General features: G+C 35.8%; 3 protein-coding genes and 1 non-coding gene across 6 annotated transcripts; 2 read left to right on the forward strand and 2 right to left on the reverse strand.

Moving 5' to 3' along the window:
* Positions 1-5,434: 5,434 nt before the first annotated feature.
* Positions 5,435-115,562, forward strand: LOC149578454 (mannose-P-dolichol utilization defect 1 protein homolog 2-like). 3 transcript variants are annotated; one of them, XR_016364464.1, is made up of 10 exons: positions 5,435-5,692; positions 8,400-8,553; positions 8,715-8,787; positions 8,921-8,987; positions 9,215-9,274; positions 37,314-37,374; positions 37,582-37,623; positions 67,334-67,473; positions 79,582-79,944; positions 115,209-115,562. XR_016364464.1 is itself a non-coding variant. In XM_089829216.1 (9 exons), the coding sequence occupies exons 1-8, from the start codon at positions 5,540-5,542 to the stop codon at positions 67,435-67,437; spliced, it is 714 nt and encodes a 237-aa protein (XP_089685342.1). In that variant the 5' UTR covers positions 5,435-5,539; the 3' UTR covers positions 67,438-67,473; positions 115,209-115,562. The 3 variants fall into 3 exon arrangements, 1 of the variants encoding a protein (XP_089685342.1); XR_016364463.1 differs by having other exon boundaries at positions 79,874-79,944; XM_089829216.1 differs by lacking the exon at positions 79,582-79,944.
* Positions 95,215-95,338, reverse strand: LOC149578455 (U6atac minor spliceosomal RNA). The gene has a single exon (XR_016358089.1). It is a non-coding gene; the product is annotated as a U6atac minor spliceosomal RNA (small nuclear RNA).
* On the reverse strand, positions 97,966-99,939 carry LOC149578456 (uncharacterized). The gene is made up of 3 exons (XM_089800493.1): positions 98,801-99,939; positions 98,514-98,666; positions 97,966-98,375 (listed from the first exon to the last, which is right to left on the reverse strand). Exons 1-3 carry the CDS (start codon positions 98,862-98,864, stop codon positions 97,966-97,968), a joined length of 627 nt encoding a protein of 208 aa, XP_089656619.1. The 5' UTR covers positions 98,865-99,939.
* Positions 102,854-104,756, forward strand: LOC149578457 (7-deoxyloganetin glucosyltransferase-like). Its single transcript, XM_089800505.1, has 4 exons — positions 102,854-102,889; positions 103,006-103,066; positions 103,152-103,528; positions 104,700-104,756. The coding sequence occupies exons 1-4, from the start codon at positions 102,854-102,856 to the stop codon at positions 104,754-104,756; spliced, it is 531 nt and encodes a 176-aa protein (XP_089656631.1).
* Positions 115,563-144,179: the final 28,617 nt, after the last annotated feature.

Raw genomic sequence — 144,179 nt, forward strand, 5'->3', positions numbered from 1 at the left:
AGGGAGAGAGCTTTCCCCCTGAAAGGATCCATCTATCTTTTGAATATTGTTATGCTACAGGTTTTCTAACAGGTTTCTTTGGAGCTTTGTGGAGAACTTCTCATTTCTTGTCTCATTCTCTCATTCCATCATATTAGCATAAGATCATATGGCATTCTTAGCATAGTTGCATGTTAGTTTAGCTTTGATTTCTTGCAATAATCTCACATAGTTTAAATAATGGTATTGTAACACTCTCATACATGCTTAACATAGCTGTATTTTGCATTATCATCTTAGCTTAGTTTCCATACTTGCATTGCATTCTTGAGGAATTCCTTGAAGATATTTGCACTCTTGCTCTTGTCTCAAAGAACCTCCCGTTGCATGGTTTACTAGCAAGAAGTACATTTCTAAGGCTTGGCTGAGAGCCTTCATGCTTGAATACTAACTTCTTGCACTCCGTGGATAGGGAGCTCTAAGCCGGCATCCAAGCATTCCAAACTCATCGAATCGTTTGGATAGAAGGGTTTAGAGTGGGACACTTTCGAGTGTACACAATGCACCCCTAATCAACGCATCAAGGGTGGAGTGCACTCCTGATGCATCAAAGGTAGACTGTACCCCTAATTGTCAGGTGCACAAACCCCAAGAACAATTTGAGACCCCAAAGTAGGTCTTGGAATCCAAAAATCTAGCTTAGATTCAAAGAAAACTCTATTTCGATGCTAGGAGTAGATTTCAAGTGGAAAGGTGGATTGAAAGGAAGAACCTAGGCGAAATAGATCCTACCTCAAGCTTATGACCATGAAAATAGGAGCTTTAAAGAGGATCTATTAGGTTTCACTCCAATTCCACCTATGAGAAAGGATGAAGAAGGGAAAAAGAAATCAGAGAGAGAGAGAGAGAGAGAGAGAGAGAGAGAGAGAGAGAGAGAGAGAGAGAGATGATCTCACATTAAATAGGTGTTAAACCTTCATCAAATTACATTGCTTCCAATTTAAGATGACACATAACCATTTTCTACATTGATAGTATTTGATGGTTGATGGTCTATTCAAAATGTATATTGTTTTATGGAATTGTATGTAGAGTTAGATGAGGGTAACTCTATAGCCAAAATTTGATAAGGGTGTGGTCCTATCTTTAATCACAAAGTGAGCATTTGATTCATTCTTACTATATATTTCAATTTCTAAAGCATTTAGAAATATCAATTTATTTTATTCAAAGTTTTGATTCAAGCAATTTTATATAAAGCAAGCGAAGCCAATAATTGTGAAGTCACACAATTAGATCTACCTCAAGAGTATTTGCCATCTTGAGAGATCATATTATTTTTGTTAAAATCTACTATAACAAACCTTAAACCTATCAATTGAGTTAAAGAATAGGTTTACCCACCTTGGCTTTGAAGAACCATAAGTCTAGAGGAATTTGATTAATGGTCATTCGTAGTTAAGGAAACTTCGTAGTTAAGTGTGCTCAGGCTAGAGTAGTACTGGGATGGGTGACCTCCTAGGAAGTCCCAGTGCTTCACCCCTGTGAGTGTCATCTAGATCCAATGAGTGCTAAGTGTTTCATTTATCCTCATGAGAGATGGATTCATGTTGAATCACTACTCATGAAACATGGGTCAATGAGTTTGACTCAAAATCACACAGTTCAATCCTGATAGCAATATCACAATTTGACTTGTGGAAATTATCTCCTACTTATCAATTGATGAGCTTAAGGGGCTTTCTAATGAATGGTTCACAAGGCACAACACTTAATGAAGGTTTTGCAAATGGGGTTGCAAGCTTTGGGTTTAACCATGGAGGAAACTTTGTAGTTAAGCACACTCAAGTTGGAGTAGTACTGGGATGGGTGCCCTCCCAGGAAGTCACAGTGCTTCACCCCTGTGAGCATCACTTAGATCCAATGAATGCTAAGTGTTCTATTTATTCTCATGAGAGATGGATTCATGTTGAATCACTACTCATGAAAAATGGGTCAATGAGTTTGACTCAAAATCACATAGTTAAATCTAGATAACAATATCACAATGATCATTTGTGTTCATTGGCCATAATTGATTGAGGAATCCTAATAAAAGAAGTAGCAAATCTTTTGGATTTCTAATCTATGGTTTTGTGAAAGAACTCAATCTTCGGTGAAGGAATCAACCTTGAAATGATAAAACATGTAAAATGCAAGATATATACAAATATTCCCCTTATTTGTTAAATCTCCATGGAAGGAATCGGATTTGTTATCCACGAAGATATATTAATGCTTGTATGTAGATGATGATGTAGAATGTCCACAAATGCAAATGGATCCACTAATACCAAATCATAGATCCATGAATGTAGATATACCCTTGAATTCTTGAAGGATTGAACTCTTGAATGCTCCATGAAAGCTTGCTTGAATGGATGATGTCTTCGATAATGCTTGCTCTCAAATGAATGCTCTCAAATGATCACGGATGCCCATAGATATCTTGCACACATAATGGATGGCCAAATAAAGATAGAAGACCTTCTTTTATATTGCTTTCATAATAAAAACCAAGAAGGGTCAACTCAGCAAAGCGGGAAAGAAATTGACACCCCTAAAATGGGCCCATGATTTGAGGCAAAATGCCTTGGGTCTTGTCCCTTACTAGGGGTCAAGAATAAGTTCGTTCCTTACTTGGGGATCAGGGATGACTTTGACCCTTACCCCAAGCATTATGAACCTTGGTATGCACACTAGGATCTCAAGGATGCACAAAGGATAATAACAATATGGATAGAGACTCAAGATTAAGGAGAAATAAGAGCATAAGTGCATTCATGGACCTAGGAGATCACAAAAGGGAGGGTTAAAAGGTCTTACAAAGGAAGTGCTTCCATTTTAAGAGAATGCAAAATTTAAAGTGTTTATGAACACCATACATAGTGTGCATAAGCACAAACTCTCTAAAAATATCAAAAGAAGCAACAAACAAAAAATGAACAAGCATTAGAGTTGGAGGATTAAAAACAAATGGAAAAAAAATGGAAGAAACCCCAAAAAGTTTATGACAAAATTAATGAGAATAACACCTTCACTTGTATGAAACATGAGTCATAAGAAAACCTTGTACAACTCCTCCTCACTAGTTGCTATGAAGGGTAGCAATGCAAAGGTCAATGTCTCATTTTCATTGCATGTCCTATCTATACTTGCAAAATAAAAACATGGGGAAGTAAATGCAAAACAATGCTATTGTTGCATGCCAAAAAACCATTGCATACCAACCAATGTGAACAAATGCTCAAGCAAATACCTTTTTGAAGAATGACGTTGTTGGTGAATAGATAAACATGTTCTTGTGAGAAGGTGAAGTTGACGAGTCCCTAGTCAAGTATGTTGTGGTGGGATGAATGAAAAATGACTTGATTTGCGAGGAATCGGGCGTATTGAATGGGGTTTTTCTTGAAAAATGCAAGTCTTTAGGTGCAAGTAGGGAGAGGTGATGAAGTTAATGCCATTACCAAACACAATGTACAATGTCCATGGGAAGTACTGACAATGAGGGTGGTCACTAGTGGATTGAGTAGCCATGCAACCACCTTATCCAGTTCAGATGTTATGGCAGGCAAGTTTAGGGAGTGGCCCTGAACATGTTGTAGTCAATACACCAAATTGAAATGAAATGGTCATGTTGGACTAATGAGCCCATAACATATGAGGAATTATTTAGTGATTGAGAGAAATTTTGACTTGGAGTTAGTTGATAAGTTGGAGATAATTTCCACAGCAAGTCAAATTGTGATATTGCTATCAGGATTTAACTGTGTGATTTTTGAGTCAAACTCATTGACCCATGTTTCATGAGTAGTGATTCAACATGAATCCATCTCTCATGAGAATAAATGGAACCTTAACACTCATTGGATCTAGGTGATGCTCACAGGGGTGAAGCACCGAGACTTCTCGGGAGGTCACCCATCCCAGTACTACTCCAGCCTGAGCGCGCTTAACTACGTAGTTTCCTCCATGGTTAAACCCAAAGCTTGCAACCCCATTTGCAAAACCTTCACCAAGTGTTGTGCCTTATGAACCATTCATTAGAAAGCCCCTTAAGCTTATCAATTGATAAGTTTGACTAAAAAATCACATAGTTAAAATTGTTGAAAAGGTTATTTTTGGAGCCAAAGGTAGTTAATAAATTGTATTATTCAAATATGTGCCTAAGTATAAAGCAAAGGGCTTTGGTGAAAGATGTATCTAAGAAGCTGTTAGGCGTCTAGTGTGTTGTTGAAGACTTGGGCTTTATAAATGTTATAAAATGCCTTCATGAAATAGATCGACCTATTCCATTATAACATCTTTGTTTTGATAATATTGAGCTCCAAGTGTTTCAATGTGAATTTGGAAGAAATTTAGATTCCTTCCTCAAATTTGTTTGCTATTAGGATTTAACTGTGTGATTTTTGGGTCGAACTTATCAATTGATGAGTTTAAGGGGCTTTCTAATGAATGGTTCATAAGGCACAACACTTGGTGAAGGTTTTGCAAATGGGGTTGCAAGCTTTGGGTTTAACCGTGCAGCAAACTCCGTAGTTAAGCACGCTCAGGCTAGAGTAGTACTGAGATGGGTGACCTCCCGAGAAGTCCCAATGCTTCACCCTTGTGAGCATCACCTAGATCCAATGAGTGCTAAGTGTTCCATTTATTCTCATGAGAGATGGATTCATGTTGAATCACTACTCATGAAACATGGGTCAATGAGTTTGACTCAAAAATCACACAGTTAAATCCTGATAGCAATATCACAATTTGACTTGCTGTGGAAATTATCTCCTACTTATCAATTGACGAGCTTAAGGGGCTTTCTAATGAATGGTTCATAAGGCACAACACTTGGCGAAGGTTTTGCAATTGGGGTTGCAAGCTTTGGGTTTAACCATGGAGGAAACTTCGTAGCGAAGCGCGCTCAAGCTGGAGTAGTATTGGGATGGGTGACCTCCTGGGAAGTCCCAATGCTTCACCTCTGTGAGCATCACCTAGATCCAATGAGTGCTACGTGTTTCATTTATTCTCATGAGAGATGGATTCATGTTGAATCACTACTCATGAAACATGGGTCAATGAGTTTGACTCAAAAATCACACAGTTAAATTCTAATAGCAATATCACAATTAGAGTTAGTTACCAATTGAACAATCCCCTAACCCATGTGGCGACCCACATGAACCCCTCAAATTGTGATACACATATTCTAACTCCTCTCCCTATTTTCAAAAAACTAAAATATAATAAAATAACTGTTTGTTTGAACCAAAATTTTAAATTTCTTTCTAAATATCAAATTAAGTTTGGGTTCCATAATCGTATACTTAAATACAAAAGTTAAAGTGAAAAGTTTACATAGGAAAAATAAAATTGACAGTGACATTTTAACGTGCGAGTAGAAAGGAGACCGTCCAGACAAAAACTGAAAGCATTTGAAGAGAAATCAGTAGTTCAGTCACCCATTTGGCCTGTGTATGTGTATTACAGATCCATTTTAAGAATTACTCGAGTTGCCTATATTGGTGAAGCAATGGAGCTTGAAATATTGGGAATAAATTTGAGTTGTTTGGTGAGTGCTATAAGCAACGGCGAGTTTCCGCAGAAAGACTGCGCGCTGGATGTGCTGTCTAAGGCATTAGGCTATTGTATTGTTGCGGCTTCAATCATTGTTAAACTTCCCCAGGTTTGCTTTCATTTCCAGGGTTTTTTCTTTTCTTTGGAAAAATGTGTTCTGGCAAGTAAGAGAGAGTCCCTTGTTCTTGGTCTTGTTCTCTTATCAAACCAGATCTGATCGCTCTCCTTTGTTGTTATTCCCGAATTTAGATATACAAATAAATGATAGACTGATTTCTCTGAAGAGAGGTTTGAAAGGAGACTTGGAACATAAAAATTAGAAATTTTGTACAGCGGTATCCAATACTTGATATAATGTCTGACTGTGAAAATCTATGCTTTTTAATTGAGCACTTTCTTAAAATGCAACATTATCCTGGTAATTTGTGTTTGGAGGATGAATTCACTCGCATAATAATTGTCCTGGCAGCTTTGTATATTAGCAAGGAATTTACTGATACCACCCGCTTCAATGGCCTTAATAACAAAACGTTTCACTAAGTCTGTTGAAAATTGGTGTTTGTTATAGCTTCCTTCAACAAGTCAAATCGAGTTTAGTTCTCCCTTGCACAAATTGACCTATTAGACACATTAATTAACATTGTTGACGGTGTTTATGATATAGATATTTTCAAAACATATTTGTAGAAGAGGCTCGCCAAACTAAGAAAGACTCTTGTCCAATGTATACTTGCAAGTGTCCTTGATGAGAACGACTTGGTCCACTTTTTCAATCTAATCCTTTGGAAAATCACATACAGACCTCAATTCAGGACATCCCAACCTTTCTGCAACTGTTGAAGTTGCACCTCTCTGTTCTTATTGAAAACCATAACATCATTAAAATATGAACTTTTCAAGTAAGGACCAAAAATATCATTCATGTAGCTCATATAGTTTTTGAAATTTAAAATGATACCATAACACATATAATCAATATCAGCTATATTCTGTGGCCAATTTACTTCCTTCATTTTTTCTTTGTGAATTGCGTTTTTGCTAATATCCTCTTCAAAGACTCTGTTGACGGAAATGTTAACCATTTTGATGGAATTCAAAACAACCTTATTTCTCAGAAGATGCCACTTAACCTCAATGATTAGCTTAGCAAGTGTTGACTAATCAATTAAGAATAATCATAAGCAATAATCATATATTCACAACATCCAATGCTCAAAGGCAACTTCAATTTAAAAAAAAATGAAAACAACTTCAATTCTCAGAAGATGCCTTTCCTCTATGGTTAGCTTATCAAGTGTTGGCAAATCCATTAAGAATAACTATAAGCATTGATCATATATTTGCAACATTCCACACACAAAGGCAATTGCAATTTCTTAAAAAATTCATATCTGCATGTTTTATCATGTCTGAAGAAAGATTATGCACACTCAGGTGCAATACTCTTTGGGAGAAATACATTACCTATGATAGTAATCAATCACTCATCTGTACACATGGTCATGCATAAATAAGCCTATATGCAGCTATCTTGCAGTTAGAACAACAATAACTACATCCAACTGTCTTTATCAGCAGCATTGTTTGTAACATTTTGTCATTTGAACACTCATTTTACTGCTTAGTCATTTGAACATTTTGTCAGCGAGTCCATAGCAAAACATGAGACATAAAGAGTGCATTAATTGATTCAGTAAAGCAGCTGGTCCCAAGCAATTGGAAGTGAAACTATTTATCCCACATGGTGCGGCCACTTTGATGTACTGTTATCACCAACTGCACAAGTTGGCTAACTGAGATGAGGGTATAGCCATTAAATTTCTAAGTGGTCTTTGGATAGAGAAATAAGTGAATGACATTTATATTTGGGCTCTGAATTTTGACTTTTAAATTTGTCAATTCATTCTGTAGTTATGTTTGTTTGAGGGTACTGCTATCCTTGGCTCCAAAAATTTGATCAGAAAGAGATCAACTTGTTCCTGAAAGGCTATTTCTATTATCTGCTCAGTATTGGTTAATGATTCATTCCATGACCTATCATTAAATTTGCCAATTTAGGGGATGTCTCCTGCAACAGCAGAGGTAACAAAGCAGTGCTCATTAAGACCAAATTTAATGTCCAGGCTGTTTAGGATATCCATTATTGTTCAACTGCACGTATAACGTGCTCTCCTAGTCAAAAGTCTGTAAGCAGAGAGACGAGAGTTCTCTTTGTTTGAGCAAGGATCTCATCATCTGTCTTCTCTAGTGGAAAGTCTATCTATGGTCTAAATTAAGTTTGTAGAACAGTCAGCATCAGTTAAATAACATACAATATATGGCAGTTGAGCCTTGCAAGGAGAGGGTACCTGGAGCACTTCATTTCCTTCTTTAGTAGAGATCCAGTTCTCAGACGAAATAAAGAGGGGCAAGCCCTTCTCACAGACTAGATCATTCTAAAACTTGTGAAAATTACCAAAAGCCTGCAAGAAATCCTTTTCTTCAACACTTTAAGGCTCTGAAAATTTTGGATTATATTTGTTATATATCTTTATTCATGTTGCTTTGCAGGTTATAAATGGCCTATAGGTCATTACCTTGACCTGGTTTTTTTGCTAAATTTGTGTGGTTCCTTCAATAATTGTTTATGGGTAGACGTCTATTCACTTTTCATGTGCTTGTTTCTATCTCATAGAAATGTTATGCTTTAGTTCATGAATTTAGTTCCTTAGGTGATAATTTATATCCTAGGAAATAAGTACCTAAGATTGATAAGTACGATGAACTTATTTGCAAAAGGATGTTTTCTATTTGTTCATTCATTTTTAATTTGTCAGATCTACATAATTTGGAAGAACAAGAGCATTAAAGGTTTGAGCGTGGCATCTTTTGAACTTGAAGTTGTTGGGTTTACCATTGCCTTGGCATATTGCCTGCATAAAGATCTGCCATTCTCAGCTTATGGAGAGTTACTTTTCCTTCTCTTGCAAGGTATATATATTCCTTTGTAGCCAGCCTTGGTCTCCTATTTCTTTTTGTTCCTGTGAATTGTTTTCTACCACTGACATTATAAACTGCCATTTTGTGGATTGTAAAAAGCATCATACCAAGTTATTTGATGACATTTGTGTTTTTTGTGGTTGAATGTGCAGCAATTATACTGATAGGCCTTATTTATTATTACTCATCTCCTCTGGGTGCACGGACTCTGCTGAAATCAGCAATGTATCTTTTGACACCATTGAATATAAAAATATGTTTAGGATTGCTTTTAATATATCTCAATAGTTTTCCTTCCAATACACCTTTTCTAATTAATAGTTACTTACTTTCTATTGTTTAAATTTCCTCTTTCTAGATATTGTGCTGTTGCCCCAACCATTCTTGCCGGCCAGATCAACCCAGTTCTATTTGAAGCCTTATATGTGAGCTGGTGGTTGAGAATCACACTTGAATGTTCAATCAGAATTCTATATTGGAAAATGCTTCAGATCTTTTATTTCTTTATTTATAACTGTTGTCAACACAGTGCTTCTTGGATGATCTAGTTCTTTAGGTTTATGTGTAGTACCTAATGCTTAAAAATGTGTTACATTGGCATGTTAATTTGAAACCTTTCTTGATACCTAACAATTTGCTAAATACTGTACAGGCTTCTCAACATGCAATTTTCCTCTTTGCAAGGATCCCACAAATTTGGAAAAACTATTGTGTAAGCTTGGATCCCTAATAACTGAAGCAAATATACATAAATCCTCAGATCTTCAAGTGTATAATTTTAGTTTATTAGCCTTTTGATTTGTGAATCGTATATATCTTTCAAGTTATTAATAGCTAAATTTGAGTAGTCAGAGTCGAAATGGAATTCATTTACCAGCATCCAAGACAGAAAATCTAGAAATTTCTTTCAGATTGTGTCTAAGCATGAACTTAGATTGAGGCTATTAGAAGGTTAAAATTACGAGGATAAAGTAAAAGGTGAAAATTTTTGCTGAGAGATTGTCAAATTATTCTAACTATTTTTTTTAGGAGATATTCCTTGACGAAATGCTCTTTTGTGGATGGTACTTTGCTGTCATATGTAACCTGGAGCCTTGGGATGGTATTGGATTCTTTGTCATATTTGGATGACCTCAACCGTTTAATTCTCCTTATCGTTCCTTTTCTGAGAGATAACAAGAGTAACACAAGCTTACTTGGCGTATTTTGGGTGTGGGAAAGAAATGTATTTTGAAAATTTGTGCAACCATCTCCCTTGGGTCTGACCTTCCTTGTTGATGGTCTTAAACTTTTCAATGTAACACAAAGCTCATGCAAAGCTCATGGTATAGTACTTGAATGGTATGAGATCCCTTAATTGGACTAACTTCATGGCAACCTTATCAGCTTGATTTTGAGTCTAATGTGCAATTATTGTAATGTTATTTAGGGTTCACATGCATGGTCTTTGCTATAACAACATGCATATATAAAGAAATTGAATATAATAAAGTATAACAAAGAAATAACCACTCTGCCATTGTCCTCATTATCGTTCTCCATTTTTGTAGATTCATGATTATTACGGGGTTTCCCAATTCTTTGAAGCAGAGGAGCCTTTTGAGTTCTCAACAAATCTTTATCTAGAGAGTATTAAGCGAGTCAAATTTCACTGACTCACAGAGTTGTGATTGTACAAAACTCATGAGATCCATGAATCTTGACATGGAGACTTGTCAAGAGGACTGGCAATAATCCTAACCTTCTGTATGTTAGGAGAAAGGGATCAATTTTAAGTATTTATGGAGTTACTCTTTGTTTAACAGTTCTCCATCTCTAATTATTAAACCTATCATTTTAAATTACAAGTAGCATAGTATCATGATTCCTGATTTATAGATTTCAGAAAAAAGAGTTTATTGACTGATTTGGTATTTGAGGAGTTTTTATCTTGTGGGATCTGTGGAAATAAGTGTGTATGACAGTCCCAAGAGCACAGGAAACCCAAATAGAGGAGATGGATTCATGGGTAACCACATGAAGAAAAAACACACACACTTATATAATTTTAGCAAATCTTAGAGAAATGAATAAAGCATCCACACAATTAAGATCTATCAAAAGAAACACAAAATGCATACATGATTTTACGTGGAAACCCTTGCGGCTGAAAACTCTGGCAAAGTATTGTTTTTATAAAGAACTACTTAGGACTTTGTACACACCAACTCATATAGGACACCAATCCCCTCTTCTGAACTCCAACTCAACAAGAGACTCTGATCTTATTGAAGGAGAGGCTCCAACCTTTTGCGCTTGTAAAATAGAAGGCTCTAATCTTCAAATTAAGTTGATAATGATGTTTGTTGGATCTGCCCTAGATCCAAGGTCTACAACAATCTGTCCACTCCTTTTGACAAGTTCACCTTTACAATCTGCTGAAGAGACCTTTACTCAGATCTGAAAAATAATGTTCAAAAGCTCACAAATCTTATAAAACCATGCACAAAGTCTGCTATAGTCTTCATAAGAAATTGCCTCCAAGGTGGGGTTGACTTAACCTCAGAAACCTGCTCATATACTAGCATGATCTTTCTTCACAAGGCTGCATAGGATATGAGGAAATATTTTGTTTGATTGTTCTTTCTGATACAGGATCAGAGCAGGGAGAATACCTTGAGAATAAAATTGCTATCATAGAGGAGACAATATTGAAGGGATCATATGATCTTGAAGATTTGTTGTGTAATCACCAAAATGGGGCATTGAAGGCTTGCAAGGCGGATAACGCACAAGTATTTCCACATAGATCATAGGAAATCATCTCTGCAGATGGTGCTGCTAATACTTTCTTCAATCTGTAAGATGTGAATTGAGCTGATATGATCTGCGCAAGCTTGTTTGAAGCCTGTGAGTGCAAAATGCAAGAAGTGAAGCTGTTCATAAGTGATCACATCTGCTGAGATTTTTCCTGGTTCCTATGTTGCACAAGATCCTCGATGGCATTATTTGGAGAGGGCTCCACTTGGGAGCCAACACATTCAGAGGCAGCATCAGGAAAAGCATCAAATCTTAAAGCCTTCAATTAGACTGTAATAACCCTGTTTGGTTATAGCTAAATCAAGCATCAATTTCTTTCACATTTCAATGATTTGACATTTTGTCAAACACTTGGCAAGCAGCCAAATTATCACTGAATATATGATGTCTTCAATTTTCAAACACAATATCAGGATGTATAGCAAACTGATCACAAATTTATTTAATTTTGGCCTTATAAGTTTTGCATAAATAAATACCAAATGCCAATAAACAATTCTGAAATGATTCACACCAGCCTTTGAATTCATTCATCAACAAACCATATAGCAATATAATGAAAAGAGAATTTAATTGTTGGCTGATTGCTATAAATCAGAATTTGAAGCCAGCTTGTTTACTTTCAAACTATGTAATATAAATTGAATTTTACAAATTAAGAACTTGGTCTTTGCTGTAGAATGTAATTGTAGTCAAACTGAAAGCCGCCTGGTCCAATTTCAATCTGGCATTCACAGTCTACCCTTACAAATGCTGCCCAAAACTGATATAGAAATCATGCCAAATACAAGGGCCCTTGGCATTCAAGTTGTAAATCCAACACGCTAATTTGATGCAAATCGAACAAACTAGGATATCTAGAATTGCCGAACTCTAATCCACATGTTAAACCCTTGTCCAACAATAGAGAAATTATAATATTCAATTTTATAAATGCTCCTTAGCCACAATTAATACAGAAAGAGGAGACGATAATAAAACTCAAAAGTCCACAATACCTCAGCTGTGAATTCTCAGAATTAAATCTACAATACTTCAGTTGTAGATCCCAAACCCTTATACTTCAACAAGGGCACAAACTTTAGACTCAAAAATGTCACAAAGACAACAAGAGCAAAATAAGATAATCAAATAATTGGATGCTTTACTCATCAAATGGGCTTATATTTATAATCTCCAAATGGCACAAAGTTTCCCAATTAAACTTCACTTAAAAAGCTTGCCACACACAACATTAAAATATAATAAAGTGCCATTATAATTTGATTTATTAATTGCCTTTGGCTCCAAAAATGACCTTTTCCACCATAACTTAAAATTCTGACACGTTTGTTTCTTGTTCCCATGATTTAAAACTTTTTGTCTCGGTTCCAACGAGCTATGATACTGAGGTGACCAACCAACAACACTATCAAAAATAGCAACCTCAGCGTATTTATATGAATAATAATAATAATTCACCGGTCTTGCGAAAACAACTGAAAAGGCATCAAAATCGAAATCTGACAACACCAAAGTGATCCTGATGATGAAAGATGATGAATGAACTTGATGGGGTGACTTACTATAAATAGACACTCCCTCCAAGATTCTTGGAGCTCAAACTGGAAGCCTGAAATAAAAACTGAGAGCATCCTCCAACTCTTCTAACTCAATTGAGCTCATTGGAACCAACAATAGTAAGTCCCTCAAACAGAGCCAAAACACACCATAGGCTGCTGGAAAGCCTATAACCACACAATTGAGACCCTCAAATCCCATTGTTAGCTCATGAGGGTCGCAAAGGTGAACTGACTTGGCCAATTGTAGGAACCTGCTAAAAATAGGGACATGATTTTTGCTAGGGTAAGCTCTTCACACTCCCTTATGGTTAATGGTGGTGCTTGTGGAGGAGAAGCATCTGCATCTATTATCGAACTTGCAAAAGTAAGTTGTAGTGAAAGGTTTGGATCAGATCCGTGTCGCCTACTTCTATTGCGACCTTCTCCATGTTGCAAGCCTGCTTTGTCTATGCCACCAAATTATGGAATTAGAGGTAGCGAATGACATAGGCAAGGGAGAATAGGTGGTTTGACTGCCTTAATGATAGCTTGTGGCCCCAACTGGCATCCAACAATGACTGAAAGTTCAGACCTTCCAAAACTAATCTGGGTGATTGGAGGCGCAGTGAAGTTGATTTGGCTTGAAACCTGAAGTTATCTTTACCCTAAGAGTGGCGTGGAAAAAAAGATGCAATGTCTACTTGAGTAATAGGGTAAACTTTATATTTGGACCATGCCTTCATTGGTACACTTTAGAGCTACATTTTGTTTCAACCCCTATTTCTTCAATTGATTTATTAAATTTTCTTGTGAAGGCATGCATGTAGAACATATAAGACCACATATATGATTAAATTTACAGATGGGCTGTTTTTTGTTCTTTTTCAATGTTAAGAATGAATTATTGTAAATCTTTGTTTAAAAGCAATTTGTATATCTCTCAACTCCCTTTTTGGAAAACATAAATTCTGTTTCTATATTCTCCTCTTATCTATGGCTCATGGCCGTTTTGATTAATGAAAAATAGAAGAATACACATCTATTTCTTAGCTTAAACAATGTCAAGGAGTTCTCCAAAATTTCTTCTTTCAGATTCTTAGTTACTACACATAAATAACATTTCCACATGAAAGACCAAACCCAAAACTCAACTGGAGTTTGGAAAGTGTTGGATGTGGTCAATAGTACCACAAAATGCATTAAGACAGATGCTGACTGTAAAAACCCAATCTTGGCTATAACATGAACAATTTCTGATTTCACTAATTTCTTATATCATTTGGATAGTTTTGACTTTTTATAAAGTCTTGGCAAGTATGCACCCAGTTCTGAAGTAACTAACACAATTCAACTCTATACTGATTATAATGATTTATAATTCCAGCCAGACTTTTGTTTGTCATTCTTCACAACCCACAACTTGCAATACCAAAGATAGTAATACATATATATATATATATATATATATATATATATATATATATATATATATATATATATATATATATATATATATATATATATATATATATATATATATATATCTGTATTGTATTCTTTCTTTCCTTGAATTTTGGATGCAAGAAATTGAATTACCACTTATTTAATTTATTTGCTTACATAATCAGAAAAGCAAATTAAGAACTTGATCATAATTCTCAAAATTGCACATTGCTGAGATTATTAAATTCCAAATTCAAAACATATAACTCAGAACCTGGCTACTATGGCGTGGCACTTGCTTGCTTATTGAGATAGCTGAAACGCAAGTGCAGTCACTAGTATGTTGGACCACGTACCAATGCATTCGAACTCCCAATGAAGCTCCCGCAAGTGATAATCAGCTGACAGTCGTATAATGTTTGACGGCTCACTAGGAAAGCAACTGCGGATCATATATGGTTGACGTCTTTACTTAGGAAAACAACCGCAGGTCATATTCAATGATCGAATTCCTTGTTTGCAGTGTTTATTTACCTCAGCAACTCTTACGCAATGATAGACTTCCCTCCAATCACACGTGGCCTCCAAATTGCAGGTCTGCGTTCCAATTTGGGGAATATTTTGCTAATGAATTGGAGTTGGCAGCCAGTCAGACCTCCAACAATGCCCTTGGGTAAAACGATGAGTCCAGTTGTGCAGATAATCAATTGGAAGAAACCTCTCCTTAGCCATAGCAAACAACAGTAGGAGAATTTGCTGAATTGCTATAGAACAACAGCAATTCACAGAACTAGCCTTTAGAACAATTCTCAGAACTTCAAGAAAACCCTCACTAGATAATCAAGAAATAAAATATGTAATCAAGATTGTTCTCCTTAGCTACAAAATGATATAGTAGGAGAAAGTTGGCCAATTGTATACTTCAGCACAATTGCCAAGAATTTCTCAGACGAGACCCTTATACTTCAGCAAGGGCTCATAGGTCAGAAAACAGGAAAAATCACAAAGGCACAATTTGTTTTTTTTTTTCAAGTGCGCCTTTCCCAATGAAATGAGCTCTCATTTATAAGTTTTTGTTGGCCAAAGTTTCCTTAAAACTCCACTTAAAAAATTGTGGAAGTTTTCCAAAAAAACTCAACACCAAAAACTTTCCAACTCGCTTTTTAAGAAATATCTCTTAAAGTCATTATTATAATAGTATAAACATTATTATTGTTGGCAATATGGTCAGTTAGATGTCTTCATGGTTGTCATTTATGGTAACATATACTTAGCATTTCATTTATGCATTCAGAGACATAAATTGTCGAAGTATTAGACAGTTTGCAATAGTATAGTGAATAGATCTTAATAGTACAAACAATGTGCAGAGAGTTAGCTTATGCACAATTGAGGAAAGCTTTGTGACATCTTCATTGTGATGTGTACTAGTACGACAAAAGTTACAGTAAGTTTAACTATGCTAGTATTTAACAGTGCAGAATAGAGCATAGCAGAAAACAGGGTTGTACGGCTTTAGGAATTATTTTAGTTTCAAAATAATTACTAAGTCATGTTAAGCCGACTATGTGGATATTATTTTATATTATGTCAAGCATGTGAAAACATGGAAGCCGACTGAGCAACAATTTGTGAATGTGCAAGATATAAGTAAAGATCTTATGTTGTGCAGATAAAGTGTGAGTTGCAAAGTGAATGTGTGTGATGTGTAGATATTGTGGAAGTTGCATGATTAGATGTGACATGTGAACTATTGTGAGAACTGTTTGTGAGTCTTATTTGATGTAAGATCAGAGAAAGTGCGAGTTACAACAGCAAAGCAAGTATTGTATGTATACCTATCTTGTGAAAGAATTGAATTGTTTAGTTGCATGTTAGGGCAGTGGGCTCTTCTTGCATACATTATAATTGCTCTACCAACTCCTAATAGGGTTGAGGTTTCTAACAAGGCCTAGTCCTCTAACAAGGACTTGAGGCACTATATGTACTTCATAAACTCCTAATAGGGTCAATATCCTTAACCAGATCCTATTGTTTAGTGAATCATCTTGTGGATATCATCCCAATCGGGGTTTTCCCTTGGCCAGGGTTTCTCTAGTTAACAAATAATGGTGTTATGAGTTCTCTATGTGTATGGTTATATTTACCATTCAACATTGTTGGTTTAATTTCATATGCAAGATATAAAGTAATTAACAATATTCAGTTGTGGGCAAAAGTTTGTAATATACTGATTTAGCCCCCCCTCTCAGTATTATCTATTTCTAACAATTATAATAATGCAATTCAACGATTAATAAATTAATAAGAGCTCATGCAATTTATTACTTTATTAATTGCAGGTGACGACCAACTACCGAAGTCACCCATTGCACTGCCAAAAATAGCAGCTGCAAAAATAGACTTACTAAAAATAGTAAGTTCATGACTGAGGCCCCCAAAACACCCTGTCAACTCATGAGGGTTGCTATGATGAGCTAACTCTATCAACTGTATAGACCTGCCAAAAATGGGGACACTACAATCCTCCCTCCCCAAGATTGCTTGTCCTCAAGCAATCCGACATCATACAAAAACCTCCACTGGATCCCATAAGAAACAAGTGATGTCCCTGTCCTCATCGAACCAACATAATGCCAAAACCATCAACAAAACCAATAACATGATCTGCAACACAACACCAAGTACCTGTGTGGGTGATGTAAAGGTCAGAACATCACTAACAGACAAATCCTTAGGAGATCTTAACACACTCTCCTTCGCTATGCCTACCCAATCATCCTACAAACAATCCAACTTAGGCTCAGACCAATTCTGTACCCGGTGCAAGTCCTAAGCATGTGAGTCAAATACCAAACTATAAATACTCATCACAGTATAAACTCTATCATTAGTATGATCATCTTCATCGACATCCTCATGCTGTTGTGATGACTCATTCTCAATCACATCACTGTAAACCCACATACCACGATTCACTGCTCTCTTTCACCTTAACGCACAAGTATGACCTTTAGAGAAAGGCCCCTTGCACCAAAAGCAAAGCTGACGCCTCCTCATATCCTCTCTAGTAATATCATTAGACCTCCCCATTGACTTACCCTTGTCCTCTACAACTAGTGGGGGCTCATCATCGGCCAGAAGAGAAGAAGATTTCAAAGCAACCTTGCTTCGAGAAGAGGACTCCAAGTCACGTGCCTTCCTCATCGCTAATTGGAGAGAAGATGGGTCCAAGGACTTCACCCATCCATGGAGTGGCTCAGTCAATCCCTCCATAAATAACATAACTTGTCTGCGCTCCAAAATATCATACAACATGACTGAAAGCCTCTAGATCTCACTGACATAACTCTCCAATCCACCAGACTGCTTCATCTGAGCCAACTCATGCAAGTACATCTCTGGATCCTTCCAATCAAATCTCTCAATTAGGCGATCCACGAATTCCTGATAGGAAGTGATCTGGTCATGTCGCAAAGAAACTAACCCATGGTACCTTCAGTCATGGGTAACTCCATCTAGATGCAACACTTCAAATCTAATAGCGTTTACCTCTAATATAGGATGCAAAGGCAAATATGTGTCGAGCTTATGAATCCAAGCTTGAGTTGTAACTCTTCTGTCCCATCAAAGTGCTCTAATGTCATCTTACTAGCAACTTGCTGCAACTCAGTCTGTCGAGGTCATTGTCTCTCCAATCCCGACCTCGCTCTGGAATGCTTCCTTTGTTGAGTCAGGAACCTATCAAAATTTAAATGACCTGTAACAACTTGTGGTAAAGCATACCACTTCGTAAAGTGTGCCAACACATCATCAACAAAAGGAGCGGCCTTAGGCTCAATATTGATTGCATCCATCTCAGGTCTCAAAAACGTGGGCCTCCGCAGTCTATCATGAGTGCCAATATGTATGTTAGCTTTGTCAGCTAATCCACCACGATCCTCAACTCGAACCCGATCTGCATCTCTATACCCTATACCATCTCGGGTTCTATCCTCAACTCGAGATCTATGGGAACCAATAGAAACATCTCAAGCTCTCTCCCTACTCCGTCCTCGAGGTAGTGCTATTTGTTGTAGAGTATTAGACAACTGTTGCAATACATCTGTCATTTGCTGTTGCACGACTGCAATATTTCTAAATGCTTACAAAGCATCTCTATCAACCTCAGCATCTGTGGGTCGTAGTCCAGTGCCACCAGAACCACCCTAACTACCATCCGAACCAAACTGAATCTTAGGTTCACCTTCACTGGGAGGCGAATTACATCCTCTTTGGATATAGTGCATACCCGACACAAACCTCTTACCATCAGCTATGATATAGAAAATATCAAATCAAATATTGACTGCACTTCGAAGCAAACACTGACCAAACTGAGCTCAATTCCTGCAGGCTGGTAGGAAACCGCTACGATACCATTGTAAAAACCCAATCTTGACTATAACATGAACAATTTCTGATTTCAATAATTTCTTATATCATTTGGATTGTTTTGACATTTTATAAAGTCTTGGCGAGTATGCACCCAGTTCTGAAGTAACTAACACAAGTCAACTCTATACAGATTATAATGATTTATAATTCCAGCCAAACTTTTGTTTGTCATTCTTCACAACCCACAACTTGTAATACCAAAGATAGTAAATACTGATATATATTTCTGTATTGTATTCTTTCTTTCCTTCAATTTTGGATGCAAGAAATTGAATTGCCACTTATTTAACTTATTTGCTTACATAATCAGAAGAGAAAATTAAGAACTTGATCATAATTCTCAGAATTGCACATTGCTGAGATTATTAAATTCCAAATTCAAAACATATAACTCAGAACTTGGCTGCTATGGCATGGCACTTGCTTGCTTATTGAGATAATTAAAATGCAACTGTAGTCACCAGTATGATGGACACGTACCAATGAATTTGAACTCCCAATGAAGCTCCCGCAAGTGATAATCAGCTGGTAGTTGTTTTATAGTGTTTGACGGCTCATTGGGAAAGCAACCGCAAATCATATATGGTTGATATCTTCACTTAGGAAAACGACCATAGGTCATATTCAATGATTGAATTCCTTGTTGGCAGTGTTTATTTACCTCAGCAACTCTTACGCAATGATAAACTTCCCTCCAATCACACGTGGCCTCCAAATTGCAGGTCTGCATTCCAATTTGGGGAATATTTTGCTAATGAATTAGAGTTGGCAGCCAATCAGACCTCCAACAATGCCCTTGGGTAAAACGATGAGTCTAGTTGTGCAGATAATCAATTGGAAGAATCCTCTTCTTAGCCACAACAAACAACAACAAGAGAATTTGCCGAATTGCTATACAACGACAACAATTAATAGAAGCCTTTAGAACAATTCTCAGAACTTCAAGAAAACCCTCACCAGATAATCAAGAAATAAAATATGTAATCAAGATTGTTCTTCTTAGCTATAGAATGATACAGTAGGAGAAAGTTGGCCAATTGTATGTTTTAGCACAATTGCTAAGAATTTCTCAGACGAGACCCTTATACTTCAGCAAGGGCTCACAGGTCAGAACAACAGGAAAAACCACAAAGGCACAAAAAGCAAATATATTTTCAAGTGTGCCTTTTCCAATGAAATGAGCTCTCATTTATAAGCTTTCATTGGCCAAAGTTTCCTTAAAATTCCACTTAAGAAATTGTGGAAGTTTCTCAAAAGAACTCAACACTAGAAACTTTCCAACTCGCTTTTTAAGAAATATCTCTTGAAGTCATTATTATAATAATATAAACATTATTATAATAATGCAATTCAACAATTAATAAATAAATAAGAGCTCATGCAATTTATTACTTTATTAACTGTAGGTGACAACCAACTATCGAAGCCACCCACTGCACTGCCAAAAATAGCAATTGTAGAAAATAGACTTACTAAAAATAGTAAGTTCACAATTGAGACTCCCAAAATACCCTGTCAGCTCACGAGGGTCACTATGATGAGCTAACTCTATCAACTGAATAGACCTGCCAAAAACAAGGACATTACACTGACAAATAGAAGAACATTAATCAAGATGATAGAAAGGCTAAATTGATAATTTTGTTCAGCTTGTCTGATGGGACAAGCTTAGGATAGCGTACGAGCCAAAGAATGAAAATCATATCCTATATTTGTAGAGTCAACTACATGGCCTGAAAGTGAAGAACAAAGAACAGTGGGAATCCTTTCTTAAAAGGATTGCTTAGTTGAGAGCTTCCCTTTGAACATTTGGAGAAACAACTGAGGATGCCATCTTGATGCATATTGTTTTACATGCACTACCATCTAGGTTCAAAGGTGTTTATGGCTACATTGAATGTCACAAAGCATAGTCCTAATTTTGAGTAGTTGGTAAACCTCCTTAAGAAGGAAGAGTCTATGAGCCAAGATCATGAGGATGACCATGCAATGGCCACATGTCACAAAGGCAAGAATCCTATGCAACAATTCAGTGGACCTCCCAAATTTGGTAAGCCATCTACACCTCAAGAGAAGTGTCCAATATGTGAGAGAGTTGGACAAAATGTAAAAAGTTAGCCGGTCCAACTCTTGTCCAAAGGATCATCCAACAAATTTCATCAAAAGAAGCCATTTCAAAGTGGCAATAGATGATGGGACCAAAGAACAAATAGAAACAAAAAGTTAGTTCATAACCAACCTCAGAATACATGTTTTAACCCACTCTTCAGAAGATAGTTTATAACCAACGTCAACTTGGTATGCAGACTTGGATGCTACAAAGCACATGAATGGACAAATGGAGTGTCTTTTGACATTGAAACCCTATAATGGTCAAGTCTCTTTCAAAGATGATATCACCTATGACATCTGAGGTATTGGTGATATCTCTTTTTAGTTTGACAAACAGTGTTGCAAGCTCACTAAAGTTTTGCATGTGCTAGGACTAACTGAAAATCTCCTATTTTTAAATTAATTTCTTGATCACAACTTGAGAATTGAATTTGATAAAAACTTGGATAAAAAGGTATTTGCCATCCACTTGAAATCAAAAAATAAAAAAAATGTTGCATGTGCCTTTGAAATTGGTAAAAGGTTTAGGCTTGATATAATTGACAATAATCAAGCTTTAGTGACTAAGGATACTGATCTAGCTATGTTATGACACCATAGATTTGGTCATTTGAGCATTGCTTATTTGCTTATGCTTAGTAAGAAAACACGGTCAAAGGGATTCCCTCACTTGAGAAGTTTAGTGTTATGGTAAATCATAGTTGTTGTTATTAAACAAAGGACATGAAAGCTCCTTATATAGATTTACAAAGTTGATGTTTCTAAAAGAAACAATTGTGAACTAAAGACGAAAATAGAAACTACCAAGTAAACTAGAGATTAACTAAGATGACCATTACTATTATAATATTTTCATACCCTCCCTTAATGGTCATCGTCTATTTGTTGTCTTTAGGTCACAAACTCTTCAATTTTTTTTTTGGTGTTGTTGAGACCCTCCCTAGATCTGCAAAATGTTAATGACCAAGAAGCCATTTAAAAAATTGAAACAGAGAAGGGTGCACCCTTATTCATAATACTTTGCAATAAGAGGCAAGAGAATACCATTGAGAGGGTTTGCCATTAACCCTCCTAGATTCAGCAAAACATTTGACTAGAAATCATCGCAAAACATCCAACTTGATGTTGGATAACGAAGCTTCTCCCTGCAGACAAAGACAAAGACTGAGAATAGCTTGCACGATTGTGAGAAAAAATTGACAAACCCCCAAACTTTGTAGATGAGCATGATGCCCCGAAATAGACTGCAAGAAGCCGTGATTTTTAGGAGAAAAATTGAAAAACTGAGACACAATTTTTGAGGTGAAGAATCAATCAAAATTTGACAATAGAATTTGAGACAGAGTAGAGAATACAAAGGCTCATTTTATAGGAAAAAATGATAAAACCCAACAAATAATTTTTGAGGCAAAAATAATAAACCCAAAATTTTGTTTTTATGAAACCCCCTTGGAATTTTTTAAGGGAAAAATTATGAAAACCCATCAAAAAAATCTTCAAGTGGAAAAACATGACACTTTGCATAGTAAAACATGTGTAAGAACATGCAACTCACAAAAAGAAGATGCAAGTACATGTAACTCACATGCAAATTTTTGAAAATCAGAGAATTTGCCCAACCCAAGAAATCACACAATCAAAACCCTCAACCAAGCTTGCATTTTTCAGCAAAAAATTTCAAAGACAAACCACAAATTTCATAAAATACCTTTAATGATTTTCATTTAAAAAAAGTTGGAAAAACAGATTTATGGAAAAGATTCCACATCAAAAGAGGCTCAAATTTTTCTTTAAAAACTTTGCAAATTTTATGAAATCCCATTGACCTGCTCTGATACCATGTTACAGTAAATCGATGTTGTTGTCATTAAATATAGGAGATGAAGCTCCTTATAGAGATTTACAAAGATAATGTTTCTAAAAGAAACAATTGTGAACTAAAAACAAAAATAGAAACTACATAATAAACTAAATATTAACTGAGATCGCCATTAAAGAAACCTGTTGTCCTGTATTTTGTCACCACAAAATGTAGGTAACAGTACATAACTTTTTCAAGCTTAGTTTCACATTTCTTTGAGTCTAATTCATTATTTAATTGGTTAGTATTGATCAACCAATCAATATCAATTGATATAAGGAATCATTTTACTGAAGCCCTTCGTCAAGTCTTTTTCGTTTTGCTTTTTGTCGAGCTTTTGCTTTATTTTTGAAACCTTCATAGTCCGTTCTTTGCTTTTGAGTTTGCGGTTGCTTGTTTTTAATCATTTGGTTTTGCTCATGTCATGCCTTCTGTTTTCCCCTTCGATTTGGTCTAACCTAGAGGTCAATCAGAGTTGTCAGTCAAGAGATATGGTCATTTTAGTGCCTCAAAAGTGGACATTTTAGGTGCAATAGCACGAATTAAAAAAATGATGTTATATTTTCATTTTGACATTCACTTTTAAAAAAATATAACATTTTATTCACTTTTTGTTATGTTTTGAAGTTACTTTATCTTTTAAATTGTAACTTAAAGTGACTATAGTGCAATTTATGTTATAATTTTAAGTTGAGTTACTTTTTAATTTTTCACTTAAAGTGACTATAGAACTATATAGTTACATTTTTAATTTTTGATTTTAAAATCAAATACTTATTTAAATGTCACTTTAAACTAATGTTTGTGTTATATTGAATAATATGATACATAAATATTATTTTTGACCCATATTGATGACATTTTTATAAATTTAAGTGAAATACATAACTTAAAAGCGTCAAAGTGGACTTTTTATATGCAAATGCATGTAAAAATCTATGAAAAATGGAAACTTTTCATGTTATTGCATAAAGAAACTCACTTTGAGGATACTTTTCATGCCATTACATCAAAAGTTTGTGAAAGTGGACCTTTTTGATGCAATGATACGAAAAGTAGAGTTTTTGTGCTTATGCATAAAAAATGTGAGACGTTTTAAAACATGTAAGTGGCCTCATAAGGTCCAATTTTGCCTATGAGCATTTTAAAACATGCAATGCACTCCAAAAAGTGCGATTTTGCATAAAGACACATTTTAAAACATGTAATTGACCTCAAAAGGTCCAATTTTACATGAAGACATGTTTTAAAATATGCAATGATCATGAAAATGTTCGATTTTGAGAAGGAAATGTGTTCTTGTTCCCCAAGAATCCAATTTTGGCCATAACTCAAGATTTTCTTCATGGATTTGAATGAAATCTTTTGCATTCAAGACGTTTTTTCTTGGTGATCATTTTGCTTCCATCAAAGATGAGTTTAGTGTGCTGAAAACCATTTTTGGGAGTTCATATCTAGGGCACGTTTTTGTGAAAAACTCCAAATACCTTCATTTTTGCTCATAACTTGAGTTTTTCTCAATGGATTTGCATGAGATTTGTTCCATTTGAAATGTTTTTGGATGGCAATGAGTTTCCTTGCTTTTAAAATGGATTCATTTGCCTCAAAAACATTTTTGAAACTTTCATGATGAATCACGTTTTTGCTTAAAATGCCCAGAAAATTGAAGTTTAAATCCATTTTTATGTGTTTTAGAGCAGCTTTTTGGCATTTTGATCCATATATATGCATTTGGGAAAGTCATTTTTGCATTCACAAGTCAAAAATGACTCAAAAACATGCATTTTTTTGCCACGTTTTTGCAAAAACGGCCCATATTTTTGCACAAAAAGGTCATGTTTTTGTTCAAACAACTCAAAAAATTGCATTTTGAATCCATACCTTTGATCAAGAGGGATTGTTTTTGTGTTTTAAATGCATGATATTGTCTTTGGAGATCATTTATTTGGCACTTTCATATCAAATTCGACCATTGAATGTCTATTACATGCAAGTACGGAAAAGGTCAAAAGGTTGTTTGAAAATTCGAAAATTCGGATTTAAGGGAGAATTGGTCTGAAGTCTATAAAACTTTCTATTTTGGCTCTTTCTCCTTCATTTTTGGCACTTAATCTTCATGTAAGTGGACTCGTCCTAACTTTCTCATCAATTCATGCTTATCTTGCTATTTCCATGCATATTATTGCTTGATGATTGCCATTTGTTCATATATATGCCATGAAAAATGCATTTTGCCTTTAAAAAGGATGAAAACTCTCATTTTCACACTTTTGGAATTTCCCCAAACTCCAAATTCGAATTTGCATGTTGAAGTGGTTTCCTTGTTGACATGTTTGAGTCTTTTGCCAAAGGCATGTGCTTATTTTTGTGTCTTGCTTGTTTGCATTTTGGTTTTTCTCAATTTTGGAAGAAACTGCAAGTTCTTTCCCAAGAACTTGAGCACGTTTCACTTCACTCCACTTTCCATTTCATGTGAAAGCATCATCACATTCCACTTCCATTTTCCATGCCACAACACTTCACATCTCATTCGACAAATGCGATTACATGTTTTTCATTTCATCACCATCAGCATATGCATGTAATCCCATTTTCCACTTCCATTTTCACTCATCTCACCTTTCGCTTCCATTCGTACGACATGATTATATGAAATGTTTTATGTGTAATTGCATCTAAAAGGTCTGATTTTGATTAAAAGTCACATTTTGAAAAGACAAAAAGATGTTATTTTCGCTTCCCGTGTACTTTGACTTCTCATTTTCTCCAAAAGTGACTATTAAACTCATTATCTCACCTTTATTTTTCATTTTCATCTCATATGCATTCACGCCTCCATGAGCAAATACATACTTTTCCATTTTCCACATCTTTCCATGCTTTGCACCTCATCTTCCATTTACACTTACATGTAAAAGCTCATCCTCCATCCGCATTTGCATGTCGTCTCACTTTCCATTCCTCTTTGCATGTTGCATTTACATGTAATCATTTTTCGTGCAATGACGTCTTGATGACCCTAAGTTACATTTGAAAATCAACAATCTCCATTTGTACGCATTCCCATGTGCCAAACACTCTACTTCAAAAAAAAAAAAACGAGTTGAAGGTGCCGATGGAAAGTTGTTCTGAGTGTACATCTGGACATCGTCAAGAAGATTTTCAAAGTGTCAGAGACTCTAGTTTGTGCTGATCTACAAAGGAGAATTCACGACAACTTGAGCGAGAAAAGCTGAATCACATCAAGTTTCCACATGACAACGGATAATTCATCACAATCAGAGGTTATCAAAAGATGCAACACCATGGTTATCAAAGTGAATGCAGCGATACAAAGTACAGGAACTTTCGATCCTGTGATCATCCGGGATTGCATCGTCAAGTACAAGGCCGTTTAGGACTGTTTCCTTCTCTTCCATCTTCTTCATCTTTCATGTTTGTAGTGGGAGAGGATGCATTGCATGAAGATGTGTAATCACATGTAATGCAAGTTACATGTGTATATAAAAGATGTAATGCAAGTTGCACGTGCAGTTGCATGTAACCTTTTATTTTCTGTAGTTAGACTTGGTCAAAGTTGGTTGAGTTGCTCTCACTTTTTTCTCCACCTTTTTCTCAACTTCTTTGCCTATATAAAGGAGTGCCCCCTCATTGTAAAATTATCATTATCTTTATGCAAGAAAATTCTGGAGAAATTGTGCCAGCATAATTTTGTTTGTGTAAGCACTATTTTGAGAGAAAGTGAATACAAAGGAGCATTTGAGACAACTTTGATTAAGTAAGATTGTGTTTTGAGTGAATTGTAAGCTTTGTTAATGATTCTTTTAAGTTGTCTTTGATTCATATTGTCGTGTTATTGGTAATTGTTCTAGTGAATTGAATTGAAAAGAGTTAAGAAACAATTGAAGCTAGAGCTTTGACTAGAAGCAATTGTGAAAGTGTATAGCTAGAAGCTTTGTCTGTAGCTTATATTTTCTTTTTAATTCACAAAATAGTAGTATTCTTACTTTTAGGAGCCTTTGTGCCCTAATTGTAAAGCTTTTCCATATAGAAATACAACCATACTTAGAGCCAAACCGGTACATTTTCAGCTAGCCTTTGAGTTAGTGAAAGTTTATTGGTATCACTGTTTCTAGCTCTTGGTAGAAGTGTAGTTAGAGATTTACCTTGCCCATTATTCGCTATACGAGTAAGTGGATCCTTTCTTGAAAGTTAAGAAGAAAGGATATTGGTAACACCCATTTTATAAAATCTCTCGACTTCTTGCTTACCTTGAATTGATCCAAGGAGCAGTGAGGAGGGGGAGCCTTCCCTTTAAGGTAGGAGAGACTCTGTCTCACACGCTGTGGCTGGTCATCCTATTTTGAGACTGGATTTTTTACCCAAAACTGTTGGTTGCAAAATATCCACCCAACAAAACCTATTCTAATATTGAGTGCCATTTGTTGTAGTAATATTGCTGGAAAACAACATTGAACACCCTTCTATTTTAGCTAGCATCATGCAAGCCAACCTTTATAGTTGGTGTGTATTGATCAATGCGGGCCTATGGTAATTAGTCACAATGGTTTCAAGTGTTTTTAGCTTTTTGTTGATGATTACACTAGGAAAATGTGTGTACATTGCTTGCAGCATAAAGACGAGGCTTTTTCCAACTCCAAAGAGTTGGACATTCTTGTAGAGAAAGATACGAATCATCATATTCATGTCCACCACCCAGACTAAGGGTGGAATACACGAGCACATAAATCCCCACCTACTTGAAGGAAAATGGGATGGACATCACCTAACTACAATCTATAACTATATACTCCAGCAAAATGGAGTTGTTGAACGACAAAATCCTCTCTAGCATGGAGATGTTATGTAGTATGATTTTGGATTCTTAACTATGACATGCATATTGGGCTGACGTTGTGCATACAACAATTTATCTTCTAAATCACACTCCAACCAAATAACTTGATGGCATCACACTAGAAGAAGCTTGGATAGGGGTAAAGCCATCTATCTCTCATCTTCATGTATTTGGTTGCACAACATACATGTACATTCCTAAGCAACACAAGAAAAAGCTTGATTAAATGTAAAATGTATCCTTATTGGTTATAATAACGATTCTAATTGCCTCATGGATCCTAGTACAAAGAAGATATACATGAGAAGAGATGGCATTTTTTATCAAAAGAGTGATTGAAGTTCTCCTACACCATTATCTGTTCCAGATAGTGCTCCTACAATTGATGTGGATGGGAAAAAATATGAGATTGTTGATAGTCAATCTGATTTAGTACTTGCAAATGTAACAAGACCCATGCCTAAATGGTATACTAGAACTATTCATGATGCAAAGCTAGATGAAGTTCCAACCACTTATGTCCAAGGACTTGTAGCATGGCTTACAATGAGGTTAATCTAGCATTAGTGAGTATAGTTATTGCTACTTTTGAACAATCTACTCTTCATGAAGCACTAGACTCAAAGCCTAGAGGCTATGGATGCAAAGTATCAGATGGAAAACAAGATTTGGGAGCTTGTTGATCTACCCATTCGTAAGAAAGCAATTGGATGTAAAATGGATATATAAGAATGAGTATAAAAATGTATAGTGAAAAATGTTGAGCAATGCTAAGAGGTAGATCACTCACCACAGTTTCTTATTTGGGATCTATACATTTGAATAAAATGCCACCCATAAATGAATTTGATTAGCACAACCAAATAGATGAAGGGTGCTAATGCAAGATCTATGGGAGGTATTGGGATTCCTATAGGATAATATGATGTGATAAATGATAAATGATAACAAATTTGATCTATGAAAGTAAGTGTAAGAGGAAAGAGATAGAATGATTGCATCTTGAAAACAAGAATAGGAAGATTGATCTTTGAATTTGAATTGACTCTCAATGTAACTTTGACTCTAGGAAACTAAGATCAATAACTCTTTGCTCTGTGATTTTCAGCCAAAAAGTAAAGGGACTCGTTTGTTTTCTAGGCACAAGTTGGCAAGTCGACTTGTTCCTAGTAGTGCCAAATTTGGCAAAACTTTCTAGGATCCTGTGCCTGCATTTGTACTTCTTAGATCTAAATCCACAACTCTACAACTTGTTCATACACAAGAAAATGAGGAAAAGGTTGTGGAAAGGGATTTACCTTGGTCAAACCCCTATTTTAGGAATCAACCTTGAAATGAAATTGAATTTGCATAAAAGAAAGTAGAAGAAAGAAAAGATAAATATTTGATTCACCTTGCATGAAACCCTTATGAACGGATGTAGTAATCACTTAAATCCATGAAGATGCTTGAAATGTGATGTAGAATCAATAATGTCTTCACAAATGTATGGATCTACAATTGCCTGATCGAGAATTCCATTACTTGGCCTTCATGGGAGAGAAGCTTGCATCAATTAGAGAAGATTGGCTTTGCTTGAACAGATCTCGAAGAAATGGAGAGTTCGAGATCTTGAGTTGGATGCTTGCCTTCAAATCTTGAATCGAATTCCTCAGTTGCACAACTTGAATGCTTGCTCTTGCTTAAATGATTGCATGCCCTAATGTTATTGTGTCATTCTTATGGCAAATGAGAAGAGGAGATGTCCATTTATGCTCATTTGGGGATTCAAATTAAATCAAGGCTGACCATAAATCAAAACCTTGGAGGAAAACCCCAACATCGGGCCCTGGTCTAGATTTGAGCTCAAAAACCTAGGGAGAAGTTGATAAGTCAACTTGCCCTAGGTAAATCACCTAAAATTTTGTCGCGATGTCAAGGATCGTGATAAGATGTGGAAGGAGAAAATGTAGGTTGCTGGGATCAAGCATAATAACATTTTGACCTCAAAATCACCAAAATGGTGTCTGATAGGTCCTTGAGCCTCTAATTATGGGTGCTAAATTTTTAGGATAACACAAAAACATATGGTAGTATGGATAATATAAGGCTACACTTGTAGCCAAGGGTTATGCCTAAAAAGAAGGGATAGACTATGAGGAGACATTTACTCTCACAACAAAAATTAAAACCATTAGAATGATTCTTGCTTTGGCTGCCCATTTTGGATGAAAACTATACCCAATGGATGTAAAAAAGTGCATTTCTCAATGAAGATCTTAGGGAGGATTTTATGACCTAACTAGAGGGATACATTACACATGTTGAAGAAGGGAAGGCATGCAAACTTGCTAAGTCCCTATATGGTCTCAAACAACCTCCTAAAACTTGGCATAATAAAATTGATGAAAATTTGCTACAACATGGTTTCAGTAGGCATCCATATGATCCAAATCTCTACCGAAAGGATCAAGAAGGGATATTGTGATCATTAATGTATATGTTGATGATTTAGTTATTATAGGTAACTTCGAAGCAATGGTTGAAACAACCAAAATGATCTCAAGAAAGCTTTTGATATGACAAATATTGGGTTTTTGGACTATTGTCCTAGAGGCATGGCAAACAAATCACCATATCTTTGTATCTTAAAGAAAATATGCCAAAACACTGCTTCAGATACTCAGAGTGATGGAGTTAAACCCTTGTCTACCCCGATAGAATAAGATTGTAGCTATCTATTTGTGATAAATCTCCTTAGGTGAATGCAACTCTCTACAAACAAATGGTTGGAAGTTTGATTTTCTTGATTTACGCTAGGCTAGATAGCGATTTGGCTGTTAATTATTTTTCACGATTCATGTATAAACCAAAGATATGTCATTGGAAAGTAGAATAAAGGGTCTTAAGGTATATACATGGTACAATAGGTCATGGTTTTGAATATAAAAATAATAAGCAGTTCTTCTTGATAGGATACATAGATGCAAACTATGTAGGTTTGGTTGATGCTAGGAAATCCACATCTTCTTCTTAGGTTTAAGAGCATTCTCTTGGGGAAGTAAGAAAGAAGCCACAATTGCTTGCTTTTCAATAGAAGCAGAATACAACAGGTTTTTAAGCAATATGGTTATGTCGTATATTAGAAGGATTGGGGGTACCACAAAACCAACCTACGATCCTATATTGTGACAATCAATGTGTTCTCAATCTTGTGCATAATTCAATCTTTCATGAATAGACCAAGCATATTGAAGTTGACTATCACTTCATACAAGAACATGTTCAACAAAACATCATCGAAGTCCAAATTTACTCAACTTAAGAACAACGTGCTAACATCTTCACCAAGCCTCTTACACATGTGGAGTCTAAAAGCTTTTAGGATTCACTTTAAAGCAGTGTAACATAGAGATTGCACCCCTCCTAAACCTTCTCTTTCCCGAGTTGGGGACATGCCTCCGCTCCCCATCACCGCCTTCTTGCCACCAAGTCGTTGCCAAGATGCCGTCAAAAATTGGGTATGGACAGACATCCTTGGGATGTTTGGGGAATACCTAGGTGTCCTTCGATTGTCACGGAGATGCTCTAGCATCCCTTGACTGTCCTGGGAAGATCTATACATCCCCCATTGTCGGGTGACATCAAAATGACAAAACATTATTTAATTTAAAAAAAAAGTTTTCACTTTATATTAGGTTTCTATTTGAACCCTCAAAAGAGGTGGGTTCCATTTTGGCACTTCAAGCCTACATAAGCCCCTCCAAACTTCATTTTTTCCTCACAATTGGATTTCAACTTGTTTAATAGTATTGGTAATTCAATACTCAATGTTCAAAATGAAAACTTCAATGTTCGATGTTCAAGTATATCGTATTTTATATTGGGTATGTTGAAATTTTGCCATGTTCAAATCTTCGGTATTATTAGTTCCTATACTGTTATACATCATTTCATAACTAGCATTTCAATTACTAGATGCATAGTATATTACGTGCCCCCACCTCCCCCCCCCCCCCACCAAAAGAATATAAAATTGAAGCCCTTTTCCTCGTCTGGATGTCCTGACATCTCCTAGTACTTGTGGAGCTATGCTTTAAAGATTAAAATAATGATGGAATAAGGGGGGATGTTGGATATTGCATCGTTATTATCTTGTATCTTTTGGGTTTTTTTGATTGTTTATTTGTTATTAGATTGCTTTGATTGTGTGCACAATTTGCTTTTTGGTTGAAGTTGAGAGTGCTATTTTAGATAATATGGTAGCCGTTATTCAGCCTCTTCATTTTTGCATCATATTGGAATATGATATGAGAAACTATTTTGTTTGATTGTGTTCTCTAATGTCACAAAGGGGCTTAGCTCTGTTTCTAGCTTGAAATTCAAGTTTGTGGTCTTCTTACAAAAGTTTTATCTTTACTAAGAAATTGTATGTCAGAAGTTTATACTGCTGGCTATATTTATCGGATTGACATTAAATAAATGAAAGAAACTTTATAATTGAGATTTATTTATATATTATTATTTTGTCTTAAAAAGGGCGAGCAAAATTGTTAATGTTTGGTAGCTTCTGTTGGATAACTTTATGGTTATTCATATAATTATATATGAGATAATATTTATGTGAGATACAAGCTTATTATATATATATATATATATATATATATATATATATATATATATATATATATATATATATATATATATATATATATATATATATATATATATATAACACAATTAAGTTTTTTTTTTAAATTAATTATTTGTTTATTGAATAGACATGTCTATTCATTCACCCATGCTCAATATAAATGACAGGATGTTGCATATGGAAAACATATACCTGATTACAAGGCAATGCTATTACATATTGCAGCAATTTCATAAACTTAACATGGTATCAGAGCAGATTCGAATCTCTGGAAATATAAATTCTTTGTTTTTTTTTCAAATGAATTCTAGTCTGAGAACAATGTGAGGCATAAGAGACAAGAAGAGCCTAATAGATACGATAGTACCCTATGCAGCCCTAAGAGAAACATCAATTCATTCACTATTCTAAAATTCCTGCTTTAGGAGATTATAAGTCGTTAGACTTCACTTTAGTATTGTACTGGCTAAAACCTAGTGACGAATGCTCACTCACTTAGCGTAAAGAAATGAGTCAAACTAGGTAAACCTGTGGCATCTGGACTTGTCTTCAAGGATTTAAAGACCTCGTAGCGAGACAAAGTGGATCAGGATGCTTCTTCAGCATTTGAAAATTTCCCCCTTTGTCAGACCAAGACTGGACATATGTTTTTCAATTCCAAGGTTTCAAAGCTGGAACCTTCCGAAATGCCTATCCACTTTGAGTGTAAGAATAACGGGGTTTTTGAGAATGATACTCTGAAGCTTGTTTTTTAGTGAATCCAGAATCGTTTAAGAACTGAATGGCTTCTCTAGTAGTGTGGTCGGATTTGATCCTCAATAGCTTGTGTTTTCTTCTCGTGATAGTTGCCACTTGCGAAGAAGAAAACCCACATTCTTTTGTTAAGAGATCTGAAATGACATTGAGAGGAGGTGTAATATGAAATGACGATGAGGAAGAAAGTGATGAGAATAGTGGGGATCTGAAGGATGAAGAATCCAATTTGATTATTGAAGCGGGACATGATGACGATCTCCAATCTCCATGAACAGACTATGCATCTCCAAATCGATAAGAATGACATTATAGAAAAGGAAGATAAATCTTTTGAGAAATTCATACAATGTTAGAAGGTGTTAATTATAAGAAAATCGTGCCAGGTCCGAATGCAGATATCTGGGAGGCCATTTTCATCGATATATGCATTATGGTAGAGACACCATTTTGAAGAACAAAGTGATTTTAAATATCTAAATAAATGATACAAAGCATTCTTAAGACAAGCATTGGGTGAGACGTGAAGGACCCACCTTTAAGGTAAGGGAAGGTAAGGGTCACTCCAAATATTACATATATTATTGTTATTATATTGGTATACAGTTTTAAGATGGCAGATATACCAATCACCCCTTCTAAAAAGGTAAGTTGATAATATACTATACTTTTTATATTTGCATATTGTAGCTCTCTTGCACTATCAATATGTTAATGATATAATTATATTTGATATTAAAATAAAGATATATATTGAGAAGATTGAATATATATGTATATATGTTCAAAGTATATATTAATATTAGATCTTTATCTTTATTACATTGAAATGATCTTATATCATTATGCAAAATTATTCTTGAGTATATTAGTAGTCTCCTTCTTATGAGCATTTGCCTTGATCTTTTCCTTGAAGAATGTTGTTGTAGGAAAAGGGAGATTGAGATTTAGAGGGAGAATAGTATTTCATTTGATGAAATCTTGAAAGAGAGGGAGAAGCCTAAGTATGTTATTTGTTTAACATTGGTGAACTTGGTCTTATTGATTGAGAGGGAGTAAACCATTTTGAGATGGTTTCTCTAGAGATCAATAAGTTGTTGTAGTCAAGAGGACTGTGACCATGTGACATTTATATGGGCCTATCCCCTGTGTATATCATGAGGAAGTGACGACTTCCAAATGATCATCACTTGTATTTGGGAGAAGTTGTTGTAAGATGACGATCTTACAATCAACTTGTATAATGAGATGAAATAAATTGAGTAAATGGTGAATGTCTTGCATCTCAACATTCTGGTAGGCCATTACTCTTAGAGTACTTGGTGAATATCATTGATATTCTGGGAGGCCAATATTCTTGATATCAAATGTGGTATCTAAAAACGTTTTGAGTAAGTGGTGAATGTCATTGATATTCTGGGAGGCCAATACTCTTGATATCAAATGTGATATCTAAACGTTTTGAGTAAGTGGTGAATATCATTAATATTTTGGGAGGCCAATACTCTTGATATCAAATGTGATATCTAAATGATTTTGAGTACTTGGTGAATATTGGATGTCAATATTCTGGGAGATCAAGACTCTTGATATCAAATGTGATATCTTACCATAAGTTTGAGTAATTGATGAATATCATATGTTGATATTCTGGAGATCAATACTCTTGATATATGCGATATTAATGATGGAAAACTTCTGAGATATTACCAATGGTGTAATATTTGTCTTATATCCTCCCTTGCTCAGAGGGAGTGTTAATGTTTGGTAGCTTCTGTCGGATAACTTTATGGTTATTCATATAATTATATATGAGATATAATATTTATGTGAGATACAAGCTTATTATTTGATATATATATATATATATAAAACAGAATTAAGTTTTTTTTTTTAAAATTAATTATTTGTTTATTGAATAGACATGTCTATTCATTCACCCATGCTCAATATAAATGAGAGGATGTTGCATATGGAAAACATATACCTGATTACAAGGCAATGCTATTACATATTGCAGCAATTTCATAAACTTAACAAAAATGTTTAACAAAAAATAAATCTAGTCCATAGATAATGCACATTGGACAACAACTGAATTGGAGAATTGACTAACTTAACGCTTTGGCAATCATTGAATCTTCTCTAGCTGATGACTTGATTGTGCATCTTCAAAGAAAGTCATTTTTGGTAGATACAAGGAAGACAATGGACCCATGAAGTAATAATGAAAGTTGGTCTGGGCTTGAGTTACTAAATAAACTTTTGTCAATGGCTGTAAATTCATTTAAGGCCTAAACAGTCAAATTGAACACCTGTATCGGTTGTTTATGTGCAGAAGTGTTCCAATAAACACAGACAACATATGCTAATCACTGATAGGAAAATTCAACAGCTGTTATATTGCAGACAATAACAGTTATTTGATTTCAAATAACAGACCATCAAATATCAGAGATGTCTCAATATAAGTATACAGCTGAAACTTACCACTAAGAAAAGCATAACATTTGAAGCTAAATTCAGATAACTAAGTCTTTAACTTGTCATTTCTAAGTTCTAACATAAACTTTAAATTTTTTATTAGTACTACTTTTTTGTAAATCTAATTGTTTTTAACTACTCGGTTTATAGGCTTATGAACTTAATGAAGGCTTTTGTTGATTCTCCCAAGAGTTCAAAGGGATTAGAGATAGTTCTACTAGGTGAGAAGGTTAATGGCGGGGAACTTGTGAGAATTACCTTGAATAACATTCATGAAGGCAGTCACATATTTTCTCTGCTCTTTGACGACGTGTCCAGAAGGTTTGGTTTCCTAGAAAGTGTCCCCTAGGGACTGGGGATGGAGTGACATGTTGTTAATGTTCCCAAGATGCATGAACACATTTAAAAGAATTAAAAGCTTAAATATAAACTATATAAGATAAAGATAAATTTATTAATGTACAACAAGAGACCACAAAAGAGTCTAAGGGACTGAAAGCATATAATGAAGGCAACTGCCAACAGCAGGGGCACCAAACGGTGTTCAGAAAAAGAACAAGCAAGAAAGCAAAAGAGTCAACGAGGGAAAGACTAGAGGTCCTTCCTAGGTGGGAAAAAGACTAACACCGAAGGATATGGTCCAGGGTGGGGGTGAGCCCTGGATTGTCTCAGAGTATTGCTGGAGGTGGGGTGCTGCCGCCAAGTGAACCCGCTGTGAGGTCTCACAAGCCTGTTGAGACTGGAAGGAGGAGGGTCGAGTGGCTGCTTCACGCCCCAGGCAGGAGATACCAGTGACAAAAAGGAAACTAGAAAGCATAAAAGAATTTAAAATGTAATCTGTAATATTTTGTACATTATCCTCTTGCTCCCTAATATTTTTGGATAACTACTTCACCAATATGTCCTGATCCATATTGAAGTGGACTATAGTTGAACAGTGTATTTTTAACTAATTTATAATGTATTACCCTGTTTCTTTTTTTCTTTTGAAGAAGCAGCATGATCACTTTTGTGTGAAGAAGGAATATGGAGCTACAATGGATAGGGTGGCATGATTACCATTAGTTCTAATCCTGTAATTAAAACATTGCACAGTGAAAGTACTGACAAACCAACTGAGAAGGGTAAAATTGGAAACAGTAACCTCGAAATAACCGTTCAAGGAAAATTTAAGATGAAAAGTTCTATTTTCATGTTGAATTCAGTGCTTCTTACAAGGTGAATGGCATTTTCTATGTAGATTTTGGTGCATCTTAGCATATAATTCACTGTAGAATCTAGCCTAGTTGAGTTATTTAAGATAATGGTCAATCCATTGTTCTTTAGAAGACCACTAGTAGGTAGTTGGGGAGGGCAGTGGCATCATCAAACTATCCGGTTGTTTAAGTTAAAATATCTGCTATCACGTATGCTTCCTGATTCAAAAATAAATTTCTTTAGGATAGTTGCTAGAAAAATTTCAACTGTATGATTTAGATGTTCTGTGTTTATTTTTTTGGCATCTTCTTTTTGGAAATCATTATCCTTTATGTGGCACTATTGTTGATTAAGTTTTATAAATCTTGTGCTCTAGCATCAGTCTGAAATTGTTTTTTCAGTACACATTGACTTTCCAGCTCACAATGTTTATGCGTTTTGCTGATAATAATTAGTTTCTTTTTTCATTTGTTAATGTTGATGCTATGGGACTATATTTCATACCAAAATTATGTCAAATATACTTGTGTTTTTATTCTCTTTTCTCATGCATAATTACTATTTTTTTCACTTGTTACATATGTAATGCATCTGCTATTAAGAACTAACTATTGGTTTTTGTGGCATGAACAGAACAAGAGCACCGGTGAACTAAGTTTCCTGACAAATTTCATGAATGCTGCCGGTTGTCTTGGTGAGTTGGGGCATCATATTTATAATTTTAATCTTTTGCTGTTATTCAAATCAGGTCACAATTCAACATCAATATGCAACGTTGTAGCTGCATTTGAGTTTGTCTGAATTGATAGACCGAGGGTTACTATTACTGAAAATTTTCATAAAAATTTATGGCAATATCTGACATTTTACTATAACTATGATGTCCTTGTTTAAAATGCAGTGAGATTATTTACAAGCATCCAGGAGAAAGCTCCAACTAGCAGTATCCTTTTTAACCTTGATAGTTTATCAGTAAAGAGTATTTATTGCGGATATGTATCTATAATCATTTTTCACTTAAAATAAAAAGATTTTCGATCTACTATCTATAATGAAGCCTGACTATCTTATTGGAAATAGGGCTGTAGAAGATTCGAGGAGTTGCTGATGAATTGAGTTTTGAACTCCCACAAATCTGCAAAGATACCTCAAAAACAAGATTTCAGTAAATCATACTAAATTAATGTTTTATTTATTTAATGCTCAATAATGTAATTCATTGTAATTTTAGGTGATAAGATTGTCTCTGATCTTATCTGTGGTTTCTTTATAGAAACTTGCTTATTTTGTAAATATTGTAAACTTATTTATTGGGCGTCTTTGCTCATTGTTAATACATCAAATAATTTACCAATTACTTGCGTAATATGGTATTTGAGCCAGGTTCCTTTCGAAATTTTTATAATTTCTCAAATGAAATTTTGACCAATTTCTTTTTGAAAATATTTTCCGAGATTTGCTTGCAGAATTATTTTTGAACCCGACTAGGGTTTTTCATGAAGTGCATCCCTGCAAATAATGATTTCGTCATGTTGGGCATTGTTGAGACTGTTCTTGGTGGTCAAACATCTCCTTTTTTCTGCAAGATGACTTGTGCTGGGCATTTTTCTCGAATCCCTGTAATTTATTCCACCATTGTGTGGCTCCAAATCTCTTCATTTTGGGTCGTTTCTTCCTTAAGTGTCAACCTACATTCTATTGTGACCATTTTTAGTCCTCCTGCAAAGGAGAGTTACTTCCAGCCTCTTTTTTCCACGGGTGTCACACATCTATCTTTGCACCAGTCTGAGTTTCGTAAAAGCGTTTTTTAGACATTTTTGGAGATATTTTCGACCTTTTTTCTGCAAATCTTATGCAAATGATGGCGTCTAGGTTTTCTAAAACCTTTTGTATCTGATATGTGTCCAAATCCTCCATTATTTCTCAAATTTTTGCTTCCTTTTCCAGCTGGTTAGGGTTTTGTTCGAACCCCTTAGTTGCTTTGCCAGATGTGAAATTTGACTATAGATTCTTGGTAGGCTTTTCAAGAGCTTAAATGAGTTGGTCTTAGATTTTTCTGGGTACCTCGTTTTCCGTGCCTCAATTTTCATGTGCTCAGAATTTAATTCCAATTTCAGATTCTTTCTAGGTTTTTTGAAATTTCTTTTGTCTTCAAAAATTGTCTCAAAATCTGTGCCTTGATTTTTGTGCCAACAAAACTTGTATTGAAATTTGTACTTGTCTCAATGCATTGAATTTTGTGCAATCATCTTCATAGTTCCTTGTTTTTCGTGTCTCAAACAATTTGAAGATGGCTTCATTGACCAATGTCATGTTGGAAGGTAGTTAGCGTTTCAGTGGGAGAAACTACAATACTTGGAAGCAGCGAATGATGACCATTTTTGAATATTGTTGTCTTGATAAGATCGTCTTGCGCACCCTTCAGCGTCCAGCTATAGTAGATCTAGATCAGGCATAGTTTGTTGACCCTTCAATGTCCAACTATAGTGGATTTAGATCAGGCAAAGTTTGATGAGTGGAATCATGAAGCTATCATGCTCATTAAACTTTCTGTTACAGATGATTACTTCCATAGGTTCCTTCTACTAAGATTTGGGAGCACATGAAGGCCTTGCATGAAACATCTGATAAAAGCTGTGCATTCTTTTTAAATAATCAACTTTTCTCCATTATGATGGATGAGAGAATGTCCTTACAAGAGCATCTGACGAAGATTAAAGACATCCGTGATCAGTTGGAGGCAATTGGTTCAAAGATGGAAGAAGACATGGTGGTTATTATCTTGAAGATCCTTTTGAGGTCTTATGAGCATTTTGTTGAAACTCTCAACTTTACTTTCACGAATGTGGATCTGAAGTTTCCAGACCTCTCTATCAAGCTTTTGAAACAGGGCCATTGGAAACAATAGTTTGGCATTGGTCCTTCATCTTCTATAGAGCAAGCTTTTGCAACACACTCTCAGCTGAAAAACAGAGGGAAAGGTTAGACTTTGCAGCAAAACGACTCAAGTCAACCTTAGGACAGTTCTAAGAGAAAGAACATCCAGTGTAATTATTGTCATAAATATGGTCACATGAATTAGGGTTGACATCAACAATTAGCTTTTGAACAGAAGAAGTAAAGAGGGTCTCAATAGAAAGCGCATGTTGCCGGGCACATTGAGCAGACAGGATCTGCCTTTCACTCCTTCATGGCTAAAAGACTTGCAGATCATGCGAAGTCTACATTGACTGAGGTGCTTTGCACCACTTTACTCATTGGTGTGATTGGTTGACAAACTTCTCTTCGTTTATCAACTCAATTGTTTTTTGAGGAGAAAAATACACAGTTGGTAAGGGCATTGTTCAGGTACTTTCTGGTAGGAGGGATCTCATATTCCTCAATGTGTACTATGTTCTTGGCATGGAACTAAATCTTCTCTTAGTCAGTCAGATCATGTAGGATTCTCCTCAGCTGGATGTTGTATTCAACTCACACAAGTGTTTGATTGTTGATCAAGGGACTCACACTATTGGAGTTGTTGGCATTGGGGATCATGGTCTTTTCCGACTTGTGGATACTGGTGATTCTTTGGAGTTACCATGGTAGCCAAAAGTTCTTCAATCACCAGTCTTTGGCATCAACGGTATGGGTACTTAAATGTGTACTATCTCTCTCAGTTGGCTCAGAGGGACTTGTAGCTGGTTTACTTGAGATCTAGACTCAGTATCATGGTGTTTGCGGAGCTTGTCAGTGTGGGAAGCAACATAGGACACCGCTCACGGATGGTGACTCATGGTGAGCCTCTAAGGTTGGTTTCTTGAGATCCAGACTCAGTATTATGGTGTTTGCGGAGCTTGTTAGGCTGGGAAGCAACATAGGACACCGCTCATGGACGGTGACTCATGGTGAACCTCTAAGGTACTTCATTGTACCTCATTCTCCAACTTATGTGATACACATGGTATAAAACAACAATTAACTACACACCACACTCAAAAAAACGGTTTTGTAGAGCGGCACAATTGTACTATTGTTGAGATGGCTCATTCCATGTTACAAAACAAGAGTGTTCCTAATAAGTTTTGGGTAGAAGTAGTTTTCACTGTGGTCTATCTCCTTAATAGGTCCCCTATATAGGCCATTAAGGGAAAGACTCTTGAAGAAGCTTGGACTAGTCGCAAACCTAGGATCAATCATCTCAAAATCTTTGGATCTTTAGCTTATGTATGGATTCTATATGCCAAGCGCTCCAAGTTGGATTCAGAGAGTCAAAAGCTTATATTCCCAAGGTACAGTGACAACCACAAGGCTTATCGATTGATAGATGTAGGTACTGATCATCTTGTCTTTAGTAGGGATGTTGTCTTTGGTGAAATCTATGGACCTTTTCACCCATCCTCATCTATGTACAATTCTGAGGATCAACCTTTGAAGGCTTCTGATTTGGGCGTCTGTCTTCTGCTAGATCTACTTGATGGGAGGGATGATGCAAGTTCTGAGTTTGAAGATGCTCAACCTGAGTTTCCTCCGAATGATGGTGATTTTCCACTTGTTGAACCTATTCTAGATCTAGTACCAGTTCTATCTCCTACATCTGATGTTGGTTCTTCTATTCAACGGCCTAAATGGTGGGCTAGGACTATTAGTGATCTTCATCATGATGAGTTCATTGAGGGTAGATCATCCAGAAACAAGAGAAAACAACATTTAGTTAATGTTGCTCTCATGGCCAACATTCACAGTGTTTATGAGCCTCAAACATATTTAGAGGGCAAAGGGATTCTTGAGTGGGAAAAGGCTATGGAAGCTGAATTTCAATCATTAGAAGAATCATACTTGGGTCCTTTCCGATCTTCCTTTAGGGGAAAAGCCCATTAGTTGCAAATGGGTATATAAGGTGAAATACAAAGCTGGCAAAACCCTTGACAAGTACAAAGCTTGTCTCGTTACTAGGGGGTTCTCATAGAAGGAAGGCATTGACTATGAGGAGACTTTTGCTCCTACATCCAAGATGAGTACCATTCGGCTTTTCCTTGCCTTGCCAACCCAATTTTGTTGGAAAGTTCATTAAATGGATGTTAAGAGTGCTTTTCTCAATGGTGAGTTGAAGGAAGAAATCTATATGATTCAACCTCTAGGGTTTAAGGTTGCTGGTCAAGAACACAAGGTGTGCAGATTGGTACAAGGACACTATGGCCTAAAACAAGCTCCTTGGGCTTGGTAAATCAAATTTGATAAGTACCTCACAGATCATGGCTATCAGAGATGTCAAGCTGACCTAATTTGTATGTCAAACAAGTTGGTAATGAGTTTCTGCTAGTTGTTGTCTATGTTGATGACTTGATCATGACTGGCAGCCCAAAACAGTTGATTGGTGATCTCAAATAGAGTTTATGCACCTCTCATTTGACATGACAGATTTGGGACTTCTCCATCATTGTTTATGTGTCGATATTTGGCAAACAGAGAGCAGTATCTTCATCTCCCAGTTCAGTTATGCTCAACATCTTTTGGATAAGTTCCAAATGCAGGATCACATACCCACCTCCACACCCATGGAAAAAGGGCTTAAGTTGTAGCTAAGTTCGATTCACCTATAGTAGATGAATCATTGTTAATGCAACTAGTGGGTAGTCTCATCTATCTTACTACCACTAGACCTAACCTTAGTATTGCAATGAGCTACATTTCACGCTTCATGACAGGCCCCAAGGCTGATCATTGGGTAGCCATGAAGCATGTGCCGTGTTATATGGAGAGCACTTCTAATTTTGGACTCTTGTACACTTGGAGTCAAGATCCTAGACTCCTTGGTTATAGAGATTTAGATTGGGCAGGTTTAGTTGACAAAAAAAAATCAACATCTGGGTATGTGCAGTCACATGGACTAGTAAGAAGCAACATGATGTGGCTCTCTCCTTGATGGAAGCAAAGTATCGTGGAGCTGTGAAAGCAACTTTTGAGGCAGTTTGGCCTCGACGGATGCTTGCAGATATGCATTTATTTCAAGCATGTTTGACTCCCTTGTTTTGTGATAATCAGAGAGTTCTCAAACTTGCCAAGAATCCAGTCTTCTATGAAAGAACCACACACGTGAAAACTTATTGTCACTTCATTCAACAACTTGTTGGAGACATCCATTTAGTTGATGTATATTCCAACAACGGATGAGACGAAAAATATCCTTACCAAGTCCCTCAATCTAGATAAGTTTGTCAAATTCAGGGGCTCTATTAGTGTTGTTGATAGATTGAGCATTAAGGGAGGGTATTAAAATAATGTTTCATTTATTTAATGCTCAATAATGTACTTTTTTGTAATTTTAGGTGATAATATCATCTCTGATTTTATTTGTAGTTTCTTTATAGAAACTTGCTCATTTTGTAAATATTGTAAACTTATTTATTTGGCGTCTTTGCTCATGGTTAATACATCAAATAATTTGCCGATTACTTGCATAATTTAGGCATCCATAAGAGTTTTAAAAAACACAAATTTAGAGAGGATCTACTCAAAACTAAATAAAACACACGTATACAAAGAGGTGGTTTCGGGAGGGGAGTGATATGATCAATATAATTCTACTTTTCACTTATTAAAACTTTAGCAATCAAAGAGCAATGATCAAGAGTAAGATCTAATAGTGCAAAACACAAAATACACACAATTTATGTAGAAACCCTTACAGGAGAAAACTATGGCAAGAATCAAGATATTGCTTCTATGTATCTTATCTTCTTTCAAGTAGGCACCAACCCATATAAGACACCAATCCTCTCCATGAGCACCAACTCAACAAGAAACACCAATCTCTTATGAATGAGAGGTATCGACCTTCCAATCTCTCAAAATAGAAGTCACCAAGCTTTGAAATATGATAAAATAGTTTGATCGACAAGTTTTCGCAACAGTTGTAATGTATGCTTTTTGAGTTAGCTTTGGAGATTATTCATTAGCAAATACAGTTGAGATCCCGAGGGCTAGGTGGGACTATCAAAGGGATCCTAGAGGCAATTGGCCCAAGAAAATTAAACTCCATGCCAATTGGAGTTCATTTATTGCTTTTATTTATTATGCGAGGTCATGATCTTTAAAGGGACTAATTTAACTATATTCCTTCCATGTTCGTAAAGTAAATAATTAAAGTATATTCATATTTGGACAAAGAAATTTTAAAAATATTCTTTCTCACCACTTATGGGTATAAGAGGAGATTAGTAAGGGAACGATTATGATTAAGTGAGGAAATGAAAAGAAACATCATATGGAGTTAGGTTTGGTGGATATACGTGAAGGAAGGATATGTAAATGGAAGAACAAAAAACAGAGGAGAGAAAAAATGGTTGTAATAGGAATGAGAGACAAATATTGATAACGTGTTTTCTGAGATTGGTCTCTTGGGATGATACCCGCACAAGATAGTAGTTTCAACACCACTCAAGTATTGGTCTTGGAGTTGTTAGGGGAGTTGGTGAAAGATTGGATGCCATTGCACTCGCATATTCATACAACTAACTATAAAAACTACATTCGATGTCATTCTAAGCTGGGCACAACAACACTGGTCTGAGTAAAGGTGTGAGTGTGGATTTATAGCTTGTAGCTGCCATAACATTTGCATAGCCGTGCTGGTCATTATGGTGACATATATTCACATAGGGGAAGATTAGAGGTTAATGTGGATATTGAGCTTTTGATGGAGTAAACACACAAGCCTCAGGTGACTTGAACACAAAAGAAGATAGTGACATCGCACTCAATATACGTCAATATTAGCATTCATCATTTTGGTGTAACACTCCCAGTTGTTTCAATTCAAGCAACAATGAAGCTCGTGCTTTGTAGAGAAGAGTAGGACGAAGACTTAGTATGGAAGGGTTGATGGATTTAGATGTGTAGCTGTGCGAAGGAGATCCAACCAAATTAGATGTAATAATTCTGCTACTATTGTCATCTCAATAGGTATGCGGTTATGATAAATTTCACGAATTATGAACTCTAATTTGAATGTATTTATCTTATTGTAAGTCATAACTTATAGGGAATAAATGGACGTGAGGCTGAAACATATGCCATGGATAGGCAGTAGGGGGTAGCACCTTGATTTGCAAAAGAAAGAAAGTATTTACCTAATTTTGATGGATTTGAAAAGACAACTGCCAGGGCATGGGTACAAAAGGTAGACATGCATTTTCAGCTGAACCCAATTTCGGAAAGAGAAGTCATTAAGTATGTAGTGTTACATTTGAATGGTCTAGCACATGAGTGGTGGCATCATGGTATGGTCACTGTGGGCCATAACTAGATTACTTCCTATATTGATTTTATCGAGGTGTTGATGGAGAGCTTTCATAAGGACCCTGAATTGCATTTTAGGAACTATTTCAACTTAAACAGTGGGGTTCAACAGACATTTTCATTGAAAAGTTTTAGACTTGATTTTGGTCATAGATATCTCTTAGAGGAGGCTATTGGTGTTAGTCATGGATGGACTTGTAGTGCCTTTGAAGGGATGGATTAAGGGTCTAAATCTAGCCACATTACAGGAAGCTATAAAAAGTCCTAGGATAGGGATCCTTCATCTTCTAAAGAAGTTTCATTCTAAAGGATCCACTTCAAAAAATATAAGGATAGAAAAAATTATCGGGTGATGGGAAGACAATTGCATGTCTCTCGAGTGATGATCAAGCAATAACCTTCAGAGTGCTAAGTGTAATGCAGAGGCAACGATCTATTACCTTGGTCGATACAGGTGCCCCACATAATTTTATATCAGAGAGATAGGTTAAGAGGACAAGACTTTAGATTGAGGGGCACGAGGGTTTTAGAGTGATAGTAGCTAGTGGACACAAACTAGACAACACTTGTGTCATTAATGACTTACGCTTGCGGATGGGTGACTACGACATTTTTGGGAAATTCTTTGTTGTTAATATGGAAGATTATGATTGTATTCTTGGCATGACTTGGATGAAGTCACTTCATGAGTTCTCTTACATGGACAAAGTAGATCTGAAATTTGAACACCAAGGTAGGAATGTCATAATTAGAGCACTAACAAATATGGGGACCTAGAGTGGTGTCACTTAGGTGGATGAAGAGATTGATTTAACATGATTAAGTATAATGGGCAACAAAGATTTTAGTGATACCAGAGGACAATGAGTAGCAAAAGCATGAGTATCCTCTACAGATATGTGGTAGAGCATATGTTAGAGCATGTGATAGTGAGTAGCGCAAGCATGAGTATCCTCTCAGGTTGGCCATCAGATAGAGGGATGGAGCATATGGTAGAGCTCGAGGGAGCTAAACTGGTGATTATTACTCCTTACAGGCATCTGATGATGTACATAGATAAGATCGAGATGGGACACATGAGACCCAGTAAGAGCCCATTTGCTTTAGTAGTGGTTCTAGTTAAGAAGGATGGGACTTTTCAGATGTGCATTAATTACAGGGCATTGAATACCTGGATTATTAAGAATAGGTACCCAATTCCTCACATAGATGAGTTGATTGACGAGCTATATGGGGCTTGCTATTTTTCCAAAATAGATTCGAGGTCAAGCTATCACCATATATGAGTTAAAGAGGATGACATAGAGAAAACAACTTTTTGGTGTCATTATGGGCATTTCAAGTTCTTGGTCATGCCTTTTGGCTTGACTAATCTGCCAACTACCTTTACACATGCATGAACAAAATAGTCAGGGATCATCAAAGGAGATTTGTGTCGATATATTTTGATGATACCCTTATCTACAACATGACTTGGGAGAGCATCTGAAACACATTGATATCGTGCTGAGCATACTAAAGTAGGAATCCTTATATGCTAAAATGTCAAAATGTGAGTTTGGAATGACTGTGTTATTATATTTGGGTCACATGATTAGTGTCAAGGGATTTTGTGTGGATTTGGAGAACCCTTGCCAATGAATAGTAGGGGTAGAACTACTATGGAATGTGGAAGGGGGCAATGCTAGTTGCTATTATGGATTGGCAACCACCTAGGAATATTTCACATTTGAGGGGATTCATGCAATTACGTTTGGCCCATCACCGCTTGGCGAAGGGGTATTCATAGTCAGCAACTCCTCTTACAAATTTGATTAGAAAGGATGCTTTCAAGTGGACAGATAGATCACGACTGTGTTTTGACAGGTTTAAGGAATTGATGAGAACTTGCCCAATTCTAGTGACTCCAGACTTCAACAAGCTAGTTGAGTTTTATTGTCATGCTTCATAAGAGAGAATTGGGGTGGTTTGATGTAGGATGAGCACCCTATTGCATTTGAGACAGGAAGGTGAGAGGTGCTGAGAGGAGTTGTAGCATTTATGACAAGGAGATGTTAGCCATTATGTATGCATTGGCTAAATTCAGACAGTATTTAGTGGACAAAAAAATTATGTTTAAAACAAGTCATAATAGTCTGAATCATTTCCTTGGGAAAAAAGAGTTAAATGGTAGACAACAACAATGGGTCAGCAAACTATAGGATTATGACTTTGACATAGTTTTCGTCAAAGGGAAGAAAACATTGTTGTTGACGCCTTGTTACAGTGACCTCACTTGTGTGCTTTGTGAACCATATCATATGATTGGAGGGAGTTGATTTCAGTGGAGTATGCAATGAACAAGTGGCCTACGAGCATCATTGATGATACTACATAAGATGAAGGGTATTTAGTGGTGAATGATTTGATTATATTTATGCATAAGGACTGAATTTGGTTTGTTCCTGGATCTGCTATTAAGCAAAAGACTTTGAGAGCCTTTCATGACTTGCCTATGTCATGTCATCAAGGATACTTTAAAACATACAGGCAGGTGAGAGAGCACTTCACACGCAAGGGTCTCAAAATGAATATAATACAACTTGTGAGATTGCACAGTTTTCCAAGTTAATAAACATGAGCACACATTCTCATATGGGTTGTTGCAGCCTTTGCCCATTCAGCAAAAGAAATGAGACAATGTTTTGACAGATTTCATCGTAGGCCTACCTAAGGTCCAAGGTAGGGATTGTATCTATGTAGTGGTGGATTGCTTGATGAAGTTTACACATTTCTTTGCCATTGCATCCATGTACACAACAATACATGTAGCAGAGTTGTTCTTTAGCGAGGAATTTAGGTTGCATGGGTTGCCTTGTACTATTGTTAGTGATCATGTTAGTAGGTTCATGAGTCTCTTTTGGTAGGACCTTTTCAAGATATGGGACAAATCTCGCCTTGAGCACTAGCTACCATGCTCAAATTGATGGTCAAATTGAGACAGTGAATAAATAGTTTGAGGGATATCTCTGCAAATAAATAGCAGGGCAGTAGAAGGCATGGGTGAAGTGAATATTGCTACAACATTACATACCACATGTCCATTCTGATGACACCATTTATGGCTCTCTATGGTTATGATGCTATGAGTTATTTATATTTGTTATCTAGTGACAACAGAGTGCCTAGGACTAGAGATCTGCTGGTGAAGAATCAGAATATCATGAAATCTCAGAGAGAAAGTATATAGAAGGTGTGGAATCAGCAAAAACAATATGCAGATCAGCACAAAGTTGAGCGATCATTTGAGGTGGGAGACATGGTTCACCTAATGCTACTACCCTATAGGCAATGCTTTCTTAAGAGGAGTAGAGCGGAGAAGTTGAAGCGATGTTGTTATGGGCCTTTCAGCGTGTTGGTTCCCAAAACTGCACATTGGAATCCTACGAGCCTTGCCTACTTGATGCTGGGATATCCAACCGGTTAAGGCCAACTTGACGGGATTGATTGATGTGATCCAAATCCCCTATGCTTCTGGCTTTGTAGAACTATGGCAGGTGTACCTGATTTTGGACAAAACACTTAGATCCAACACGTTTATAGCAGATTGATTAGAATGCGAATGTATTGAAAGTTTTCCTAATGGCAAGAATTATAGAAAAATTTTAAACCTGAAAATTATGAATTAATAAATAAATGTGATAATGTTTTAAATAAAGAATGAACACAACAAATGAATATATTAATTCCTCAATAGAAAGAAATGAAACAATTGCCAGCATATGGATTACAAATCAAGAGTAATATAAAGACCAGTGCTTAATTAAATGGGCAATCAGAGTCAATATTATAAGTTGACACGTACAACTTCATAAAGTTCAATGTATTTAAACAATAAACAAATTAACAATCCAGACGCGACGGATCAATTATATGAATGTAATTTTAAACTAGTGTAGGATGCACTTTAACTCCTATGATATGGAGACAAAGTAGACATAAATATTGAAACAATTAAATATTTCACAATATCTATTTTATCAAGTTTAAAATGCAATAATGACCTAGTCCACTTATCAGAATTTTAAAATATTTATAAAAAATAAATAAAAATATTTATAAAGGACACAACTTAATAATATTTCAATTTCGAAGTTTAAAATAAATAATTATGCCAGAAATAAAATCAGAATAAAGACACTCCTTATAGATGATCAATCTATTGCGAATTTATCCAGATCGCATACAATTCATCTAATGATTCAATCCATGGGCTTTGTCAAGAATTCATTTCTTCACCAATCGGAGTATAATACATCATAAGTGCATCATAATATGCAAAAATTAGGAAGAGTATCTCTATCTTGTCCCTTTGATTTACATCTCCTATATTTATAAATAATGAAAAGTTGTAATCGGATAGGCATACCCCTTCATGATACCTAATTACAACTGTTTGGTGATGAAATTTTTAAAACAAATAATGATAATCAAAGAAGGCGGCTTTGAAAATTATAATGGGTCTTCTAGGATTATTTGATGAATTAAATAATTAATCCATGATTTGACTAGTGTCTTCCACGCAGTATCTCAGACATAGAAGATTTTATATTTCATTTCTCCATATATATCCAACCTCTGGCTATTCAAACAAGAAACGGAATGGTGAATTTTTGGACGCAATGGTGGACTGGGCGGCATGCATGTGTCAAACTTGGCGTGTTTGTCACTTGAGGCTTCCTATCGTTTTCTTTCTAATTTGTCATTCATCTGCAAAGACACTCCTTCCGTATCCATACCATCCTGATAATTGTGCGTGTTGCTCAATGAATTTATGTTCTTGAGACTAGATATCTATGCCTCCTTTTCTATCCTCATATCTCCAAACCTCTGTCGTGCATCTCACATGCCAATGATAAGGAATGATTCAGAAGTCGCATATATCCTCTCGAGAAATATCTTTGACACTTGAAATCTAGAAGTCACTTCCTTCTTTGTGAAATAAGTTTGGCACATATTGGGGTATATCATATCTGGTAGTAATCTTCTATTGCCCTTGTCTTGATGTCCCAAATCATTTTCTGTCTAGCCGTGGATGCTTCCGTATTTCTCCATATGCCTGCATTGACAACAAAAAACCAATTAGAAATAAATTTATCGAAGAATGATTGAAGTCATGAATACATCATTCATGCTCAGACTGCTCTATGAGTCGTGGAAATTAAGAACTCCATTCCAATGTGCATTCTCCTGATAATATTTCATCTCTCCATGCTATCATGTAGTCTGATGCTTACTTGGTCTGTTCCAATTCATATTGTCTTAATATAGCTTGCATGGCATATTCTTGCAAATGAGCACTTTCTACTTCTTGTAGTATATCAGAGAGAGCCATTAACAGAGCAGATAAATTCTTCCAGATTTAATCCAAGCATGGTTAAACACTTTCAACATGTGGACTTCACTCTGTTCTGCTCTAAAATTAGAGGCAGTGGCATGATGTCCAATATCATTCCTTTTCTGAGATCACCAGCAGTGCCTTTGAAATCAAAGAAGTTGATGAAGACACCAGTAATCTGCTGCTTCAGAATTGAGAACTTCAACCAAAGTGAATGATGATATAGCTTTATATGTTTTTAGCAGGACATAGTAAAGAGTTGAGAGTGTCATTCTTTTGTCTGATTGCTTAAACCCCATTCTGCAATTTCTTATGTCTTCTCACTACCACTCTATTATATGAGAACACATTTCTTTTGAAGACTTTTCTGAAAAGCTTACCTGTTTTGTTTATGATTCCAGATTGTGTATGTGTTTAACATTATTTTGCTTGTCATTACTGAGATTCTTTATATATTCTCGTTCTGGGCAAATATGATTCAGTGTTAGCTCTTACTTTGTCAATATATGTTGTAGAGAATCACCATCATGAATATGCTCAAAAATAGTTTAATCATTTCCAGATTTCACAGGCTTGTTAAATCAATGATTATCCATAAACCAATAATCCAGACTGAAGGTGATGGCTGGAAGGAAAAAATATTGACTTTTGCCTGATCACTCTGAGATCGTTACTGCAATCACTTACTATACTGATGCTTGATTCCTTTTGACGTAATATGTTAATCCACTCATAGCTATTTAACAAAGAATTTCTAACATTACTTTTCAAAATGGAGGCACAATTTTTTGGGCTCCATCACAGCGGAAACAGGAGGATCAAAGAGGTGGCTTATGAGTTGGAGCTGCCAGCAGATAGTAAGATATAGAATGTATTTCATGTGTCACATGTCAAAAAGGCATTGGGACACAATGTGACATCGTTAGGGGAATGGGGAAACTTTATTGGTTCATGAGGTGATTTTGGACACGAGAGAGCATATGCTGTGACAAAGGACTATCAATGAATACTTGGTGCAATGGAAGGATTTGCTGAGTGAGGATGCTGTAATAATCTGAACCCGAGGAGCAATAGTATGAACTGATCAGACTCAATACAAAAGGTTTGCGCTGACAATAATCCTAACCGAGTGTTTTAACCTTTCCACGATATGGCAATGGCAACATGTATAATATGAATACTCGGATGCAAATTCAGAAATAACAGAACACACCAAAATGCATTAAAGCATGTATTCTACTCCTCCGTGTTTCTATCCACTAGTGGGCTTGTTTGGAAATATCATACAATCATATTAGAAGTCTGAATCAATAGAAATATCTTCTGATCTAAACAAGATGCAAGATAAAATAGACGAGGGAACCTGATGTTGACGTTATTGGGTTGGCCGTCTAAGCAACCACGATTGTGTTGTGCACTCGCTAAATAGTTCTTGATTACCATAGAAGATCAGACTGCTGGAGTAGCTTGCTGGCATACACTACAGCTACTATGACATCTTGAAGATCTGTTGCCACACTCTACCAATCCTCCTGCAACCTGCTACTGGAGCTTGTAACCCCCGCGATTTCTGCTATGTACCTGTAACATGTGAGTGTTCGAATGGGACAGTAGAACACCCTTCTCCCACACGCTTGATACAGTCAACTCTCTCTTCGTTGTGAGAAAAATGGATACTTGACACCTTTGAACTCTACGCCATTGTCCGACACTCGTGCATCTGATGCTCACACTGGTATTAAAACCTTCACAGCTATGCTGTTAGCTGCTGAGACCTACTACCCATATACTGAAGGTCGATCATGCGGACTCCAACTATTATCAAAAACTCCCAACTGTTTCTACTTGTTAAGCGGACTTACTTCTAGGAGCGGATCCAATAGCAATGATGTATCATAATGCAACTCCACGCCTGAATATGAATGAAGTCTCCAATGAGATGCTGGGGCTATGTCCAACTTCTCAAACTGCCTTAAGGAGTTTCGTCTTCAAGAGCAACCAGTCACATTTAAGCAACCTCTATCATTTTTGAATAATATTATATTTCATAGTACAATTTCCAAGAAGGCCTATTGCTTTTATAACCTCGATATGAGGGAGAGCACAAACAACTAAGCAATGTGGGATAAAAACCTTTTTTGTCTTTTAGTCACTTAAGTTTCCTTTGTTATAAAATGACTTTAAGTCATTTAGTAACTTTATAAATCCACTTAATAAAATAAAGTGACTAAACTTTAGAAAACCTCTCCAAACTTTAATATTTCCCCAAACGAAACCAAATAAATTCCTCTGACAGGCTGACATCCTCTAGATTAATGCCGTTAGCCTATCTGGATGAAAAGATAGACCAACGAAAGGCCTAGCACAGAGAAGGGGACATTACTGGATGCTACATGGGAGAGTGAGGTCATCTTATAGCATCTGGGACTGAGATTGCTTGGGGACAAGCAATTTCAAGGGGGGCAGATTGTAATGTCCTGTTTTTGACTTAGCTGTGGATATTAGTTGTTAACCCATACAGTTGTGGTCGCGAGGGCTAATTGGGACTATCAGAGGGATCCTGGATACGATTGGCCAAATGAAATTCCATGCCAATCAGAGTTTATTTGTTGCTTTTATTTATTGAAAGAGGTCATGATCTTTAAAAGGACTAGTTAAACTATATTCCTTGTATATTTATAAAGTAAATAATTAAAGTATATTCATATCTGGCAGCTCATTTATATTTGGACAAAGAAATTATTAAAATATTCTTTCTCACCACTTATGTGTATAAGAGGAGTTTAATAAGGAAATTATTATGATTAAGGAAATTAAAAGAAAGATCATATTGATTTGGGTGTTATGGAAGGTATGGGAAGAGTTGGGTTTGGTGGATATGCGTAGAGAAGGGAAGAAGGAAGGAGATGCAAATGGAAGAACAAAAAATGGAGGGGAGAAAAGGCTGTAACAGGAATGAGAGACAGATATTGACAGTGTATTTTCTAAAATTGGGCTTTTGGGACGATACCCCCACAAGCTAGCAGTTTTGACGCCACTCGGGGAGTGGTCTTGGCGCTGGTGAAAGATTGGATGCTATTGCATTCACATATTCATACAACCAAACTATAGAAACTACCTTTGATGCCATTCTTAGCTTGACACGACAACACTGGTCCAAGTATAGGTGTGGGTGTGGTTTTATAGCATGTAGCTGCCATAGTATTTGGAGAGCTGCGTTGTTCATTGCGGTGACATATATTTGCACATGGGAAGATTGGAGGTTAATGGATACCGAGCTTTTGAGGGAGTAAATGCACAGGTCGCAGGCGGCTTGAACACAAAAGAAGAGAGTGAAGTCACATCTGATATATGTCATTATTAGCATTCATCATGCTGGCGTAACATTCCCAGCCGTTTAAATTCAAGCAACAGTGAAGCTCATGCTTTGTAGAGAAGGGAAGGATGGAGACTTACTGCAGCAGTGTTGATGGACTTAGATGTGTAGCTGTGCGAAAGACGACCAACCAAATTAGACACAATAATTCTACTGCTATCATCATCTTAATGAGTACGCAGTTATAATGAATTTCCTGAGCCGTAAACTCTAATTTGAATGTATTTATCTGATTGTTTAAATAGGCAGACATAGTTTTTCTACTGTGGAAAGAATGTTTTGATAGTCCTGTTAGTTAGATATTTGTATACTGCAATGTTATACACTACATGTTGAACAAACAAGTGGATTTAAACCTGCATAATCAAAGAAGAGAAACAGATAGGAAAAAACAAAAAATAGACATACAGAGGTATTACCACTGTAAACTGCATATTTGGGAAAGGTACATACTTTGAACTAAAGTAGTACAACAGGGTGGGACATTTCAACAATCTATTTTATGAAAAATCTAAATTGTATATGTTGTAAGAGTGAAATCTCTTGGATAAAACAAACCCACTTAGTGCCAGTCACCGTTTTGTCCTTGGGTTGTGGGACAAGTTCCCAAGTTTCATTTTTCTCAATCTGATCCAGTTCTTCTTCCACAGCCTTGATCTAGTGTTTTTCTTCACTTGCTTCTGAAAAGTTCTTTGGTTCAGCTTTGGAAAGCAAACATAGATTTGTATGTTTTGCTGTATTGACAAGCCTTCTAGTTTGACTTTCTGTGCCTTTGTCTCCAGTGGTTTAAATCTTCAAGATTATCTTTTTTTCAGATCTAGACGGTGTCTTTGATGGTGCCTTTTATGGAGCCTTTGGTGTCCTTTGGTCAACTTCTCTAGTTTCAGTTTCTTCTTTACAATTTTCTTCCTTTCAATAATCTCTTTCTAGTACTATCTCTTTTGATATCTTTCTTTGTCTATTCTTACATTTGCATTTTCAACAACTTTGTGCAATCTTTAGTTATAGAATTTGTAAGCTCTGCTCCTCACATCCAAGGAAGATACCTTTGCCACTTCTACAATCAAATTTTCCTAAAATCTGTATCATCTCTTCTTTTATATAACACTTGCTTCCAAAAATCGTGAAGTACTTTACTATTGCAGACCTTCCCTTTCAAATATCATATGGAGTTTTGCTGTTAGTCACCCTTTAGTATAGCTCTTGCCACTCCTTCAATTTTTTTATTCTTTCTCTCAACTACTTTATTTTTCTGTGGGGTTCTTGCATCTTAATATTGTCTCTTTATCCCATACTGTTCACAGTTTTCTTCAAATCATCCTGATGTAAATTCTCCTCCTATATCAGATCCAAGGCATTTGATCTTAAATCCTATTTCATTCTCTACTAAGGCTTTAAATGCCTTAAACTTCTTAAAAGCTTCAGATTTTTCTTTAGAAATCGTACCCAGGTCATCTTAGAATAATCATCAAAAGAATATGAAATAACTCTCACCTTGGAAGCCTTTTGTCCTCGTTGCTGTGGATAAATGATGCGAACAAGTTCTAAAGGGTTTGATGTAGGATATTCCTTATATTTGAAGCCCATCCTTGTTTGTTTGCCGTCTGTGACATTTCCCTTACAGATTGGAAGATTTTGCTATCTTCGACATGTCGCTTACTACTTGCTCTTCGCTGATCATCACAATGTTATCAAAGTTGAGGTGTCTCATCCTTCTATGCCACAACGAACTCTCATCTTCATGTCCCACATAGCATCACTCACTTTTGACATTCATTGAGAATGTGCAAATTACCATCTTTTCTATAATTGTATCAACTATAATAGTCTAACACGAAAATCTTCAACTAGTTCTCTACATATCAAGTTTAAGTTTTTTGATCCAAAATAAAACAGTTAAATTTTCAATGCATTTTTTTGTAGTTGTATGAGGTTCTCAAAGTTATTACATCACAAATTTTAATCTAGTACAACTTTCATAAATGGCAAGTACATATATGTGATTAATCCATTAAACAAAGGGAAACGACAAGTATGACTTTTAAGGAACTATAATGCAACTATTTAAATTCAAGCATAAAATCTATATATGTACTTAAGTTATAAAGCTTGAAGCAAAGAAAAGAGTAAAAGTACTTACAATGTTCAGATGTGGCTGGTGGCTGGCTGCTATGAAGGTCGTGTATCAGGTTTGTTTTGTAGTCTTATCCTTGTCTCAAAAGGGGGGAAAGGTATCACTCGGGTGTTTGTCCACCCAACCATGGATCTTGCTTGATCCCCCTTGTCCACTTCATCACCTGAAGCGGACCTGGCCCTCTGCAAGGGATGGTAAGTGGTGGTGTCAAGATTCCTAGGATTTGGTGTAAGAATACCTACAACTTGGTCGCGCCCTGTAGCTAATTGTTAACCTGGTACGACGCCTGACTAGAGTTGTAATCGGTGTTCTTATTCTGACTGCCATTTAATATGCATCTTGCCCAAGGATTTAATCAAGTTGGAATCAACGTCTCACCCTTCTCTCTTGACCTTAGTTTAAGGAATACTTCCCTAAGTAGTTTACCCTGATGGTAATAAGCCTATGATTGTAGTTATCACGTTGGTAAGGTTCACTTTTGTTGCCTGAAATTCAACAAGAGAGTTAATAAACTTGGGTTATGCCAAGCAACAATGTTAACAGCTAGTATTATCAATTCCACCTTTAAATCTGGTTTTCTAGTTCTAGGCTCTCAATTTTTTGAAACTTCCTTTACACTTTTCTCAATATTGTTATTGTGATTAAGCAGTGGTCAGTCTTACCTATTGCTGTAGCATTCTACTACATGAACAGTTACTTGGAATTTTCTTCACATGGCATAAATCCAAATCCCTGTCCTCGGGTTAACAATATTTAGCCAGCTTGAGGCATCATTGGATGAGGCAAGTAGATTGATATTTTATGGACTTGATTTCCTGAAATCAACTTAGCAAATGCTGTAGAGTTTAATGAATGATACATACTTCATGATTTCAGATGTTTATGAGTCTTAAATAAAAAATAGAAGAGGCCCCCTTGAGAGGGGATAACAGAATTTAGAAGTTCTGACAATAAGTAGATACAGGCTTCCTACAACTGCAGAGACGTAATCCATATGATAGTTATGTTTATCTCCTCATTTATTAATTATTACCAGATTTGTCCTTAGTTATCCAACTCATAATAGCACCGGGAAGTCCATCTTAGTTTATGAGACAGGTTTACGTCATTATGGCTCCTCTATTTCCTGCGATTGATTCAGCTGGTTTGGTTTTGAGCTAAGTTGCCGGTTTGGGTTTGGGTACGGATTCGGGCTTGAGATTTGGGTTCCAAATTCGTCCAATTTTTATGGGTTGGGTTTGGATTTGTTTGGGGCTCGTACGTACAAGTGTGTGTGTGCACGTGCGCAGGTCGGTGTGGGTGTGTGTGTGCGTGTGTGTACAAGAATATATGTTTTACAATATGTATATGTACGTATATGCAGCAGTAAATATGTCCATACACCACTATGCTAATAGTAAAGAAACATAGTGAAATACACCATATCAATTTTCCAGTAAAAAAATGTCAACTTTAATAATCAGCCATCAGGATCAAATATCATAAAAAATAATCAAGCAAATCGTCATCATTCTGCTGTTGCAAATTAGAAGTACAAAAAGTAATGCTTTAGGCCTGTTTAAGGCCAAGGTTGTGATTGTGCCATATTCTTAGCTTCACGCATTAGCTGTGATACTTGATGGTTCAAAGAAAGAAGCTTTGGACCAGAGTCCGGACTGGATGAAGCCAAGAAAACAGCCTTTGGATCCAGATTTAACCACATAAAAGGTCTCTTTAGATTTGTTTCAATCTGTAGTTTTCTATACATATTAGCATATATCCACAAATTAAGGTGTATTACATACATCCATAATAGATGTCTGTCACTTTTATTCATCCTGATTCTTCTCAAGTAGCATTTTAATTCAAATTAGATATGATTAGTAATTTAAGCCTAATCATGTGCTTGAGTCTAATTCTAAGTCTAATTTGCCATTAAAATCTTTTTGAAAAAGTAAACAAAAGGTATTTTTTGACCAAATTCTCAGAAATTCTGCGCGGGTTCCTATGCTGGAGTCCAAAGTCACTCAGAAGTTGTTTGAATTCGGTCAGGGTTTCTATAAGAGAATTCCCAACAAAATTCAGTCTCTGTGGTAGACTTCTGACAGAATCTGACAAGGACTGGACTTTTGATAGAATTGAACCAGGAATTCCTAGGTCTAAGAGAGAATCTGGTAACTTCGGTTTTGAGCAGAAGCAGGGTGCGTTACCTGATGAATCTCTATAGCCATATGGGGCTATAGGACTAGTGAAGGTCAGTGCCAGATTTAGGTGTTGTACTAAGCAGAGAGAGCTGCTGTGTTAAATGAAGCGAATACTCCTCATAGTCTCTAGTTCCTTCATTGTGTGACTATTGAATTATGCACAGTTGGTGACTTTCCACTTTACTGCTAAGCCCCTGATGATAGGTATTAGGATCCACTTCTTTCTACTATGAAATGGTACTTTTCTACACACTACAGCTCCAGCACTGCTTAGACAGATATGGCTTTGGGAGTGTTACGATTTGGAGCAATAATACAAAACCAACTTCTTTCGGCTATTTTGTGAAAAACACAATCTTTTTTCTTGTCTTCCTTTACCCACCCATGCTCGGTGAAGAAGAGAATGAACACAAAATCTTGAATTCGTTTCCTATGAACTATCAACCTTATTCTTGTTGCTTTTATATTTGCTAGGCTCTCTTCCTTAGTCGATCAAAGGTATGACAGGGCACATAAAACCCACCACCCTTCATCGTGCCAAGAAGATTGTGCCGTTCGGTGCTCAGATTAATGTTTAAATCTTTCATTTACATTACAAGATCATATCCAACTAGAAATATCGTAATTCCACCATCGCAAGGTCACATTTATCAAATGACTAATAAAACAGTATTCCAAACTATGAGTTGGTCAAGGATTTTAAATACTCCACGGAGGTCTAGAGTGTCCAATTATTTTACTGCAATTTCTCAAATAACCCTTAATAGATGCTAAGTGGTATTTAAATGGAGATAAGATCGGGACAAGGTTATAAGAAGGGTTGCCTAGGTGAATTCATAAAAGTTGAGGGATGATATACTGAAAATATATATTTCTCAATTAAATCACTTAGTTAAATGTATTTGACCTCCACTATTTGATTTCCTAACTTCCTTTTCAGGAATAAATTCAAGAGGATTAGATTTTTAATGTCATTAATCAATGATGTAATAATTGAATAGGATAGAGTCAAAAGTGTTCTGGCACCTAGTTATCGTGGCATGTCTATATCAAGACCTATTGGAAGTGGTTGCAAGGTTGCATATGTCTGTGGCATCAGATTTTACCAGTTATGTTATTTTGTGTCTTTGGACACTACCATTTATCATCCGCTTTTCCTGGTGATACCTCTTCCCTTTTTGGGATTGATCACAGTACTTCCTGCGTCCAATTTCAGAATAAAGGTGGTTAGACCATAACAATAAATTTGAGTAGTAAAAACTTCAACATGTGTCAACCTTTTCTTTTACTCAATATGAATTGATTTTAAACTGTGTCAAATCATTTGATCAAATCTAGTTCATTAATATCCTTAATTAGAATTATTGTTTACCGTACTGGTAAAAAAATCAACGTATACAGACAATGGAACAGAATAGCAAAATTATATTCGCATATGCCAGACATTACATTATGCTTCATAAGATGACTAATTGAAGATGATAATCCCCCTTTTACAATGATCCGAGACGGGATATAAATACTATCCGCTGAACCTTCCCGGAGGAGTCCATCGGCCACAAACATTATGTCCACTACAAACTATTTACCCGTCGGCTACAAAATACAAAACACCGACGACAATCATTCCGTCGGCTACAGAAACACCGCTGGGACCATCCAGTCGACTGACACCATCCCCCCAAAAAGAAAAGTCTTCTCCGGACGACAATTACAAAATATCTGAAACAAATTAACAAACAAAATACATTGATAGAGTGACTACAACAAAAAATCTGCTTCTGTCACATCACTTCCACATTCATCCCGTTACATCTGTAGCCTTTGCTAACACACTACTGTCTCCTCAAGCTGACCTTGACAGCCACTTGTGCTGCTTTCTCTGCTTTCAATTCCTCGGTACCCTCAGCCAAGTGTCACTGCGCTGCCTCCAACAGGATGATTAGCTCCTCTCGAGCTCTCTACGCATCCACCAAGACAGCCTCCCGGCCAACACCTACTCCCAGTGCCTCTGATACACAGAAAGTTCATGCCTGCAGCAACTTCAACTCTTCTCAACTGGTCAGACTCCCACGACTGATATCCGCAACGACTGGGGGTCCAGAGGGCAACACCCTCGGTGGGGTCGAGGGGCAGCGCCCCTCGCCGCCAAGACCAAATTAGCACTTCGCAACCCACACAGAAATGCACGGAGCACACCATCTTTGTCATTTTCTGCCGATTCTACACTCTTTCTGGCAACCACGGATGCGTCCCTTTTCCTTTGGCATCGTCTGTAACTCATTCTGAACAATTTGAATCTGTTGTCGGTTTTTTTTTTTTTTAATGAGTTTCCTCCATTTGTTACCCCGCGGAAGAGGCCAACAAAATTATGCCGTAACCAAGCATGCCTTTCCCACCGACCTCCGACCTCCGACAAGCAGATAACCACAGGAGGAATCTTGAATCCGACCTCCGCAAATAAGGCAAAAAATTATTCCATAGCAGATCAAAAAGGAGAGACAACCCGCATGGAACTCAGAGTGCGGCAGTAAGTTAAAGGAGGGAATCGAACACGAGCTTCTGAGCTTGAAAACGGCGTGAATAACCCGTGGAAAGAGGACCTCTGGACAGGCTACTGCGGACAGGTGCCTGCAGAGCACCTCCCGTGGAACACCTCCCACGGACAGGTGCCCGTGGGGCACCTCCCGCGGAGGAGGTCCGCGGAACACCTCCCGCAGACAGGTGCCTGTGGGGCACCTCTCGTAGAGGAGGTCCGCGGAACACCTCCCACGGACAGGTGCCCGCGGGACACCTCCCGCAGAGGCTTTTTATTTTTTTAGTTTTTTTTATTTTTCAATTTTTTTTTCTTTTTGACAGAAATAAAATAAAATAGAAAGACAACACCTCAATTTTGCCTCCAGGCGTCGCCATTCTGCAACGACGACGGAGTCAGCTGGCCATTCTGTGACAGCGACGGAGTCTTCTTGGCACCATATATTTGCAATTTAAATTCGTTGACTATCGAAGGCATCTCTTGCTCGTCCAATGTCTCCAATTTTATCACCCGATTGTCGCCGACCTCTCGGGTCTGATATGGTCCAACCCATCTTGCCTTAAACCTTTCCTGTTTAATTTCATCCCGACCGTCGTACTTGAGTACCAACTGCCCCGGCAGAAACTTGTTGAGTTTGAGATGTTTGTCATGCTAGGCCTTACGTCTGTTCTGTCACCTCCGTTGCCCACTGTGCCTGCGGTCATCGCACATCTAACTTATTTCCTTGTTGTCGGCACCCTTCAACTAATTTTATGGTGCAATGCATTCTTTTCTTCTTGTGTGGTCCGTTTACCATGTACCGGACGATGGAATTTTTCTTTTTTCTGGGTCTGTATTGTATGTCCTTCCCTTCTTCAGCCATAACCTCCTTTGTGTCATCTGCTTCTCTGTATTTCTCCGGACACTCATTTTCCTCCTTTTTCTCACCTTTGTCGACCCTTAGCATATTACAACTCGGAAAGAGTTCGTAGACTTCTATTTGCCAATGGTAAAGACCATTCACTGAGTCTAGGTCGTCGTCATTCGATCCTTCGTCTAGTCTCAATATTCCTTCTTCGTCTGGTTCCATTCTCCTCTTTCCTTCGTCGTCATTTCTTTCATCGTCACTGTCGCCTTCACCTTCTGAGTCTGACGATGCTGCCTCCTCACCTACCATTTGTGTGTGCAAGTCAATTATGAATTTTTTGCCTCCGTGCTCCATTGATAGGGTACTTCGTTTCCAATTATGTTTTACTTTTGCTTGCACCAACCAAGTCTGTTCGAGAATAGCATCATATCCTTTTCTTTTCAATGGAATGACCACAAAATCCAATAAAAATGGTTGCATTCCAATAGTTACCGGTTGCACTTTCAAGATTCCCAACGGTTTGATTCCATGTTGGTCTGCCGTGAGCAACTGAATTGTAGGTGGCCACAGCGTTGGCTTTCCCAACTTCTTCCAAGTATCCTCCGGCAATACATTTACACCGGACCCTCCATCAACAATTGTGTCTGTCAGAACATTTTTCAAAATCCCCATCTCGATGACCGCCGGATGCCGTCCGGATGTAAGTGCTAGTAGCATTGGGTCTGTTGTCATCACTTCCCTACTGTCCTTTCCTGTGTCCTCCGTTGCTTCCGAAAATGGTGTATGATTCAGAATGACCGTCCGTAACTGGGGCATTGTGAGAAGGTCACTGATCTTGACCGGTATCTCCGTTTGTAAGATTTTCCGTACAATGTTTTGTTCTGCGAAGTTCCTTGCCAGGTGCCGGTGATGTCCTTCAACTGAGATGTCCCTGCCGATGATGCCTTTGCAATTTCCGCCTGCACTTCCCCCAATTTTCTCTTTTCCTCTGCTTGCCTCCGTGTAATTGCCAGAACCTCCTCTACATCCATGCTGACAGTGATCAAGTTTACTCCAGACTTTGGACACTTGGAATCTTCGTGATCGCCGGGTCTGCACCATCTGCATAATAATTTCGGTGTGTTTGCCGCTGTACAATCCCGTGCAAAATGCCCCCACAAATTACATGCTCGGCACTGAACGATCGGCCGTCCATTTGCATCATACTGGGTTTGACTTCAGTTCCCATTATTATTGTTATTGTTCGCATTGTTGTTATTTTGCCCTCTATTATTATTCCTGTACCCTTCAGATGTGGCACTTGCACTATTCGTATTTCTGCTACTGTTCGACGGGGAAGCCTCTTGTGTAAGAAGCACCTGCGGAGATCCTCTTGTCTTCATGTTAAAGGGGCACTCTTTTGTCAAATGGCCCATGATCTGATAAATGTCACAGAATTGGTTCTTTGGACACGATCTTTTAGTATGACCGTCGGCCTTACACTCCGTGCACCACAGCTCACTGCCTTTTGGCTCCTTCTGCATGTTTTTAAACTCCATCATGCGGATCATGTCTTTCTGTAAGGCGCGGACCTTCTTGCTACTGCCTTCATCGTCGCTGCTATCTTCTCCGGTAGGCTCATCGTCATCAGAATCAGATGAGCTATTGTTCTTCTTCTTCGTTTTCTGCTCACTTGCGAGATCCAATGCTCTGTTATAAGCTTCCGTGTATGACGACGGCGGCGCAATTTTCATTTTCTTTCACAACTTCGAACGTAGGCCTTCCATGAACCATCTTTTCTAAAGTCCGTCTGCTAGCTTACTTTCCATTTTATTTATCAAATCTTTTAATTTCCTGGCGTAAATGCGAACGGTTTCGTTCTTACCCTGCTTAGTATTGAAGATCTTTGCTACAATTTCATTATCATACCGCAACAGTTTAAATTCTGCCAGAAACTCCTTTTTAATGTTATCCCAATTGTTTAGCTTTTGTGGATCTGTATTAGTGAACCAATCAATTGCTTCGCCTCGTAGGGTGGCCGAAAATTGCCTCATCCAGTCGTCTTCATCAGTTATCCCATTTGCCTTCCAGATCGTTTCACATGTTTTGCAATGTCGAATGGGATCGGCCGTACCATCGCCATTGAACTTCAGCAGTTTCTCTTTTGGTCCCGCCATCACAATTGGTTTCTGTAAACAGGCGTTGCTCGGTCCTGCAACACTGGCGCTCTTCACTCCCGCACTGGTGGTCTGCACTCCCACACCGGAGGTCTGAACTCCCACACCGGAGGTCTGCACTCCCACACCAGCAGTCTGAACTCCGACACCGGAGGTCTGAACTCCCACACCGACGGACTGCTTTCCCACACCGACAGACTGCACTCCTACACCGTCAGACTGTTTTCCCACACTGTCAAACTCAACAACTGCGAACCTTGGTGAAGAAGGGTGTTCTGAAGTTATCCCCTGTGGAAGTATATCCCGGACGAAGAGTTCACTCCACGCTCTTGCTCTGTCGGCACTCCGAGCCGTGCGAGTCGATACTCTTCCGTCTTGATTCTCTTCCCTCTACAAACACAAATTCAAAAAATCCTCCCGTGCTTCTTCCACCAATTCCACCCGCTGCCGAGTTTTCTCCAACAAATCTTCTGTGCTTCGGTTTCCGTCGGAACTCTTTTGAAATCTCCGTCGACGTTCGGCTTGCTGTGCCAGAATTAAATTCTCTTGCGTAGTATGGATTCCATCTTTTCCCTTGACCTTATTCCGATCCTTGTTAAGCTGATTTGGCATTAATCTTCATTCCTCCCACCTTCCAGGTTCATAAGGCAACGACGCCAAATGTTTACTGTACTGGTAAAGAAATCAACGCATACAGACAATGGAACAGAATAGCAAAATTATATTCGCATATGCTAAACATTACATTATGCTTCATAAGATGAATAATTGAAGATGATAATTCCGCCTTTACAATGATCCCAGACGGGATATAAATACTATCCGCCAAACCTTCCGGGAGGAGTCTGTCGGCCACAAACATTATGTCCGCTACAAACTATTTACCCGTCAGCTACAAAATACAAAACACTGACGACAATCATTCTGTCTGCTAAAGAAACACCGCTAAGACCATCCAGTCGGCTGACAATTATTACACATCAAAATGAAGTTAAAATCATGTAATTCCCAATCACATAATATCCTTGGCTTTGGAAACCGGAATCCGCCTGGGCACAACTTGCCAAACCAGGGTTTAGTCCATATAAAATCATTTAGGGCACAAAACTTAAACCATTGTATAGTATAATACCACTTATGGCATTAAAACCACAGTTTTACTAATTTCAACCCGCTTAGGGCACGTTTACAAAACCACTGTTAAAGTAAAAGCAAATCAACTAGGTCATAAAATATTATGAGCCATGAAACATAGCAGTATCAAAGGGGGGTGTGACAATAATTATTTTACATCCTCTCGAATGAAATGTGAAGGTGTGCCCTTGGTTACACATTTGACTCACATATAGTAGATTATGCTTTAATCCTTCATTATGCTTTAGTCGTTGGAGTCCTTTTAGCTCTCTTGCTTTCCTGTTGTAGTTCTTGAGTCCTATTGACGTACTTGGGTGATTTGTGGATGTGTAGAAACTTTCTTTGTTTCTTTTTGTGACTAGTGCCATAGCCATTGTTTATTGATTTTGTGAGAAGATTATAGAGGGCATACAATATAGTAAACCCTTTTTAACTCCCCTTTGGTCAGTGCTTGGTTCTGTTCGGTGTTTTTGTAAATCCCCCAAGGGTTGCCCAAAGACTTGTTACAATTAATATGTGACCCGCATGACATTGCTATATTAAAGTCATCTTCAGTCAAAAGCTTTTGATACATGCATGGATGAATTCACTGCCATTCGTTAGTGACATGCAAAACATACCATTTTACTTATGGTTATATGTGTGCTGATCTTTGTGCTTGATCAAATTCATTCTTTTTGTTAGTAAGAACTGCCACCCTTAATTTCATGTTACAATAGATTCTGGCAATCTATTGCTGCTTTCATCTACCCCAATGGACCTCCATAAGATGATTCAAATATTGTGCTATCATCTAAGCTGTAACAATTCTTAGTGTACTAGTTCTGTTACTCCGAGTCTTGTTTTCATGTTTCATATCAATTCTTGATATGAAAGGAACTTCAGTTTTTCTAGGTAGTGGTTAGCTTCTTTATTCGGCTTCCTATTAAACTTTCTAGATTATTAAATTATCTGCATTTGGCTTAATTCAGTCTATAATCCTATATTAATTTCTTCTTGGGAGGGCTCACCTATTCCTTTTGTTTTCTATCAACAATGGTTTACTTCCAAGACTGCACCTAGATACTTTTGTTTCATGCTTATCAGCAATTCTCTTTGTATTTGTGCAATGTTCCTCCATTCCTGTCTTGTTTGTGTTCTATTACTGTTACACTTGAAATGAAATTAACATATGCATAATGGTCAAAGGTTAGATAGCTTGTATGTGGTTCACTAAACATATAGAGTGCCCAAAAAAAATTAACTGTTTTTGAAATAAAAAGCAACAAAAAACAAGGGGGTCGGCCCTTACAACCAAAAAACTGGTAACCAACACATTACCAATACTAGCACATTACCAGTAGAGACCAGTAGAGAACCTTAACAGAATGAAGTAAAGTTCCACTAAGCCATAGTAAAACATATGCATGTTACCAACCAGCATAATAATATGAAGAAAACCACCTAAACTATAGTAGCAATCCAATAAGTCCATCAAATTACGAGAGTTCATCATAAAAACTATTGACATAACCATGCCTACCCAAGTCTGAGCAACAGCTGAAAACCAGCAAAACCAGAACCAGCATATAAACATACAATTTTGGATCCGAGGATCCCCAAAATCTAGAAAACTTAATTAACAGTTTTCTCCTTTCCCTTCGCAGCGAGCAGAATCCGAGCCCAGTCATCCACAAGGAATTTAAAGAGGAGCTTATGATCCTCCGTATTCATTCCAGTGTCCTCCTTCTCCTGAGCCAGCAATTGTAGGGTAGTGGCAGCAGCGTGGGTGACCTTAAGGGCAAATTTAGAGAAGGGGAAGAACCCTTCCTCTAAAGATTTAACCCTCTTTTCCAATTTGGCATATGCCTCCAATTGCTCCTCGGTCTCTTCCTTATTATCTGCTTCCACCTTCTTAGCTTCCTCTTTAGCATTCTGTGCCTGGTTATCATCCTGCGAAACCCTAGGGTTAGTAAAAACCTTAAGTTTATCTTTGGCTAGGGAGGATATAGTGATGGGGGAAGTTTCCACTTTTCTGCTATCCTCACAGAAGGTAATGGGCTGAAGAGTAAAGCTAGCAGAAACATGGGTAGTCTCTGTGGTTGCAGCATTGCCAGCTTTGTTAATAAATCAAATTTGTCACAGTTTGTTACAAATCCCAAAGAAGTTCATTGAGTAAGATAATTTTTTTTGCATCATGATCAGGAATCTATTTTGAAGTTTTGTCATATTTGTGTAGAGTCTAGACCATGCTTACAGGCCAATCTATAACCAAACGCCTAAAGAATGTTTTTTGATTTTCTGTTCTCTAATTGTGAATCTGAGGATTAGAGTTGTGTCATATGATTTAACTTCATATCATTTGCCAAACCTCCTTCTCTGCTGGTTCTCATCATAAATGCCAAAGATTTTCATTGCCAAACCTCCATATCTGCTGGTTCTCATCATAAATGCCGAAGATTTTCATTGCTTGATTAGATTGAGGCAGACAAATGTGGCTTTGTTTCTCTACTATCATCAGGTCTTGCATATGTTCTTCTTACATGCTTCGAGATTCTAGCAGACTGGTATTTATGTGCCTTTTGTATAAGAAAGCAAATTGACAATGTTTAAATTTGTTTCCTGTGATTTGATCCCTTAACACTCGAAAGTGATTGCTGGCAGTGTACTTGGTATCTTCATGAATGGAATATTAGTTTCACAGATACTTGCCTACCATCAATCAAGTGCTAAGAAGGACAAGAAGATAGAATGATGCCATTAACCATGGTGCATTTCACAGATGTTAGTGGTAAGTCTTTACATCATTAAATGTATAAAATGTTCTTTCTTAGGAATTGTAATTGACTGAAACACTGATATTAAAATGACTGATAGAAAATAATTTATTCCATTTGTCTTAGGCTTTTTGATGTAACTTTGGCACTGGGCATCTTACATTCATAAATATTAGAATCTGTTAATATTTTAAGCTTTGAATAGCTAAGAGTTTCTACCTAAGTTGTTCGTTTGGGTGCTGTCAATTATTTTCCTGGGCCTGGTACATTTGGTCATGGTTTTACCACATATGTGTGTGTGTGTATAATTGCAAAAGGAATTTAGAATTGAAAAACATAGCTGATAGTGATAATGATAATTAATAATGTCAGATTAGTACAAAACAGAATAAGTAATTTTCATGTTGCTTTTCACTGAAATCATCATTTCAGCATTTGGTTCATTTGAACCACAAGCAATTGTAGTTCCGATCTTAACCATCCAAGTTGACACGCTTAAAGATTACATCCCGTTTCTTCATTCCCCTTTCAGTGTAGTCTACTTTCTTATGTGACAAGAAGTGGAAGTTGGAATGCACGTAGATCAAGTCTTCTTGTTTTTTTGGCTGCGAACTGGTTGTGCTTAATTGAGTTGATATAGGAGTATGCACACCGATTTTGCTCACTTGAAGAACTTGCAACCTGTTGAAATTGAAGATAAAAAATACAACATTTGTATTTATAAAATGTATTATAAAAAATAGAAATAATGTAAAAATGCTGACTGGGGATCATAAATAAAAAACTTGTGGCTTGACAAAACTAGCAGGCCCAAATTTGTCTTGGACTTGGTGACAGGACATAAACTTGTCAAATCTTGGTGAAATTCCCAAATGTTAGAAAAACTTGGAATCAGATCAAAATCACTAAAATTTGGGTCAAATTAGTGTTACAAGACATGGACTTGGACTCAACTCAGATTTGGCAAGCTGATTTTTGACTTAGACTTGAGCTCAAACTCAGTGTTCAAACTCAGCCATGAATTGATAAATTGAAAAAACCTAAAGCATAGAGATTTTTAAGGATTTAAAACATTCATCATGCATCTTTTAATAAATAAACTTTAAAGCTACAATAAACTAATCAAATAGAAGCTACATTGATCACATGCACAAATACACGAGTCATGAATATCAAAGTGAGTTTGAGTTGAAGGAATCAACATATTTAGATGTATAAATATTGCTAGGTATATGTAAAACTCATGGATTATAAGTCCATTTAAGGAAAAAAAAATATCGAAACTAAAAGTCTATGGCGTAGAGGATCTTGTATCACTCATCCTAACATTCATAGTTATATGGAAAATCCTAGCATGAGCATCTGGGATATGTTCTTGATGATAATACAACCATGATGTTGTCTATGTATCAATGCCACAAACATCCAAGGGGTCTACTTGTGCTCTATCTTCTTCTTCTATTAGGTTACTACCTCTCTCTCTAGGTACTCTTGATCAACCTATGCATGGTCTTCCTTATGGAAGATGAGATCCTCAACCTTGGGAATACAATTTAATTGTGGATCAACCTCCTTCGAAGTGGTGGGAGATAAGCTGGTGACCACGATTTGTTTGTGACATAGGTGAAAATTAAAATGAATATAAATAAGATCTTTCAACTATTGCATTGACAACCTGTTGAGCTTCAGAGTAACTGCTGAAACATACTTCAATTGTGATCTCAAGACAAAATTGTAATCTTTTGTAAGTTTGACAACTTAGCACCAAAGCTCTTCCACCACGCATTTGAAATAAGAATAATAAACTCAATCTCATTGTAAAATTTTGGATTTCAACATTAACATAAAAAAGAGAAACTTTTAAATTTTTAATTGTAAGTCACAGTTTTAATAAATTTTTATTTGGCTGCAATGTGATCTGAGTTGCCTTGCAAAGAGATCCTCTTGTGCAACTCTGTAGATCCCAATTTCAAAGATCATTATAGCTCCAAATAGAGGATTAAGACCATTTGCTCTATACAATTGTGTAGAGCCCATTTAAAACATTTTCATTTTGTTGAAATATGAATGTAACTGGAACACTAGATTCAATAAATAGGCAATTACATGTAAAAGATTGTGAAGTTGAAGGTGTCATTGTTGATTGATGATGTTTCTAATTAGATGGTATTAATTAGAGCTGCTAGAAACTTCTTTGCCCTTCCTTGGGCATGCGTATTATCATTTGTATTACAGATAGGATATGACATTGATACACATTGGATTCCCTACCCACATGCCTAAAAATCCTTATTTTTTCAACTGTGCCAAATACTATGCGATTTGATTTAAAAAAAAATTGACATAAATTTTCCTTAATTTAAAATAAAATTCAATCATGCAATTTTTTTAGCTGGCATAAACAAAAACCTACGCCAAATAAGGAAAACAAATGAAATGTTTTTTTATTTCAGCTACCCATTTTTGGGGTTATCTTCAAAGCAACTCTGCCATTTCTTGAATATTTTAAATATTTAAATCAACTTATAATAATGTACTTAGCAATTATATGTTTATATTGCTTTTGAAGTAATGAAAATATCAAGTAATAACTTAGAAAATTGTGTAAAAAATGTGTATTTGTTTTTTTATGCATGTCGTATCCAAGCATATCCATATTGGGGTCTTAAAAATGGTTGTATTTGTATCTGATGCCATACTTGTATTTGTGCAACTTTGATATTTATCCTTGATCTCAACATAAATGAATCTAATGGCCTCCTTGGCCATATCAGTGCCCTCATATATATAGCTTGTTGCAAGCTTCGGCTTGTCAACAACTCAAAGGAAACAACTAAAGGCTTTGTGAAACTATTGTTAAGCAATAACATAAGTGTGGACAAAAAGAAACAAATTGAATGGAGTATTTAACAAAAATAGAATTGAAATATGAGCTTATCTCTATGATCTCATCCATTGCAAGTTAGAAGTACTGGTCTTTGAAAACCAGTCAATCACATCAATCTTTTCATTTGTTTTAACATGCGATGATATAAATAATTGCTAATAAATATGCGTCTTAGAGAAATCATTGGCTGAATCATAGAGTATAACATGATAAAGTTTGTTGAAAAGTAGATTATTCTTGGACAGGCGAACTCCTTGTCCATGTATTTCCTCAGCAGGTAGAAGACCCAAGTGATTTTATGTATGTATTTACAAATGTTCCTATCATGCTCCACACATGCTTCAATCCACGTGAATTTGCTAAGAGCTTCCTATATGAGGGCAAGGCAATGAATAACACAATGGGTTAAGAATAGGGATGGGCACCTATCCATGAGAAATTTACTTGCAGTAACATATTTTTCTGCATTATTTGTAAGTATTTGCATAATACTATTCTCACCCTCCTCAACCAAAGGTCCCTCCAAAAGACATGGACATAATTCACCATTTTTTGTGTTTCCTAAAGCATCAATAAATATCAAGTGAAGGAAAAAATTGAAAATGGTTTGTTTAGTTCAAAGTAACGTGACTCGGATCCAACTCGGACTCGGCAAGGGTAACTTGACTCGTGACCCGGCTCGGACTCAACAAAGTGAAAAAGCCTCGAAATTTTGAGATTTTTTAGGATTTAAGGAACATTCCATGCACCCATTATTGAATAAAGCTTAAAGACACAATAACATCATTAAATAGAAGGTAATTTGATCATAATGCACATACTTAAAAGTTGAACATACATTGATTAAGTACAATACTACAAAGGTAAATTGCTAAATACTAAACAATAGTTGAAGGAAATATTAGAAAAGTAAAACATAGATATATAAAATCTCCTTGGTCCTAATGCACAAAGACTAGCTTATTCATTTTCTCCACAAACAATCTGTTGCGCCTCTTTGAGTGGATATGCTCGAACATGCTCCAGTCGTGCTCACATCCAGAAGCACTACTTGGCTGGCTCATTATGCAAATGGTGATTTTCTGAAGGTTTTTGGTTGAAGGCCTAAACATTTGCCACCATCTATCTGAATTTTGAAAAAAGGAAAAGAAAAAATATTAGTCTCATTTCAAAATTTGAAATTTAAAGCTAGAAATTTAGAAACTAGATTGTATAAGCCTATAAGGCTTAAGTTGCAATTTTTACCTGGCTGCAATTTTGTACGGCCTTCTTTGCAAATTTGACTTGAAAAAATGGGCCTTGATGCATTATTATAGGCATCCATCTCAAGCAATATATCTGTGGTATTAGTGGCCATCTTCAATATCACAGTGTATAGGCCACTAAGAACCTCTTCATTTGCCTTGAAATCTTCACGGAAACGGTATGCTGGATTGAGGTAATAGGCTGCTGTGTGGATGGGCTTATGAAGCTGATTTTTCCATCTCCTATCAATTATGTTCCAAATAGGGCCATACTTGTCCTCAACTCGTACACATTTGGCCTTAATAGCCTCCTTGGCCCTATCCATGCCCTCATATATGTAGCCCATAGTGGGCTTCTCCCCATCAGCAACTCGTAAAAGGGCTACAAGGGGCTCAGTGATCTAAAAAACAATTAAACAAAAAAACAATTTAGTGAATGATGAAACTTTGCAAAGTTGCACAATGAAAATAAAACAAAAATATGTATGAGATAAATTAATTTATAAAATTTTAAGAGTTAAGTTTTTAAAATTTAAAATTACCTCCACAATCTCCATACATGGCTCCCAAAAACCGTCTTCATCATAAAAGCATTTTGTTGCATCTATCCTTGTAGGGATGGTGGCAAAGGAGGAGGAACTCCATTGTGGACCAACAAACATGCACCTCAAAGCTAACTTTGAACTCAGCAAGGATTTTAGTGGGATAAAATCAGAGGCAAATCTTGTGATACCAGGACGAGCCAAGTCCTTTCCCTTTGTGTATTCTCTCGTAATGCTGAGGACCAAGGCATGATTATAGATGAACTTGCAAAGATTTTTGGCCTTAGCAACACATGATTTCACCCATCCAAGCTAACCAATATCCTCTAACATGAGGTCGAGGCAATGGGCCGGACATGGAGTCCAAAAGATTCTTGGGTGTCTCTCCATCAAAAGTTTTCTTGTAGCAATTTTAAATTAGTTAGTAAATAATTAAATTTTTTGATGTATTAAAGAACTTTTAATTTTCAAAATTTAATGAAAAACTAAAATGATTTTTTTAGAACTTAGAAGTTAAATTTTTACTTGCAACAACATAATTAGCTACATTATCAGTCACCACTTGGACAACATTCTCTTCCTCCACCTCCCTTATGACCTCAATAGCCTCACATAAGAATTTTGCATTTTTGACATGTGAGGAAGCATCTATAGACTTAAAAAACATGGTGGATCCTAAAAGTGAAAATTAAACAAAATAATTATTATTGAATAGTCAATAAAACAAAATTTTAGTTATTTAATAATACATTAAATTTTAGAATTCGAGAAGTAGAGAATGATGAATTACCTCCGCTAGAAACAAGAAAATTTAGGAGGGTCCTATTCCTCCTATCTGTCCATCCATCCGTCATAATGGTACACCCCCTTTCGCTCCAAATCTTTCTATGGTCCTCCAAATCAAGTTTCATCTCCTCAACCATTTCTAGTGAGAGGGGGGCACTCAACTCATCTTTAGTGGGGGCTTTAAACCCCGCACCATAGATGGAAACCGCATTAATCACCCTCTACCAATAAGGAGTCTATTACATTTATAAAAACATTTTAATTAGCATATTTCAAATTTTCAACATCAAGTTAAAATTATAAAATTGAATTTAAAATTTAAAAGTTTAAAACGTAAAACAATCAAATATAAATGAAGTTGAAGTACCTGGCTGCTATAAATGGAATGTTGTAGAAAAACCAAAACTTGCAAATTGCTCTTATTCCGGCTTTATGGATCTCCCTATTCCAGACCAAGCTCTCAAGTGAGAGTTGTGCACCAGGAGTGGAACGTGGTACAAAAAAATTGTCCAACCTAGATTTTCTGACTCTAGGATGAAAGGTAAAGCCAGTACTACTAGCAGGGGCAACATCATTAGCAGTGCAAGGAATAGATGTATAAGAAGTACAACTAGCAGAAGCACTAGGACAATAGGGGGGAAGGGAAGCACCTTCTCCAACACAACCTATTGAACCTAGGGGTGTAAAACTAGATACAGAAACGTTTATAAATGAGTGTGAAAGGGAATTGAAACCAATCTGAGCTAACTCTGCTAATTGTTTTTGTTTTAATTCCTTTTCTTGTTCATATTATTCTAAGGCAACATAACAAAAACATTGAGCCTCAAGAGTTGCAACTTTACAAGGCTCAACATCATGACCATGTATGCCAACAATATGGTATTTCAATCTATTTATCCCCCCACTATTAATGTCTTTATAAAATAAGCATTTTGTTTGAGTTCTACCTCTACCCGGAAAGTCTATGGTGTACTTCCAACACTCATCTTTTTTATTGCTTTTAGAGAGCTTGGGTTTTTTAACCTCCAGGAGCCATTATGAGTAAGGAAAAATGTAAAGGTTGCTGCAATAAGACATTTTAGACCAAATATTACCATTTAAGTATTGTATTTTATGAAGATCTAAAGTAAAACAAAACCCATAAACATACCAAAAAAATTCATCCAAAAAACCCATAAGCATAGAGAAAAAATCATCAAAATCTAAAAAATCAACTCTTACCTCTTTGAAATGCGTTGAGAAGTGTTGAGAAGAGCTCCTATAAACTCCTTGATGATCTAAATGCAAGCGTATAGTTGCTCCAATGTCACAAATGCAAGCTTTTCTCCTCTTCCTTTTAGCTGGTTGCAAAACAATGACATTCTCTTTCTCTTCTTCCTCTCTCTTTCTTTCTTTTTCTCACAATACAGTGTTATGAAATCCCTTTTAGGGTCTTAGGCATAAAAAAGAACCTAAAAATATATTAAAAAATTAAGCAATTTTTTATATTTTAACTTGCCTGAACTTTGACTGCCGCGGCGACCCATGAGTCATGACTTGACTCGCGAGTCAGGCGAGTCACACTCCCTGACCCACCGAGCTCGGGTCACGGGTCTTTTTGACCTGGCAAGCCTTCCATGACTTGCCAACTCGGGAGACTCACTCGACTCGTGGCAAGTCTCGTTACTTTGGTTTAGTTAGTAAGGTAGAAAGTTAAAGTCTTAATCACTAAATCGATGGACTTTTGGAAGCAAATTCACTTAAGAAAGTAATAAAGAAATTTAACTATGTTTTCTTCCTCCTATTTGTCCAATTATTGATTGCGCCCCTTACATTGGCCACCTTGTGTATCAAAATGAAGTTCTTATATCCTCATCATTAGGGGTTCTAAATCTTGACTCACAAACAGTTTTGACATCTACCATATTTTGCCAATAGGAAGACCTAAAAGAACAGAAAATTAGTATAAAAATTTAAAGTTTAAATTCTACAAACCTCTAAATTTACATTTTAAGAGAAAGAAATCAAACAATATAATTAAAACATAAAGAATAATTAATCCCTTTGTTGTGTGAAATGAAATGGCACAAAAAAAAAAGTCTTCAATTGCTTTTCTTGTTGCATCATGCTGATCCCTAATCCAACTCATGCACTCGAGTGATGGTTGAGAACTTAGAGTAGTGCATGGTACATTAAATAATCTAATTTAGATTTTTGAACTTTATTGCCAACACTAGCACTTCCAATGTCTAATCCTTGTTAGGCCTAAACTTAGTATTTTAACCCAAATCTAAAATTTATGTTCCAAGCTAAATGAATAAAGATATAATGATGGTCTAAGCCACTCACACTCAAAGTAAAGAGAATTATTCATTCATCTCATTAGATTAAGTTCTATCTATCTATCTATCTATCTATATTTTTTTTGTAATGCCCCTTCTTAGCATAAGCTGTATGAGTTTGTCATTTGCCTATTTCTCCATGGTCGCATAAGCTAACCAAGACATTTAAGGGACTTTGAGGTGTCTGGATGCAGATTTGGGCATACATACTATTTGTAGTAAATCACTATGGGCATGTTAGACTTCTATTTACAATGGCATGTCGATGGTAAATTGGAAATATGAATGATCATTTATTTATTATTGATATAATTTATTATTTGTTAATAAAGTTACTCAGAAAATTAAATTTGATTATTTAACTTTATTAATGCATAGTCTATACTTTGTGGGAAATATTTTATTAAATGGTCCTTTTTATTCTATAATAGAATGGAAGCATAAATAAAAGCTATTGGGGACATAAGTGAAGGAAAATCATGTACATGGCATGAAAATATCAAAGAAAAAGCAAGTGCAATAAAAGCAGCCACGTTAAAATAGGCGCAAAAAGGGAAAGACCCCCGAAATCATAGGAAGGGGCAAAAAGTGACTTTTTTTTATCCCACATTGTCAATGTGAGGGAAAAAGCTCTTAGGAAATGCTATAAAAGCGACGGAAATGGCCTCTTTCAGCATGCTTGGTTATGCTTGGAGATTGAATGAAATTGTGAAACTTTGGAGAATATGTCTCTTGGGCTTGGAGGACGCAAACCCTCTATGCTGTCGATCTTGACGCAATTGAAACACATGGTCTTGGATCTAGTTCAGAGCTACAAGGTAAAATCTGTGTTTGTGTTAATTGATTTAAGTTGCCCAGGGTTCAATTTTCAGAATGTGAGGAGTTGTGAGGCATCAGCAAATAGGAGTCTTGAGCTTTCTATCAGTCTTCATCGGAGCTGTATTTACAAGGAGGTGGTGTTTCTATGCTGGCCGAGTATTACTTGCTGGCCGAGTATTACTTGCTGACTGGTTCTAAGAATGAGAGACAACTAAGCTGGGACTTACCTAGTGCTGTCATATGAACTCACAGTTTGCTCAAAGAACACAAACATCTGTGTTTCAGGCTACTGTACTTGTAGAAGAACAGCTAAGTGAATTAATATAGTGACCAAACAAGCATTGTAGCCATGTGGTGTTGGATGTGAATCTAGAAAGAAGCAACAAACAACAACAAATGAATAAACATCTGGGTATGCAGAGCAAAATGTGAAAACAATGTTATATTTTCTCTTAATTGGGACCCATAGCTTAGCCCTGGAACTTTATAACATCCCTAATCAGATATTACCTCAAAACCCTTGAATGAATCTTAGAAATTTTAAACAAATAATTTCATACAATGCATTTCAGATTTCATCAGCGAAAACCCCAAAAAATAATGGATAATAATGAGTCTCAAACTGTTATTACAATCAATCTCTAGCAGAAATACATTTTCAAAAATAATATTTCATTGAAGCTCTTCAACAAAAAGACCAAGTATACCAATCAGAGATACAAAAACTACAGCAAGGTTGGATCTTAAAAAATGAACTTGGAATACATTGTGAAACACTTGTGCAATGTCTCCAATTGACATTGGGTTTTCGTCCACTGTCCAAGCTTGTGGGTTTCTGTTGTTTCACCTGCTGAAAGTTGAAGCTTTCGAGAATAACTCTCCAAGAGAGAAAATGAAAATCCATATCACAACACCATGTATGCTGAAAATGAGCTTCCTCTTCCTCTTTTAAGCACAAACAAGTGACTCTTCATATTCCTCTCTCTGTTTCTTTATCCCCTTTTTGAAAATAATACTTTTCCCTCTAAAGAAATGAAGTGCTCATAATAATAAAGTGACATTTGGATAATATGACAAACTAGCTCCTGTAATACCTACGCCAATGAAGATGATAATTCCTACCCAACTAACACAATCACCAAGCCACCATTTTGGAAATGGAGGGGCAATCTAACAATATGAGTCACAAGGGAGAACATCTCAGTAGAGAGAAACTAAAAAGACCAACCTGTCATGCCTCTATCAACTATGGAAGTATATATACCATACCCACTATCCAAATCTCGCACACGAGGACTCCATAGAAATCAAAATAGTACCAAGAAGATCCTCGGACTCTTGTTGCACAAATCTGATTTCCTCTTCACCATGCAAGAAGTGGTGAAGCCCATCAGTGGAACCCACCCAAGCTATACTGCTAACCCTGTCAATACTTGGATTCCAAAATAAACTGCTCTGACCTTGATCAGCCACAATGAGATGCAAACCCCTGGAGGAATCTGCAACCTCACAACTATATCCAACCTCTGCAAGACCCCTATGGATGTGTTGACTTTACAAGTAACCTACCTAATGGCAACTGACACCACAGTCACCGTGAAAACCCGTATTTGCATGACTCCCTTGTGACATAGAGGTAAGCAACCCATTTGAATACATATCGTTATTGTGAAAAATTGATCGGTGCCCTTGTAAGTAATCTCCCATCACTACCAATCCTTTGCAAGAAGATCCTGGGCCAATTCATAGTACTTCTTCTTTGCCATGTCATTCTTGTTTTGCAGCTTTGGATGAAAGTCCATTTAATCCATGAAGGGTAAACCATTGTGAATCTGTGAAGGAAGTTTGTTATAGTCATCATACATATCAAGAACAAGAGGGGGTACTTGTTTCCCATGCCCTCTTACCAGAGAACACATGATACCAAAGATCAAAGATGTTATAACCTTATTGAACAGAGTAAAAGGAAACCAACATGCCTTTCATTGGGAGAATTGGATGTGCTTTTTCATCCAGGCCATTTTGGGGAAGGATGAATTCATTGACTGGGCTGATATTATAGTAGTGAGATTGCAAGAGGAGCTTTCCCAAGTGCCTAGGACTTCCAAATTTTATATGTCGTCTTACATATTTTATATTTTGGCCTACTTCGTCGCAAGAGTTAAAGATTGACCTAGGGTTCATGCTGCAAAATGGTGATCTCTAGTGTTTTCGCATGATCGCATAGGTTAAAACTTAGACCATAGTTAAGGTAGCAAAATTGTGAAGTCTTTGTTCACTCTTTCATAGGGGTTAGTGATGGGTCAAAGATTCAAGTTGAGATCTTGTGATCATTCCCTGCTCACTCCATCGCACACAGTTATGGCCTAACTATCAAAAGGACCGCGAAGGTGCGAAACGACTATTTCTACGGGTAGTGCAATTTTGCAACAATTTATGTTTACATGCACTTTCTTGTTGTGAGGGTATGAAGGATACGAGCATCTATAGTTGACCTTCCTTGACTGTTGATCTAGAGTGGATCAACGTTTGACATATGTGTGCTTTCTGAAGGTGCATGATGTTTAGACATAGCAGGGAAATGATGAGCTGCTGCGTGTCATGGTGGGCCAAGTTCATAGGAGTCTCTTTCATCACATTGTCACAAGATAAAATATTTTATCGAATGAGGGCTAATAGATTCAATTGATCAGATTAAAGGAATTTAAGTTGTGACCTTGCAAAATTACACTATTGTATGAAGATTGTGAGATAGGAAATGAAGTAGGTGGAACACTCACAGGTAGAGAAGAAATAGTAAGACTACTAATAGGAGGATTAAATGGTTGAGTATAAGTAGTCACAATAGGAGCAACATAAGAAGGAATGCTAGAGATAGCTTTGGAAAGAGACAAGGTAGGTTCAACACTAGTGATACATGAAGCCATTCCTATTTCATATGCTGCTTGAGCTGAAGGCTTAATGTGAGTGTGGAAAAGGTGAGTAAGACCATGCAAAATATCTATGCCCATCATTACAGATCACTTTCTTAAGAGAATCAAAAGCAGACATAATATCAGTATTGTGATTCTATTGAAGAAGTCAATCATGCATTTTATCAATCTCAATAGAAATCTTATGAACTTCTTCAGGAGGAACCCTTAAAATTCTTACATCAAATTGTAAATTTCGGGCTGATTGATGTAATATTTTCCCCATGACAACATGCTCTTCCTTTCAAGGAATCTATTAAAATAATTTGCTGATCAGACTGCTACTAATTCTCAGAAACTAGAGCTTCGTTTCAAAATTAAAAGTCCCCTACTAGCCTTAACCCAAAGTTGCATCACAAATCTCATCAATTGGTGCTTTGTTATTTTGTCAAACAGTTGGCGTGTAGGCTGTTATAGTTTTCATGAATGCTGGTTTGCAGATTTAAGTTAACAAAGAATAGTGCAAATTTATGTGAGCAGAGTATGAAAAGTTCCAACCTTTTTCCAGTCCAATTTTAATGATTCTGTTCTTGGCATTTGATTATGTGCAGAGATGAAACATTTATTCCAACCTTATGTACCTGCTATGTGTTGTTCCACTCCATTGTGGCTTCTACGCAAATCTTTTATTTGTTCATATGAAACACAAGTTGCAGTTCAGAAAATCACTAGTTAAGACTTCATCCTGATAATGATTTAACTGTAATGGAAGAAGCTACAACAATGCCCCCTTCACAACAATCTCTGAATTTATTTGTAGATGCAAGATCCAAGAACTCAGATACCCAACCAACAGCCAATAATTAATTCAAAGCTGAGACTGGAACTGCTTGAATTGCACAGGAATTCTCACAATTGTGAATATGAAGGTTTTGGTGGCAGATAGTGATCTCCAAGATTCTCCACACACTTCTGTAAGTTTAACTTATCGCCTCCCCTTGCAATACTATTATTTATATCTGGTGGCAGTTAGTGGGATGTGACAACAGATGTCTGCCAGAAATAATGCTGCTTGCAGTAGTAAAGGCAAAATCATGGAAGGAAACTCTCTCTCTCTCTCTGAATGCAGAAAATCCTTCTGCTATTGCACACTGTGCAACCTACCATGTATACACCAAAAGTTTTACTTGCTAATACCAGCAGGAATCGTTTCTCAATTAACTGCTGACATGATCAAAGGATTTGTTTCTGCTGCTACCGATAACCTGGACAAAACTTGTGGCTTGAAACAATTGCTCTACTGTGTTCAAATATTCACATGTATACTGAATCTGTTATCTGCAATCCCTCAATGCCCAGCCAATGGGAGGGTCAAATTAAATCATCTGTCTTTAGCTATAGTTTAGTTATTTCACAAATGCTTGTTCATCACTGTCAATGATTTCAATGTGTTTTCCAAGCACTATAGTTGGTTTGAAATATTTAAATCCTCGTTTTCATTATCATCAGGTGCATAGAGAGGCCCAATGTCATATTCCAAATTGATAGAATCAGGCCCAGGGACAATATCCACTGAAAAATAAGAGTCAAAAACTTTATTTTTAAAATTTCCATGGCATATACTATGTTGTTTCTCTGTTGCTAAAAAAACCAGCTTAGTTCATTTAATATTCATCACCTAGTACAGAGTGGCCCACACACGAACAACTACACTTCGTGATATCGGCCCCAATCAAATATTTGAATTCCTTCAGCCAATTAGATATCTGCTGCAAGTATGGCTATAAGTGATGACCAAATTAATACTATTCAAGACTGTTTCCTAAGATCTTCAGCCCAATAATTTAAGCCTTCCTGTATAAGCTTGGTGAAAGATTATTCACAACAGCCTGTTTTGTTTTTCCCTAGATGATTAATATTAATATTCCCTTCACACCCATGGCCCCCAGATATAACTTCCAGTTTATAATTTTTTTTTGGAATACTTTAGCAATAGTTGAATCGCCGGCACGATATGTTATTCACCAAGTATTTGACATGGCCGATATGATGTTTTTCTTTCAACATTCGCTTAACAATATGATGTTATAAACTTCCTCAGAAGTTCGAGTCCCATGATTTTTATGAATATATGTTTATCTCCATTGAAGTATAGCCTTGGAAAACATGACTTGCTATTTATAATAAATTTATAATGTTTCCAGTTCCACTAGAGTCCGACACCTTTTATTTTCAGTCTTCCGCAATACCTTAGGACCACGATTGGTAACATACACGGAAAAAATAATAATTTCAAGTTTCAATATATGCTTCAAAAGATGATTCTAGCACACAACATTTGATGATATTTTTAATATGCTTAGAGCCTTAAGCATTGATGGTAGAAAAAAAGGATTTCTCATTCCATTGAAGCCATTGACGGGATAATTAAATGCACAACCATTGTTGCCAAATACTCTTTATGTCAAACGCATTGAATTTCCAAAGGTTACAGAGCAAATATTTATCACATCACAAGGGATCTTTGATTTAATGAACTTTTCTAGTCTCAAAAAATCATCATTCCCAATCTCGTGTGCTCTTTGATGTTCCTTACACTATATAATTTTTTGATTGTTTCTGCAACTTGGTACATGCAAGATAGGAGTTGAGATATTTTTCAGACCTATAGTTGACAATCTCCTGTAAATTTTTTAATTTTTGCAAAATTTGTCTTTGAAAAGACTATTTGAAAATGATAAACAATTTCCAGTAATCTCACTGGCTAGTAGGATGCATGACTCTGATACTACTGTAAGATCTCTAACCAGATATTAACTCAAAACCCTTGAATGAATCTCAGAAATTTTAAGCAAATAATTTTAAACAATGCATTTCAGATTTCATCAACAAAAACCCCAAAATATAACAGATCAAAATGAGTCTCAAACTGTTATTACAAATTTACAGTCAATCTGTAGGAGAAATATTTTTTAAGAAATAATATTTCATTAAAATTCTTCAGCAAAAAGACCAAGTAATTCCAATTGTAGATACGAAAACTACAAAAAAATTGGATAACAAAAAAATGAACCTGCAAATATGCTGTGAAACACCTATGTGATGTCTCCAACTGACAATGGGTTTCTGTCCACTATCCAAGCTGAGGGCTTTTTGTCCTCTCGCTTGTTGAAAGCTGAGGCTTTTGAGAATAACTCTCCAAGAGAGAGAATGAAAATCCAAATCACAAAATTAAGTATGCTGAAAATGAGCTCCCTCTTCCTCCTTTAAGCACAAACAGGTGACTTAATTTTCCCCTCTCTGTTTCTTTATCCCCTTTTTGAAAATAATACTTTTCCCTCTAAAGAGATAAAGTGCTCATGATAATAAAGTGACATTTAATAATGTGATCTTAATTAATAAACTCAATTAATCAACCAATTAGATCTTTAGGCATTAAAATCTCTGATCAGATGGACTAGGATATGCATGCTCACTGGAAAGGGCTTGACAAGACAGTCCTATTCCAACCCTAAAATGCCAAGAATACTAAGCCTGCTGACTTACTCAAAATAGTACGTGTCTGGAAACCCCACTGAATCAGTCTTGATTGGTCAGCAATTGAAACTGCCTAGGCCAAAAACTGAAGTGATCCCAGAGAATACTCGGTTAGCCCGTGGGACCAAGGCAATATAGGCTAATAGCGTAATGAGAATCACTATCTTGGAAAAGGGAACATGACAAACTTGAAGAAGCTCACATTTTTTACATAAGCCAGGTTTGCAACAATATTTTCACTAAGTTGTAAACTTTATCAGTTCTGAAACAAATTTGTGTTCATTATCTTTTATCAGCAGCGTGATGAATATGTTTGTAGTTTTTTGTTTCAATCTTAATGTAGATTTTTTGTACATTGTTTATGATTGTCAAAACTAGAGCCCAGAAATCCATAAAGATATCTAGCAATAAGAAAGAGAGAAAACAGAAACAAAGAAAAACCAGAATTATCTTGGGAAAACCCTTCACAAATGAAGGGAAAAACCCGGCCACACAACACAAAAATATCTTTATTGATAATGAAATGTTCAAGTGTACTATATCCTTTGCTTGATACGAATATATAACAATAGGAAAGACTCTTCACATTATAACTGAAGGTCTCTTGAGATTCTCATAACTCAAAGCAAACAGATTTCCACAATCCATGAATATTGAAATGATTTCTGGGGAAGATTGTGTGAGAGTTTTTTCATCAACGTTTCGGATCATACTGTATGATCCATCATCAGGATGCCACTGAGTCACTGAGAGCAAAAAATGGAGTGCAGATCCGTGCCCCTTCCCTCCTCTCCATCCTCTTTTTATCCCCTCTCCTAGATCTGCACTCCATTTTTTGCTCTCAGTGACTCAGTGGCATCCTGATGATGGATCATACAGTATGATCCGAAACGTTGATGAAAAAACTCTCACACAATCTTCCCCAGAAATCATTTCAAAATTCTCATAACTCCCATAACTCTTATAATTAATTATGACTCTTCGAATATTCATGCCTCAATGCATGTGAATGACACATGTCATTTATATTTAATATTACAAATTAAATTTAAGTGTCCTTTTCAGCTGAAGATGATAGTAACGATAGTAACATCTAGATTTCGAGAGATAAAGATCTCTATCGCAGCTACAAACTTTAACACTTCCTCTTAGCAAGAGAGAGATCTTTCGTTGAACAGTCACACAAAGCTGCAACTGAAAATGTCAATGATAAATTTTGATGATACGGATTCAAAACATAAGTCATGGAGTTACTCAACATGAAAACTTGTAACAATTGCTCATATTCATGGAATCACATTAACATGAAATTGCTCAACATGACAGATTTGTAAGACTCACAGTTAAGCCTTTAATCACAGACTCTCTCAACATGAACTGTCATGGAATCTTTCATCATGACATCCAACTCCCATCACAGAATATCTCAACGTGATGACATCATGGACTCTCTCAACATGATGTTCACTATCGCATAGTGAGAGTTATCATAGCTGATCTTACAATGGCATTTGTTCACACAAAAATATAAATATGCATAAAAACAGGACTTAGTTCCATTTAAGTCTCAAATTTTTCAAATACGATAAGCATTACAAGCATATATATGAATGAAGGAGATTCCATACACTCCCTTTTAAGAATGAAGCCTCCCTTTGAAGCTAAAACATCTCCCTCTTAATCATTGCTTTTCTTGTTGCATCCTGCAACGAAATGAGATTAGTAAACTAATCTCATATAAGGAGATGAGTACTGAAAATAAAACATTCTTTCCAGTTACATAAAAATTTATAAAAACTTATCTTTATGATAATAAAATATCATCCCCCGCAAAATACAGATGAGCAGCCTGATACAAATGCAATGATCAATGCAGATGAGTCACCCCACACTCTCCACGATGAATACGAAGCCCAAGCATGCACCCGATACACTTCAAACTTGAGGTGAACAATAATTTCCAGCTATCGAGACCATCACAATCCAAATTGTACGAAAATGGAGATACATAAGAGAGAAAGACCAATATACAAGGCTCATTAAAGGCTCTAGTGCCTGCTTGAAAGAGAGACACACATGGTGCTAGGAAGATCCCAAAAATGCAAAGTTCTTGCAGCAGACACTCATCAAGCCAACAAAGGAAACAAGTAAGATGAAGACGCCGGTGGCAAAGATTGACAGTTCAAGAAACTTTTTGTAGTCCAAATTGCCTCTGAAGGAATGATATATTCTGCCTCCTATGATTGGTATCGACATGCCAATCAGATTGATATTGAATAACACCATATTCTGAGGATGATATTCTGAATAAGAAGCTACGTTAACTTTTGGCGTGGAATTGCTTATCAATGACGGAACATAATATGGTTGTTTTGCCACCTGATCGGCCATGACTGGCCTAAAAATACAATTTGTAGTCATCACCACATAAGTCGTGCTTATTCTCTTCAAGACTCAAAACCCTAACAAGTAAACAATGCTCATCACAACATAAACAACTACTGTTATAAAAAAGGAGATGCAAAACACGATAATCCATAAGATGAATTGAAGTTGTAACATATTGCATGATATAAACAAACTCATGGATCAAGAATGGTGGAGGGGTAAGAAAGGAGAGCATCCAGAACGCAGAGGTCCTGAGTAGGGCAGTTCGATTCATGATGGTGTGTTTGCCTGCTTTGACCACCTGTGTTCTTCCATGCCCATCATGCTCGCTCACCAAATCCCTACTTTCTCGTCACTCCGCTGCCTTTCACATACCAACAGTGCCCCATTTCGACAAGGTTATTTGGACAAGGAGAGCTCCACCTACGGATGTATTGTTCTAGATTTTCTTTTGATTGTCATTTTTTTTAATGAAAGCCACTTCTTGGGTTAGTTGAGAAAAGATCATAGAACCGAAAAAACTTTCAAAAATCAAAAGAAAATGCAATGGCAGTTTCAAGAAGCTAGATATGAGAAGTCGTAATCACCTCTCATAACCGACAAACCATAATAAAGATATGAATGGTTAGAGAAGAAAAACAACTGGCTCTGCCAAAAATAAAAAACCGCCACAATAACTTATATAGAGGGAGAGATGCAATCATGTTGATAGAAAGAGAAATATAACCAGACAAAAACAATCAAAATTTAAAGTCTAGAGCCAATGCTTAGACTCCACGACATTGATGAATTTGAGAAGATCATTACTCGATAGACTTCAAAGATATTACCCACATAGAGTAATTAAAAATTTAGACTAGCACAAACGATAAAAGCAAAAATGTGAACCCGACACCAATATAGACTAAGGTGCGATAGATACAGATTAGAGTAAGAGGTATACGAACTTAGTGCTTAGGCTTTTCTCCACAATGAATGACAAAAAGAATGAACAGGGAAACCACTGATAGTTATCAAAGATAATCAAAGACTCAGAATGATAATTTGAAATTTCATATACATTGACGCAATCCAATAAAACACGTGATCCTGCAATTGCAAATCCAAATTTAAAAAGCTAAAATTGCCAATACGAAATTTATGTTTCCACATAACTATGCGATCATGATCAAGGTAAACATTCAAAAGAAACAGGCACCATACACACAAAAATAGATGGCGTGGATTTTGCAGAAGTGCCTTGGCTATCATTACTGCCATTTGATAGCCTCGTCAATTGATAGCGGCACATGTCTCACAGGTTTGACCTGTTAGCTTATGTTGTTCATTCAAAACACCATGCAAGAACCCATAAAAATTTCAATTGTGCCTGACCAATAAATACCTGAAGACACAATAAAGAAAAGAACATTAACCTTTCTAAGCTGTTATCTAAGCTAGCTGTGATACCATGTCAAAACTAGAGCCCAAAAATCCATAAAGATAACCAACAATAAGAAAGAGAGAAAGCAAAAAGAAAGAACACCAAAATTATCTTGGGAAAACCCTTTGTGAATGAAGGGAAAAACCTAGCCACAACACAAAAATATCTTTATTGATAATGAAATGTTCAAGTGTACAATATCCTTTGCTTGATGTGAATATATAACAATAGGAAAGACTCTTCACATTATAACCGAAGGTCTCTTGAGATTCTCATAACTCCTATAATTAATTATGACTCTTTGAATATTCATGCGTGAATGCATGTGAATGACACATGTCATTTATATTTAATATTACAAATTAAACTTAAGTGTCCTTTTCAGCTGACGATGACAATTATGGTAGTAACGTCTAGATTTCGAGAGATAAAGATCTCTATTGCAGCTGCAAATTGTCATGCCCAAAATTTTACAAGGCAAAAATGCAACTAACAATTTTTTTTTTTTAAGGATAAGTTTATGTTTACAATTTAGTTGTATGACTTGACGTTTAATTTGATAAGGCTCCCACTTTTATTAGGTTGGGGGTTATTCTTGAATGGTACGCGGTTATAACGGAATGTGCGTAAGTTACACTCTAATGAGTTACGAGGGAAATTCGGTCAAAGACTGACTTTTTTTGAATTTCAATTAGAGAAGTATAGTAAATTCTCAACTCCACTATTCGATGCAATTTCTTACACAAAAATGGTGATCTATTAGTTCGATCTCGGGGTTGCTACCTCAAGTTACTTTAGTGAGTGAACTTAAAATGACCAAATGTCTTTACTTAATAAAGCTCTAACTAACATAAGTTTGCAACCTATATAACATATTAATTACAGTTCCATTCCAAGGCTCTACTAAACCTTAACTACTCAAGGAATTCATTATTTCCTTTGTTAATCGATACTCTTATCAGTTTAAAACCGATTTTCCTACTTGAAATATATATGTATATTCCTTTTATAAGACAACTATATTTAAACTATTCTTGTTCATAATTGTTAGGGCATCTTAAACGACATTCAAAAATCTATTATCTATACTTATATCCTAAATATCAATCTAAAAATACGCATAAATTTTTCCATGGAAAATACCCCCTAGAATAAACTTAGTTATAATCTCTTAACTCCCTAACTACCTAGCTTATAATCTTCCACGAAATATTAATTTTCAATTATATAGTTCATTTAACATTTCGTAAACTAACATCTCCTGTCTATATTAACATAAGACTATAAAAATTATCCCTTAAAGAAAATTAACCTAACTACATCTCCTATCTCACTTAGTGTAATGCAACCCCTTTTATTTAATATCTCCTAGACTACCCCCTTTTTTAACCTTATCAATAACATTCTAATTTAAACTCCATATCCCTAATAATCAAGCTAATCTTACCTTAAAATTCCACCCATAAAAAAACAAAAAAAAACAAACCTAAACTACCCTACCCCCTACCATCTACCTAACCCCTAAGACCCACCTTAACTATATTCCCCTACCCCTAACCACTGCCCCTTTTCTCTCTCCCTTCCCATGTGGGAAAGAGGAGAGGAGGGTGGTGTATCAAACAAGGCGCCTCCCTAGCATTTAACACCTCCCACTTAAGTGAAGGCTACTAGGACAAGTGGGAAGGATGGACCATTCCCCCCCCTCTAATTTGCATTATTAGATTTTTTTTAAACCAACACTTTTGTCATATTTAATATGCAGGCCGCCTCCTAAGTTGAGATATTAATATTATTTATTTATTTAGTCCATTGATTATTAGGTAGGCTGATAGTGTACTTAGTCTTTTTTTTGAATAACGTCTTATAAAGCATTATTAATATGATGGTGACTTAATGTTTTTTTTTTTTGAAATGGTATTGGTAGGGAAAAATGTTATTTTATTTTGATATCATTATTTTATTGACTGTATTATTGGAGAGAGGCTCTTTTTGAAATGCCATACATTTTCCAACAAGTTAATATGCATCTACAGGCCTTATTGTTAGAGTTATACTTATTTGCCTAGTTTTCTTCATATGTTCTCTATGATTATATATAATTGAGTTGATGATATTCTAACATAGTATAATGCCTTCCAATACATAATCTAAATGGCAATCTAATGTATTGCAGATAACCACTATCAAATTGTTACCAAATTTAGTTCCAAGATACTTTTATATGAAGCACAAATGAAATCTTTGCATGCAATTTTAAGAACATCAAGTATTCCAATCTCATTGAGGATATCTATTTATGACTACATTCTAAATACGAATACATTGTCTATTGAATGCATACTTTACATCTATACAAAAGTCAAGATTGATCATAAAATGCATCTAGTTGTTCTATGAAGGTGAAGAATAATAGGTTAACAAAGAGATAAGTTTATTTCAATTTACTAGTGTCAACAATGATACTTAATTCTTTTATTCAATGCATTCATGTTCAGGAAAATGAAACAACAATATCAACACAATGAAATTCTTTTTCATGTCCCTCACGAGCTTACATACAACACATTCATCAAACTTGTACATAGGGTGGTGAAATCAATATATCAAAATTTTCATAATGGAAACATTTTCTCACAATGCATAGATGTCTCACAACCTCTCTATTGACAAATGAAATAGAACAAAGATAACACTCTTACAATACAATATGATCACATAACAAGATGGAGTGCCTTCTATTCAATACAAATACAATAGTGTCTTCTTCTTCCATGCAAAGGAAAGGATTATATGAGCTACAAGTTTCCAAAATTATCAAGTAAAACCTACAAAAGAGAAAAAAATGGGGAACCATGGAGGCTCACCTCCCATCCTAGGCCTCAAGGAGACCACCCATCGCGCTTGGGGAAACAAGGCACAAACGGTTGCACACCTTCACATTCACATATTATGCATAACCATAAAAAACACAACTCAACACAACACAATACAACCCATTCTAAGGCTTGCACATAGATTCAACAATAGAATCAAGATATAGGGTGAAGGTGGGCTCTCTCCAGGAGGAGAATTTCAAATCCATGAATTTCATATAATCACATATTCCCATAAGTAACATGCCCTTTCAAGGCCTTAAAATATTTTCCCCTTTCGTACACCTTATACCTCCCAAGAATGCAAGTAATCATGAAGTCCATATTCCATTGAACACATCAAAATCATCTCCACACATGGGAGAGTTCCTTAATTACATGGGTGAGCCCAACTAACCCCTTCACCCAAGCATCTCTTCCCTCCCAAGGGTGAGTGATGCTTGACATCCATTTTACACAAACAAACAACATAAACAAAACAAGATTCAAGGAAGAAATCACATAAAACTTCACACATTCAACACACATACAACAAGATTTTTCACAAAACCACATCTACACCATAACAAATCTACAATGAAATGAAGAAACACCATATCAAATCTACAATACAATGAGGAAACACCATAAATCATGGATACCAACCTCACTCCAAGCAATGGCAAATGAAAGTTGTTGTAGAGCTCCTTATCCTCTTTCTCCAAACTCTAAATGTCTCTAAAGTTAGAGAGTGAGCAAGTGGGTTTCTAAGTTGGCCATGCCTCTATATATGACTAACATTTTCGGATTCAATATAAAATGCATTCTTTTTGGGGTCTCCTAGGTCTTCTAGGTACCCTAGTGGTCACTATTAGCCCCCTAACTTAAAGTATTATCATGGGTAGGGTTTATTTCCATAACAAATTCACCTTAAAGCTACTCTTTGGCCCTCACAATGCTAGTTAAAGTCCAATTCAAATTTCTTATGGGGCAACCCTTGTTTCCCTTACTAAATCAAGGCAATTAAGTCTAATTCTTAATTAAGGAATTTAATTTGAGATAAGGTGGCTACATGATCCATCTTCAAAGAACATGTCATTTTCACATAACGAGTACAAGTGTCAAGGGACACACACAAAATTCACTATACATCACACATGACATGTTCCGAATCTACTTATAAAATACATACTACACATATACATCTCACGTTTACAAAATAAACACATCACAACTAGGTTTACGAATCTTCCAAAGATTCACCTTGGCAATGTCATATTAACATGTGTTTATACTTTGTTTCCCCGTTATGTTTTCATGGTTCCTTTCCTGCACACTAAACTTGAGCATCAGTAATCCAATGAAAAGTCACATATAAAATACATATGAAAGTAAAGATACATGATAATTTCGTTATTCTACAATTCACATATAACATATTTCATAATTAACTTCCTATCCTCCATCATTTGCTTACAAACATTAAATCATTAAGCCTCAAAAATCTGCATATTATTGACTTTCCTACAAGATCAATTTAAGCATTTGAATCACAACATAATTCCATTTTCTATCATAATAATGAAGTAATGATTAAACATCCATTAATTCATCGACTATGCCAATTAAGTCTTAGTACATATCATAAATGAAAAATCACAAGGTAAGTATCATCGGATAACTAGCAAAATTTACTATCCATCAAGTCTCAAAAATATATGTTGAAATACCCAGTCCTAAGTAACACAATAAAAATATAGTATCTATGCTATGATGGGTCGGGGTGAGGCCTCACACAAACTTTAATAATGATTACATTTCATATCTGCATAACTTGAAAATTCACAAAAATATAAATTAACCGAGACAACAAGCAGCAAGCTGGGAAACTCAGAATAATTGAAGTGCAAGCAAACTGTTCAACAAAATTCCTGTGAGTCAAGACAAGAAAAAAATTGTTCATAACAAGGGGGTATGCTACAGTGATATCAAAGCATTGTATCTTGTCATCATGGTGGGTACAATGCAAAATGATTAGACATTGATATGACTATTTGTAGTATACAACCGTTTTCACATCATTTAATACATAGAGAAACTAGACATTACTGAATACAAAGCAAGAAGAATAGAGAAATCCAGAAGAACACTTAAGCATAGGTGAATAGGTTACAGTGAATAGGGGACAAAGAGCTCAGGATTCAAATCAACGAATGGACTTATTGACAATGATGGCTAGACAAATGGGTAGTGATGTCAACAATTGCGGAAATGGAGGAAACAATAGTGGTATCATAAAGATGAAGACTTATGAGGGAATGCGACATGATATTCAGTACTTGTGCGAGCACCCTGGTTGGTTAAGATCCATCTTTAAAAATAAAGAAGTAAATGAAAAATATTCTTCTAGTGCACGAAACAATGATAAACAAAAAAATGAAAAGAGGTTCATAGCAAATCATTTGAATGGAGATAGTGCCTTGGTCGATAAAGAACAGGTGACAAATTTGCAGAGTGACCCTTTGGACATGCTTGCAACTATTGTTAATGAGTTTGTGCATGAAGAGTTAAAAAAAGCATCAGCCTTGGGATTGACTTTAGATATTTCCAGTGATAGTGGTTTAGATAGACATAGGTTGGGTGATGGGTGTTTATGAAGACACCAGTGTTGTGTACCTCTCTCATAGGGGCAACTAGCTACGAGGAGGACAGTGACCACAGTTCTTTGAGAATAAACTAAAAAGCCCTTTAGCATTTGGGATCTGGATGTGATAACACCTAAGTATGATGAAGATCCTACATAGGATGAATTTTGTTTTGATTGTGATGATGATCTGATTTTTGGGCAAAGTGCATGCACAGAGGACACCATCAATGAATCTAATGATAACTTTGAAGCATAATTTGAATTATTTTTGCTTCAAGCTGATTTTGAGCTAGGACTTCATGAGATTGTTGATCCGCATCCTATTGTTGAGAATCTTCATAATAGAGAGGCTTGAGTGATTTGGGACAGCTATGGAGTTAAAGTTGATAAGTATGAAAGTTACTTATTTTAGTAATCATCAAAGCAGCAGTTCATTATTTTTGCATGAATGTGATTGGAAGAATCAATTGGTGGGTGTTCATAACCCATTGTTTGAGATGGGTGATGATATGACATTTGACAATTCTCTTTTTTAGTTGGATGATGGAACAACTCTTGGTTGCAGTACTGCGTTTGTTGAAAATATTAAGGCATGGGATCTAGAGGAAGATTCAAAACTTACTTTAGTGTATGGTTTTCAGCCTGTTAATGATCCGAATTCACCTAATGAGGGGATTAGGTACCCTCTTAGGAAATCATTGATTATGAAATTTGTATCCAAGGAGACAAATGAAGATTGCATTTGGTGTGATATGACACTAGGAGATTTTGACAGGTTTCCAAATGAGGTCATTGAGTTCGCTGCAATTTTCAGAATAGTAGCAAGGAGAGGAGGTTTCAAGCTTGACATTTATGTAACTCTTGATAAAACAATCAAAGACCTAAACATGAAAGCTACATATCTGACAACCTGTCCCTTGGAAGGAGTAATTTTTCATCACATACTAAGTTCTCTTTGGGGTTAGTTTTGAAGTCAAAAATTGCTCCTTGCACCTTAAATGTTGATGGCTTCATGGATGAAGACACAAATTTCTTTGGTGTGCATGTCAATTTGGAAGGCACTTTGAGTCTTGGTATGCACCTTTCTAGCCATTATCTGATTCTTTTGCTTCCTCTACATGCAGATTGGAGAAAGATTCCCAGAAATAATTAGATCTTTGATCAAATGAATACTCTTGGGAGTGCTCTTTGGTGAACAATGGCTCAGATTTTCAGTTGTCTACTTGCTGATTGGTTGCAGGTCTGTGGCTTCATTTCATGGTTCACTCTCATTCAGAGGAGTTGGTACACTATTCTTTTTCAAAGAAGTGAGGTTTTCCAGTTGGTGATTATCAGAGGAGTTGGTACACTATTCTTTTTTGAAGAAGTGAGGTTTTCCAGTTGGTGATTGCTTGGAAGTGTTTCCCAGTATTTTTTAGTTGTAAATGGCGCAGTGCTATGCCTTTCACACATGCTTGTATTTGAGAAATAAATTGGTATTTTTGTTGTTCTCTGTGTAGCACACTTTGATCAGATTGTGCCTTGCTGACTTCAGTCATGAATAATAGTGGTTATTGTTTACTTCAATCCTTCCTAATTCAAAGTGTTCATCTTATCAAGGTATGTGTTGTAAACTTGGGTAGTTGTCTCTCAATGATGGTTCTGGATAGCGAATTTCCACATGTTTTTGTTCATCCTTTAGGGACTCTTCGTGTTGGAACAATGAAATAATTCACAAATCTTCATGGTTGTGGCAATACAGTACAATGGAAGCATAATAAATCTCTGTGGCTCAGTGATAATGATCTTGTTGAACTCTTGCAAAGGATTACTTTACATTTAGCATGAATATTGGAGGACTTTGTGTTTGTCTTTTGATTCTATGTTACATCTTGACAAGGTATACTGAGGAATGGAGTTGTAGGAAAAATCTCAGACACAGAGTTGGATGATTTCTCTAGACCAACAAAGTACTTTATGGTTGTGGTTGGTTGGTAGAAGTGATTTGATCATAGGAAATGACTCTTCAATTATTTTCCATATTCATGTCTCCTACACTTTTATTAGGTTTTTGTATTGATTACCAGTGGCCTTACATTTTCATGTTGGTTATGGAGACTTCTTTCCAGAAAAAAATGGTTGCTGAACCTTTGCAAGCTACATGGCAGTTGGTTGTGAGTGTTCTTCTAGACATGGTTTATTTATTTGTGGCTTCCACTCTTGAGAGTAGAAGTTACTATAGATACTACATGGAGATGGTATGCATTCTTTCAGATGGTGTCCCATTGATTGCAGTAGTTTGGTTGTGTTGGTGTGTTAAAAAACCTTCCATTGACACTTGGAGGTTAAGTGTCAATATTATGATCTCAATTGGAAACCACAATGACATTCCTTGGTTGGTAGATTTCAGAGTTGTGACAATGATTGATTTGCTTTAGTTTTGGGATGTCATGAGGGAATATCTTGAAGTTGGGGTTTTATGTCACAACAAGGTGCTTTTTTTGTTGCCTAGGATCGTGATCGATAATGTGATTGTTGATGTGATCTTTTATGAGCTTCCTTTGTAGGTTATATTTCATGGGAATGATTTCAGCTCTCTTAGGCCCCGTTTGGTTGCAAGAATTGGTCAATGCGGAATTCAACTATGCTGGAATAAGCTCTCTATGAGAATTCACGCATTCTGAAAATAACTTCTGGAATATCATTTGGAGTTGTTTGGTTGTCCTGGAAGAGGAATCGGTAGATGACTATTCCGTGTTTGGTTGCATCAATAAAAATAAGAATTAGAATAAGTTTTTTTAAAAATCTTAATATGAATTTATAAAAAATATTTTTTTGTTAATTTTTTAATAGTCAAATTAATTTACTACCCTCTTCGTTATAAATTGACTTTATTTGTAAGAAAGGTATATCACAGCCTTTATATTTCACTTAATATCGAGTTAAACGTGTTTCAAAGTTTAAAATGTTTAAATATTTAGACAAGGTATATCACATCCTTTAAATATATTTCACTTAATACCGAGTTAAACGTGTTTCAAAGTTTAAAAAGTTTAAATATTTAGACCTCACTTATCCACAAACATATTTGCTTGCTTAGCCCACACATTAATTTCCTAGTGAAAGCAACCCAAGTTTAATCAATTCACTTTATCACCCACGTTTTTGGATCTTAACTAGTTATTTTAAAATTATACTCAATATTGCCTAAAATTGTTTCCATTATCAGCGTGATTTTTAATATATATGTTTATTGTTAAAGAAGTCAAAAGTTACAATTTTTAATTATAAATATTTGACAACATTTAAATTTTTTTTTATTACATTTGAAGAATTTGATTATAGATACTATTCTATGCATAAATAATATAAAAAATTATGTTAAATATAACTATAAATTTGAATATAATATCAAAACTAAAATTATTTTATTTTTGGGTAAGAACCGTCAATGACTGATAGTCGTGTGTGAAGGAAAGTCCAAATAGTATTCCCGTTCTTATCAATGGAGATGCCAACCGTCTCTCCTTTTTGTCGAACACAAACATTTTAGTTTTAAATATATAAAAAAATTTAAATATACGATATTTGAACATAGTTTTATTTAGAAGGCTAAAGATAAGATTTATTTGTAAAGATAATTTTAACAAAAGTTTATAATAGATATCAAGTCCTCCTAAGCGATTTTGTCATCAATAAAAATCCTTATACAAATTATACCTATGCATTTTTTCGCATATGTTCCCAACAAATAAATGCAATTAAAAGGCAAACAAGACATCGTAAAAAGTAAATTTCAGCCTTCTGAATATTGCAACACTTGCACTCTACTCCATCATCACGCACTGTACTTGTTGTTTGTGCATCACTAGCCCATTCAAAGAATCCACATCCATTGTGTCCCTACAATAGCATATCTTCATTAGTTCCTAGTATAATAATAATTTATTCATTACGCTAATTTCTAACAAAATTAATAACGACCTTTTTCTTATTTGGGCAACACCAAAATTTGCGCCCAGGATTTTTTAGCATGTTGGAGATTTTTAACAAACAAGGGCCAGCACCACATCGACATGTTGGCACATTGACTAAAGTCATTGACCCTGCAACATAAAAAATACATTAATTCTTTTAAAAAGCAATAAAAGCTTATCTGAGTTTAGACATCAATAATAACCGAATGGAAAGAAATCAAGCCATTTGTTGTCATGACATCCATGCTGAAGTTTAGAATTGACTACAACGGAGTGGAAAATAACCTCTAACAATGTTTGCATAAAAGACATGACATTGTCCAAATTAAGACATTATCCATAGGAGCCAAACATCACAAGAGTTAAAGTGAAATGTTGATGTAGACTAGTGTAACTAGACTCGGACTTGGCTCGGACTCGGCAAGGGTAACTTGAATCGTGACCCGGCTCGGCGGTGACTCAGCAAAGTGAAAAAACCTCGAAATTTTGAGATTTTTTAGGATTTAAAGAACATTCCTTGCACCCATTATTGAATAAAGCGTAAAGACACAATAACATCATTAAATAGAAGATAATTTGATCATAATGCACATGCCACATACTTAAAGTTAAAAACTTAAAACTTAAAAGTCAAACATCGATTACATATGTACAATACTACAAACTACAAAGTTACAAACTTACAAAGGTAAATTGCTAAAAGTAAATACTATATTATTAGTAATTAAAGTCAAACTAAGATAAATCCATGCAAACCATCAAAATGTATATGTATTATCATTTATGCATTATGAAATCCAACACATCAAGATTCAATAGTCATCATCAAATTCAAATGTTCTAAATGCTGATCATATATTAAGTTACTGTTAAACAAAAAGTTAAAACAAGACTATAAGTCTACAGCTATGGCTCCTAGTCGGAGGAGTCATCATCATCGTCATCCTCATCCTCATCCCCAAACTCAGCCTCAACCTCAGGCTCAGGCTCAGTATAATCTACAAAATGCCTCTTAGTAAGGCGTCTAAGGTAGGTCCTGGATGTCTCAATAGCCACAGCATTAGCTCGTGAGGTGCGTCTAGGATCAACTGTACTCTCTGCCTCTGGCTCTGCCAATGTCTGTGAGCTGCCACTAGGAACAACTGGAGCTCTCTGGTCCTCTGCTGCCATAGCCACAGCCTCAGCCTGGCCCTCTCTATCTGCCTTGTCAAGCCACTGTAGGTCCTCATCATCAAAGACAGGATCAGTAGCCTCAGTGATCCAATCAGACTCTGGATCAACCTCCTCTAGAATAATCGGAGAGGTGTCACTATCCAAAATCTCCCTGATCCTAATGCGCAGGTTGTAGTGCACAAAGACTAGACTATTCATTTTCTGCATAGACAACCTGTTACGCCTTTTCGAGTGAATGTGCTCGAACATGCTCCAGTTGCGCTTACATCCAAAAGCGCTACTTGGCTGGCTCAAAATGCGGATGGCGATTTGCTGAAGGTTTTTGGTTGAAGGCCCAAACATTTGCCACCATCTATCTGAATTTTGAAAAAAGGAAAACAAAAAAATATTAGTCTCATTTCAAAATTTGAACTTTAAGTTTAAACTTAGAAATTTATAAACTAGATTGTATAAGGCTTAAGCTGCAATCTTTACCTGGCTGCAATTTTGTACGATTTTCTTTGCAAATTTGATTTGAAAAAATGGGCCCTGATGCATTATTATAGACATCCATCTCAAGCAATATATCTGTGGGATTAGGGGACATCTTCGATACCACTGTGTATAGGCCACTAAGAACCTCCTCATCTGCCTTGAAATCATCAAGGAAACGGTATGCCGGATTGAGGTAATAGGTTGCTGCGTGGATGGGTTTATGAAGCTGATTTTGCCATCTCCTATCAATTATGTCCCAAATAGGGCCATAGTTTTCCTCAACTCCTACATATTTGGCCTTAATAGTCTCCTTGACCCTATCCATGCCCTCATAAATGTAGCCCATAGAGGGCTTCTCACCATCAGCAACTTGTAGGAGGGCTACAAGGGGCTCGATGATCTACAAAACAATTAAACAGAAAAACAATTTAGTGAATGATGAAACTTTGCAAAGTTGCACAATGAAAATAAAACAAAAATATGTATGAGACAAATTAATTTATAAAATTTTAAGACTTAAGCTTTTAAAATTTAAAATTTAAATTTTAAATTACCTTCACAATCTTCGAACATGGCTCCCAAAAATCATCATTATCATAAATGCATTTTGTTGCATCTATCCCTGCAGGGCTGCTCGCAAAGGAGGAGGAACTCCATTCTGGACCAACAAACATGCACCTCAACTCTAACCTTGAACTCATCAAGGATTTTAGTGTGATAAAGTTAGAGGCAAATCTTGTGATACCAGGACGAGCCAACTCCTTTCCCTTCGTGTATTTCCTCATAGTGCTGAGGACCAAGGCATGATTATAGATGAACTTACAAAGATTTTTGGCCTTGGTAACACATGATTTCACCCATACAAGCTTGCCAATATCCTCTAACATGAGGTCGATGCAATGGGCCGCACATGGAGTCCAAAAGATTTTTGGGTGTCTCTCCATCAATAGTTTTCCTGCAGCAATTTTAAATTAGTTAGTAAACAATGAAAATTTTTGATGTATTAAAAAATTTTTAATTTTCAAAATTTAATGAAAAACTAAAACAAATTTTTTAGAAGTAGAACTTAGAAAGTTAGAAGTTCAAATTTTACCTGCAACAACATAATTAGCTGCATTATCTGTCACCACTTGGACAACATTGTCTTCCCCCACCTCCCTTATGACCTCCTCAATAGTCTCACATAAGAATTTTGCATTTTTCACACATGAGGAAGCATCTATGGACCTCAAAAACATGGTGGATCCTGAAAGTGAAAATTAAACAAAATAATTATCATTCAAGAATTAAGAATCAATACTCAATAAAACAAAATTTTTGTTATTCAATAATAGTATACATTAAATTTTAGACTTCAAGAAGTAGAGCATGATGAATTACCTCCGCTAGAAACAAGAAAATTTAGGAGGGTTTTGGACCTCCTATCTGTCCATCCATCTATCATGATGGTACACCCCTTTTGGCTTCAAATTTTTTTGTGGTCCTCCAACTCAAGTTTCATCTCCTCAACCATATCTAGCAAGAGGGGGCCACTCAACTCATCTTTAGTGAGGGCTTTGAACCCTGCACCACAGATGGAAACTGCATCAATCATCCCTTGCCAATAAGGAGTCCTATTACATTTATAAAAACATTTTAATTAGCATATTTCAAATTTTCAACATCAAGTTAAAAGTATAAAATTGAATATAAATTTTAAAACTTAAAACGTAAAACAATCAAATATAAATGAAGTTGAAAATTTGAAGTACTTGGCTGCTATAAATGGAATGTCGCAGAAAAACCAAAATTTGCAAATTGCTCTTACTCCAGCTTCATGTATCTCCCTATTCCAAGCCATGCTCTCAAGTGAGGGTTGTGCACCAAGAGTGGTACGCGGTACAAAAAAGTTGTCCAACTTACTAGATTTTCTGACTCTAGGACGAAGAAGAGCAGCACTACTAGAAGGGGCAGCAGTAGTAGCATCACTATAAGTGCAAGGAATAGATGTAGAAGAAGCACGAGCAACAGAAGCACTAGGACGATGGGGGGACGGGAAGAACCTTCTCCAACACAGCCTACTGACTCAGAAACATTTGCAGATGAGCGTGGAAGGGAACTAGAACCAGTCAAAGCTAACTCTTTTAATTTTTTTTTTTAAAATTCTTTTTCGTGTTCATATTTTTCCAAGGCTACATAACAAAAACGTTGAGCCTCAACAGATGTAGCTCCACAAGGCTCAATATCATGACCATGTAAGCCAGCAATATGGTATTTTAATCTATTTATCCCCCCACTATTAATGGTTTTGCAAAATAGGCATTTTGTTTGAGTTCTCTTTCTACCCGGAAATTCTATGGTGAACTTCCAACACTCATCTTTTTTGTTGCCTTCAGAGAGCTTGGGTTTTTTACCTCCAGAAGCCATTATGACTTAATTAAGGAACAATGTAAAGGTTGCTGCAATAAGACATTTTAGACCAAATATTACCATTTCAGCATTGCATTTTATGAAGATCTAAAGTAAAAAAAAAACTCATAAACAAACAAAAAAAATTATTCAAAAAACCCATAAGCATAGACAAAAAAATCATCAAAATCTAAACAATCAAGTCTTACCTCTTTCAAATGCTTTGGGAAGTGTTGAGAAGAGCTCCTATAAACTCCTTGATGATCTAAATGCAAGCTCAATGTCACAAATGCAAGCTTTTCTCCTCCTCCTTTCAGCTGGTTGCAAAACAAGAAACCTCTATTTCTCTTCTACCTCTCTCTCTCTTTCTTCTTTTCACTATAGACTATTATGGGAGCCCTTTTAGGGTTATATGAGTGAGATATGTTAAAAAAAAACATAAAAAAAATGTAAAAAATTATATTTTCAAGGCCCAGTTTCATGCCTATCGCGGCCGAGTCAAGCAGGCCGGTTCATGCAAGTCACTCGGTGACTCGCGAGTCACTCCTCGTGACTCGCTGCTCATGAGTCACAAGTCATTGTGACTCAGCGAGGTCAGCGCGGCTCGTTGACTCACCTGACTCACGTGACTCGCCGCGAGTCATGTTACCCCGATGTAGACATTATTGATATAAGCGGACACTAATACAATTATGTGCATAGTACTTCACAGTCCAGTAAACATATTAGATTCCAAAAGCATCCAACATTTCGAAAAAAATTAATTGAACTAGTAAAATAATTTGTTAATTTGTCACTATAAACTTTGTTATAAAATGTTCCATAAATTTTATAAGATGTCCTAGATTACAGCAGTTCAAACTAAAAATCCTAAAATGGAAAAGAAAACCAACCTTCAAAATTCTTGTCATGCAAGGCACAGTGAAGAAGAGATTTTTGTAGCGTGTTTCAGAGCCCAACAAAAGAAGATCTGCTACAAACATTACACTCACATCTAAGGATGATGAATTGTGCTCAAATTGGTTAGGGAGGATTTCACATGTGGGTACTGTCACATGGTTTTCGTATGCCATGAGAGCTATGCCTATTACTAGAGGCAACAATGAGTTTAAAGGATACCATGTCTACCATCAATGAGTGTACAATACTGGACCAAGCCAACAATTAGAGCTAATATATTTTAGGACTAATTAAACTATACATTTGCAAACGAATGGCTGCTTGTAATCATATACTTATCGTAGAAGACAATTACATGTGGTCTAACTCAGGCTGACCGCAGAGACAAGCATGTGCATAAACATTATCATTCATATAAACATCTTCAATATCAACTAGAAATCGAGTCAAGGATAAAAGTATACAATCACACTAAGAAATGAAAATATGTTTTCAGCTGATAAAAATCATAAGGCATGCTATGAAGTAGTCAAATATAAAGTTCAAGAAATGAAAATATGTTTGCAGCTGATAGAAATCATAATGCATGCATAACGCATGCTATGAAGTAGTCAAAAATAAAGGTCACTATAATTCGAAATAGTTTTAACAAAAACTGTAGAGTCCTCCATACTTAAGTTGTATGTATTTGACTCTCTCCCCCTCAATCATTCTCAAGAAGCCTTTTGCTCTTTTGGTTTCAATTAAAAAATCATCATAGGCCTTAATCATTGAATCTTCACTAATCCCAAGAATGCCTTTGAGGGCATCATATATTTTCTCTCCAACAGATTCAGAATCCTCTTCATCCACTTTGACAACGTAAGGCTTTAACATGCCCTCGTGGATCCTATTCATGGCTTCACAAACGGTATCCATCGAACCAGCGATGCTCGCCTTCTTTCTCTTTCCCTTCATTGATGAAGATGGTGATATTCTTTGACTACCACTTGCACTTGATTGGTTGGATTGAGCAAAGTCTTCATCCAAATGACTATCAACATCAACTGGTATACTGAAATCCCCAACATCATCAAGATCAATGGCCTCATCCATAATGTTCCCTTCCTTCGTCTCCTGAGCCGTGGTAGCTGCAGTTGCTTTTGCCATGTCATTTCCCACAATGAAGGCTAACTCATTATAGTATTGGAATGGCTGCCTTTTATACACTTTTGTGTTTTTGAATTCTTTCCTCTGCAAATTGGGAAACAATTGAAATGGTTAGTTGTCTTTCAATACTAAATTTACAAATATAAAGTTATACTTAAACAAAATGAATATTAAATACCATTTTACCTTCAACAACTCATTCCAAACACTGTCTTCAGCATCCATGCACTATGTACCTTCATTCCAAGCAAAGCCACTTGTATTTCTTAAATCTTTCATTACTCTAAATCCCGCTTTCCATGTTTTCAATTTATTCTTCAAATTATCTCTGGTCAGATTTTGCTTCAGCTCATCATTGAACCACCTTTCAATGGTAGTCCAAGCTTCCTTTTTGAAACCACCTTCACCTTTTCGACCTAGCTGTACTTTCTCTTGAAGCAACTCAAGGAATTTGTGCTCCATATCCCTAGTCCATAGCACCCTATTCATTGAAGGTGCATTGCTGACTTGTGTTTCTTCAGCCATGCTAAGGAACATAACAAAAATGGGTAAAAAATACTCGACCATATAATATTAGACCTTAATAATGTGTATGGAAAAATAAAGATGGTCAAATAAATAAACATAATTCAAACCTGCACCAATCAATATACATACAGCCACATTGTGCATCCAAAAAATTCAACATAGATTGCATCAAATATGAAAACTAAATATCATAAAGTACACTATTTGAACTTTAACACGAAATGATTTAGAGATTGTGTTTTGTGTTCTCTCTACAACTGCTGTATAACTCCTTGGATTTATTCGTCACAAATTTAAGTACTTATTTATAAAAGATAAATTTACAATATTTCATAAAACAGCAACTATGCTTGCCAACTAATTGTAGCTGATTGCCATTACATTGAGGTTTTTAACAGCTAACTGAAAATAAGGACATCAAACTGGAAAAAGGCCTATAGTTCCAGATTGCCACCTATTTATACTCCAATGAAGCCTAAACAGCTCGAAAATAATTCAGTTGTGGTAAGGTTTGCCTTATTTTAACTTTGAGCAGTGCATAATTCTATATTGCTGTTATCTTATATCCTTTCCTCATCATATTGCTGCAAATCATGCATGATAGATTTTATTTCTTCTAGCTGATTGATCAGCGTTTCACTAATGCAATAATGGCTAAAGCTGGAAGGCAGAGAGGCTTACGTTGGTTTATACTTTATAATTGAGTCATCTTGAGACTCCATAGTTCTAGAGAGTCAGCTTAAAAAATAAATTGAGAACTATGCAGTCATCTCTCAAAAGGAGCTTTTGGAGTTTGCATGGGGTTTAGAGGCGAGCAATCAGCCCTTCTTCTGGGTTATTCGTCTAGACCTCATTCATGGATCTTCTGCTGTTCTGCCTGAGGATTTTCTCGACAAAGTGAAGGAAAGAGGTTTCTTTGTAAGTTGGGTGCCTCAAATACAAGTGCTGTCTCATCCTTCTGTGGGAGGGTTTTTAACACACAATGGATGGAACTCCACATTAGAAAGCATCTGTGCAGGAGTGCCCATGCTTTCATGGCCCTTCTATGCAGAGCAATTTATTAATAGGACTTTTGTCTGCCAGGTTTGGAAGATTGGGATTTCACTGAGTGCTGATGTGACAAGGGGAGATGTGGAAAAGAAGGTGAGAAGGTTGATGAAAGGGGAAGAAGGGGAAGAAATGAGGAGGAAAGTTCGTGAATATAAAAAGGCTTCTATTAAATGGAAATATTAGTGTGCAAAATCAACAGTTCTGAAAAAATTGCTAAGGAAGTTAGTTTGGAAACTATAACACTATTATTGTGCAACAAGTACGATACACGGGTTGTTAACCAGCTCAAGTCTCTCACTAAAGCAGCTGTATATGGGTGTACTAAGTTGTTTGGCCCATCCTTGCCAATAGGAAGATGATGAATAAATACAAGTAACCATTTCAAGATTATCCGCACTACATGTTTGACACTGTAGGAAACATTCACTAGCAGGCAAGTTTTGGTTGTTAGAAAACCTATTAAAACAGATCATTTGTAATGATGCAAGGACCAGCTTTTCAAGTGATGTGATCAGAAATTGTGGAGAAGCTGTGAAATTTGTTTGAGTTGATGTGTAATCTTACAGACACGTTAGTGATTTGAAAAATAATGAAAATAACATCACTTGGCATTGCAATTATAATGAGGTATGTCGATAGTCTGTATACAAATGTGCCCATTCCTCAACAAGAGTCAATTTACATGTAATATATCCACAACTCTTCACATTAAACTTATCAACATGTATGCAAAGTGAAAAAAATACAGTAGAAAGTCATAAATTTTGGCATCCCCTGGAATGTTACAATTACAGCTTACCAAAAAGACATGATTATTTCTAGAAGCATTAAAACATTGTTTCACTAAACTCATCAAAAAAGTGTCCAAATTGTCAAGTAACCACTGGTAGCTTACAACCAGCCTTACCAAAACAAGAGCTCGGGAAGAGGGCATGGTTCTGGACATTCACTATAAAGGGCAATGTAAAGAGAAATTTTGACTAGTTTCTAACTTTGTATGACAGAGAGACATGAGGCCATTGTTTTAGGATGGCAAAATAATTCCCAAATTTTGGAGACAAGAATCTAACATTATATAAAATGAAAATATTATAGACTGAATATATACAATTACAATCCTTTAGAACATTTTCATAGGTGCCAAAAATCTTGCCTTTCAAGGGATACAAGTTTCCTTAGTAATTTGGGCAAAACTAGTGATACAAGTTTCCTTTCTAATTTAAGGCAAAAATTAAACTATGTTAGCGTTTTATATGGCATGCAGTTGTCAGTAATTCCACATTTAACAGGGAAAGCAAAACCATACGGTCATGAAGTTTAGCACTGGTCTTGTGTATCCAGGCTAAGGGATCTCCTCTTGGGATTAGCTTAAAAAAGACATGTAACATATTTTTCGATTCCTCCCAGCCAGTGGATAAACAGAGCACATTTACAAGCATTCTCAAATTGCAGTCAAGAAAGGAGGATCTTCTTACAATAATTTAGAGGAGATTTTAGCAAAAATAGAAGGGAAAGAGAATATTTAATTGATCTTTCTATGCTTTGGCTAAACATTATGCACCTCTCTATTTGAATTATGCACCTTTGCAATGGAAAATTGCATTTGAAGAACAATTGGGAAAAGTAAGTACTATGTTGTTTCAATTCATTGCATTACAATGCTCCTGAGACTAGCAGTTTTGTGTATACCTGAGACTAGCAGTTTTGGTATTATTTGCATTATTTATTTATTTTTAAAATAATTTGCAAACCTGCTTGATAATTAACTGTTCCTATTAGTTTGATTTGACTCCCCCCTTTAATACTTCCCCCTTTAATGTGGGATAAACAGTTACTATCAACATTTTTCTTTCTGTTTTGTTTCAATTCGTTGCATTACAATGCTCCTGAGATAGCTTGAATCTCCAATGCAATGCTCGTGAGTCATACAACAGCTGTCAAGCCCATCACATGGAGCTTCTCCAGGGCACCCACCATAAAATGTCCCACAGTATTTCCCATAACTCAACAATGATGCAACTGCCATGACATTTGTACATCAGTCAAATATTCAAAGTTATTAATGAGATTAATATTTATGATATATCAGGATTTAACTGTTTAGTTTTTGGTGATTCACACATGAATCTATCTTTCATGAGAATAAATGGAACACTCAGCACTCATTAGATCTAGGCGAAGCACCGGACTTCCCGGGAGGTCACCCATCCCAGTACTACGCACGCTTAACTACATATCAATTTCCTCCATGGTTACACCCACTATGCTTGCAATCCATTTGGAAAACCTTCACCAAGCATTGTGCCTAACGAACCATTCATTAGAAAGCCCCTTAAGCTCATCAACCAATAAGTAAAAGATGTTTCTCAATCAATGTTTTGAATTAGATTTTAGTGATTTAGAGAGTTTGAGTACTACAATATTAGAATAGTTGAAGATCTATAAGATAGAAAATTAGAATAGTTGCAAATCTAAGAGGAGGTTTAGCTCAAATATACATGCATTATATTCTAGAGACGCGTCTTCATATCCCAAAACACAAATAAGATGTGGAAAAAAATAGAATACAACACAAAAATGAGAAATAATACAAAGCGAAACAGCTTATGTGGCCAAAGTCTGCTGAACATTATCAGTCATGTGACTAGAGACTGTATAGCACCATACATTATAATCTCTCAAAATTCTTGACACCAACTCTTCCTCCATTGAAGACACTAGTCACAAGACAATAGCATATGCATTGAATGACAAATCAAAGAAACAAATATCATACAAACTCACACTAGTCAATATACTTACAGCCACATTATAATGATGATGAAAATGGCATATATAATTCATTCATTTGAAATAACACGTGTCAATATATATATCAAAAATATTTGCCAATATATATTCTACAACAAAATGTAATGTTCCAACTACAACTAAGCCCGCGCTCTATAGTCTTCCCACATCCTCTGAGCTATTTCATCTCGAAATTTCCCCCAATCATCTCTATCTCGCTGAGTCATCCCATATGTCTCAAGTATGGGTACATTTATCCCATCGCGCTCATCCTCTTCAGTTTCAACTTCTGTAGGAATGTTGTCCTCTATCGTAATGAAGTTGTGCAAGATGCAACATGCTAAGACAATCGTAGTCTGTGTCATGATTTGATACAATGTTGCATGCCTCAAGATAGGAAAATGTTGCTTCAGAATGCCAAATGTACGCTCTATTGTATTCCGAGGTGAGGAGTGTTGGTGATTAAATAGCTCTCGTGGAGAGTTAAACGGATTTTCTTTGCAAAACTCCTTTAGATGGTAGCATGTACACCGATAAGGGGCGAGAAATCCAAGTACATTTGGATATCCCGCATCAACCAAATAAAATTTACCCACACAAATGTACCAAAAGTATATTGATATAACTTTGACACGTCTCTCATAAAATCGAAGGAACTAAATATTAACAAGTTGATTGCACATACCAGGGGGAACTACTAGTGGATCTGATCTTGACAAAGAAAAAGCAAGAACACGACTATCTGTTGCAGACCCTTCCCAACCAGCAAGAATGTATTGAAACTTATAATCAAAGGAACACACACCCATAACATTCTGTGATAGGTTGCCTTTTCTATCACGATATTTAGCTTGGTTGTCAACATCAATAGTAATCGGTATATGGGTCCCATCTATTGCTCCAATACAATCCTGCAAATCTTGAATTTGCATTAAAAAAAATATTTTAATGAGTAATAATCAACATAACAAATATATGGCAATAGGAGATGTACCTTGAAGTAGGGATCAAAACGATCCTTCCCAAGAATTTGAGGAGTTTTTGGCTCAACGGGCAACATATAGTTAGCATGGAGCGCTAAGATAGCCCTCAAGACCTTGTGGAAGTATCTACTAATTGTCTCTCCTGAGTGACCAAAATTATGAGCTATCTTATGATTCCTCAAATTGTCATGGGGGAACATCACTAGTTGTTCTTCTAAAGTGATGTTGCAAGAATCTCCAATGATTCCTTTTTGCCTAAGAATAGTGGATAGACGAAAGAAGGTCGTTCTAGTCATACAAAGTTGGTCATGGCAATCAGTCTCATTTGATTGAATAATATTCTTATAAAATGGGATTTCATCTCTTTTGCGCTTACACCTCTCTCTTCTTGCTTCTTGTGCAGATGTTGCAATGGATATTGCAAGGGCATCAGGAGCAACTACAAGAGCAAGCATGGTTCTAGTCCTCCTACCAATGAGACCATGAATCCTTGGATCATTAGCAAAATCCATCAATGACCTAGATAAAATCAGTACCAAAGATGAGGAAAGCAAAATCTGAAACAAAATCAGTTTGCTAACATGAATATTAACCTTTAAATTATAAGCTTTCCATATACATTTTAATAGGTTATATAAGTTATTATTTTATTTAGAAGGCAGCTTTGTATACACCCAACTTCCTGTTATATTAATGAAACTAAGGTCAACAGTGAATGTGCAACAATATAGTGACATAGAACTCAAACAACACCATAAAACAACTAACGACAATTGCATCTCATACCTAATCCACTTTCTAGATTTCTAACCTTTCACTTCCATTCAATTTGTTGGCCCATATGAGTTGTTCTGTCTAACCTATGCACATAATCATTGTCATCACCAAGATATTCATATTGAATAATGTATATCACTTTTATAAATCTAGGCAACTTTCAGCATCAACCATCATCATTAGCAAAGCATGAAGAAGGTAGTTTAGAAGCTCAGTTCTAATGCCATCACAATTAGGAAGCATCTTTCCATTCAAATCATGAAAAATAGTCCATCTCCCAATTCTAATTACACAAAGTTGATGATCGTTAAAATCTTGTGAACACATTTCTAAGAATACTTAAATGCAAATGGGGTACAAAATAGGGTTCCTCTTCTTAGTGCCATGCTATAATCTCTCTTGTAATTATTTAAACAAAACCTCTGTTACTAAGAATGGTGGACTTTGCATCCCTGCATTAATTTTCTGGCATTGAACAAGATTACAATAAAAAATTGATATCAACTCCCTCACATTTACAGCCTAATATCAACTTCAGATGCAAAAAATTCTTCACTACTGATCTAAAGCGTGGTTAAAGAACACATGGAGGTAAACATTTCAAGACCAAAATGGCCTTTTGAGAAGCTACTAATGCAATTTGGACTCAGAAATAGCCCTGTCACTTTCAGGCAACTAACAAACAAAACAAAACATCAATAACTGTGATATCCCTATCCTTTGCATAAAAGTTCTCTAGCATTAAAACACATGTGCAATCAACGTGTGGCAGACCTTGAACACTTCCAAGTAGTTAGCAAGTAGAATTGTGCATAGCAATAAGCACTTTAAGAAATTAGATGTGTATATTCTTCTTGATAGGCCAGTGGCATTTTTGAAGAACATAAAGATGTAGACTGAAGCCATCAAGGAATCATTTTATTTACAAGAGTTCATAATTTTCAGCTAGCAACTTCATAAAGCATAGAGTGAAGGATACTGATAGACAATAAGATAAGTTGTGATGTGAATATCAGGATTTAACTGTGTGATTTTGAGTCAAACTCAATGACCCAGGATGTGAAAATCACACAGTTAAATCCTGATATTCACATCACAATTTGACTTGCTGTGGAAATTATCTCCTACTTATCAATAAGATAAGTTGTTCACAATGGTAGATATAAGTCAAGCAAGGCACCATTGACAAAACCATGAACCAAACACTCAAGCACACCCAAAAAACTATCCAAGTCTTGAGTAAGTGACATCAAGCAGACGATCCTAGTAAGATGCAATATATTAGTTGCCAACCATTTATATTTTTAAGATCATGGAAGTAACTTGCTATATCAATATTGTCAAAGCGCAGTTGACTACATCAAACACTTTGAACACAGCCATCAATTATTCAATGGGATATAAGGTGACAAGTACATCAAGAAGCATAAAATAGCTACTCAAAGATACACGAAAAACTCCATGTAAATTTGTAGATAAACGTTTTGAGAAACTAATACATACCCTAGTGCTTTCTCCCAATACAAACCCTAGCTTAGCTATATCATGCTACCTGGAGCTTAGAGAGTATGCTGCAGATGAATACTTTGTGCAAAGATCTCCCAGAAATCAACAAATCCTGCTAAGGAAATAAAAATCCTCATCAGTTGTCGTTAATTAAAAAAAAAAAAAAAAATGAACTTTGCAAAAACCCATCATCCGTTTCAAGAAAACATTTTACCTTTGCTTGTATTCCTTAGCAAAAACCACGTCGACTCTGGTTGGCAACAAAAGCATGGACGACGATGTCAAAAACCCTGTGCAAATCTACGACGGCAATGTCAAAAGCTCCACAAAACCATCGAGCGGCAAACTCCACAACATCGGAAAACTCCACAACATCGAGCGGCAAACCAAAAGCATTGAGTGGCAAAAGAACTCACCTTTCCTTTTCACGAACCCGATAGGACATGTAATTGAGTTTATAAAAATATGGAATAAGCATAGCTTATGCTTATTCCATGTTTTTTTAGGAATCCCGCTCTTCCCAATTTGAGGTCAAATGAGGAGAGTTGAATTCTAATTCTGAATTGGTGGATCGCAAACAAACGCGATATTGGTGAATGCATGAATTGGGAATTTCTTATTCCACCTAAATTCCTGCAACCAAACGGGGCCTTAGGTATTTTAGTTTTGGTTTTGATGATGTTCTTTTGATGTCCTTGGGTTATTATGGTTAGGTTATTTTGTCTGGGTTATTATGTCCTACAACCTACAGGACAAGAGAGTGCAACTTGAGTGTGATGGTTTATTAGTCATTAAACTTTATTAATGCATAGTCGATAGTTTGTGGGAAATATTTCAGTAAATTGTCCCCTTTATTCTATAATAGATTGGAAGCATAAATAAAAGTTATTGGGGACATAAGTGAAGGAAAGTTATGTACATGGCATGAAAATATTAAAGAAAACACAACTGCGATAAAATAGGGGCTGGAAAAGCAGCCAGGAGAAAATAGGGGTAAAAAGTGATTTTGTTTACCCCACATTGTTAATCTGAAGGAATAAGCTATTAGGAAATGCTATAAAACAGATGGAAATTCCCTCTCTCAGCACGTTTGATTATGCTTGGAGATTGAATGAATTTTGGAAGCTGTGGAGAATATTTCTCTTGGGCTTGGAGGATGCAAACCCTCTATGCTATCAATCTTGATGCCATTGAAACACATGGCCTTGAGATCCAGTTCAGACCTACAAGGTAAAATCTGAGTTTGTACTAATTGATTTCAGTTGCATAGCGTTCAATTTTCAGAATACAAGGAGTCGTGAGGCATCAGCAAATAGAAGTTTTGAGCTTTCAATCAGTCTTCATTGGAGCTGTATTTACAAGGAGGTGGTGTTTTTATGCTGGCTGAGTATTACTTTCTGACTGGCACTAAGATTGGGAGACAACTAAGCTGGGACTTACCCAGTGCTGTCATATGAACTCACAGTTTCTCAAAAAACATGAAAATCTACGTTTCAGGGTACTGTACTAGTTAAAGAACAGCTAAGTGAATTTGTATAGTGAGCATACAAGCATTGTCGCCATCTGGTGTTGGATGTGGGTCTAGAAAGAAGCTACGGACAGCAGCAAATGAATAAATATCTGGATATGCAGATCGAAATGTGGAAACAATGATATATTTTCTCTTAATTGGGACCCATAGCTCATGCCTGGAACTTGAAGAAGCTCACATTTCTTACATAAGCCAGGTCTGCAACAATATTTTCACTGAGTTGTAAACTTTATCAGTTCTGAAATAAATCTGAGTTCATTATGTTTTATCAGCAGCATGATGAAACATGCTCGTGGTTTCTTGTTTCAATCTTAATCTAGATTTTTTGTAGATTTTTTATGACTACATTTCGTATTTGCATAACTTAAAAATTCACAAACAAATTAAGCAACCACCACAACAAGCAGCAAGCTGGGAAACTCTGAATAATTAAATTGGAAGCTAACTGTTTGACAAAATTGATGTGGGTCAAGACAAGAAAAAAATTGTTCAGAAAAAGGTTGGAGGGGGGGCATATTACATATATTCTTAACATTTATACTGACTTATTACTACTTCAATTTGATGAAAGAAGGATTATTCATGTAACCAGGGTGCCAAGAGACCAATTACAATTGGCTCCCTCAAAGGTTACAGGTCCAAGCTGTATCCTATCTTGAGACTGTGAGACATACCCTCAAGGCTTCCAAGACACTGGCCCCTAACCCATATTGGGAATAGTACTATCGATTGGATTTAGACAAGCCCCTTCTTGGAAACATTATAGCCCCTTTCTTCTTTAGGTACTAAGTAATAATAGATCTGAATGTGGACATATATACATTAATGTTGCATGTATTACCAAAACTTGTATATTGTTCTGATTTTACACACACACATGCATATATAATCTTAATATATATTTTTGCTCATTTATAATCTTACTATTATATCTGCAATTAATATCATAATATTTTTGCTGAATATATATATATATATATAGTATTCTAATATAATATTATCAGCATTCAGCAATACATATGGTCCCTTGATATTAATACTCTAATATATATACTGACTAAAGTATATATTAGCCATTAATAGTACTCTGATATTATCAGCATTTTACATCACACACGATCCCTTGATATTAATAATATAATATATATACTGACTATATATAGTAGCCATTAATAGTATTGCGATATAATATTATCAGCATTCAGCAATACATATGATATGCTTCTGCTTGTGGCTGTTGAGGTTTGACATTGTCAGCTCTCTGGTCTTGGTGAGGTGTTCACTCTCTCTCTCTCTCTCTCTCTCCAAGGGCACCATCATCTTGTATTGGGGATCCTGCTGAAAGTATTGCCTAGATGGTTGTTTTCTGGTGAAGGAAGAATTACTTTGCAGTCTCTCATCCTCCTTCCATTGTTGTGGGTGAGTTGTGTACCCATGCTTGATTTGGGTTATCTGTGCTGCTAGTTTTTTGTCAATGGTCTTCTCTTGACCTTGTTGTAAATATGTTTTATTTTTACACCTTTGTTTTGTTGCTTATAATAAATAAATAAACATTACATAAATGCAACATAAACAACATTCTGAGCACACAATGAAATGGGCAAAATAACCCCTTTTCAAATCATAATTATGGAAAACCCCCAAAATTACATTAAATTTAATTCTTCAAAACGGAAACATGATTTGAATCCTTGAACTATCTATTTGCAATCTACAAACATCAATTTAAATGATCACAATTACCCAAATTTTTTTTTGAGTCAAGACCCACAAAATTCTTCATAGGCAATTTCCCACTCAAAGCAAAAATTGATTTCAAAACCATGTGGGCTTTTTAAAGGCCAAGAAAAAATGAAAACAAAGTGTCTATAGTGACTTCATATTCAAATTATAAGGGCTTTTTGAAAATAAATAAAATAATATAAAAACCTACTTAAGTCAAATAAAACTTCCATAATCTTGAATAAAATAAATCATTCATTTCTCAAGTAGTTGAATACTCATTATCGATGATTAATAAGTTACTGTTAAATTATTTAAAAAATCACTTAATTCTAAGTTATCGATTAAGGTTTGGATTCAGATTCCCAATTTTGAAAAAAAACACTTTTTTGGTGGGCTCCGGACCATGGGTATATATATGGATATTTTCAAAATGTGTGTGTGTACATGTACGTGTGTATGCGTGCATGTAGATTCTTACCTATAACATGTTCGATGTTCATTCATCATTCGTTCAAACTAAAAACATATAATAATAATATTAATAACTTAGAGGTGTGATAGTCATAAATCTATAATTGCTAATAAGATTATAATGAAATACCTTATATGCCATATTCATCATTTGTATAAGTCTCAAAATGTCATTACAGAATCTAAATTTAAATTACGAGTCATATTTTATTTTTAATATCCAAAGTCGTCTTTGAGGACAAATTCTACAGCTATTGAACAAAGCAAAAAATGGTGGAAAATACTTGAGAGAGGAATGAATGATGATCAAATGACCAAATGCATGCTTTATTAGTCGAAATTAGGGTTTAGATGCTTTTTAGATTTAAAAATAAATAAATAAATGGCATGTGGGGCCCGTTTTTGGGCACCCACAACCTTGGATGCTTGTGAATTCCTTTGGATTCTACTGAGGCATTTGGAATATGGGCCAAATCCAAGTGGAATCTGGGCAAAATCCTAGCGGAATCAGATTCAGGATCGCACCAAAATCAGGATTCAGGGGATCAACAATTTGCAAATGACCAACTATGCACAAACACATATCACTAGTCTTCCACAATATACAAGTGGGTATCCGGGCATTACCTAATGGTAACCGGAGGTATAAACATAGGCAATATAGGAATATTGCCCAAATTCAAAATGATGAATTTGGGCAGCATGAATGACCAATATGACTATTTCCTGTCACCACCATCAGGGATGTGGGTACGTTCATACCTGTGAGGTTGGTGGAGTCTATGCTCGATACTTGTTATCACTAAAACATTCACACATCAAGCATATTTTCTCATGCTGCTAGTGCAACCCCCTCTAGCTGCATGGACCCTTCTTCGACTACGGCTCCTTTGCTCCAACCTTTGGCTAATGATATGGTGACTTTCGGTCCTATTTGTTGATAGTCTCACAATGAGGGTTCCACCACCTGCTCTTCCTTGTGGCGGGAATCCTAGAGATAGTATTGTCTGAACGGTTCTTCATAGGCCTTTTTTGTCTGTCTTTGTAAGGGTCAGCACCCTTGTTTTGCTGCTGCTTAATATTAAGAAAATCATGTCACATCATCAGAGTCATCATGCATAAATGATCATCGCTGAAATCACAAGCATAAACTGCTACCCTAATCAGCAGCCATGTCATGTGATCAGAAGTATATAACTTTAATCAGGTGCATTACAAGAATACCAATTCAAAAGAATAATGTACAAAGTCACAAGATAAATCATTTATAGTCTAACTTGGATAGTAAATGAACAATGACAGAATGCAAACATGAGAGTTACTGCATATTCATTAAAAATACCTATTAATAGCTAGGACTTGTGCTTATTCCATGAATCTAAAATGGAAATAAAAAAATGTAAAAGACAAATTAAGCAATTTTTAAAAAAAAAAATAAAATACAAAAATGCCTTCTTATTTTTTTCAAATCAGTAATAAGTTGCTCCAAATCAATAGTGGACTCTTCAAAATGCATTGTACATTTCTTTAGATGTGCAAAGCCCGCTACAAACCTGCCTAAATAGTATTCAATTAATATTTGTTGCTCAACTTGTGATTTTGACTTCAATACTCTCTTTTTTTCCTTCTACGCGGCTTCAGATTGGAATGAATGTGCTTCTAAAGTTGTAGAATTCAATTCATTTTAATAGATTTTTAGTAAGTTATATTTTAATGTGTAGTTATATTTTTTTGTTGTGGAAGTACAAGGTTTAGACTGTTTATGTTTACCTGCATTGAATACCAATAGTTCTATGGTTTGACTCTCCTATATGGCTGACTTTTATTGGTCTGTAATGACCATTGTCACTGTAAGGCATCCTTGTATAGCATTTATGTTTATGAGGACTAAAGTATAGATCTGACTGTTGTTTTGTCTTTTACAGTTACGAATTTTCATGTTATATATTGTGAAAGATTTCTTATGTTTCTCTATCCTTGCACGTGACAGGGCAAATTACATGTGGTTGGAATTTCTTAATTTTGCATTTACCACCCTCCATAATGGTACTTAACAGGCACTGTGTATTTTTATTCAGTTGTCTTGATGCCATCTCATTGGCAGATTCGTCACATCTATTGATCAAATCATTAATTTTAATATTTAGCAGAAGACAAACAGAGCACTAGGCTCACCATTGTCGGAATTACTTATCGACTCCTGATCTTAAAGCAAAACAACATATGGACAAATATGTGCACCAGAGGTTTGAATAAAATCTTGTTAGTAAGCTAGAGGGAAATCATCAATAATTTTTATTGAGAACAGCATATGCCAAACTATATAATTGATTCCCTTTTAACATCTCTCTGTATGAAACTAGATAGCATTGCATTGCAAATATTCCATGCATGTTCAAATGACTAGCATAGATTCATATTTTTCTATCATTCTAAATAGAAATATACAGAAGTGATGTTTCAAATGGTTTTTACTCGTCCTTAATATCTTAGTTACCAAGAAGCTGTCTCCACTCTTGGATGCATGTTGCGATCTCTGAGAGGTATTGAGGGCCATCTCTAGACATCAGGGAATCTCAACTTATGTCTCCATAAATCACCTAGAAATATGCCTAAAAAGCTTGGAATCTTCCCATATATTGTTGTGTAACTTCTATAAATTACTTTAATTTTCTTCTATTTTGATAGTTATTGGTTGGAGAGCCTAAAAAGAACAAGGAAATGTACAAAGACATGTATTTTGCTCATTCGTAGATGAAAATTGACACACTCTTATAAGATTTTTATCAGGAGTTTGTGATCAAAATCTTTATCAACTGATTGAAATGGGAAAGAAAGGTGCACAATGTTATTAGTTTCTGCTAATTAAGTATAGCATTGCCTGAATTGCGCTGCCAGTCACAATAAATGAAAGAACATAAATTCATTAGTCGTCATCTACAAATATATCTTAGAGATTTTTCAACCCTTGGGACTTTAACATACAATATGATAGCTTGTAGGACCAAACTATCTTGCAGACTTTTTGGTATATAATTACCAATCTATGAATAAAGCTGTTTCTGTAGGATCTATATGGAGGCTAAAGCGCTTGAATCAACTCATTTTTAATGTGTTAGCCTTTTATACAAGTGGACTCTACATATATACATGTGTATGTGTGTATCCAAAAATCTGTTTCAAATAGTTCTCAGATAAACAAACTGAACCAAATAGACCGATGAAAGGGCAGCCCATCAACATGTTTTTGATGGTCCTCCAATATCCACCACAAATCTAAACCCATTGCAAAGCCCCTTGCCTTTTCTCACCAATGAAGTATCAACCGACCACATTTATTGACATTGGCACTACAACCACATCCTCTACCAACACACAACCATGTCTTTTGTAACCACCACACAAACCATGTCCTCTACCAATACCATGCAACTACATCCTTCGCTATTCCCATGGCAGAGTTGGAAATGTCCCGTAAGTCACATCATGTATCTTTGGGTAATTTGTCAATATCAAAGGACTTTCTTATGTCTTAACAAAACCAAAGACAATCTTTCTCTTGTTCCAATTATTAATAAGGCCATTCCTGATATCCAACACATAAAATATTGTTGTCCCCCATATTTGAACCAACCCCAACTTTGATAGGCCCACCATGGATTTCCATATCCAATTAAAGGGCTCTTTTCATAGGTTTACACAGTAAGGACTTTTTGAGGTAGACAATATAACATAGATGCTTTTAGCATGGTAACCTAGGCATAGTTGGATGGTTATTCCCCATATGAAGTTGCTTGAGGGTAGGTTGGTGAAAATAGAATTTGGATGGTTTTTGTCTTGCTGGTCCCATTTGTGATCATATTCTTAATTATTTTAGATATTTATTTTTCATTGGCATATCTTATAAGCATATAGATTAGTATTTTTATAAGTCAAGTCATCACATCACCTAAATCATACAATGTCATTAGGGTTATTATAGTTTATAGTTGCCAATGTTGCTTTTTGGTCTAGATTGTTAATACTAGATTTTGTTTTATGATTATTGAAGATTTTCTAGTAACTTGCCTTAAAAGGAGGTGCATTTTTCTTTAAAAAAGATGTATGAATTATTGATTTATTGCATTGAGTTATCCAAAACCTTTTGAAATACTACACAACAAACAAAAAACTTGAGAATCAATCAACCATTACCAACTATAATGAAGTAGAAAACTCAATGAAAACCTAAGTAGTTTAGTTTGCATTTTATTGTTCCCTTAATGATGGTAATACTTTAAATCTCAATTTTGATAGTTTCGATTTGTATTTCTTATGGATATTGTTTTCCCCTTGTTAATGGTATTACACAACAAATAAACTTTAAAAATAACAATTCCAAGTTTTTAGAACCAAAAAAAAACTTCTTATAATCTTAAAATAAATAGTTGTTTAGTTATAATAACTTGGTTAACTACAAATTAGGGATGTTCATATTTGATAAAAGTTCCTTGTGATATTGTGCCTAAAATATTATATTTATAAGCAATCTCAAAGTTAATTTTTTTTCAGTAATATTTGGAATTCTATCATGGGGCCAAAGTGTAAAACAATACATATATACTATTAAATCCAATAGAGGAAAAACTTGTCTTAACAACCCAAGTGAGATTTCAACAGGAAACAACAAATGTAATAAAACTAGTTTTAAAAAAATTGGTTAAAACTAGTTTTAAAAAAATTGGTTAAAACTAAAATGAACAAGTAAATGAGGGTAAGATTGGGTCAAACACAACAAAGATAAAAACAACCACAAACAAATGGTAAGAACAACATGATATGCCACCACAACGTAGGAATGTTGCATCACATCAACCAACTTTACCACTTGAATGTTGAAATTTTAACTACCACACCCTTCATTATACTAGTCATAGTACACTAGCTAGTTGAGTTTACAACCTATTTTAAGTGAACATCCACATAAACTATTAGCTCACCTAGCTCAACAAATTGCATTTTGTGGATAATCTCAACATATGCACACTTGACCACCATTTTGATAAAGGAGAGAGTGCAAGTCATGCCTAGAGAGCTATGTATTTCTTCATTGAAACCACATCCCTTTCCATCAACATTGACACCATGTTTCCTATTTCCAGTACCACTTCAACCTCTATTGCAGCTCTAGTGAACTCATTATTTGGGGCTATGAGCAACATCTCCATACAACTTCTCAACCCTACTGTAGGAATTGCCAAACCCAATTTATCCATGGAGGTTGCCTACTATTGTATTTAGAACCTTAGATCTTTAGATTTGTACATGCCAACTTTTACTAGAATATATTTTAACCAAATTAGGTACGTATTTGTTGGGACAATTGAAAATTTTGCACAATTGATGGTAAAAGTGAGAGCAAGCCATGCCATAGGAGATTGTATTTTTGACCTACAATCTTTTGTACCATGCAAACATCCCTTATCAAAAAGATAGAATTCATAACACCATGAACACAACACTAGCCCCAAAATGACAAGAAATCCCAATGTAGCTTACCCAACATATTTTGAAGTGGCTATGGAAAACATTCCCAAAATGCCTGTCTCACACACATAACAACCTTGTACACACCCTATCATGATTGAAATACTAAGTCATCTTGCTCAATACTAGTAGCGACGAGATAATGATGAAACATATTGAGTGCCAAAGCCTTGCCCAATCAATCATGGTGGTATATTATAAAATGTTAACCCAGTCCCATTCCAATAATTCACTCCTACCACTTACTATTGAAAAAAAAAGTGAAAACTCTCTCCCATGACCAACAATTTTGCTAGGTTATTTTGTTCATGGTAGCAATGAATAAAACAAATTATATTGAATTTTTGACATAGCAATTAGGGTTATTTTATCAAGCTATATAGCATTGAAGGTGATGCAACAATTTTTGCTCACATTAATATTGGCTCTTAGTGACTGTCAACCATGTTATAGGGGATGTCTGATTTTGGCAATAAGATTAGATAGTCTACATGACTCTTATTCCACTTTTTAAAGTGATTTTTGGCTTTTGTTGTGTTCTTCGGGACTCTTGGAAAGTAACTACTTATTGGAAGTCCCTTGGTCAGGCTTGATTTTCATAATTAATCCTTGCCTTCCAAAGGCAAGGATTATAGTTTTCAAGTGACAATTTGCAATACTTAACTCAAAAATCATGAAAACTAGAAAACATTCCCACAAAGATATGTTCCATTCATTATTTCCCATTAAACATAAATTTTGACCAATAAATTTCGATTTTTTCATTGGTAACAAGCATTTTTCTCAGTGGTCTTTTTACTTTAATGCATGGTTAATTTTGTACAAAAATGAACTTGGAGGTATGTCATCGCGTCTTCTTGCAGAATTTCTAGTTGGCATGTAATAGGTAGCACATATGTCATCTGCCTCTCCCACATGTTTTTCACCTATTTAATACATGACGAATCGATATACAACTGCCAAATCTCATTTAAAGTGTTTAAGTTGCAGAGGACAACACTATGAGCGACAATAATAAGAAGAATGAAGAAATAAGGAAGCTTTAGATTGAACACGACTTCATGGCGACTTTGTCACTTTTCCTTATTATAGGTTCCTGACATCTTGGGCAATCTTGCATAATTTGTTATATTTCTTCATCACAACTACTAAAATGACAGGGATTATAGTTTTTAGGTGACTATTTGCGATACTTAACTCAGAAATCATGAAAACTAGAAAAAATTCCCACAAAAATATGCTTCATTCATTATTTCCCATTAAACACAAACTTTGACCTGTAAATTATGATTTTTTCATTGGTAACAGGCCTTTTTCTTGGTGGTCTTTCTATTTTAATGCACGTTTGATTCTGTACAAAAATGAACTTGGAGGTATGCCATTGTGTCTTCTTGCAAGATTTACAGTTGGCATATAATAGGTAGCACAGATGTCATCTACCTCTCCCATGTGTTTTTCACTTGTTTAATACATGACAAATTGATAGACAATTGTCAAATCTCATTTAAAGTGTTAAGTTGCAAAGGAGAACATTATGAGCAACAATAATCAAAAGAATGAAGAAATAAGGAAGCTTTAGATTGAACACAATTTCATGGTGACTTTGTCACTTTCCCTCATTACAGGTTCCAGACATCTTGAGCAATATTGCAGAATTTGTTATATTTCATCACAACTACTAAAATGGCGGTTTATTGAAAAGTATGATTTAATCAAAGTTGTATTCTAGTTTAATTGTAGATACCCACAGAGGTTTATTTTTAAGCTCGAGGTATCCACCCACCCATCCAATCCCTCATCATCTGGGTTCCCTACGGGCAATGAAACTGAAAGAGAAGAGGCATACCCAAATGCAAATACTGCTGAAATTACTCAAGTAGATGAAGAAGAGGAACAAAAACAAACTTGCAATTTCATGGATAATAATGATTATGTGTTACCTGAGAATTGGGGCAATGCTATGTCCATGAATGATGTAAAACAACTCTTTGAAGGCAGAAGTAAGCACAATTACATTAGGGTTTTGAAGATTTTAAGAAGAGAAGACCACTCTTTGATCGAGGCAAGGCTTCTACTATTGGACAAGCCTAGAAACAATACAACATGTATTACAAGTACACAATCCTAACACATAGTTACTATGATGTCTCACATAGTTACTATGTTGTCTTTGGCACCCTTCCCTGACTTGTCCCCCATGGAACCCTAGGGATACTAGGCATGGGTTAGGCACAACAACTCATATTTTGCTTCACTTATGGCCCTTAATTGATATACATGGTTGGGAGATTGACCCCATGGTCTTATCTATTGGTAGAAAATACTTTGAGCTTTTGTAGCTGGAGAGTGACTATCAAGACAAGCTCATTGTCCATATTGGAGATGCATTGGAGGCTAATGTTCTAGGTGGGTTTTCAAGTCTCGTTGTTGATTTTTTTTCATGGGTTTATGCGATCCCTAATTTGCAAAGTCCTTGGATTTGACAATGTTTGAAAGAGAGGCTCCAAGATGTTGGCCATATAATGGTTAACTATGGAGGCAAGTGTGTGCAAGTTGATAACCCTTTGAGGGATTGCCACATTGTCCTGCATGAAACTATGCGAGCCTTTGATAAGGTATTTCTTGGTGAGGTTTTCTGTTGAGATTAAGTTACTATAAGGAAATTGCTCCATTGCATCGATGAGATCCTTACCTAATGTGTGTGTTTGGGAACTAGCCTTGCCTTCTTATTTAAGAAGTTATGTTGGTAATTGGGCGCCTAGTTCCAAGTTTATGTAGATTCTATGTCATAGTTTTGCTTAAGTGATATTCTCTTCCACTTTCAACATAAACATGATCAAACACCTATAATCAAACGCGCATCCACACGTTTTCCCTTTTATTTAGCCTGTATGTAATTGGGTGGGGCAAACCCTCTTGAAAGTTATGCAAAGAGGAGATATTTTGGTTGTATTCAATTCGTAGGGTGGGGTAATTCTTTGTGTGACTAGATTTAATGCCTGGATCATTGCCATGCATTTCTTTTGGCAGTAGTTGTGTACTTGTAGACCAACTTTGAACTTAGTTTTTCACTTTTAAGTAGTGTACCATAATAGTTGAGAAATAAAATACCTCTCTTGTAGGCATGTTCTTGCTCTTTGTGCATGCAATCAAACATCCCTAGGACACCAAAGGTTTCATGATAGGCAACACATTAGTTTCTCTGCTTTCACAAAACTTAGCATTCAGGTGCTAATAAATCTAGCTGTCTTTTAACACATTGAAGTACTTATTTCACATTTTATTGTAGTACACAAAGAAACAAGAATAGAAAAATGAATTGACAACTAGTCCCACTTAATATACATTTGGGCTTTAATCTCGACAATTTCATATTATGTTGAATTCAACAACCATATAAGAGTCCAGTTCTTGTGCCCAAACTTTTGTGCCATCAAGCTGAAAACATGCACATGGAAAATCAAAGATACAAAATTCTAATACTCATGACTGAGATGCATTAAACACAATATATGATCTTTGGTATTAGCCCACAAGGTTATATTTGATGGACTATTGTGATGTGTCAAATATGGCTTTAATGACTGCAAATATAAAGCGGGAAGTTTCTATTCTATAAGAAATGTGTTACGAATCCAAAGGTAAGTAGAACCACAAAAAGAGAATGACTGGAATGACATTCTGATCTTGATTATACTCTTGTTTCACAATTTACTTCATTTTTGAGCAATAAAAATCTTTTTACATTGGAGAGAAATATCCATTTTGAATGTGAAATTGCCCAAACGAAGTTGGTAACTTGTTTACAACATCACAATCAACTTATGACATCCCTCTCGTGGCTCATATTATCTAGTTACCTAAATCTCATCGATTTCATGTGCATTAATCACAAACCTACATCTGTAATTTATTTGACCAATGATTTTGAATGTCCACAAGATATGAGTAGATCAAGGGATGCAACAACATGTGTTTAATACTTATGACTTCCCTTAATGATATTAAAGGCCAAATTAAAGTATTGTCTTGGTATAATCTTGAAGAGATCTCTTATGAGAATCACAAAACAAGTAGTTTATTGCAACAAGCTTGTGAACCTAATCTTCTCAACATACAAGAAATTTTGGAGATTTAGAGACCTGACTTAACACTCTTTATATTTTAGAATTGAGGAATTACTAAATGTCCATTTCAAAATTGGATTAGGATAGTTAGACTATTTTTAACTATAATTAAAAATATCTATTTGTTATAAATCAATTTGATTCTATTATTAAATAATTAATTTGTTATTTGTTTCTTTAGAGATAAATGAATAGTTTTATTTTTATAACTATAGTTGAATCTTACTACTAAGAAAATTATTTTATTTTATGGCAGTTAGATTTGCTAGTTATACAATATTGTAATACACCTTATTTTCTTGCTTACAAAAATGTGTTAAAATTAGAAAGAGGTTGTTCTTTTATCCATCAATTTACATGTATTATATGTTATAGTGAATCAAACCTTCCACTACATTGAAGATGGGTGTGTCTTCCCTAATTCTATAACTTTTGGTTATTTTTTGGGTGAATCTAGAGGTTGCGAATGAAAGTAATGTTCCTCAAATGGTCCTTGATCCTTACTTTACCACCCCCCCTCCCCTACATTTATCTTATTGAATATATTCTTTAGTACTTTGATGTGGAACCTTCCTAAGTGATGTAAAATGGATTTGTATTCTAAGATTGACATGAAAAACTGTATGGGAGAGTTCTTGATTTTTAATCCTAAATGTGAGAAAGAACTTAGTTTTAATATGACTAAACAAGTCTATGCACAAAAATGTTCTACTACCCCACCTTAGGCAGGGATTCGAGCTGCGCATAGCTCTTGTTTGTATTTAATATCAACTCAATGCTTGTGTACTTGCATTTTGGATTCAATGTTTTTTTTGAGAGTTTCCACAACTCAAGTGTATTATTGGCCATAATAGTAGGGTTGCTTAGTTTTTATTAATACATTTTAAAATCACCTTCGAGTTGTAACTTGTTTTGGAAAGAGGATTAAGGGTTTTGTAATCATGGATGCATAAAACATGGACCTTGCATATTAAAATTCATCATCATTTTAATAACATTATCTTAAAGTGAAAATGAGTTTTTCATTAAAAAGTGATTTAGAAAAAAATAGTCTTTTGGAAAGTTTGGTCAAAAAGTATATAAGGGAGCTTGAATAGCTCATTTGTATTATGCAACTTATTTTCTCTATTTGGTTAAACTTTTTCAATTTTATGGGATTGAACTTATTTCATCTCAACATTCTTGAAGATGAAAACCTCCTTAAAGAAGACAAGTCTTCATGGCGAAAGATTCCTCCATGGTCAATTCAGTGTGGATCATTCCAAGTTATAAGTTATGTAAACAGGTGTAATTCCAAGAGAAATTATTTAGGTTTCTTGCACAACTTTAATGATTGGAAGTTCACAAAACTTGTGAAATGTTTGCAAAAAAAAAAACATTTTAAATTTTTTGAGGCACACATGCAAGAGTGAAGGTTGCCAATCAAAGTATGTACTTTTGTATGTAAAAACATTAGATATATAGAAGGGGTTATCTGTGAGTTTCATCCAACTACAACTATTTGTATCCACTTTTATATTAGTTTTAGCCCTTGTAGACCATTGAATCCTTTTTAAAATAGATGATGAAAGGAAATTGTGATGTTTAAAAGTTTATAAATAACATTAGTGGCATCTTGGTAGGCATTCTTATATTTCCTAGAAGGTGAATTGCAATGGATACAAGTGTTATATGTGAATTTTCATTTAGACTCCTAATTTTGTTTGAAAACTCCAAAAAATAATTGCTAGCAAATTCTTGTTAAATAAAAAATACAACACAAGTTTAAAAAGAAACTTTATTAAGAAGTCATATTGCAGTTAGCACTCTTTTGTGGTAGTTGTTTCATAAAAAAGACAAACTTAAAAGTTGCACACCATTGTATGGTGGTTTGGAATTGCAAATGTAAATCATAGGTCAATCCCAAACCAATTAGGGGTTTATAATTTCTATTGTATTACTTTTTGTTAATATAAAGTGAGATGACATCAAGAGGAGATTCAAACTTGGTAAAAAATATTTGTATCTATTTGAAGGGTGTTGATCATGGTTTTTTTATTAAAATCAAAAATAAATTAAGGGTGTTGACCCTAACACAACCACAACCCATATGCGTCAATAAAGATCAACTACACACTGATGCCCACTAGTAGAAAGGCTAGTAGCTGACCTCAAGAATAGGTAGAAAACTCATCCACAACATGTGAAGAAGAATGAGAGGCTAAAGAACTTTTGTATTCCATGTTGTCGAACAACTATGTAGGTGTTACTATAACTAGGGTCCCCACCACAAGGGGGAGCAAGTGGTAAAATTCTAATTGAAAGTCTATTAGAATAAGGGGAAAAGTGTTAAGAAAGTTGTACATTATCAATTGAGGATCACAACATAGAAAAAAGAAATAGATGTGGAAGGGTCCAAATGGCTAGACGGTGCCACGCCAATAACAACGAGAGTAGTAGTATCCATAAACACTAGAGAGTCTAGATTTGTAGTAGGAGATCAAGTAGATTGGCAACAAGAGCTTCATTCTAGGGGAAGTCATCATCAACTTGTAATGCATCATTAGACGAAGAATCAAAAGGTAGGATAGTCAAATACAAGCCTACCCTATCATTTTTAACTGCCATCTAGGAGAGTGACATACATGTTAGGAAGGCATAAGGTGTCACAATAATAATTAGAATTTTTGACAAGCTTGAAATTGTAGAAAGCGACTGGTTGACCAATTAACAATAGGGTAGCAAGCAAGTCAAGTGATCAATTATTTTAGCCATTAATTTAAAATACTAATTTTTAAAAAATTAATGCCTATATTTTTGTAATTATTGTATACATGTCATTAAGTTTTTTTTTAAAAATATAAATGAAAGAAAATTATGTGTGTATTATAATATGCATTTTTATGTATGTCTTGAGCTTTTCATTTTTTGAAAATGTGGAGTTAATATTATGTAAAAATTTGCCATTTTCTCTCAACGATTTGAAACAAAAAATAGAGCAATAGATATCCAAATTGTTTGATGAAATGCTTGAACAATAAAATGGATAAGCATTACAAATATATGGTTTAAAATAATATTATGTTAAAAATTATCATATTCTCTCAACAAGTTGTAACAAAAATTAGAAAAATGGACATCCAAATTGTTTGACAAATTGTTTGCACAGTAAAATAGTTAAGCGTTATAAAAAATGGTTTAAAAGAAAATTGGGCTGAACTAGGGTGGTTATTATAATTGCACGTATTAGTCATTTGGAATTAAAATTCATTTGAGTTCTTGAGATTGCATGTTACTACAAAACAATTTTACTCAAAAAAAATTCATTAGAGAAAATTGAAAAATGTGTCCTTCCTTAAAGCATTTCAATTGTTCACTTAAGTGTGTTAAGCCCAAAATATCATAAGGAAAAGGAAGTAGGACATTGGCTTTTGTAGCTAGAAATTATTTGGAGTTGCATTTTCTTGATGATATTAAGTTAAAAGAAGTGGACATGTGTTTTGTCATTTTAGGAGAATTTGAGTTGGACTTTGAAGTCATTGATGTTTTCCTTGGTCTAGCATGAGCTTATGAGACATCTTCATGAAGACACAAGACTTGCAATTACCTCATCTCAATAAAATTGCAAGAATTAAATCTCCTAAAGCACCCTAGAATGATGAGATAATGAGGAAGATACTACAAGTTATTATTGAATTTTTTCACTAAATACATGATATTGGAAGCATTTTGTATATGGTGGAATCACGTATTCATGAGACCTTAGTGCAAAGTGCAATCAGAATAGCAATGAACTAATCTAGACCCAAGAAATCAATGTTAAACAAAGACTCCATGAACATCTCATGTTTCCCTAACTACAACCGCTAAAATTGCTCTCAGACTAGCATCTTAGTGATAGTTCTAGAACGAGAGTATGCTATGAATGCAGATCCATCAAAGTCTATGCTAAAATGGTATCAAAATGACATGAATTCTCTATAATAACAATGCTAAAAGAGATGATAACTCTAAATGTGCCTATAGTGCAGATGCACAAAAGTTGGGTCCTTTTGCTCTTTAATTTCCCTCCTATTTATAGGATTTCAGAAAGGGGTTGGGGTAAGAATCATGATTTTATATTTGATTGGAGGATACTGGTGAAATTGTAAATATCTCATAAGGCACCAAGAGGAAGAGTCCAACAAACTTAGTTTGTGAGGATAAAAGAGGATATTTCAATTCTTTTAATTGTAAAAAGGAGGATTTTCACTTTTGAAAGGATAAATGGCTTTTATTGATTTATTAAATGTTCCATTTATTTTAAACTTTTGTCTTTTCCTTTTTCCTTTTTTATTTCATTTTATGATTTTATGAATTGTTTTTCCTCTTTTTAAAGTGATTTAGGTCCGTTTTGATTTGATAGGTGATTGATTGGTTTATGACTTGATGTTACCATTGATTTGAAAGTGTTTTGTTTTCCTCTGTTGTCTGATTTTTTCCTTAATTTGTGTTGTTTGATCAAAATTTGTTTTATTTTAGGTCTTTGCCAGTTTTAGGGTGTCTACAAATGACCCTCTTTGAGCTAATATGCTTTGCATATTAGTTCAAAGATTGTCTTGATTTTCTGATTTTTAGCCAATTTTGTTGTTTGAATGTCTTATCAAAGATGTTTTCTTGATTCGAGGTTGGTGTGATGCCTGATTGCTGATAAATTGATGTCTGATTGCTGATGATTTGATGTTTGATTTGATAATGCGATGTTTTAAAATCCTTTGAAATAGCTTGCTTGGATGCCCCAGTTTGATTTGATGTTGAAATTTCAGATGGGGTAGAACATTTTTGATATTTGAATTTTTTTGATGCCCTGGTATACTAGTCCCTCATAAATGAAATTGGAAAGATTGATGTGCAAAAATAGGGATATTCCAATTTTATTTTTGAAAATGTTGATGAGAATAACTGATAGTAAAGAGGGGTAGATGTAGGTGATCAAGTTGTTGTGGAATGATACCCATTTCAAGAAAATGGGTCAAAATTATTAATTTGGGCAAGTAGGGTTAAAAATGTCATGAAGTGCCTTAAAAGGGGGGTTAAAAAGGTCAAAATATTTTTTACCCTTGTCATTTTTACACTCCCCTTTTACTTTTGGTGTTTTGGAGCTCTGAGCCAACAATGATGGTTGTCCCATTGCGGGAGCATAATTTCGAGAGGAGTCACATATATGAGTGTTTGGCTGACTATGTGGCCCAATGAGTCATCAAGATCCTTTGTTGTTTAAGTATTTTGAATGTTTGCATGGATTTTTTGATTATTGTGCGAATTTTCTTCGTAGATGTGTAGACTATGTGTTTTAGCACATTTGAGATTTATTTTAGCACATCCACGACTTAGGATAGCACATCTGCAAGCTAGAATAACACATTTGAAACCCTAGTCACCTAGTGAAATAACACATGGGCCTAAACTATAGCATATATGCATGTTTTAGTAGCGCTTTTAAGTCTTGTAGTGCATATGAGGTTGTTTTAGCGCATATATAGCATGAAATAGTGCATCTAATAATTAGGGTTTTATGAGTTGAAACAATGAAAAATGCCAAGGTGCATGTATGTGTTATAGCACATTTGTCAATTTTCTAAGTGCTTTTGATGATTGTAGCACATTCGATTGTTTGGATAGCGCATGTGATGAATTAAGTAGCACTTTCATGGGCCATAACACATCTGGACAATTTGACAACATGTATATTGAATGTAACAACACTCAAGTGTGTTGTAGTGCATCTGTGGCATGTATTAGCATATCTAATAAATGTAATAGTGCATTTTCTATTTGCAGTGCAAGCAATTGATAGAGTAGCACATATGATTGATAAAATAGTGCAAGGTAATCTTGTAGCGCTTTCGATGCCTTAGATAATGCATTAGGCTAGATTAGGGTTTGTCTGATATCGAAATGACTAGATATATGAGTTTAACTATGCGTAGAATTGTTCAAAGTGTAGGATAGGATCCTGATGTGAAATTGATGAATTTGGGAGCAATCTAGATACTTTTTCACATAACGAATGAAACAATAGTGAATTTGTGGTCACTTGAGTTAGAACCAATCAATCATTTGAGTTGGATAGGTAGAAAACAATGCCCCCCTCAGGATACAGAGTAGGTAAAACTAACACATCTATCTGAGGATACAGAGTAGGACAAATGACTAGTCCAAGTTAGAACCATTAGCTGAATAGCCAGATGTTGGTATTGGATTGATGTAGGAAGATTAATTCTGATAAAAAATGACATCATTATTCGATTGTTTGATGAGACATGTATGCGGGTGGAAGCTCATGGTTCGGGGATTGTACCCGTGGCCCTTGGAGTTGATAGGTAGATTATCTATAGAAGAGTGATAGGTTATCAATAGATGTGGTTTTACTTATCTATAATAGATGCCTTAGTTCTGAGTGAACAAAGGTTTATTGATAGTTGTGGTCGAATGGTGGTACTTGGACCACAACACCTTCCATATGCCACTTGGGGAGATGACGATTACCCTAGAGGATGTTTATAGGATTCTCAGGATCCCTACTGTGGGGATTTGGTTTATTAAGATTAGGCTACTGATGAAACAACATTTAGAGATGTGTTTGGGGATGACAATATTGGAGATGATAGTGTGTCTTGGTTTTAGATGCTATAGTATGAGCCATTGCTTGTAGTGTTGGCTAGATTGATAGGGGGATTTCTTCTACTAGATAGGCAAGGATGTGGATGTCATGTAGGATGGGGTCATATTATTCAAGATATGATCGACAAACATGGGTGGTATTATTGTAGATATGAACATGGGAGAATCTTCCCATTACTTGATTGATATGTGTTTGACAAAAGCCACATGATAGGCCTTATACATTTACATATTTAGGCACGATCATTTAGCCTCATCTAGGCAAGACAAAGTATTGGTGGTAGATGTTGGATGACCTTGATGAGGTCAATTGGAGGCTATGTAGGTTTATAGAGCCATGTGCCAAGGATGATGATAAGATTGTGTACTGCTTTTTGCCACGATATCTACTAGGTTGGGTGCTTGCAGTGATAGAGAGATTTTGTTTCAAGAGGGTGGTCAGATAGTTTGGCCGATGACAGGGCATGCCACAAGGATTAGCACACTATGCTCGAGTGCAGTTAGAGAGACTAGTATGGGGGCCAACCTTGGAGTACAAGGCATGTCATGAGGCATTCATGTAGATGATAGAGACACCATAGATATGGGCTTTGAGGGATGGAGAGGCAGATGTAGGGATGCAAGGGGATTATGTACGATGGTTCAGAGAGCACCCATTCCTGAGGATACATAGATCTAGTAGAGCCAATACCTAGCATTGAGGAGGAGTCAAGCAGAGGGGAGGATGCCGATGATGAGGGCAATTGGGGGAGAGATAGGGGTAGGCATCAAGCTGGAGGCAAAGCCAGAGGCAGACCTAGGGTATGTGTAAGATATGGAGGTCGAGGTCGAGCATCAATGTTGCCACAATGGAGGATTATTGTATGAAGCCCAATGTAGAGGCCGATGGATGTTGAAGCAAAGAGACCTAGAGGTTTGTGGCCAAGATGGGGTGACAATGAGAGGAGACACAGGTAGCAGTGTAGGATCGAGCTGGCAAGAAGATGCTATGGGTCATGATAGGACCAAGTAGACAGGGCCACATTACTAGATGATGTGCAGTTTATCAAGTGATAGGCCACATATACAGGTCCCAATCATGGGTGCACAGGTTTTACAACTACAGGATAGCCATAGGTGCAGCTACCACCAGATAGATCAAGTGGGTCATCGGGGGTGGAGACTCAGATTAGTGACATGTAGGTATAGATGGGAGTGATGGGGACATAGATTACCTAGTTGACTAGTACTTTGCATGTATTTATAGCTTCGATGGCATTGAGGCCTCCATTGCCACCATGGCCATCGAGGATAGATGGGGCTTGTACGAGTTAGATGACCACAACTATTCCTATGACATCGATGAAAGATGCGATAGAGTAGGCTCCTCAAGATGGGAGGAACGCCCCCAACAAGAAGGGATCTCTAGATCAGACCCATATAGATGATGCAGGCAGTGAGACATAGGGTTGATTTGTGTATCATTTTGTATTGCATTTTATTGACTTATCATGTATGTCATTTATGATGATGACCTCTGATGTTGATGTTGATGACCTTTTGACCTTTTGATGTTGATGATTCGATCTTTTTGATATATGAATATTCAAACTTTTTGATGTTCAGACTTGTGCACTTGTTGTATCATGGGTTTTATATATTTGATGTTATGGATGGATGTATGTGATGTTTATTTATATGATAGTTGTAGATGTTGATGTAATATGGATGATTAATGTGGTGATGCATATGATTAATGAAGTGTATAGAGGCTTAATGTAAGAACATGATATGTGGTTAATGAATGTAGAAATGCAGTATACAAATGAAATGTGATGTATACATAAAATGTGATGTATAAATGAAATGTGATGTAATGAAATGACATAAATGAAATATGATGTAATGAAATGTATAAATGAGATGTGATGTAATGAGATGTATAAATAAAATGTGATGTAATGAAATGTATAAATATGATGTAATGAAATGTAATGTATGAAAAATAGAATAATGGAATAGATGGTAATGAAAGTGGTTTAATAAAAAGATGAGATGAAAAATAAGGTAAGCTAAAAATGATGACCAAAATGAATGAAATGGGTGATAATTAGAATGTGATGAATGGGTGACCAATATGTGATGAAAGATGATTAAGATATGAGTAAGTGAGGAAGAATGGAATGAGAATGAATATGAAAATGAAAATGGTAATGATGAAGGTGTGAAAATGTAATGAAAAGATGGATTAAAAAGAGAAAAATGATATGATGATAATAATGAAGTGTAATAAAACCCAAAGATAAAATAAATAGAAGATTGAAAATGGTTCTAGGGAAATGAAAGTGAAAAATGGAAGAAAATGATAAAAATAAAGAGCAAAGATTTAATGTTTGATATGTGATGAAAAATGAAACGTGATCAAAGAAGAAAGTGAAAATGAAAAATGAAAAATGAACTAATGAGGCGAATATGAAATGATATAAAAAAGAATTAAAGATAGGAATAAATAAGAAGCACAAATGAGGAATTGTAATGGATGAAATGAGGATGCAATGAGAAATATCAAAAAAATGATATTAGGGGTGAAATGAGATGAAGAGATGTAACTCAACTTTTGAGATTCGAAAGCCACAAAGGAACCTTGAGGCCCTAGCGAGAAGGGTGAAATAGTGAATGCATAGAATGTGATAGATAATGGGAGAAAAAGAAATGTGGTAGGAGGGAGTAGTGATCGAAATTGTTTGAGATTTGAAGGTCATGTAATGCAATGGATGAGATGAGGGATGTGGCATAATGAGGGAATGTAATGTGATAAGAGGAAATAATGACCGGAATTGTCTGAGATTCGAAGGTCACACAATGCAATAGGTGGAATGGATATTATGGGATAATGAAGTGTGATGCATGGTGTTGGTGTTGTGATGAGACAAAGTCCACAATAGTTGAGTGTTAAAAGCTCACGATGATGTTGATGTTGTTTATCTTCCTTTTGATAGTTGTGCCTAAATTGTGTTGCCAATTTTTTGAACGATGTCATGTAGGCTTGCTTGTGTATTCTTGATTTATGTGCCAACCATTTTGTTTTTAAGGTACCCAAGATGAAATGAAAACTATATGAATGCAGCTAACTATCACATGTTGTAAAGAAATGCATATTAAATTTCATCATTAAGTGCCTAAATAAAAAGTGACATAGTACAACCACCACTAGCTCAACCATGGTAGTATGAATATTCTATCACACTAAGAATCACGACACTAAGAATCATGACCAAACACAAACAATGTACATGCAGGATATGATAATTATTAAGAACATAAGTTATTGCCACAGTAAATGAAAACAAACATGCAAATAGAAACATGTTAGATAAAGAACCTCACCTAATATATCATGCAAAACTAGTCAAGGTACACATGGCCTTACAGACGAGAGAAGACACTTACAAGTGGACACCAATAATGTGTGAAATCAAAGGATCACCGGAGTAGAATAGTGAAAACCAAGGTATATAAAAGATCATGGTTTCATCTCGGTACCTCTAGTCAAATACATCAACGAGGTACTAGAAGCTCAGAATAATAGAAAAACCATTATTTGCAGAGTAGTAGTGCCGACAATTGTGTGCAATAGTGTCAAGTTTGTTCAATTCTCTATGAATGAAACTGTTGTAGGATTTTGGTAACAAGTCATATGATGTGTTAGTGGTAATTTAGAAATGGAATGCATGGTGATACATTGGAAGATATGTGTTGGTGTGGATTCTGAATGTCAGAGCCGAGTGGCAAGTGTACATGCTACTGGTGCGGTGGGTTGTATAGAGGAAACACATGGCAAGGCTAGTGAAGTGTAGTTTGTGGTAGGTGACAACCATAAATAAATGAGGAATGCACATACAAAAGTAAGCATGATGAAGGAGATAGCCCAACCATTTATTTTGTTCGAAAGGCCAAATAAGTGTTTGATTGAAAGCATGTTGGGCTGACCAGATCAATCACAACAAGAGGGTGATGTTAGCCAGGGAGGATGAATGAGGCAAGGATGAAGGGCAAAGTGCATCTGGTGTATGTTCGATGAGATGGTGTATCAACCTAAGCTCCAAGAATTAGTTCATGAGCAAGGTGACTCAAGTCATGTGAGGTTGGTGTAAGCACAACCTGGGGGTTTGGGAGTTAGGGTGGAAGAAATTCAATTGTTAGCATTGATGATGTTTTCAGGGACTGCAACATAGTAGGCTTTATAGGTGGTACTGGACAATGATTTGATGAGGCAAGTAGAGAGTAGTCCTCTTGGGGTGACGAAGAGTGTGTCAAAAGTAGTGACAAAGGTAGGGGAGATGGACTCTCTGGAGAAGACCACAAGAAGAGTTCAAAGAGAGACAAATAATGTTAGGGTGGGTGAGGTGACGAGTGCAATAAGCCATTTGACTAGCCTTGGAATCCCAAGACAAAGGTCAAAAAAAGAGAAGGAGGGTGGATTGAGTGTAGTGGAGCTACAACTAGAGGTGAAGGGAAGAGCACAAGTGATAAGAGAAGTGGACGATTTACAGAAAATGCTAGCCACAGAGAGAGCTCGGGCAAAAAATGCGAAACAAGAAGTCACATTTTTTTTGGGGTTGATGGAGAAAGCTCATGAGGATGGAGTGAAAACAAAAGCAAGATGACTCGAGGTGGTGGTGAATACAAAACAAGCTCGATTGCGGTCATGGGAAGTGGAACTATGGGTGGAACAGTCATGGGTAGAGGGAAATGATGTGGGGATCAATGCCAAGTGAGTGTGAGAATAGAGGTTATAGGAGTCACTAAGGATGATGCAAGCAGGTTTGGAAAGCACACAAAATGAACTGGTGTTATTGTAGACACAGTCGAAGTTGTTCAGGGAAGTAGTAGAAAAAATGAACATTGTGTCATTGCAACTGCAAGAATGGTTAGCAGCTAGTGAGTCAAAAGTGAGGCAGCTGTAGCAGTAGTTGAATAAAGCAAAAGAAAATGTGGAGCATTGGAGAATAATGACTAATCAGATGCAACAAGAGTGGGATGTGGCTCAACGAGCAATCATTGTGCCAGGTATAAATAAGCTGGTGGATAATGTGTTCGTGGATATGCAACAGACTGTGAATGTACACCAAGAAGCCACCTATTATATGGGGTTTTACTATTAGTCAATCCCCAATGAGAAGCAATGGGAGTCCCAGTTCATGGACAAATAATTTATGCAATTTTTCAATGCATAATTGCGCAGTGGGAGGTTCTTGATAACAATGGATGCCATTTAGTTGTAAGGGGGATTGATGCCATGAGCCTCATCTTTGGGGACTACATTGGGGGAAATGTCCCCAGTCAGAAATCCTATCCTGCTACCTCCATAAGGGAGGCTGAAAAAAGTGATTTGCTAGATGTTACATTGAATGTAATATTGTTGATGCTGTCGTAATGGAATAAAAATAGTGTGTTATTTGTATGACAAGCAAGAGGGTGACTAGCGCCCATTTATTGTCATTTCTTTTTTGATATTTGACATATTTTGGATGTTTTTGGTACTTTTGCAAATATTTGGATGTTTTTGGCATTGTTGCAAACATTAGGATGCTTTTGGATTTTTTTGGAATATTTGGAAGGTTGCCAATATCCAAAAATGCAGGAACGATGGGATATTTAGAGGAAGATTGGCCTTCACTTATGTGTGGTAACTAAATGTTGATGTGGGATCTCAATAAAATATGAGTACAAACTTCTGTAACATTTTGAGAGCAACAGTGTGTAAGGTGGAAAAAGTAGGAAGTCCTAAACCACAAATTGTAAAACACAAATTTGTATATATTGATAACCTTTACTGACAAGCTTGGGGCCAAAGTTGGGAATTTTTCTCTAGGTGTGTGCTAAGATAGATACTCACGGTGCTTGTGAAAATGAATTTAGGCCTATAGGAGGCTTTTATAGCTAAAAAAGGTGCTAGAGGGGTCTTAAAAAAGGTGTTTGGGAGGGGCCTTAAAAAAGTTGTTTGGGCCTAAAAAGGTGCTATGGGACCCTAAAAAGATATTTGGGCCTAAAAAGGCACTAAAGGGGGCCTTAAAAAGGTGTTTGGGCCTAAAAGGCATTGATGGGGCCTTAAAAAAGGCATGTGGGCCTAAAAAGGGGCTAAAAGGGCCTTGAAAAAGGTGTTTTGGCCTAAAAAGGTGCCATGGGGTTCTGAAAAAGTATTGGGGCCTAAAAAGGTGCTAAGGGGCCTTGAAAAAGGAATTTGGGCCCTAAAGGCATGGGTGGGGCCTTGAAAAAGGTGGTTGCACCTAAAAGGTGTTGACGGGGCCTTGAAAAAGGCATTTGGGCCTAAAAAGGTGCTAAAGGAGCCTTAAAAAAGGTGTTTGTAAGGCCTGAAAAGGTGTGGGAGGCCGTTATAGTCTCTCAAACATACAATTACTTATTTTGTGCCACTATTGAGTGATGATGAAAGAGTATGACAGATATCTGTGGCAATTTGGATGGTGTCTAGATTACCAATGTGTCCTCAAGTTGTACAGATGAGGTATGAAATCATAAGGACCTTTTAGGATAGCATTGATATATTTTTTGAAGGGTGTTGGATCAATCGTGGTCTCTGCAACATAAATAAGATTGGCAAACATGTTTGGTATTGTTGTGAGGGAGATAGAGGCAAGAATGCTTCAGCGATCTGCATTATGCCAAAATTTTCAAAGCCCTGAAATACGTTTCAAGACATAACAATGCTGCTTCTTAATCAAAAGATGCACTTGGTTATTATCTTTGCTAGAGCTTATAGAGAAAGAAATATGCCATAAAATATTTAAATATTTTTCAATGTGGGGGCCTCACTATTGATTTCATATAAAATCAGTTGAGGTACGCAAACCTGTCCCGAAGGAATAACAATTATAGACAGACACTAGCTTGACATGAAATCAATGGATCATCGAATTAAAAAATACAAGAATAAATTATGTCAAATTGAAGACAATATTTGGGATGTATTTATGATTGATTGTTTGATTTTTTTGTGATTGTGTTTGTTGATTTTTGATTATTTTTGACAAATTTTGAGATTTTTTGACTGTTATTGATGATATTTTTTGACTGGTTTTGATATTTTTTGATGATTTTTGATATTTTTTGACAGTTTTTGATGATTTTTGATTTGGTGGTATTCAAAGGAGGATGTGAGTGAGATTTGTTGCAATATGGTGATAACTAGGGCCTTATAGGAGCACATAAATAGTTAAGGAGACTAAAAGTGGGCTATGAAGGCTAAAAGGGAGCTTAGAGAGCTATATTTGGGACAATGGAGACAAAAAGGATTTGTGGGACTTCAAATGGATTTTATGAAGATTAAAAGGACGTTGGGAAATATTGGTTGCGATAGATATTTGACATGTGCACTAATTTTCGTATAATTCATGCCTGTGATATCTTAGAACATAATCCAACTCCATGTTTCTTTTGAGTTGCTGGTCTTCCCTTTGTTTTTGTTTTTCTAGTTATTACTATTGTGAATTGTTTCTAATGCCAAGGAACCACTGAACTGTAACCCACAAGTGTTTCTCAACTGGATATGTGTAAAATTAACTCAATTGTGCTAGTGAGTGTGGCAATATGAAATGAAAAGGCCACAAAAAAGAAAAAATTGGCTCAAAGAGTGTTGTGTGAGCCATGCCCTATCGTATTTTCATAGCGAAGGACTTGTATTGTTTAGGGAAGTCCAAAGGTGTTATCTCTCACTCTTTTTATACTAAAGGCAATATTTCTCATTCCTTTTGTACCAATTTCTTTTTTTTTTTTGAATATTTTCTGGTTTTTTTGGTTATTTGATGTTTTTGATTTTTCAATAATGAGATGCTTCCTCAAAGCTTTAGACATATAACTACTTGAGATGGATGTTATTGATGGGTTTTGCTAGTTTCTCTCCATCACAATCTGAAAGTCTATAAGTATCGGTCCCAAAAGACTTTGTGATAATGTAAGGACCAATCCAATTGGCCTCCCATTTTCCTTTCTTTTCCTTGGTTGCCTGATTCTTAGGGTTTTCCTAGAGGACTAAGTCTCCAATTTTTAAAGACATGGGGTTTGACCTTTTTGTTGTAGTGTCTGAGAAACCTATTCAGATACACTTTGAGATGTTCTTGCATTGGTAGAAGCAAGGAGTTGGGTCTCAATTCTGTGGAAGTCTATGGATTGATATCGTGCTATTTTAGAAATGGGTACCCATTTTTTAAAAATAGGAACTTGTTTTAGGCTCGAGCACCCGATCAAAAATTCAAAAAAATGGGCACCTATTTTTTTAAAAATTAGGTACCTATTTTTAATTTTCAAAAAATGAGCACCTGTTTTTGAAAACATAAAAAAATTATATTTTTTAGAAACGGGTACTCATTTTTGAAAAGTAAAAAATAGATACCTGTTTCTAAAAATTTAAATTTTTTTTTTTTGGGGGATTTTGTATGCCGATTTGACTTTTTCAAAACGGGTACCCATTTTTTGAATTTAAATAATGGGTACCCATTTCTTACAACATTGGGTGGAATTTTTTTCTCCTACCTTGGATTTTGGTTCAGGATAGGCTTTGTGAGACCAAGCTTATGCCTTGACCTCTCAAGATTTGGATAAGGCATTGAACTAACAAATTTATGCCTTGCCATAATTTTTAGAGGGTCTTCCCAATCAAATTTTATATGAAACAAAAACTCATTAGAGCTCTCACTGTTCTGATTTCAGAAATATAAATTTTATAGTGCTATGATTTCATTTACTATTTTTGCATTATTTTTTAATGAAAGGTGGTACCTAAATGTAAAATAGTTAAGTTCACTAAAACTTTAATAACTTCTTTATTTTATAATTTTTCTTAAATTAATTTATATGTCATCAATCTACATACAATTCTTTTGAGGTTAAAAAAATAATTTTTGAAAAAAGTGAAATTTTGATCAAATTATGGTGTCTATACACGAGAGGTTTTAAAATTTACATTTATAGCCAATTAATAATTATTAATAATAAAATTATTCAATACAAAATAAGAAAAAATATTGTCATCAATCTTAGTGTATTAGGTAACTCCCTTTAAAAGGATTTATGAAAATTCATTTATTTGTGTATAGTGTCTGTACACAAGTATGGTATGGTCCTCAAACAAGCATTTTGAAAAAGTGGTTTTTAAAGATCCATACCAAAAACAAAATCTATTATATGGATATACAAATAAATTACATTTTCAAAAACTATATTTCGAACCATTTTTTTTATTTTTGAAGTTTTTTTATATTCAATCTCTAAATGCCTCAAATTTTGACATCAATTGACAAGAAATTTCAAAAATAGGAAAAACACTTCCACTTTTTGCCCAAAAGTGAGACCCAACTTCTTCCACTTATTTGTACTGTATGTTGATGGTTTTATAAGAGTTCCAATTATTCTAAACATGTCACTCTATAGTCTTCATTTGATAGGATGTCATGAAAGGTGACTCTAAGAGATGGTATTTCAACCTCTAAGGGGAGAATAGCTTCACTACCATAGACCAAAGAGAAAGGAATGGCACCTATAGGAATTCAATCACTTGTCATATAGGCCCATAAGGCAAGGTTTGACTATAAATGCCAATCTCTACCAGTATCAGTGGTTCTCTTAAGGATTTTGATGATATTTTTATTGGTGGCCTCTAGTTTTCCATTGCCTTAGGGATAGTAAATTGATGATGAATAGTGGATGATGTGAAACTTTTCACATCTTGTGAACTATCTAATTTTTGAAATACAAGACATTATCAATGAGGATGGTATGAGGTATGCCAAACCAAAAAATGATATGGTTTAGGATGAATACAATTTTTTTTTTGTCGATGGAGTCTATAAGTAATGTTGCTTCAACCCATTTGGTAAAATATTCAATTGCTACAATAATTCATTTATGTCTGTCGGAGGAAGGTGGATGGATTTCACCAATCAAATCAAAACCTCACTAATAGAAAGGCCATGGTGTGGCCAATGGGTTGAGTTCTTGTGCTGGTGCATGAATAAGGTTGCCATGGATTTGAAACTTTTTACAAGTTTTTGCATAGTCGATAGAATCATTTTCCATGGTGGTCCAAAAATAACACATTCTAAGAATTTTCTTTACTAATGTGAACCCACTAGAATGTGATTCACAAATACCTGCATGGACTTCTCACAAAGTGGCCCTAGACTCATCTTTTTCAAGACGTCTAAATACAGTTTTGTTGAGACCTTTCCTATATAATGTATCTGCCACCAAAGTGTAACACGAGGTCTGTTGGATGAAGTTACATTTTTGGTTTCATGAGAGGTTAGAAGGGATAATCTTATCACAAAGATAGGTGGTAATGGATTCATAACAAGGGGAGTCCAGGGTATTTAAGTGGCAAGCAATGTGGGACTCAGGTTGAGTAAATGTGGGTTGAACCACCTCCTATACTGAGAACTCATATCGCTCATGTTGATCTGGTAGTTGAAGCAAGGAGGCTAGGGTGGCCATGGCATCCACTATCATGTTCTTTTCCCTAGGAATTTGTTCAAAATTAATGTGAACAAAGCATGCCTTATGTGTATCAACTATATGCTTGTAAGGTAACAATTTCTCATCTTTGGTTTGATACGTGTCTGTAACTTGATTGATGACTAGTTAAGAATCCCCATAGACTTCAAGTGATGTTAACTTCCATTCCAAAGCTAACTTGAGACCCAAAACTAATGCTTCATATTTCTCCATATTTCTTGTGCACGAGAAGAGAAATTTGTAAGACTTGGGGATGGTGCCGCCTAGAGGCGTGATGAACAATCTACCAACACTTGAACCATGGTGTGTGTAAGAACCGTTGAAGTAGAACTTCCATGTGACCCACTATTTGTAGAGGATGTGTGTGTTTGGAAAGCCTACTAGAATAGGGTTTGAACTCTCTATGGGTGTATCTACAAATTGATCTACAATGGCTTGTTCTTTTATAGCTTTTTTTTTTTTTATCAATGTACTCAATGTTTCAAACTCACTCAAGATCATCACCCATTTGGCCAATCTCCCTATTAATGTTGTTTTTCTGAGAAGATATTTTAGAAGGTCAATTTTGGATATGGGATTGACTTTGTGTGTTATGAGATAGTGACATAGCTTTTGTGAAGCAAAAAATACTGCTAAACAAGCTTTTTCAATGAAAGTGTAATTTAGCTCATAATTGACCAAGGTGCGACTGATGTAGTAGATAGCTCTTTCCTTGCCTTTATCATTCTCTTACACCAAGAGGGCTCCTATTGATTTTTCTATCAGAGAGATATAGAGCAATAAGGTTTTGTACATCATTGGAGGCATCAAAATAGGTGGATTCATTAGGTAATTCTTGAGAAGATCAAAGGCCATTTGACACTAACTGTCCCATTTAAAAACTTGAATAGGATAAAATAGATCTTTAACATTGCATAGACATTCATGAATTTTTATTTATTTGTTTTAGAGTTGATATGAAATAAGTAATATAAAATCTTGAAATTTGACAGTATAAGATATATACCTCGAAAAGGAATTGATATGAAAATACCTATTTTCTGATGCTTGTGCATAGTTTTTGTAAAATCTATAACCCATTCCAAAGTGGAAATATCAAAACAAAGAAAACCTAGAAATATTTTTTCTTTTTAAAGGGAGGTCAACCTTGACCCTATTAGCAGGCTACCATTGTGCCTCGAGGTAGAATTGTGCCCCAAAAAGTTGACCTTGACCTTTTCTACTCCAATGAAAATTTTATTCATAGATCTTAGAATTTTTTTGAAAAGGGTATCCAAATCTGCACTTTGATCTTTGAAACAACACTTATATATATTTGAAAATAGGGTTTTTGGGTGGCTATATAGGGGTTTGTCTTAGTCAAACCCCCATTTTGGTGATTTCCACCTTCACAAATAGCTAGATATGATAGAATGTGTGTAATGCCAATATCTAATCTATTAGATCAAAACCCTAGCATGAACATATATGTATGAGAAAGAAATGCATAGACTTGAATAAGCTAAGAAAGCATACCAAGCCCCTAAGGCTAAAGTACTCCTACCAAACTCATAATCTATAATTGCTACCCCATGATTGTATATTTGAATGCTTGAATATCAATAATGGTAGATCAAAAAAGATTGGATCTCTCTTGCTCCAAATAGATGTTCACAATGGTTTAAAAATGATTGATATCCACAATATCTTGATCTTCTATACCATTCTCTTGCAATCTTGCATATTTATAGCATTGTGTCTTAATTCTATTTGTCCTTCTAGTTATTGTGTTTGTGTTCTCTAGTTGTCTTCTAGTTGTAGAAAGATGCAAATGAGAGTCTTTATATAGAGGCTTCAAGGTGAGGCTCCTAGAGTAATGTGAGGAACCATAATTCAAATTTTGCCTCAAATTATTGTCCAACCAAAACAAAAACTAAGGAGGGAAAATAATTTAATGAATCTCAAATTAACCCCTTCTGTATTCAAATCCGAAAGCCCGACACTGACTTTGGAGCCCTTCAGGACCAAAAATGAAAAAGGGGATCAAACTCATAAAGAGGTCAAGAATGACCTTGACCCTAACCTAGCTCAACGTTTCCCTAGGTCAGGGTCAACTTGGTCAAACTTTCCCTAGGTTAGGATTGACCTAGGAATCATCATCAAGCAAAGCAGAAAAGAGGGGATTTTGAGGATGCCCATAACCTAGAAATGATGTTAGAACATGATTGAATGCCCAAAATAGACACCAAGTCCTATAATGAATATGGTAAAGGATATGAGAACCTATTCATAAGTCCTATCTAGAAAATAAAGCTATTAAGGAGGGAAATTAAGGAGAATATTTGAGATCATAACCCTAATTTCTCCTAGAATGAAGGAATGAAATGTAGAATGCATCCTAAATGCAAATATATTATGATAAATGTACTAAAAGAGGATGCTAAACCTCCCAAGATGGAAGTTATTCCATTTTAAGATGATACATTTAGCCCCCACTTTAGCTCAAATATGACACTACATGAATATGCAAGCTAAAGTAAGAAAACATCATAGTAAATAAAAAGGATATAGCCATGCCCTTGATGTAGAGATATTTCTTAAACCACTTAGAAGGATTTATAACCATCCTAATTGATTCAAGGAGTTAGGTATCTAAATCACATTTCCAATGCCACTAATGACACTGAAAATGGAGTTACCAAGCTCAAGTTATGATGAAAAGAGTGAATGTTTATCTAAATGTATGAGACAAGAGGAATTCAATTTTACAATGAGTAAACCCTAAAAGAATCCCTCATTTTACCTATTAATAATGAAAAGGAAGTCATACTTACTCATTCTTACTTTTTGTAGATTCGAAATCAGGAAGCAAGATGCTAAGGAGAGAAGAACTTTGAGTGACATGCCTAGACCTATTGAGATAGTGCCTAGCTACTAGACAACCACTTCCTGAGGTGAGTTTGCTATTGTTTGATTCTATACTTTTCAAATATGAAATTTTTGTAGGCAAGGTTGACCTCAACCCTTAAAAGTCAACCCTAACCCAAAAATGTTGACCTTGACCCAAGAAGGTCGACATAAACTATCAAATTTACACTCATTTTGGAATGAGGTCATCCTTGACCCAGGAAGGTCAGCCTTGACCTAGTCTAGGTCAATCTTGACATAGTAAGGTTAACCTTGACCTAGTCAAGTTCAATTTATAGATTTGATGATACAAAATATTGATATGCTATTTATCTATGCTTATATGACATGGTTTGTCTCTGAGAGCATCCCTTTGGAGATTTGCTTATTACCATCATAAAGAGACTGTCTAAGCTAGATGATGATGTTATACAACTACTAAGAGATGTAGGACTATACTGGGTAGTAGTCCTACCAAAGATCATATTACACTGAGCCATGTTATTAGCTCTTGTAGAGAGGTGGGATGAGGATACATTCTCCTTTCATATTCCCTCAGGAGAGATCAAAATTACATTAGAGGATGTCTATAAAATCCTATGACTTCCAATCTGAGGTGAGACCATCAAACCTAGAGCACAATGAGTCTATGAGGAGATCCTTGAAGATAAGGAGTATTTCTTGGGACATGTTCCATAGGTACAGACTCAATTAGATCATGTCCTTCTATCATCCATATTATTAGGCCCTACCCCTCTAGTACAAAGAGTGATGGTTTGTATAGTATCCTTGGTTGTGTTTCCCAACTCAAAGGGTACCATATTTTTGACATCACTTACTCACATTATATGGAGGATGGAGAGCGAGAGGAATGTATTCTCATGGGGTTGTAACATGCTAGCTCAAATATACCATGAGTTGTGTTAGTTGGTGAGATATTAGAGAGAAAAACTATCTATATGCACTCTTCTATAGATTTGGTTGTTTGAGCACTTTACATTTACACATCCATAGGGTATCCCAGTGATGGTAGATGCAAGCACAACTAGATTTTTTTCTTATCCACTGAAGAATGCCTACCAATTTAGAGATATCTTATTTTGGAGAATATCTTTAGACCACATTCCTAGTGTAGATGTGATATAGAGAACCTACTGCCAGATGATAGAGTGGCCTGATACACGATTCCAGATGAAATACTCACTGTAGTAAAAGCTGCTAGAGAATCATTTGAATCATATAGTGGTACCTTACTACCATGATTGGGTGATGAG

The sequence above is a fragment of the Cupressus sempervirens genome, chromosome 1 (assembly GCF_028749045.1).
Source record: "Cupressus sempervirens isolate cs-2001-9-10 chromosome 1, ASM2874904v1, whole genome shotgun sequence".
NCBI lineage: Eukaryota > Viridiplantae > Streptophyta > Pinopsida > Cupressales > Cupressaceae > Cupressus > Cupressus sempervirens.

What these genes read in the sequence shown, in the direction of transcription:
- LOC149578454 (XM_089829216.1), top strand. Translation starts at nt 5,540, where the DNA reads ATGGAGCTTGAAATATTGGGAATAAATTTGAGTTGTTTGGTGAGTGCT. An exon ending in ACTCTGCTGAAATCAGCAAT is followed by an intron (nt 8,788 to 8,920) that starts GTATCTTTTGAC and finishes TCCTCTTTCTAG; the next exon opens with ATATTGTGCTGTTGCCCCAA. An exon ending in TTCTATTTGAAGCCTTATAT is followed by an intron (nt 8,988 to 9,214) that starts GTGAGCTGGTGG and finishes AATACTGTACAG; the next exon opens with GCTTCTCAACATGCAATTTT.
- LOC149578456 (XM_089800493.1), bottom strand. Translation starts at nt 98,864, where the DNA reads ATGATAGATGGATGGACAGATAGGAGGTCCAAAACCCTCCTAAATTTT. An exon ending in TTTTCTTGTTTCTAGCGGAG is followed by an intron (nt 98,667 to 98,800) that starts GTAATTCATCAT and finishes TTTCACTTTCAG; the next exon opens with GATCCACCATGTTTTTGAGG. An exon ending in AGCTAATTATGTTGTTGCAG is followed by an intron (nt 98,376 to 98,513) that starts GTAAAATTTGAA and finishes AAATTGCTGCAG; the next exon opens with GAAAACTATTGATGGAGAGA.
- LOC149578457 (XM_089800505.1), top strand. Translation starts at nt 102,854, where the DNA reads ATGAAGCCTAAACAGCTCGAAAATAATTCAGTTGTG. An exon ending in TCGAAAATAATTCAGTTGTG is followed by an intron (nt 102,890 to 103,005) that starts GTAAGGTTTGCC and finishes TATTTCTTCTAG; the next exon opens with CTGATTGATCAGCGTTTCAC. An exon ending in TGGAAGGCAGAGAGGCTTAC is followed by an intron (nt 103,067 to 103,151) that starts GTTGGTTTATAC and finishes AGAACTATGCAG; the next exon opens with TCATCTCTCAAAAGGAGCTT.